This window comes from Eptesicus fuscus, chromosome 13 (genome assembly GCF_027574615.1).
Source record: "Eptesicus fuscus isolate TK198812 chromosome 13, DD_ASM_mEF_20220401, whole genome shotgun sequence".
NCBI lineage: Eukaryota > Metazoa > Chordata > Mammalia > Chiroptera > Vespertilionidae > Eptesicus > Eptesicus fuscus.
This window is the reverse complement of record NC_072485.1, coordinates 30,375,368-30,480,137: the sequence shown is the minus strand read 5'-3', so window position 1 is coordinate 30,480,137 and position 104,770 is coordinate 30,375,368. Positions and strand designations below refer to the sequence as shown.

Sequence of the window (104,770 nt, the reverse complement as noted above, 5' to 3'; positions counted from 1 at the left end):
GCCTGCAACCCAAGCAACCTGGGCCTGTGCCCTGACGGGGAATCTAACCGTGACCTCCTGGTTCGAAGCTCTGCACTCAGCCACAGCCACACCGGAGGGTACCACCTTTTGAATAAGTTTAAAGTTCTCCTGGACTGCTTTTAAATTTAAGAATGGTGGCCAGATTCTTCTTGACATTGCGCCTTTCCCCTTCCGTTATAATTCAAGATCTTTTCACTCCAACATTTATAGAGTACTAAGAGAAAAAAGGTAAATAAGTAAGGCATTCATATGTAACTTAATTTTTCCAACTTTTCCTTATAAAAACTTCCAAACATACAGAATATCGTACAGTATTCACTCTAATTCAACCCAATATCCAGACTAAACAATTAATGTATTGACATATGTGCTTTACCTGCATATAAGTGTTTGTAAAACATAATTATTTTTGCTGACTCAAAAATCCCAAGATTGCAGGTGAGACACACCACCCCAACATACTTCAGTGTGCATCTCTAAAAAATAAGGACATTCTCTTTTATAATCATAGTACCACTATCTGGTCTTGAGAAAATTAACAATCATTTGTTAATACTATCTGCTACCCAGGCCCTATTCAAATTTCCTCAGAATGATCTTTTATAGCAAATATTTTCTTTTGAGTCCAGATTCAAACAAGAGTCACTTACTGCATTTGGTTGCTATGTCTTTGTGGGGTTCCCATCCTCCCACCCCCATTTCTCTTTCACTTTTTAGTTTTTTCTTAATATTGGTTTTTTGGGGAGACAAGGTCAGTTGTTTTGAAAATGCACCACATTCTGGATTGTTTCTTCATAGTGTTGTTTATCTTTGTTCCTTTAATCTCACAAGGTATTTGAGATTGGAAGCAGTTCCCAAATAAATTAGAAATAAAACAATTTAAATTTTTAACAAACAAGGCCACTTATTTGAAAACATAGGTGAAATAGGAAGGAAGATAAGGAGTTCTTTTTTTTAAAAATATATTTTATTGATTTTCTACAGAGAGGAAGAGAGAGGGACAGAGAGCTAGAAACATCGATGAGAGAGAAACATCGATCAGCTGCCTCCTGCACACCCCCCACTGGGGTGCAACCAAGGTACATGCCCTTGACCGGAATCGAACCTGGGACCCTTGAGTCCGCAGGCCGACGCTCTATCCACTGAGCCAAACCGGCTTTGGCGATAAGGAGTTCTTAAAGAGGGAAAGGTTAGTGTCCAAATAGCAGAGACATAGACAGTGAGTAAAGAGGGAGGTGGAGAGGATAGAGAAAGAGAGAGAGAGAGAGAGAGAGAGAGAGAGAGAGAGAAGATTTTCCTTTGTTTATTCATGAGTAAAGTATAAGTGTATGAATTCCTTAACCTTTCTTCTAGTTCTTAGGTTTTCAACTTCTCTAGGGAATAAAGTAGCAGATAACCTCAACAACAACTACCTTTTATATGGCTGTTTCTTAGATGGAACTGCCCCCCCTGCTGGCCTGGTTGCCCCTCACTGCCCCCCCGCCCTGCTGTCCTGGTCGCCCCACACAGCCTGCTGCTCAGTCGTTTGGTCATCCCTCACTAACCCCCCTGTCAGCCTGGTTGCCCCATGTAGCCTGCTGTTCGATTGCTACTGTGAGGGCATCCTGACCAATTTGCATATTACCCTTTTATTAATATAGATATAATATCTCATAGGACAAGTTCTTTGTTAATCTCACTTTCTCAGAATTTTCTATCAATAGGTGAATATTTTTTCAGAAATTCACAAATTTTCCTAGTTCAAGAAAAGCTGGAATTTTATGGAAATTGCATTAAATTCATTAATTTATTTTTTCCAGTTACTTAATGCACTATTTTGCTGCTGGACTAGTTATTGTTTTCTTTATATTTTATAGATAGTGATTGTTGCTACATAGGAAAGCTACTGATCTTTTTGTTAAATTTTTAAGCCCACTGAACTTTCTTAATAGTTTTTCTTTTAATATATTTTTATTTATTTCAGAGAGGATGGGAGAGGGAGTGAGAAATAGAAACATCAATGATGAGAGCAAATCATTGATTGGCTGCCTCCTTCATGCCCCCCACTGGGGATCTAGCCTGCAACTTGGTAATGTGCCCTGACCAGGAATTGAACTGTGACCTCCTGGTTCATAGGTCGATGCTCAACCACTGAGCCATGCCGGCTGGGCAATAGTTTTTATTTTCATCTGATTCATTCAAATTTTTCTGGTAGACAATTATGTCACCTTATTATACTAGTACATAAGGACAGTTTGCCTCCTCCACAATATAATAATGAAATAGCACTTACTATTGATAGCCAACTTCCTTGGATTACTCTACTGTCTAGCTATTGATTTGAGATGGGTATTTTTATTAGATTAAGCTCAGTTACAGAACACAGATACCAATCCAGCTATTTTAAGCAGAAAAGGGTGTAATGCAGAGAATGCAAGCCTGCAAAGTCATTGAAAGGACAGGAGGAGTGGGCATTAGGCTGGGTGATCAAGAATGCCACTCAGTGCAATGTGGCCAAACAGGCCTGATCAGGAACTGCTAGCTCTGCCCCGGTTGGGAAAGGAGTAAATAGAAAGCTGGAATGCTGGCTTCAAGAGCAATGCTGCTGCCAAAACTCCCAGTCCCATATATTATGTTGCTGCCTAACAAGTTACCCAAAACCTTAATTTTTTTTTTTTTTGCTGATCATGTGACTTAAAACAACAATATACATTCATTATCTCCCAGAATTTCTGTTGGTCAGAAATTTGTAATTGTCTTAGCTATGCAGTCTGGCTCCAGAATTCTCATGGAATCCAGTCAAATTTTGGCTGGGGCTTCAGACATCTGAAGGTTTGACTCAGGCTAGGGGGTCCACTTCCAAGGTGGCTGGCAGGTTGGTGGAGAGGAGGGTACCTCAGTTCCCCTCCATACGTGCCTCTTCCCAAGCTGAGTGAGCGTCTACACTACATGGTGGCTGGCTTTACCCAGAGACCAAGGAAGCCGCAGCAATGTCTTTTATGACCTAGCCTCAGAAGTCACATCTGGTCACTTCTGTAGACTCTCTTGGTCACAGGAGTCAGACCTTACTCACGGTGGAAGGGGACTACACAAGAATGTGAATACTAGGAGACAAGAATCATTAGGTGCTATCTTGGGCGCTGGCTACCATATCCCATAAAACCAGCGAATGCACATTGGGATGCTATTGCAGGAAAATGTCCCCAAAAATATGCCTGGCAACAACAGCCAAAGCAAGGGAAAAGGGCCCCTCCCCTGCCTTATTTGCATCTTCCAAATAGAACTGCAGAGGAGTCTGCAAATACAGTTTGCTTCGGGTCTCTTTGTTTTAGCTTTTCCATTTCTGCAATACAGGAAAGCACATTACGCAAAAGAGGGATTAAAATAGATGATAAATACCAACCCATCAAATTCTCCACAAAGACCATGACTTTATGGTACTTCAGCACCCAGACACACGTTTACAGAATATTCTGTAGCAGAGAGTTGGAGCAGCGATGGCGGGGAATGAAGCTGAATCAGGGTTGCTGCTTTGCCGAGTGGATACAGCAGAATGACAATAGTGCTTCAGAGGGCAGAGTGCTAATTTTTTGAAAAGAAAAGCTGTCAGAGATTGAAACTGATATTTTTGATTCAAATTTAACATTAAATGCTTCTCATTCTCTCATTTGTATGTATATATAATATACTTTAAAAAATAGCTTTAATAATGCCAATATTACAACTAACCATAAAACCAATCAACGAAATTTACTAAGATTTCTTTGTGGTTCTAATTCTCCTTGGAATATAACCCGTGAAAGAAATTCATCAGCCCGGCCGGCGCGGCTCAGTTGGTGGAGTGTTGTCTCATGCACAGAGAGGTCACTGGTCCTATTCCCTGTTAGGGCACAAGCTCGGGTTTGGGGCCAGATCCCAGGTACGGGTCCTGCAGAGGTGGCCAATTTATGTTTTTCTCTCTCTCCCTCTCCCTTCCTTTCTCTCTAAAATCATATTCATTAAAAGTGTTGTTTTCTAGAGTCATTTGAATAACTCTTTTCTCTATATGGTTACACCAATGTGAAGTTCATACCATGTTCTAATCATATCTCTCATCATTGAAAGTTTTAGCTCCCTGATTTCCTCTTCACCCAGTAAGACCTTAGTTAAGGTCACCCAGGAAGTGATAGGATTTGGGTTCAGGCAGTCTGGTGCCAATGCATGACTTCACACACTGCACTAACACCTTGACTAGTTCAGTGATCATAGATCTGGGTTTCTTACTGGATTTGAATGGGGATGGGGTGGGGAGAGGGTTGAGCCAGATTACAAAAGCTCACATATTTATGGAGGTAAATATGGATGTGAGTTAATGGGATTAATCTGGCCACAGAGTCTCTTGTTAGAGTCTACTATGAGTGCTTATCTTGCATCCTGGATGATGTGGCTATTGGGAGAGGCATATTTCTTACCAGGAACAGGTGGCTCTGTGAAGGCTTCTGAGCCACTGTCCTCTCATGTTTTCCTCATCTCTTCTCTTGGATGATTCTTACACAGTCTACAGACTTTAGCCTAACTGACACTTCTAGAAAAAGCTTTCCCTAACCTCTTCTGCGTTATGTTGGGAAACCCTGTTATGCCCTCCTATGGCATCCCATCTTTCAGCATTTTTCTCACTCACTAGGATGCAAATTCAGTGAGAAAAAGGTCTGTCTAGCTCACATTGCGTCCCAGAGCTTAGCATAGTGCCTGGCCAATAATAGTCTCTCAATAAATATTTGTTAAATCGGTAAAACTTATTATAACAATAAATTATTAATTAAAAGTGAAAGATCAGAATGACTTTGTCTGCCCTACCTTTACCATCTTTTGTTTGTCTGTTAGGGCAAAATCTAAACCAACACCAAAAGTCTAAAAACTTGAAAAGAGAATTTGGCTTTCTAAAATCTAAAATTTAGGTCTTACACAAACATGTTGAAAATCCACAAGAAACGTTAATATATTTAAATCTTTAAATTTAGGAGAGAGCATCTAATCATTTGGAGGCACCTCTTAGGGTAGAGAAAGATGTTGCCATTAGCCATACGTTGTTAAACATTTGTGAAAGTGGCAGCTTCTAGCCAAATGGTCTGACCCAGTTATGTCAGGCCATATTTGGCTCTACTAGTATATAAAATATGTTTAGTCTACTCAATTCTTGGAGAAAGAAAAATCTGTAGGCTTTTTGAGGCCATCTACTCAGAAATAGAGCCTTCTAGGAAGTTAAGCAGTTACGTGCAAGATTCTTTTATTTTTGTTTATCTATTTGAATAGGAAATATATGCACATGGTTCAAAAGTCAAATGATATAAAATGGTATACACTGAGAAGTTTCCTTTCCATTCCTATCCCTAACCACCATAGTCCCCACACCCCTCCACATCACATCACTGATAACCACTTTTATTATTTATTTTAATAATAAAATAATAAATTTTAAGATAAATACTTATTTTCTTAAATATGTATTTTCTCAATATATATTTATGCAACTACCTCCCTCCCCACCCCACCCCCAGTGTTCTTCCAGACATGCCCTTACTCCTCATCTAACGAGGAGTCCCAGGGGCCAAGTCCTCTACTGGACTGCAACTCCAGTATCAGGACCCAAGATTCCCTTCCCGAATGACCCTCCACCCGCTTCCAGGACCTGCTTGGCTTCTGCCCAGGAGCCTCCTCTTCCTCCTTGAAGGCTGTGCACAAAACCTGGGTTGGAGAGACCACCCCCAGAAGGCAGATTGGCACGAGTGGGTGGAGCTTGGATGGGCAGGTGTGGGGGTGGGGGAGGGAGGGGCGTTGGTAGCATGCATACCAGGCCCCAGGCAGGGCAGAGGCACGAATCTGGGTGGGAAGAGGAAGGCTGGTTTGTGGCTCCAATTTGTGTACTTGTCCCTCTCCTTCTCCTTCTCTCCCCGCAATATAAGGGGCCAGCCTGGCTTTACATACCTATAGTATGTTCACAGCCTATGATAGTTCTATGTGTAGACATGCTTCTCTGAACCTCCTCCCAACTACTTATGGTTTCCCCAGATATTCTGGATGTTTCTATAAACCTCCATGACTTTCTACACGATGCCGTCCCAAACCTTTCTCCCTTTTCTCCACCTGATGAAATTCTATCACTAGTTATCTACCAACCAGTTGGTATACCAGCTCCTGTGTTAGTGATCGCTGCAAATCCTCCCTACCCTCCAACCCTAACCCCAGGCAGAATTAGCTGCTCTACGTGTGTGTGTGTGTGTGGTGTGGGGGGGGGGAGGGTGTTGTAGGGGAGGTTACCCATTGGGATCTCATAACACCCCTGTGGAAAACACACCATACTGTGTGTAATTGCTTTTTGCCCGTAGACTAGACTGTGTGGAAGCTCTTCCTGGGCAGAAAACATGGTTCTTCATGCTTATCTCAGTGCCTGCCCCCAGTGGACAGTCGACAAGTCTTTCAGTGTGGTAGTGTCATCGGAATCCCAGGTCCATCCAGGGACCACGTGGCTTCGAGCAAATTACTGAATCCAGGTTTCCTTTTTTTTTTTGGGGGGGGGGGGGAAGAATAAAAATGAACATAATTACCTTCTTGAACGGCCCTAAGGATCAAATGAAACAACCATTCCAAGTACTTCAGCATAATCCTACCTAATAATAGAGTAATATGCAAATTGACTGTACCTTCGCTATGCCCACGATTGGCCAGGAGGTGCAGGGGGGCGGGACTCGGGGTGGCTGGGGTGGCTGATTGGGCCGGCAGGACACTGAGCTTGCATTGCCAGCAGCGGCGCGAGCTCAGCGTCTGTGCCATGGCTGTGCTGTGGCACAGAAGGGGCCTCTGGGGCAGCGAGCCCACATCCCGCCTCGGACCATCAAAAGCGGGCAGCTCCGGCACCAGCGGACAGATACCCAGCTCCCCCGTGATCGAAAGTGGGGAGCTGTGTGTCCGCTCCAGCACCAGCGGACCCCCTGCCATCAAAAGTGGGGAGCAGGCTGCCAGCAGTGTCCGCGGAGCGTGCTAGGCTTTGTGGGGCAGTGGATATGGCCTGGATGGCAGGTAAGGCCTAGGGGACCCTACACATGCATGATATAACCTTTTGCACTCAGATGTCGAGTGTGACTCGACACGGTTAGCATCGGTAGCATAGAGATTAAAATTGCAAGCGAGTGCAAAGGGTTAATCATGCACTGGGCCTCTAGTAATAAATAGTATGGGCTCGATAGAGGATACCCATCATTAAGTTAGTTTCTATATTCTGATTCTAGGTAATGTGTAAGAGGAAGTAAATAGTCCTTCCAAGCCAGTGATGTGGTTCCCCAAAATGTGTACTTAATGTTGCAATCTTAGTAAAACTATGAGAAAATCATTTTTTAAAATGCCCGAGGTAAGGGTGAGGCTTGAAAATTGTTTATTAAAAAGGTACCAAGGGCCCTAGCTGGTTTTGCTCAGTGGTTAGAACGTTACCCCTTAGATTATAGGATCACAGGTTAGATTCTGGTCAAGGGCACATACATCGGTTGCAGGCTTAATCCCTGGCCCTGGTGGGGAGTGGGGGCAACATGTGGAGGCAACCTCTGTCTCTCCCCCTCCCTCCCTTCCACTCTCTCTCTAAAAAAAAAAAAAAAAAAAAGGCGGGGGGTGGAGGGAAATGTCCTCAGGTGAGGATTAACAAACAAAAAGGTATCAAGTAATAGTTTTTAATAAATCCAAAGCATTAGGAAACTCTTTGTACTCTTGACACAAAATGTGTGAGAAAATACTATATTACAATCTGTTTTGAGATGTTTTCACAATAATGTTTATCAACTAAGAACGGGGAAATAAGGAAGCATAAAGTGTATTTTTTATAACTACCTCTTTAAGAACTTTATATAATTATAACTGTATTTGTTTTTATTACTACGTACTTAGCTATTCCTATAAAAAGGCTGTAGGTATACCTATATACATTCTGTTTAGATGTTTTAAAAAAGGAAAAGGCAATTGCAAAACAACATGCCAGTAAAAACAAAACAATGATTAAGTTGTTGTATGTATCATATCTAGTCTGCTCTCACTTGTTTCCCCAAATTCAGGACTTTTGCCTATTAGTACATTGTACAATATTAAGTGAATTTGCTGCTCTTTGCATTCTTGTACCTTTAAATCCTGTTTTTATTAAGGAGAAAGAAAACCCCCCAAAAATGGAATGTGATCTAAGCTTGTAGGAAAAATCAAAGTGGGTTGATTATACTTATTTGAATCTTATTTTTTTTAAATCCTCACCTGAGGATATGTTTATTAATTTTTAGAGAGAGAGGAAGGGACAGAGAGAGCGGGGGTGGGAACATTAATCAATTGCCTCCTGTCTGAGTCCCACCCCTGACCAAGGATCGAAACCGAAATTTAGGTATGTTATTACCTAAATGATCCTAACCGAGAATCAAACCCTCATGGAATGATGCCCCAAGGAAGTGTGCCCTCTGGCCAGGACCACTTATTTGAATCTTATTGCTCATACAGCCTGATTATAATAAAGTTTGCTTAATGGTCTCAATCTTTGTCTTCCAAGCTAGGGCAAATAAAACAAAAAGGATACTGCTGTAAAGCTGGTGAAGCAAGCAATTGTTTGGCCTGTTACAAAATCAGACACTTTTTTTCTGCAAGTTGTCCATGCTCTTCATAAGCTATTAGCTGTTATAGCTTACAGTCTCAACTATGGGAGTCTGCACACCTAATCTGCAAACCTATTATCTACAAGGGCTAATTATACTAATTCTTTTCACAACCAGCACATCTGATTGCCCATTATAAATTCACTTAAATCTATAGGAGCTGCTAATTTAAAATCTTTGGCTATATGAAGATATCTAAGGTTGAGAATATATATATTATGGGAGAGCTAGAGATACTAATAGCAAACTTAGGAAGATTTTAAAGGAGTAAGACAAAATCTGGCAAATCGTGTATTCTAAGTGGCAGGAATGAAAATCAGTGTTAGTCTTACAAAGTTAACAGTATCATAGTAAAGTAGCTTTTCTTTTGAGTTGCCTTTTGTGCTTAAAAATATAACAAATTGAAAAACATCTTGACTCTTGCCAAGGCGCACATATTTGAATTCTAAATTGGAGGCGAGAGGAAGCGGACGCTTCCTTATGGAAAGAGATGGCGGAGTTTGGCATTGAGTTCTTTCTCCTTGCTTAAAAGATCCAGGCTGTGCTTTTTGAAGGCTTCGGACTGCAGCCTGAGCTCCTCGTAGGCCTTCTGGATCCCATCTATCCTGCGCTGGAGTTCCCGGACTCTCAAGTTACTGTCCACAGCCACGGCCTCTAGCTCGAACCGCTCCAGCGCTTGTCGCCTGGCCACCTCCGCTGCCTCCAACTTCTCCTCCAGCTGGCGGATCTCCGCTTGCTTGCTCTGAAGCACTTTGCCCCTGTCCATGGAGAGCTGGAGCAGCTCCTCCTTCTCCCGCGTGACCATCTGCAGCCTGGCCTGCAGCTCCTGGCTCAGGCCGCTGTGCGCCTGCTCGGCCTTGGCCATCTGCTCCACGGCCTGCTGGTGCTGCTGCTTGAGGCTCTGCAGCTGGCTGCGCAGCTGCTCTGTCTCCTTGGTGTGGGCGCTTGCCTGCTGGCTCTGCAGCTCCAGCAGCTCCTCCTCTCGGGCCTGTGCCCGGCAGGCATCCTGGGCACACCTCTGTTTCAGAGCCTCCAGCTCCTTGGCCAGGGCCTCGCTCCCGGCGGTGAGCTGCAGGACTTGGGCCTCCTGGTCCTTCAGAGCCTGGCTGAAGAGGTTGTCGTTCTCCAGCCTCAGCCTCTCATTCTCCTCTCGCAGCTTGGCGTTCTCGCTCTTGTACTGGTCCTTGAAGCGGATCATCTCCTCGTGGTTGGCTGCCAGGGTCATGAAGCGATCCTCCAGCTTCCGGGCATGCTCGCTCTTGGCCTGCAGCTTCTCGGCCTCCAGCACCCCCTTCTCCTCCAGCTCCGTGTTGAGCAGCTCCAGGATCTGGCAGCGCTCCAGGGCCTCGTCGGACCTCCGCTTCAGGATGCAGATGAGCTGGGACTGCTCGTGGATGCGGGAGCGAAGCATCGCCTTCTCGCTCTTCTCCTCCTCGGACAGACCCCGGAGGTTGGCCAAGGCCTCCCTCAGGCCATCCATTTCCTTAAACCCCATCTCCTCTTCCTGGTTTTCCAGGGTTTTGCTTGGCGTCTCTAAGGGTTCTTCAGAGGGTGGGGTGTCCATCCATCTCGAGAGCCTTCTCATTCTCAGGCACAGGTGCTCCCTCCACCGCGGGCTGACTCCACACTCTCTCCCCCTCAGCTTTCTAAAGCCACCGCGTTGCCAGGGGCTCCGGGCACTGTCCAGCAGCAGGTTCCCCCAGTATGGAGCCCTGCGATTGGTGGGCAGGTCCTCAGAATGCGGTGACGTAACAGGGGACCAATCTGGCGGGGCTATGCTTGCCTTTCTAACCAATCACAGCTCTCGGCTCACAGCCCCGGGTCTGGCCTCCGCTGCACAGGGGAGAGATGCCAACCCTGCGGGTTTGCATCCAGCACCAGGGCCAGAAACCTGACTGCACCTCCTCTGGTTGAAGTAAACAAAGCGAGCTGGCAGCGACTGCTCCTCCCTCCTCTCCCCACCCCAATTGTCATGAGGACAGGTTACTACTGTCTTTGGGAACACAGCTGGCTCCTTTGAAAACGGAGCCATTTTTTGTCTATAAATACAAAGCAGCAGTGGTACGCCGAGAGCCGGGACCCTAAGTGCCTTGAGTTTGCATCTGTAGTGCTCGGCACAGTTCAGCAAAAGAGCAAACCCCAGTGAAATAAATACTCTTTTTTTTTTTGTTTGTTTTTTTTTGTTAAATTGGATATTCAGCACTCCCTGTTTTTACTCGCTAGCAAAGTAAGGTTACAGCAAGAAGCTTAATGAATGACACAGAGATGGCAAACAGCCCAACAGAAGACAAAGAACCAAATGAAGATTACCGTCATAGAACGTCCATTTCAGATGAATTAAGTAGTTAACTGTCAAGAATAAAATAAAGCCTGACCGGTATGGCTCAGTGGTTGAGCATCAACCTATGAACCAGGAGGTCACGATTCAACTCCCCCGGCAGGTGACATGCCCAGGTTGCAGGCTTGATCCCCATTGTGGGGCGTGGAGGAGGAAACGGATCAATGATTCTCTCTCATCATTGATGTTTCTATGTCTCTCTCCATTCTGCTCTGAAATCAATTTAAAAAAAAAGAATAAAAGTATTAGAAGTGGAAACTAGAAAAAATAAAGGAAACCATAAAAGTTCTGGGCCAGGAAGGACTTTCTCAGCTTAAACATTGTGTAAAAGACGAGTAAGGAAAAGCTTGCTTTGACTTTGTTGAACAGTTGTATATAATTTAAAAAATTGGGCCCTAGCTGGTTTGGCTCAGTGGATAGAGGGTCAGCCTGCAGACTGAAGGGTCCCGGGTTTGATTCTAGTCAAGGGCACTTGCCTGGGTTGCGGGCTCAATCCCCAGTAAGGGGCATGCAGGAGGCAGCCGATCAATGATTTATGTTATGTCTCTCATCATTTATATTTCTATCTCTCTCCCCCTCTTCCTTCTTCTCTGAAATCAATAAAATATATTTAAAAAAAATTGTGACCTATGAGGTGTATAATTTAAAAAATTGACCTCTGAGGTCTATCCAGCCTCTCCTTCCTCTGAACTTGCCTGGCATTTTACTCCCTAGCCCTAACCAACTACGGAAGGTCCCCTAACCAGCCAGCTCCCTGGCTCTGTCTGTAGGTGTTCTCTTTGCCTCGAATGCCTTTTCCCATCTTGTCCCGTGTTGCTCTAGTATTTCGCCCAGTATTTTTTAGTTCAGAATCATCTCCCCTGTGAAGCCTTTCCTGGCCCCAACATGAGAAATTGACCACGCACCTCTTTCAACGCACCCACGGTAGCCTATTTGCACTGCTAATGGAACATGTCAAAACCTTATTGCATTCACTGTTCACCTGCTTGCCTCCCCCTATTAAATGCTGAAATCATTAAGAGCAGGGACTGTGTCTGTTTTATCCTTGATGACTAAACCAGTGCCTGGCACACTGAGAAAACTCAGATAAATGTGCGTTGAATGGATGTTAACTGCCTGGCCAGTGTGGTTCAGTGGTTAAGCATCAACCTGTGAACCAAGAGATCACCAGTTAGATTCCTGGTCGGGGCACATGCCCAGGGTTGTGGGCTTGGTCCCCTGTAGGGGGCATGCAGGAGGCAGCCGACTAAAATGATCCCTCTCTCCCTCTTCCTCTATGAAATCAATAAAAATATATTTTAAAAATTAGATAAGAATGTGTTTTCTTCAAAGCTTTTCAATTACTTTTAAAAAGTAAGGCCTTGGGAGCATAACCAATGGACGCAAGACACTGGGGCAGGGGGGTGAGGGCATGTGCCAGGGGGTAGGAGAGGCCGGGGGAAGGTCAATGGGGAAAGAAAAAAGAGACATATGTACTATACTTTAAACAATAAAATTAAATTAAAAAAAAAACAAGTAAGTCCTTGGCCTAACCAGTTTGCCTCAGTGGATAGAGCCTGCGGACTGAGGGGTCCCAGGTTTGATTCTGATCAAGGGCATATACCTTGGTTGTGGGCACGTCCCCAGTGGGGAGTGTGCAGGAGGCAGCTGATCAATGTTTCTCTCTCATCGATGTTTCTGACTCTCCATCCCTCTCCCTCCCTCTCTGTAAAAAATCAATAAAATATATTAAATAAATAAATAAATAAATAAAGCCTCTAATAAAATAGCCAAAACTGCCCACTTAGAGGAAATAATGTCCAGTGTTGCAATAAATACTGGAGAAATATTAGCCTAGCAGAATTTCTTTAGCCTTGCTAGGGAATTTAGATTTTAGGATCCCTAACATAAAGTATTTCATTTAAAATAAGAAGTCAGATTAATTTTACAATACATTTAAGTCATAATAATTTATTTTAAGGATTTTTACAAAATACTTTTATGAAAATTATACATATATAGGAAATACAGTATAATTTCACAATTTACATTCTAATTAAAACTTTGTTGCAAAGCATGTCTGTGACCACTCTCATGCTGCTTTCATATAGTAGAGTTGTAAGAAAAACAAGAATCTTATATATGCAAGGTTTTTGTTTTATATATATTCTATTACAAAATACAGGCTTGAGACCTAGCTTAGGAGAAAATTAAGCCAAAAACTGAATTCCACTTATGGCCAGTGGGTGGCACCAAAGTACATTCGAGACTGTTTTAACACTGGGAAAAGGGAAAGCAGCTTCTCAAGACAGAAAGTACATGCAGTAAACTCAGTCTCGCCCTAATGTGGAATTCCATATTTTATAGAGATTACAGAGTAAATAGTTTTCTTATGGTCAAATTCTTTATCATCACTGATATTCTGTCTCCTCCCCACCCCCCGATAGGGATATCTCTGTCACTGTTTTCCACAACCTACGTATCTGCAGTTGCTGTAAGGAATTTCAATGGTCAAGAGGCAGGCTTTGCTAACCGTAGCACAAGACTGGTGTGAAGCACAGGATGGAAAACTAGAAAACTTTTCCTGTTAACACCCCAGATTTAATTTTTTTTTTTTTGGGGGGGCAGCTTTTTCTTTGAAGCAACAGGTGGATTTTCCTAGCTTTCTCCAATATCTTCTTTAACGTTGGAGTCACAAGTATGTTACACATTTTGTTATTATTTAAATATCGTGGGCCTGTAACCAAAGAGGCACATGCAGGTTGACTTTAAAATGAGTGCCGACAGATAGGAGGTGCGGATCTCTGTCCACGCGGTCAGATTTTCAAGATCCGATTCCACCTGTGTTAGTAGTTTTCGGTGGAGGAGCCAATGGACTTTGGGCTCATTTGGAAATCTTGGCGATCAACAGCATTCTGAGAGGCAGGGTTGCTTCAATCCAAGTGTTGGGGGAATTTACCATCTTTTCCCAGAGAGCAACTTCCTCTGAAGTGGAGTCCATCCAGTCCACTTCAGTATCATAACTTTTACCTGAAAAAAAGCTTTGCATTAAAAGAGGAATAGCGCATTGGGGAGTGGGAGGGACCTTGTTATTCTTTTTTAAAAATATATTTTTTATTGATTTCACAGAGGAAGGGTGAGGTAGACAGAGATAGAAACATCAATGATGAGAGAAAATCATTGATTGGCTTCCTCCTGCCCACCCCTCACTGGGAATCAGGCCCACAACCCGGCCATGTGCCCTGATTGGGGGGTGGGGGGATTGAACCAAGACCTCCTTGTTCATGGGTTGATACTCAACCACTGAACCACACCAGCCGGGCAGTCATTCTTTACTTATAAGCACCAATGGAAGTCAGCTAGGAAGAGTTTTAACGTCACTAGGAGGGCAGATCTGGGACTCACGATAAGAAAGAACTGTTGAACCATCTGAGATGAGTACTCTATTCCCAGAGTAATGGTTTCTCTTCTCAGTCATCTAAAAGCTAGATGACAACTGTCACAGGCGTGGGGGAGTGGTAGGAAGGATTCCCACCCTGGGTTAGAAGTGACAGTAGGTAATCTCTGAGGAAGCGTGACTACAGTTTTAGTGTTGAGCAGACTCAATTTGAATCTCGGCTCCGCCACTTACTCACTCTGTTACTTAATTTCTTGGAACGCCAGCTGTTCTGGAGATAACATTAGTAACTACTCATCAAGTTGCTGTTAGGATGAAGTGAAATAATGTAAATAAAGCACTCAGCACAGTGACCAGCGCTCCATAAATGTTAGTTACTATTATTACTCAAAGCACACTTTTAGCTCGGAAGGGCCATGTGTTTTTTCAGGAAAGAGTAGTGACGAGAGCTCTTCTGTTCCCCCCACAATAAGGTAAGCTCCGTGTGGTGAGATACTGCACCCTGTTAATCTTCATATCCCAAAGCCCTCAGCACACAGCTGGCACTCCTTCACTCACTCATTGCATTACACTTAACAGAAATATCTGTTTGCATTAGGAAGGAGCAAAGCAATAAACCTCTAGCGTCTCCAGAAGAATTTGGCTCACAGATTAAAAATGTAACAAATATTACCGGTTCCAAAGCCGATCCGAAGGCCTCCCAAAAACTGGTTGGTTAATTTGTAATGGTCCCAGACGGTAAGCTCTACGCAGGCTTCCGTCAGATCTTCAGGCCTGAACCCATCGTACACCATGGTGTGGTTGAAGACAGGGTTGGTGGTCTTCCCCACGGCTCTTGTCCTCTGGCGACTTTTCCGACTTGTATCTGGCAGGATGATGCTACCAACGGAAACGTGATTGTGAGAGCGTTTTAATGAGATAGTGGACAGTTGTGCTTTCCATGCACTTCAGCGTAGCTAGCTACTGGTGGAAGGAAGGAAAGGGGAGAGTGCAGAGCGGACAAGACTTGCCTTGAACCCTGGCTCTGCCACTCATTGGCTGTGTATTGCAGGGAAAGTTAGTTAACCTTGCAGACACTTGCTTCCTCATCTGTAAAATGGGAGTGGTAATGCCTACTTCATAAGGTTAGTATTAAAATTACATATTAAGCAAACGACTTAGCTCAGTTCCTCATTTAGTAAGTGCTTACTATGTAGCAATTGAGGATTCCTTTAAATTTGGAAGCACAGTCTATTCCTGATTATCTATGATAGCCTCAGGAATTAGTCGTGTACAGAATTGGAAAAGAAGAGAAACCTGCCCCATTTGTTAGATTTGATTTTGGAAATAAACTATATATTTGCAATCATTTACATTTAATTTGTGGTAACAGATGAATTAACTTTTAACCGTTTGCACTCGGATGTCGAGTGTGACGGTTATTGAATGTATCAATAATTTGAAATATAAAAAATCCAAATAAATAAGTTTGTATGAAAAGAAACTCCAGTTTTTTATTCTACTGCCGCGCTTTGTAAAATCTGGGGTATTTAAAAAATTAAATCCCGAGTAGAATAAAGGAATCGAGAAAAAAGCAAGCGAGTGCAAAGGGTTAATCTATCATGCCCCCGGTAAAGGCAACAAGGTCTGAGACTAGTCTCAAAATAGGAGACTGAGTAGAGCTGAAAAATTTTACCAGCTGACATCTATGAAGAAGGTGTTGCCTTTTTGTTTTGTTGACGGTTTCTTTTGCTGTGTAGAAGCTTTTCGGTTTGATGTAGTCCCATTCACTTACTTTTGCTTTTACTTCCCTTGCCTTTGGGGTCAAGTTCACAAAATCCCCTCTGAGACCAAGGTCCATGAGTTTAGTACCAATGTTTTCTTTGATGTGTTTTATTATTTTAGTCTCATATTCAGGACTTTAACCCATTTTGAGTTAATTTTTGTGTATGGTGTCATACCCCTATGTTCATTGCAGCATTGTCCACAATAACCAAGACACGAAAACAATCTGTGTCCTTTGATGGATGATTGGGTAAAGAAGATGTGGTACATTTATACAATGAAATACAACTCAGCCATAAAAAAAGAAAAAAAAGACGAAGTATTGCCATTTGCGACAACATGGATGGACCTTGAGTGTATCATACTAAGTAAAATAAGTCAGGTGGGTCTGGCTGGCATGGCTCAATGGTTGAGCACTGACCTATGAACCAAGAGGTCTTGGTTTGATTCCCAGTCAGAGCACATGCCCAAGTTGTGGCCTCAATCCCCAGTGTGGGACATGCAGGAGGCAGCCAATCAATGATTCTTTCTTATTGATATTTCTATCTCTCTCTCCCCCTTCATCTCTGAAATCAATACAAATATTAAAAAAATAATTCAGATGGGAAAGAACAAGAACCATACAATTTCACCCATATATGGGATATAAAACAGAAAGCAACATACAAACAAGCAAAACAAAATCATAGTCACAGGCAATAGTATGGTTGTTATCAGAGGGGAAGGCGGGTGGGGAGGGAGGATGAAGAGGGTAAAGGGGGTCAAATATATGGTGACAGAAGGAGAATAGACTTTGGGTGGGAAGCTTGCAATGCATTATACAGATGATGTATTATAGAACTGTACACCTGAAACTTATATAATGTTATTAATTGTTACCCCAATAAATTTAATTTTAAAAAGAACATCTCGAGGGAAAATCACAAATAATGTCATATAAAATTAAATAGCTACAACTGGACTTCTCGTAGAATCTATATAAAATTAGTGAGAGGGAGTTAGGATGGCACATTAATATCTGTTTAGCTACGATTTAGATACCAGGCACTTATATGTGTAACAGAGAAAGAGGTTTGCCACTTAAGAACCAAAATTGTCTTAAATTCTTATGAGCTATTAGTACAGCTCTGCTTAGCGAATACTTTTCCAGATATTTGCAGCCTGATACCAAAGGCCTTTTGAAAATGGGTCACAGCATAGGTACTTCTCTAAGGAGCCAAGGGGTGTGACATCCCACTGTTAGAAATTGCATGAAGTCTTTAGTACTGAATATTGTTCTCACCAGTAGATGGGCCTCCTAGAAGACAGTACATATCTGAGTATGTGGTCTCTGGTTTCATTTTTACATATGTCCTCTTATCTTTCTGATTTTAAAACTATATGTAGCCTTGGGGGGGGGGTGGTGGTCCATGTCACAGATTTCCCCTAGTTCATGGAGTCACTGTCTCAAGTTATTTCATTTAAACTATGGATGATGAGTTTCAGCATCACAGATATAGAGAACTAAAATCAACCAGCAAAGGCCAGGCTACTGTAGAACTGCGAAGGCAGACTTATCAATGCTGTTACCATTTTACAAAAGAATTCAGATGGCTGCCCCTTAGCATGGGTAGATCAAGGCATTCCTTCACCCAGATGTGTACTTCTCCAGTTGTAGAAAGCTTTTTACCTATATTAGAAAAAAGAGAGAAAATAAAATGTTAGTGCAATCCCTCTCTTGGCAATACTGCATCTAAAAATGCCAATCTAAAAATGGGCTAGCACACATCTTAGCTATTGTAAATAATGCTGCTATGGACATAGGGGTGCATATATTCTTTCTGATTGGTGTTGCTGGATTCTTAGGAAATCAGAAAGAATATATGCATTCCTATGTTCATAGCAGCGTTATTTACGATAGCTAAGATCTGGAAACAGCCCAAGTGCCCATCAGTAGATGAGTGGCTAAAAAAAGTTGAGGTACATTTATACAATGGAATACTATTCAGCTAAAAAAGAAGGTGCTCTGACCCTCTGCGACAGCCTGGATGATTATGCTAAGTGAAATGATCCAGAGAAAGACCAATATCACATGATCTCACTTATATGTGGAATCTGATGAACAAAATAAACTGACAGACAAAATAGGTCCAGACACACGGATGCATGGAACAGAATGACAGATCTCAGAGGGGAAGGAGGTGGAGGGGATGGGAAGAGTTAACTAAAGAACATATATGCATAACCCATGGACACAGACAATAGTGTGGGGAAGGCCTGGAGTGGCATAGGGGCTGGGTGAAGGGGGTCGAGGAAGGGAAAAATGGGGGACACCTCTGTAATACTGTCAATAATACATAAGTAAAAAATTAATAAAAATAAAAAATAATGCTAGCTAGTATTTGATGATATGATCCTAATAGTTTAAATCTATACATTCCTTTTTAAAAATATATTTTTATGGATTTCAGAGAGGAAAGGAGAGGAAGAGAAAGATAGAAACATCAATGATGAGAGAGAATCACTGATCGGCTGCCTCCTGCACACCCCCTACTGAGGATCGAGCCTGCAACCTGGGCATGTGCCCTTGACCAGAATCGAACCCGAAACCCTTCAGTCCACAGGCGGAAGCTCTATCTACTGAGCCAAACCAGCCAGGGCTATACATTCTTAATTATATATTTTATAGTCTGGCTGTACTGACCTCAGACAGGTCTATGAAAATAATTTATATTTATTTCAAGTACAGAGTATTACATCATTCTTGTTGGGTTTTGCTGGCTCCACAGGATCAGTTATAGATATCAAGCATGTGAGTCATCATTTATACTTATATTCAAAATATCTCAGTAAAATGCACACACCTTTCAAACACTGATACCAATGTCAATTGGTGTCGACATATTAAACATATTACTGTAAAGCAACCAGAACAGGTACTAGCTAAGAGAGAGTCATTCTTTTTGTTAAAAGTAGAGTGTAAAAAGTTAAACATTTGCCCTAGCTGGTTTGGCTCAGTGGATAGAGTGTCGGCCTGCGGACTGAAGGGTCTCAGGTTTGATTCCGGTAAAGGGCACAGGCCCGGGTTGTGGGCTCGATCCCCAGTAGGGGGTGTGCAGGAGGCAGCCAATCAATGATTCTCTCTCATCATTGATGTTTCTATCTCTCCCTCTCCCTTCCTCTCTGAAATCAATAAAAATATATATTTAAAAAAAGTTAAACATTTTATAAGACTATTATATAGATACACATAAAAGTGAATATTATGGACAGGGGATTACTGAGAAGTTGGTTTAATCTGAAGTTGTCTAGGTTGGGTGCACCTGGTCAGAGGAATGCTATCACATTTTTCTGGATGACTTAACTCAATCAGTCAATCAACCAGGCATCTATTATGTGGTCAGCCCTATTATAATGAATGGCATTGCATATACAAGGAATACAAGAAAGACTAACTCAATAAAAACTATAAAAATGTACTAAGGAATGAAATGCCAAGTTATTACTGTAATGTTCTAAGAGATAATGTGATCAGTGAGGGGGGAATATAGTCAGGAAAGGCTATATGGGGGAGATAGGACTTCATCTAAGACTTGGATAGGTTGAAGAGAAGGTTAGCCAACACAGAGAAGACAGACTACATAGTAAAAACTCAGGGAAGGTGGAGCCCATCACAACACACAGTCCCCCAGCTCCCACCACCAAGAAATGGTAGTGGAGAAAATGGGAAATGAGATTGGTACAATTTCTATGCATGTTGACCATAAATGATAGGATACAAATTATATATGAAAGAATCTGCCTTTTAGAAAGATCCAGAAGGAACAAGATGGTGGTTTGGCAGCCATTTGACCTAAAGATATGTTTGCTTTCCCTCCAATTCTTTTTTCTTTTTTATTTAACTGAATTAGAATGCCTTTCTCTAGCTCAGTCACTGCCCTCACCATCCATTATGTCTTTCATCCCACTAGCTTCATTGCCTGGTTACTGAAAGCGTTTGTATGTGCAATCCCCATTTCAGCCATAGTATTCATACAGATTTTTAAGGAGAATAACTAGGGGAACTTGCTTGAGAAATGCAAGGGGGGCTGGCATTCATTCCCTGCCTGTCTCTTGCTTCTTCAAGGGGCTGCAGACTTGAGGCCCTAACATCAAGTATTAGGAATCTTCAGGAAAGATTACAATGAGTAATTCAGGAAAAAGCTTCCTCTCCTGATGACACCTTGAGAATGGAAGACCAGTGAGCTCTAATTTCTTTGGGGTTCATATGAATTTTTCCAATTCCCACTTGTGAAAAAAGAACACATTCAGGTTCCATTCTTATCACAACACTGTCAATAGGTCCAAATTCTGAATACAGAAAAGGTCATACACATTGTGCAGATACAAACTTTTGGGAGAGTGAGGAGCAAGTTAAAATAAAGACTGGAAAAAAAAAAAGAGAGAAACAGAAAGTAGAATGGTGGTTACCAGGATGGGGGAGGGGGGAAGAGGGGATAAGGTTTTGTACTTCAATAAGGTGAACCCTGAGAAGAAAAAAATAGACACCTACTAAAAAGGGCTTCTGGTGGCAATTTGGGCTCAAATAAAAAAACAGAGCCTAGATGGGAATGGGGGGATGAGGACAAATATGTGACACCTTAATCAATAAAGAAATTAAAAAAAAAAAAAAAACAGAGCCTAGCCAAAGGGCCTCTCACACAAACTGCACTTCGTGGAGAAGCCTCTGTGCTAAACCACCTGCCTCTGCACTAAATTGCCTGCCTGCCATCTGAGACAGCCCTTAAAAAGATTTCCTGGAATCTTATTTCAACCAATAGGTAAAGGGTTTCCCCCCATCCAACCACAGCTGTGCAATTCCAGTCCATTGGAGTGGCTCTATTCCAACCAATCAGGACAGTGCCTTTGGACCAATCAAACTATGAGGATTTGGAGTCCCCATTTGCATGAGGACAGACCAATCAGGGAACAGGGATGGGGACTTCTGTCCATCTAAGCCTGCTTCCCTCTGGCTCAGGGAGCACACTTTCTCCTTCCACCAAAGAATGAAGACTATGTCTCCTTGGCTTAGCTCAAACACGGGAGGCCCCAGAGTTTTTCTACTGCTATGCTGCCATGCTGTATCACAATTGACTCTGTTTTGTAGTGAATAAAGTTTCCTTGTTTACTGCACCCCAAATTGGGGATTCCTGTGGCGTTGAAGTGGCTCAAAGACCAACAGTTGACAGTGGGTATAGAGTTTCAGATATATACAAGATGAAAACATTCTGGAGATTTGCTTCACAACAATATTAATCTACTTAACACTACTAATGTCACAGTAAAAAATGGTTCAGATGGTACATTTTATGTGATTTTATCACAATAAAAAATGAGAATTTTCTAGTTTACAACTGTGAGTTGACTTATTTGGTCTATACAATTACTAAGTTAATAAATCTATTTAGGGCTTCACATTTGAAAAGAGCATAGAACCCAAAGAAACCCTGGGAGCGTGGGGGATGAGGAAAGGGCATAAATCTGGACAGAAAATCATTACATACCAGGAATTGGCTCTGGGACGTACTGGAGAGCTAATTTCATTTTACCTCTGTTTTCTGCTTCAAGGGCAACTGGTGCTGTCTGAAAAAAGAAGGAATGTCAGCAGTTGTAAGACACAAACTATTTACTGTTTGTTGGTACTCTGTTACAGGACCTTATCTTCCCCATTTCTGGAAAAACATATCACTCCTGAATGCCCTGGATTAAAATTTCCCTCCCCATCAGAGCTAGACTTATGTTTTTATATCTGTGAGAGTTCTACTGTGCATCTTGGAAAACTCTGTAGGGTACCCAGAATGCGTTTTAAGGCCATTAGTCTCAGAGATAGTGGAGAAATCAGAATGGCTTTCTTGGAGATGTCTGAAGTGTTGTGGGATGCCTTGGTTTTTATGAAAATACATAGATTTTGTTAATCATTCATCCAGCACATAAAACAACTTGTTTGTATTCTCTTTCTCTGAAGGAATAAGAAGAGTGTGGGAAGGTGGGTGCGGGGAGAAAGCCAAATATTACATTTTCAAAGTTGCATTAACCTATTTTAGACCAAATGAGTAGATGCCTGTAAGAATAACAAAGACTGGACAATAATTTTAAAATATATATTATTATTTTCAAGTACATGAGAAATGGTTTTACTTTCAAAATCTGGTCCTTTGGAGCCTTATTTCCAAAACATGGCTATTCATCAGAAACATAAGATTAGTTAAAAATGAATGCTTTTGACATCTTCTGAGGAATTCAGATCCAGCAAGTCTTGGGTAGGGCTAGAAATAAGTGCTTCATGTGATTTTAATGCAATATTTAGGAAGCATTTCTTTTTTTTTTTTTTAGGAAGCATTTCTTAAAAGAAACTTTTCTTATGTGGATACTAACTAGTGATTGTATGAATTGTTTATATGTATCAATTCCAGCTATGATGGTCTAGTTGGGATTACATTAACCCTCATACTGAGAACAATAAAAAAATCAATTATAAAATCTACTTGAAGGTACTAAAGAATTATTAAAATAGGATGCAAATGGATAAGATATTGGAGCCTGACATTTTTCTCTACTTTCCACTTTGAGGCCTTAGCTGATTTTTAAGTACGTAGTGCCAAAATGAGAGAATAAAAAGCCTAGCAGAAAAAGACTAAGAAGCTAAGAAGGGCTTTCGGGAGTCTCAAAGGGCTGGGGAGACAAAAATTGAAATCCATGGCCCGATAAGGAGGAATGGCCTCTGATAATACTCTAGACCAGTGGTTCCCAAGTGTGGTCCCCAGGCCAGCATCATCATCAGCGCCTGGAAACTTGTTGGAAATGCATATTCCTGGGCACAGCTCTTACTGAATCAGAAATCTTGGGAATAGGGCCCAGAAATCTGTGTTTTAATAAGTTCTTCAGGTGAATTGGATACTAAAATTTGAGATCTACTTTCCTAGGCCTGCAGTTGCAACTCCCGAAGGGCCACAGCCTAAGAATATGTGCAAACAAAAACCAGATCAGACTACATGAAAACTGAAATCCCACCTTCTAGGCAGTTCATTCCCAGATTAGATTAAGGTGGTCTGTCCCCACTCTGTGTGTCAGAAGCAAAAGCAAGCCTTCCCGAGTTATCCTTTTCATGCAATGTCCAGCATGCAATAACCAATGAAAAGGCAGACAAGGACAAAGGACCAAGTGACCAAAATAAAATAAAAATTTCGATAAGAGAGACTCACAGATGTTTAAGATATTGGAGTTTTCAGATACATATGTCACATAACTCTGATTAATGTATTTATAAAGATAATGATAAGATGGAAAATTTTAGCAGAGAAGAGGCAGTTATAAAAAAGAATCAAATGAAAATAGAAGCCTGAAAAATACTATAACTGAGAATTTGTAGATGGGTATCACAGATTAGACATAGCAGATAAGAAAATTATCCTATATAATAAAAGGCTAATATGCAAATTGACCAAACACTTCTACAGGGGGAGCGCCGCTCAGCCAGAGTCAGGCTCATGGCTGGCGAGCACAGCGGTGGTGGTGGTGGGAGCCTCTCCCGCCTCCGCGGCAGTGCTAAGGATGTCTCACTAACGGCTTAGGCCCACTCCCCAGGAGGAGCAGACCTAAGCCGTCAGTCAGATATTCCCCGAGGGCTCCCTGACTGCAAGAGGGCACAGGTCAAGCTGAGGGACACCCCTCCCCCATCCGAGTGCACAAATTTCATGCACCGGGCCTCTAGTTGAACTATAAGATAGGTTAGCAAGAAATAGCCAACCTGAAGCATACATGGGGGGGTGGGGGAGAAAATATAGAAAAGAGAATGAGAGACATATGAGGCAGAGTGGAAAGAGAAAATGATCCCAAATGATGGATAAGTATCCTGAATGAAAATTCAACTTTATAGGACCTTTCTCCTATACACCAGGCCTCAAAACAACCAAGCAACCAATCAAAAAGCGCTGAACTTACCTTCCGCTTCAGAGGGTACCACTTCAATTGTTTATTCTGTTTGCTGTCCCAGTCCCAAGTTTCCAAATCAAGTTCCACTTCCCCAAGAAAACTATTGCGTTTAAATGTATCCCGATGCCATACAGACAGGTTCAGCTTCTGTGTCTTTAAGATTTGCTTTTCGATTTTATACTGCAGTTCAAAGAAGGAAATTAAAGGGGTGAATGATATTACTTTATGCCAAAGTTATGACACAGAAATGAAGAGAAAAGTCCCCTGTGCAGATCAGATTTTCTCATCTGTTAGGTTTCAAGTCTTAAGAATATTGCAAAGTCATCTTATTCTAAGTGTCTTGTTTCAAAGAGCTAAAATCCATCTTTCACAAAAGTTGATTTTCTTTGCCTCTTTGGAAAAATCAAACCATGGCTCAAATATCATAGCTGGTAATAGCTCCTTAGAAACAAAAGCCAATTATTCAATTTTTTTACTGGATGTTTTTATTTCTAACTAGGTATAACATAAATCAAACTTATTCTAAAAATGAAGTTTAATCGATGGTCTGTGTTCTACCTAAGGACAAGGTATATTTTAAAAATACTTTATTTTTCAGAGCAGTTTTAGATTCTCAGCAAAACTGAGTGAAAAGTAGAGAGTTCCCATAACCCACCTCTCTCTCTATACGCACAGCATCCCCCACTTGATATCCTACAAAGATAAGGAGTTTCTCAAGGAAAGACAGGCTTGTTTTTTCCTGCTTCATATGGTCCAGAGAAAAATATTTGGCATCCTAAAGCTGTTTCATCTAAAATGACAGTCAATCCTTGATTATATGTAATCATGGAAGGGATAATAGTACTTCTAATCTAAAAATAATCTCTATTTGGCTTTATGATGTACTACTTGAATGCCCATTTTGGTTGTAGCACGCTTGTTATTCTCTGAGTTTACTATTTAAATTATCTGGCTTTTCCTGAGTATAGGGCTGAAGTAGCTGACCTAGAAATAGCTAGGGGACTGAGGTATATCACAGTCAAACTGTAATTAAAAACTTGCTACAGAAAACTCACCCATGGATGACTGAGAATTAATTTAACTCTACTTTTCTCAGAGGATAACCAAATAGTTGGACAGAATTTTCAGAAGGAGGGTACTTCTATTTGTAGTTTTACATTTTCTATTACTCATGACTAAGGTAGCATGATGCAGTTTGCAAGGTGGGGGGGTGGGGGGCGTGGATATGGTATTTGAGCCAGGTATACTTTCCATTCATATGCCCATCCATCTATCCTTCCAATAAACATTTGAGTACCTTTTTCAGACACTGTACTAGGAGTCAACATTTATTGTTTAATGTATACTCATCTCTTCATGTATATAAACTCTTTTAACATTCACAACTACTATGGTAGGTAAGTAGGTAGGTACTATATTACCTCCCTTTTGCAGGTGTGAAGTGCAGGCAGGCTAAGTCATTTACCCAAGGGCACATAGTTTATAAACAACAAAGATTTGGTCCCTGCCCTCGGGGAACTTACAATTTACTGGGAAAGCAGACAAACCAGTAAAGTGCTGAGAGTTAATATAGCCTACTGTAAAACAAGAAAACAAGGCAGCAGGCAGCAGGCAGCAGCGGGGATTGAAGGGTAAAGACAGCCGCTCATAGGAAGGGGCATTTAAGGCTGTGGGAGGTAGTTAGGGATAGAATGTGGGGAAGAATATTCCAGCCTAAGCAAACACAGAGTCCCAGCAGTGTGAGAAAATGTAGTTCTTCCAAAGAACAGAAAGGGATCAGGGTATCCTGAACAAAGACTTTGACTGTGAAAAGATGAGGCGGGAGCTCAGGTTGTGAAGGGACTGGTGTGCAGGGTAAGGATGGAGTTGACCCTAAGGGTAAAGGGAATCCTAAAAGCTCTTAAGCAGAGAAATACCACGATCAGAATTATGCTTTTTAGATCATTTTGGTTGCAATGCTCAACTTCATCAGTTGCGTATCCTTGAGCAAGTTACTTTATTTCTCTAAGCTTCATTTGCCGCATCTTATGAGATACAGATAATAATACCCGCCTAGCAGGGTACGTAGGGAGTGAATGAGATAATGCGTACAACATTCATGGCATATCATCTCATACAAAGCGGTTTCTCAGAAAATGTTGATCCTTTCCTTGTCCTCTCTGGGCAACTGACTTCATCTGTAGAGATACTACGTAAGAAGATATGGCTAGATAAACACATAGGTCACCATTTAGGATTTTCCCAATCTAGAGTTCATAGATACCCGCAGTATCTCGTTATACACAGGATTCAAAGTTTTCTTCACGACAAATGTTTTCTTCTTGCCCATTTTGCCCTTGTCTGGTAACAGGTAAGTCTTTACATATCTAAAAGGAGAAATGAACAGACAAGAAGGTCAGAGAAAATTAAAAGTGATATTTCCACCTCTGCTTTTAAAAATGCATTGGAAATTGACAGAAATAAGTCTTTCATAATGAGAAAAGCAATACACAATAAATGTTCCACCAACACCTTTCATACTAAAAGTTTAAAGCTATTTCAGTGGAATTGGTCATGAATTCCTTTCCTTTGGCCTGACGTCAGAGTGGGGAGGGGAATACTACAGACCGCTAACAGTGCTCAATTCCACTGGCTTCCTTTCTACTAAGAAAGGCTTTGGTGCTTGCAGAATTATTATTATTTTGTTAATCTTCGCCCAAGGATATTTTTCCACTGTTTTTAGGGAGCGTAGAAGAGAGAGGGAAAGACAGAGAGAAACATCAATGTGAAAGAAACACATGGACTGGTTGGTTGCCTCCTGTACGAGCCCGGCCAGGGCACAGGCCGGGGAGGAGCCTGCAACCAAGGTACGTGCCCTTGACCCAAATCAAACCCGGGACCCTTTCGGTCCACAGGCCGATGCTCTATCCACTGAGCCAAACTGTCTAGGGCAGTGGTCGGCAAACTTATTAGTCAACAGAGCCAAATATCAACAGTACAATGATTGAAATTTCTTTTGAGAGCCAAATTTTTTAAACTTAAACTTCTTCTAACGCCACTTCTTCAAAATAGACTGGCCCAGGCCGTGGTATTTTGTGGAAGAGCCGCACTCAAGGGGCCAAAGAGCCGCATGTGGCTCGCGAGCCGCAGTTTGCCGACCACAGGTCTAGGGCATTGTGGAATTATTTAAAAAAGTTTTTGTGACTGTTTTTTTTTTTGAAATAAAATTAATCTTAGCATGCACCTATTCAAGCCATATTCAATGTAAAAAAAAAGGATATTGGGTTCAGTTGTTTTTGTAATAAAAGGAAAAAGGATTGGGCTTACGCTAGCAAAATAATTAAGAATCAGACTTCTGCATAGGGATGAGTGGGGAATACCATTCCACTTTTGCAAATAAACTGAAATGCAATTAAATCTATGATCTCAAAGATGAATTGGTAATCCCCCCTACAGTGCTTCTGCAGAATATAATTTAAATATGGAAACTACCTCATTTGAGAACCTTAACTGATGCTGCACCACTGACCATTGGGAAGTACGCCCCACATGTCCCTAATTTTGGAGGCAGTTTTGAGCGTGCCGTGGAAAGGGACCAAGGTTCAAGCCCTCATTCCCCCTTTTGCCCCCGACTGTCTGAATTTACTTAGGCGGCTTATCTCCTCTTGCCCTTGTTTCCTTCTCGGTCAAAAGAAGGACCTGGACAAGATGACCTCAAAAGTTCCTTCCAACCTGAAACATTTTGGGCTTCTCCGACATTTCTGCAATTTCATAAGTTGGGCACGTGAACATATAAAGTAAATAAGACAGCATTCCCCCTGCCACCACCTCTCCTTTCAAACATTGCTTTTCACAGAGTCATACACCTCCCCTCCCTTCAATTCCGTGCTGTCCTTCCCGACTTCTACAAGACTCACTAGGAGAAAACAGGGGTGCCCAATGTACTTACGGGTCTGAACGCTGTTTTCTGAGGTCTGCGGCGGCTAAGTCTTTACACTGCGCCACAAAGACGTGCAGCTCCTTCAAAGAGTCCACGTACTCAACTGCGAACTGGATGCTTCCCTTCACCTCCAGATTGCCAAAGTCTCCACTGTAAACGCTCATCACACTGCCGCTCACCTGAGGGCATTGGAAACATGCAGGGTTTGTCTCTATCGCGTGCTTGAACTCAACACAGGGATCATGGCTATGATTCTTGCTTGCCATTATTTCGCGAGTTTGCATATAAAAGCAGCTAATTTGATATGCCATAAAGACACAGCAACACAGATAACCTGACTTGATATACACGACACAACTAGTGTTTTTTTTTAAAAAATTGCCTCTACGAGACATAGGTGAGAAGTGAAATGCAAAGTTCCGTAGATGCTGCTGGCTCCTTTCGCAGCAGGGTGATTTTAGGGTAAGGGGTTTCCAGAGTTCCATTTTTAGGCATGCTCAGTATTTAAAATGTTAAAGAAAGGGGATGTGAGAAACCCCAGGCACACAAATCACAGTGACACGTTGCTCTATCAAATTTCCAAGGCACTAAGAAGGAATTTTGCTATGTTACCCATCCGCTGAATCCAGGAAAATGCTTACTGAGCCATACGCTTTTAGAGGTCAGGAAGGGTAGAAAATGGATGATTGATGAAGGGAGTTTAAAGCCTTCCAAGACCATGCATTAGATTGTTGTCAGCAGAAATTCAACTTAAATAGGTTCTAAAAAAGCAATCTGAGAAATGTGAGGCTATTAAGTATTTAAGCACAGGTTTATTATTTATTTAGCATAGCTGGCAAGATATATGCATGTGCATGTATATGTATAGCAGGGAAATATCTGGATTTAGTGTATGCAGATATATTTACATATATATATTTCTACACACATGCTACATGCACACAGAACTACCTCACTTTATGAAAGAAGTTCTTTGTGAAACAACCACACTTAGGGAGCTTTGCTTTGAAAACCCTGTTCAGAATCCTTTTATAAGGCAAAGAACCACCTCTCCCGTTCTTTTATGTGAATCAATCAGTACTTTTACCCAACAGGCTTGCTAAAAAAAGGGAGATGCAATTCTATGTCTGCCCATGGTATACAAAAGCATATCTGATACAAGCAGACTTGATCATAGTTACCCATTTTGCACAGAAAAATGCAGTGGTTCATTTTGTTGGTAATCTAGGTTTATTTTTATAGTCCTTACCTTCAAAAAACCATATTGATTTATAATGGATATGAACCTTTATGCTTAAAAAAAAAAAGAAAAGAAAAAGCAAATGGAGAATTTAGCTAGCCAGCAGCTAATGGTGGGTAAGAGAAAAAGCTCATGCCCTTGGAATCTGGGAAACACAACAGGAGGCCATTGTACAGTAGCAGGAGCGTGGCAGGGCGAGTTTGCAGAAGCGGCGAGATATTAACACGGAGCCTTTGTTTACATACAGAAGACAAGGACGTCATGCCAGAGGAGCTGCTAAGATTGGTTAGAGAGCTTGGGCTCTTCTTGTGTCTGCTGAGGTGGTAACTGCTTTCTGATGCTGTATCTGTTTCTCTGTCATCACTCTACAAAACATCATATAATATATACACAGTTTAAATTCAGAACGAGTCCAGATCAGAATCTCTGTTTAGATAAAGATAATACCTTGGTATCGCATTGATCTATGACATTTCTCAAGGTCCAGGGACACTAGTGCTAATTGCCAGGGAATGGGACTCAGGGTGGGGTGGGTGAGCTGCCTTGGACCTCACCTAAGGAGGAGAGCAGTGCTTAGCTACCAAAATAACAGTGATTTTTCTTTTTTCACCTACAAGGGGTCCTGAGGTGCATCAGAAGACAGTACTACTGTGAGCTGCTTGCTGCTCTCTCAATATAACCTACTTATGTTTCTTTAAGAACATATATATATGAGAAATTAACTTTACCCAGACAATAAAAGCTCTAAGTTTTACTGTCAAGACATAAAATGTCATGCTTAATTCCTCTCATTATTAACATAAACTTAACTTCCCTAAAAATCAAATTAAACTAGGACAAATAAATGCTAGTCTTCTCTGCCTCAACAAAAAGTGAGTATTTAAAAAATTTGAAATCACCTCTCATGTATTTCAATAGTGATATTGTGCTTATCTTTTTGCTGCTCTGGGGAAGTATATTAAATTATACATTCTACCCACATTAAATTTTTTAAACACATTTAATGTGTGTGTGTGGGAATAACACACTTAATGTGTGTGTGGGGGGATAACAACAAGATACTTATTATATATATATATATATGTCCCAGGAAATATTTACTTGGGTCAAGAAAGAAAAATGGCAATGATAAATTTTATTATACTTAGGTCTAAAGTGTATTAGACGGTAGTTTTTAAAAATTCATGATTCAGAATGATCTCCTTTGGGGGTTAGAGAGTTTATGGGGCAGTTCTGTGGCTTCTGGGATTAGGGCAGCATCTTTATGGAGTAGTTAGTTCATGCTGACATATTCCAGGGCCATGCAATTATGTGTCAAATAGTGCAGATGAAGAAAGGAGTTAAATAAAAACAAAACTTATGACTTATATGGATGAGAAAAAAACCCCTCAAAGATCAAACAAAAATCCAAACCTTTTCAATGTCTCTGTTGTCACACTCTCCCCCCACATGCTTACAATCCATTTCCCTCTATTACAGCATGTACGACATTTGATCTAGTATACCAGATCATTAGTGAATTATTGGAAGGATGGGACCCTGTCTTGTTGACCTGGACCACGGATTTTCACATAGTTGGCACTCAACACATATCACTGATGCTGCGCCTCAAAGGGACCGTGGACAAAGGAGCAAGGCCTGATTTCATCTCCACCTCCTGTAACATTCCGTCCAACCCCATGTCCTTTGAAAGGTAAAATGATACAGCTTAACTTGGCATGCCTGATGCACACACTCAAATGATTTGGACTCTTTTGTGTGGAGCCGAGGAACAGGTTAAAACTAAAGGAAGGACATAAATAAAAAAAACCCCAGGAACTAGTGTTATTTGCCTCTCAAGTTATTATATGATTAACTCATATGACCAATCAAGACCAGGAACTCCATGAGGTGTCTACCGTTGGCTTCCAGCCAACAAGTTAGGTTAAAAAAAATGAGTGATTCTTCCCAAAGTAAGTGTAATGCGGGCTCTGAAAAATATTCAAGGACTGACTGACTGCAGTTACAGCTCATCTAAGACCCAAGACTGGTGCCCATAAAGTGGGGGAGGTGAGGTGTAACGTACTAGTATGTGTTGTCCAGAGCTTTGCTCACATTCCGTCTATGAATAAAATGCAATTGGATGAAGCTTTATATTTCTCCATCAAAAATAAGACCCAAACTGCTGATAGTAATAGATAACACGCATTGGGTACTCACCATGTGTCAGGCACTGTGCTGTGAGCTTTCCTCACATTATATCACTGACTTCTCACAACTTAATGAGGGAGGTACTAAGAAGCTAGACTCAGGGAAGTTAAGGAACTTGTCCATAATCACACAGCAAATTAGTAGCATAGCCAGGACTGGGAATGTCTGACTCCAAACCTCCGACTCCGAATTACCTGGCTACAAGAACTTGAAGTCTTAATTAAGTCAAAGGACCCGAGTTACGGTTCTACTTTTCAGTAGCTGTTGGATTTTGAGAAAGTTACTTAACCTCTCTGAGGCTCCCTCTTCTTTTATAAAATGGAGAAAATAGTACTACATTTAGTTAGTGAGAGTTAGGTAATAGCATCAATATTAAATGCCTGGCACTTAGTAGGTACTCAATGAATAGCAGATAATAGTCATGTGAGTAGTTAACAGCATGGGAGTCAGATCTGGGCTCCAGCCCTGGTTCAACCCCTTTCTAGCTGAGTGAGGTTACTTCACCTCTCTTAGTCTGTTTCCCCATCTGAATATCTGGGGATAATGATATTGCCCACCTTCTAGGGTTGTTGGAGGATTAATAAGATAATGTGTATAGATATCCTTAAAGTTCACTATGTCATTTTTACTTTATTATTTTAACAAATGTTTTCAAGTGAGTCATGCAACCTAGACTAAGTTTTCACAAAACAACTGTACTCTAAACTACAGAGGAGTTGTTAGTCCATGCTAACATATTTCTGCCTAGATTTCTTGTTTTGTACCCACTCTGAAACAAAAGTCACTTTCCCAAATCTATGCAATTTGACTTCACTACCAAAAGGAGTTACTGTTTGAATCAAATGAGACATGCCTTGCCTTGTTCCAGGATCAACAACACTACCTCTATTGATATGAAAGGCAAGGGTCAGTCCTGCTGACCTCCAGTCCCTGCCACGGCTGAATACACACACACCAATCTTGGCAGAACAAACCCACTTATTTGGTTCCATTTTTCTGAAGGTACAAAAGATAAACTTGCCTCATCTTGGAGAAATGCTGGAACAGACTTGCTCATCCTTTTGAGTTTGTCGGGGTGGGAAAACTGATTGTCAGGCTGTGAAGGCACTGTGGAAACTAAACAGCAGCATTTCTGTTCAAAATTATCTTTACAATTGTCAGACAAACACAGGCATGGGTTGAAAACACACTTTTCTTCCATCAGTGAACAGAGATGTTTCTGTAAAAAGGTTAAAGGCACCGTACTTCACATGCACAGGACCATACGGTAAGCAGCATGCAGTTTTCATAAATTAATTATATAGAAAAAAGAGCAAGGAGTTGAACCAAGTAGAAAATAAAAAGTAATTGAAAAACGATTAGTTTTTCTTGAACCTGGAGCTGGATTTGAATTATATTAAAACATGCTGTCAAAGAGAATTGGTTTTAACTTATTTTTTCACATCAGTTTTGAACCCCACAATCTATAATTTAGTGGTTCATCTCCCTGAGATATTTATATTTTTAACATGCTGCAGGCTAAAAAAAACTATTTCATCAGACAGCAAGGATCTTTGTACACAACTCAGTCATAAATGTGTCCTGGACGTTGAGTGTCTAAGAGAAGATTTGTTTGTTTTTTAGTGAGTGTGGAGAGTACCCTGAAAGACCATTACAATTTCAAAACTAATTACTCTTTGAAAATAGAAATTATTTTTTTATAATTTTTTACTTTTCAATTATAGTTGATGTAAGTTTCAAGTATACAACCCAGTGAATAGACATTTATATAATTTTTGAAGTAATTACCCTAACAAATCTAGTATGCATCTGACACCATACATAGTTGTTATAATATTATTCACTATATTCCCTATGCAGTACTTTGCATTCCTGTGACTATTCTGTAACAATCAATTTGTACTTCTTAGTCTCTTCACCTTTTTTTACCCAATCTCCCATTTCCCCTCCCCTCTGGCAACTGTCAAAATATTCTCTGTATCTATGAGTCTGTTTCTAATCTGCTCGTTTGTTTATTTTGTTTTTTTAGATTCCATATATTAGATACCTGTCAATTCAAAGAATTTTCAATAGAGATACCCAAGGCCAAGTTTGAATGATTCAAGTTAGGATATTCTAAGAATTTAATATAAAAATGTAGCATACGGTTTCTTTCTGATATAGTAAACATATGTATGGAAGTCACAATAGGATGACAAATTCTATTTTTAATTTGTGTAACTCTACTTAGAAAGCTATTTTTTTCTTTTGTCTAAGAATCACAATGTTGAAGCTATTTTGGTGGTGAATTTAGAGCTTTTATATTTGAATGAGTTCACATTTTTCAAGACACTTAGAACAGTGCCTGGCACATCGTAGGCCCTACACAAGTATTTGATAAACAAATGAATATTGTCTGAAAGAGATTCTTTAAGTTATCTTTACAATGTGATACAAATATATTGACTTTATCATTGAAAGCTATACTAGGAAAGTGAATAAAAATCAACTTATAGTTCTATACATAACTCAAAAGGCTCAAATTCAGCTCTAAGCATTAGCTAAATTTATTTTTAGTTAAATGAAATCTAACTGAAGGAAAATGAAAACTAAACTACACATATTAAATATTTGCTTATTCACATAGTAGTTCTCACCTAGCCTTAGGCTTACAAATGTATCAAAAAAACATTTGTGGTATTATCACAAGATGATAACCGCTTTAATCACTTCCCATTAAGCACAATGTGTATGTGTGTGTATTCGGTGATTATCACACAAGCAGTGCAAGATTAGGTCCCAGGAGGGCATAGGAGAGCCCAAAGATATGCAAAACCTTTTTATCACAACACTGCTCCCTATTATTTTCAAAGTATATATCCACCACTCAAACATAGTCACTTACATGTATTGGTCTTTAGTTATTTATGTTTTGATCATGTATTTCATTTTTTCCAGGAAATTATTTAAAAAAAATTTTTTTAAGTTTTTCAATTAAAGTTGACATTCAATATTATATTATTTTTAGGTGTACAGATCATATATTTCATTTTGTCTTGTGTGATAAGAATACATTCTTCAATAGAAAAAAAATTGGAAAGTATCATAAAAAAGAGAGAATTGGCCTGGCTGGTGTGGCTCAGTGGTTGAGTGTTGAGCTATGAACCAGGAGGTCACAGTTCGATTCCTGGTCATGGCACATGCCCAGGTTGCAGGCTCAATCCCCAGTGTGGGGTGTGCAGGAGGCAGCCAGTCAATCGTTCTCTCTCATCATTGATGTTTCTATCTCTCTCCCCATCTCCCTTCCTCTCTGATATCAATAAAAATATTTTTAAATATATATTTTTTTAAAATAGAGAGAGACTTGATCCAGAATTTACCCCATGATTAGCCTATTTGCCTTGACCAATAACTAAGCTCATCAGGAGGCCACAAATGAAGATGTAGATACAGTGATTATATATTTATACCTATATATACATCTACATCTATATAGATGTGTATAGATATATCTTTATGCTTTGTTTTCACTCCTCAGGCTAAATGTTGAACAAAACAGCAAAATGAAATCAGATGCTGTTTTCAGTATCTGCCAGTTCAAAAGCATCTGGAAAAGTCTCTTTACCTGCCACCCCTGAAGGACAGAAGTCTGGTTTCCTCTGCAGCAGCCAGACAGAGACTAACACCAAGGACCAGAGCCTGGACTGCCTTTTTCCCTGGGTGGTTCTTAAGAATTTGTCAGATCGTGTGCTAAAGCTCAGCACCTTCACCTCCGGCCGGAGGACCTCGTGAGCAAAGTTTCAGATTTCAGACAAGATGTCACTGCCTTCTAGCATTGGCACTTTGTTCCTCTAATGGCTCTTTCATTTAAGCTGCTCTTCTCAGGAAGACTTATGAGCACATCCAAAGAATGTTGGGAAACTGTTATTAAAAATCCCCTGGACACCTGGGGGCAGGCATGTGTATCATCTTCAGACTTCCAGTGCCTACAATCATGACACTGACAAACTGGGAGCTAAGAAGACACAACTGCATATCCATATGCTTTGCTAGGCCCACAAACACTTTTCAATTGTAGTCACAGTTAAAATGGTCAGCAATCTTAAGATTGAATGGAAAAGAGTGAAGAATCATAATCTTTGCTTGGTGGTGAATATTAATTAGTTGATGACATTAACAACTACAACTGAACATTTATTTCTTAAGATTCAGATGTTCAGGTGGAGAGAAACAAGATAGCAGCATGTTTTTCAATTGGGAGGATATCTTGGCTACAGAGGCCTCCCCTGAGAAGAAAGGGATCCCAGTCCCACACCAGACCCCCAGCCCAGGGTTCCAGAGCTGGGAAGAGAAGTCCCCATAACTCTGGGCTGTAAAAATCAGCAAGGATTGTGCCTGACTGACATGGAGGCGGCTGGAGACCCAGCAGTTCCTCTTAAAGGGCCGGCACACAGACTTACATGGTCCCACTTCCTCTGAGTTCCAGTGCCTGGGGCATCGGGGCAAGAACTCGGGGGCAGCTTTCTCCCAGACAGAGGTGCTATCAGGGGTCATTGTTCCTATGCTGACACCTCCCTCATGCAGAGCTGACCTGTAGCCATATCTAAGTTTCCAGCAGCGTGGCCCCACTGTTTGTGGCCCTCAATGTTCACTCCACCCTGCTGACTTCCTGAGACCCCACTCAATTTGCAGCCCTACCCAAGCTGTTTTCAGCTTCTTTTCCATATGAATGGCCTGTCCTGGCTTAGGCTTCAGTCTTTTCTAAAATCTCTCAAATAAGTAGCAGCAGGCGTTAGCATGCCCCAAACCTATCAATAAGAAGCCAAAGACTCTGAACTAGCACCAGCCTGCCTTGCTTCACAGCTGGGGTTTGTCTGGGCATGTCTAAGCTGAATACAAATAGCAGGCATCTGCAGATCTCTCTGTAGCTCCTATTGGGTGGCCCCAGGCTGACTTTGCAACTTCCGGAAGGCTTCAGAGCCAGTGCACCCTGTGGACAGCTTCAGGCCATACCAGATTACAACTCTACACATCCACAAGCAACTTGGCTTGAAGGTCAAGTACTCCCAGTGACACCAATAGCAATCAAGGCTCAACTACAACAAGAGTGCACACAGCCAACACAGGGGTGCACCTAGAGTGCCTAGCTCAGGTGACTGGGGAGGCTGAGCCACTGGGTCATACAGGACACCTACTACACAAGGCTACTCTATTAATTCCAAGAGACATAGCAGTTCTACCTAACACAAAGAAACAAGTACAGAGAAGCAGTCAAAATGTGGAGACAACGAAACATGTCATAAATGAAAGAAATGGAAGCAAGGAAACTACTGGATACAGAGTTCAAAACAATGGTTATAAGCTTGCTCAAGGATCTTAATGAGAGCTTCAGGGGACTTAGTGAGACTTTCAATGATCTTAGGAAGAATTTCAAAGATATAAAAAAAGACCAGTCAGAATAAGCACACATTAACTGAAATAAAGAATAATTTACAGGGATTCAACAGTAGATGATTCCGAGAATTAAATCAACAATTTGGACTATGAGGAAGCAAAAAACACCCAATCAGAAGAGCAAAAAGAATCTAAAAATATGAAGATAGTGTAAGGAGCCTCTGGAACAACTTCAAGCATACAAACATTTGCATTATGGGGATACCAGAAGGAGAAGGGAGAGAGTAAGATATTGAAAACCTATTTGAAGAAATAATGACAGAAAACTTCCTCTACCTGGTGAAAAAAATAGACTTACAAGTCCAGGAAGCACAGAGTCCCAGAGAAACACAAAGAGGCCTACACTAAGACACATCATAATTAAAATGCCAAAGGTTAAAGACAAAGAGAGAATCTTAAAAGCAGTTGGTTACATACACGGGAGCATCCATATGACTGTCAGCTGATTTCTCAACAGAACCCTTACAGGCCAGAAGGGAGTGGCAAGAAATATTCAAAGTGATGAAGAGCAAGGACCCACAACCAAGATTATTCTACCCAGCAAAGCTATCATTTAGAATTGAAGCTTAGATAAAGAGCTTCATAGATAAGAAAAAGTTAAAAGAGCTCATCACCACCAAACCAGTATTCCATGAAATTTTGAAGGGTATTTATTATTATTATTATTATTATTATTGTCTAAAGTTTTATATATGTCTCCTTTTTCCCCCAATTGACCCCCCCCCCCCAGCCATTCCCACCCCGGGCAAGCCCCCACCACCCCAGTGTCTGTGTCCACTGGTTATGCTAATATGCATGCATACAAGTCCTTTGGTTGCTCTCTAACCCTCCCCCCCCTTACCATTTGTCTCTGGTGAAGGGTATTCTTTAAGAAGAGGAATAATAAGAAAAAAAAGATAAAAAATATGAATAATAAAATGGCAGTAAATACATATCAATCAACAATTGAATCTAAAAATCAAAATAAATGAACAAGAAATCCAATGAACAAAATAAACTGATGAATGAAATAGAACCAGAGGCATGGAAACATGGAACATACTGACCGATGAATCTCAGAGGGAGGGGGGAGGGGTGGTGGGAAGAGTTTAACCAAAGATCTTAGATACATATATGCATCACCTATGGACACAGACAATAGGTTGGTGAAGGCCTGGGACAGGGCTGGACCTGGGTGGAGGGGAGCAATAGTGGGGGGGCGGGCGGGCGGGAGGAGGGCATCTGTAATACTCTTAATAAAGATTTTTTTTAAAAGATTCAGATGCTCACTTGATTTACATATTGAATATATACTATTTGCATCCAGTTTTAAACCTCAGAGCTTAAATCCTGTACATCATAAAATTTGCTTCCACAAGGTATTTAGAGAGGCATATACAACCATTTGACATACTGTCAAGTACAGTTCTTTCTTAGATCTGAATAAATTATAAATTGCTTCATAGCTACAGTCTTGTGTAAAGGCCACAGAGATCCAATACTCAAGATCATACTGCAGATAAGGACAGATATGTAATACCTTAATCAATAAAGGAAAAAAATACAAAAAATATATATATAACTAGCAAAAAAAAAAAAAAAAAGATCATACTGCAAAATAAAAGCCAAGTGATATTGGAAGGTGCCAACTTCATTTTAAGCAAAGACACAAGAGCAGAGAGAATACCAAAAGGATAATATCCAGCATTAACATATATATCTATATATATAATAATTTTTTTAAAATATAACCTTTTCTCAGTAGAACCACCAATTAATCTTTCAACACAGACAGTAGTAAAATGTTTTTAATACCACCCTTGCCAGAATGAAATAGTTTTTTTAAGCTGCAAGAGTTTAGTACCAATAATAAAGCTGTGTTATTAATGGGGTTAGTCATTTCAGTATATTTCACACCAGGTACAGTGGCAACATTTAGTCATTTGTGAGAAAGAACCTGCTACTCACTTCCTGGTATGCGTTCATTTGTATCTGGTTCCTGATCTGCTTTTTGATCTGCTCAGAAGAGCAACATTAAGAATAAATACCATTTTAACAGAAGAATGAGAAGAGACATGAAAGTAAAGCTCAAATGTCAGTTTCATGGCTGAGACTGCAGAATACACCAGACAGGCTTTCAGCTTGCTTTCATCCGTTCCCCAGTATGACTCTTCGTTAGCCTCCTTAATGTCTCCTGTTCAACTAAAAGTCCTGCATCCAGCATTGGAGCTGTGTAGAGTCTTTCCTCAGTTCACTAAAAGCCACAGCTTTTAAAATGGAAAGAGCACTGGACTAGGAGTAAGGAAGCCGAGACTCTAGTCCCTACGCTCCCATGGACTGACTAGCTACAGGATCTTAGACAAGTCACCTAATTTCTCAGAGCTTTTCTTCACTGTAAAACAAAGATTAAAAACCCCTGCCCCACCTACTTCTTTCTTTTTAAAATAGATTTTAAAATTAATTTTTAGAGAGAGATAGAAAGGGAGAGGGAGAGAGGAACATCAATTGGCTGACTCCTGCACACCCCCTCCCGGGGATCGAGCCCACACGTACCCTGACTGGGAATTGAACCTGCAACCTTTCGGTGCAGGGAAGGATGCCCAACCAACTGAGCCACACTGCCCAGGCCCTCCCCCACCTATTTCATGAGGTTGTTGTAAACATAAAATGAGAAAGACAAGTCTGTCACATAAAAGTAAGAAATGACCTCTGAGGATCTCTTCCTGTTTTTCTATGGGAAAGCTCGGTGAATATACATTTTTATTATTATAGTGAAGGCAATTTAGAAAACAAAATTCCAGCACACAAATATAAATTACACATTCGCATCAAAGCTGAGCTATAAATATCAAACTCATTTCCATTCCCCCCACCCCCCAAAAAAGGGCATTATTAACCCTATTCATTTTATAGCTGAACCAAATAATACCTGATCCACTCACAAGCTTCGAAATCTTCTGACTCCTTAATGTCCAGAATCAGTTACTAGTCCCCTCCATCTATTCGTAGTTATTTACATGAGGGGAGGCAGGATCCCCACTTTTGTCCTGGGACCCTTCCCTTTGAATTTAAAGCTTTCCTGGGTTTGCCCAGAAAGATCTGTACGTGGAGACGTAAGAATCAAATACAAGAATCATCTAACCCAGGAACCCACTGTACGCTTCCTGCCTTCAAAGGGAGTTCTGCAGGTCAGAGTAGCAAACACCAGCTCCTACCCTTGGAAATACAGTTTCCTATTTATAGAAACCCTGGCTCCCCAAGGGTCTCTGAGGCGATCCTCACAACGCTCTCCACCAGCAGCAGCCTCGGGAATACAAACAGTTAGTATTAAACGCACCAAGTCAGAACCGTTTTTTTATAACAACTTAGGCACCATTCATCACATAGTGGCAAATGACGTATCTATTTTACCCAGCCGCTGTGTCCCGGTGCCTGCCCAAACCACCCAAAACCTAACACACGGACAGACATGCAGATACACAAAGATATTTACCATCTTCCGCACTACGTACTAATTCTTCTGGCAGATTATCTATTTTTGCTTGATCTGTGCAGGAGAAATTAACAAACGGTTAACAACGGCTGGCCCTGGGCGAGAGAGAACAATGAGGCGGTCCCTGAAAGCCCCGGGAGTTGGAAGCAATTAGTCAAGATGCAGCGAGGGGTGCAACCAAGATGTCTCTCCCCAAATACTTTTGTCTTTAGATTAGCTACTCGAGCCAGTGCCATAGCGGGAGCTCCCATCTCAGCTCCGGTGCAGCTTACATCAGCACACTGCTGCGCGCGGACTCCCGAGGGTTAGGGGGGTTAGTTCGGAGCAAGCAATGGGCGGCGGGCAGCAGGAGGAAAGCACGGGGGCTGCAACAGCCTCTCTGTTCTTCTAGAAAGGGTGAGATGCTGGCCAGGACTGACACCTTCCCGAGCGCACGGTCACTAACAGGCATTTCTGTGCCCGCAGCACCCTTTGTGCACGCCCCTGGGGGCCTTGCTTGGGAAGCCAACTTGAAGAGATGTGACTGGGGACCAGCTGCTAAGTGGAATCTTGGCAGGCTACAGTGAGTGTGGGTATCGGTATTTGGAAGGGAGCGCGCAAGAATACCCGTCCGCTGATGATAATTTTTTTTTTTAACCCTACACATTCCTGAGTCCTTTAAAGCTGCACCATGGAAAGAGCCCCCATGTTTCATAAATAAGAGGTTTGCCAAATGGAACAATGGTTGCTAAGTTTTGTTGGTGTTTTTTTTTTTTTTCCTCCTCTCCTCAGGGCCCAATCACCAACATCCGGAAGAAGAAGAATCAGGGCTGTCCTAACAAAGGATCGGACTGCCTTCTCTGCAAGCATTCGGGCGGATGTGGGGGTTGGCCACCTGTTGAAGAGGCTTTGGAGGGAATTCCTGTATTGGGGGGAGTTTGGAATGGGTGACCTTCAAGGTCCCTTCCAACCCTGACATGCCAAGATCTTTGGCAGGGTTAGGACTGCATGCCAAATTGGGAATACTGCCTTCGGAGCCCTGGGAATCTCAGAATTTTAGAAATTGTTTAGTGGAGTGTCCCTCCCCCCAACCCTACCCTCGCTTTTTTCTTTTCCTTTTTAAATTCTGACTTCTTAGTCTCAATTGCAGATGCATAAAGAGTATTCTGAACATGACAATGGTCCATTTTTGATCATATGAATTTGACAACGGTTAACTTCCACTCAATAAATCTTCTCATGACCATCTGTAATCCTGAGGGTGCATTTTAGCTTAATAACAATAAGAACAAAACCCCTAGAAGCCATTAGTTCTACATCCTTCTGTCTGGCTCACAAGTCCCTATATTCGTTACGTGCTATGTTAGTACTCGAGACATCCTTCACCCATTAAAGCGGCAGCCAGTGGGGTACAGTGTGCCTCAAGTGTTGCATGTCAGGGAGTCTTTGGGCTTTGAGTTCCAGTATCAAAAAGAAATGCATGAAAAGAAGGGATAAAAGAGAAAGGAAAGTCCTTAAAGCCAGGGACTAATTCATCTCCATATCATGCAAAATTCATCAGACATCCAACACTGTCATAAATGCTCTTGACAACATTCCGTTGATTTTGGGTCCTGGCTCTGCTGTGAGGTTCTAAGCTAGTTCCTTTGCCTCTCTGAGCTTCACTGTCCTCGTCTATAAAATAGGGATAACAACTTATCTTTCACAGGGTTTACTTATGCCAGATAAATAAAATGATGCATATAAAACGCTTAGCCAAGTCTTGGCACATATTACTCAATAAATGTTAGTTATTACTACTAGAATCACTAGCTACCACTATCTTTTAAAACTCACTATACTTGAGTGTAAACACTCAAACTGGGATTCTTCAATGCAAGGAAACCTGGCGTTCCAGTAACCAAACCTCATGCATTACTTTACAGGCCGAGTTCCAGCCTCTTCGGCTCACTTGGGAAGGTCATTCTCATCTGTTAAGCCCCCCTTAAGGGTTTCAGTGCACAACAGCATGCAGTGAGGCCACAGAGGAGCATATATGCATTTTCAAGCTTAGATGGAGGCACGGACAGTGGGGCAAACTGTATTCTCACTTGATGAATCTGATGAAATGTCTTCTAGACTTTTGGAAGGCATTTTCCTAGCAGCACTCCTTTCCAAAGTTTTCAAAACAGGACTGGGTTCTTCCTCTGAACCTGTTGTAAGACAAAACCGATGAACACTGCACAATACAAAAAACACACACCACCAAACTCTTAATAACCAATGGATATGGAAGTGGTAGCTTAAAAGGAGGCATTATGCCATAAGCCTCTATACTTTTGTTTACTCTATGAAGCACTTCACAAAAGAAAATAAAACTTCTTCATGAATAGGAGGTCCTTAAAAAACAACAACCATGTTCTTGGTCAAAAAATATTTGCAAACATAAATCATTCAGAAACAAGACTGCCACATTAATAGAAATGTGATCTCCTAGTCTTCCACACCTCTATTTTAGGCACATGATTTGTTCTGTGCCAGGCTTTGAATCTTTCCACTTCATTTCTAGCTTTTGAAGATTGCCACAAAATGGTTTTAGAAGCATTAAAAAAATTAGCTGAAAACCATAGACGGCAGGATCCAGATGTTTAACATCTGCGTATAATCGAATACACAGATGGCTGAATTCTCCAGATCAACAGATGTAGGCTTTTTGGGTTTCATGAGCTCGTAAAATTTCCATCAAAATATTGGAAAATGACATGAGACAGTCAACTTTTTATTTTACTAAGGCATTTTAAAAAGAGGTGGTTGTGGCTCTATCACCTACTAATGCCTTTTCTTTATAAAAGGAGGACCAAAGGAAAGAAAAAGGGCATAATCTCAGTATATATATATATATATATATATATATATATATATATATATGACCTTACAAGAAATCTCTCTAGACAATCCTTAATTGTTCTATTTTGATAGTAAAAACTCCATCATGGGTGACCCCTGTCTGCATACTGTCATTTATCACTGCTATATTCTCAGTGCCTAGACAAGCGGTTGGCAAGAGGCACTTCAAAAAAATGTTTGCTAAACCAATGACTAGTTCCATTAATGAATCAATAAATTTGGAACCATTTCTCTAGACAATACTTTACGGAAATGCATCCCAGTTCCGCCCAATGTTAATAGGCATTCTACAGCAAATGGATTCTAAGATGAATTAGACTTGGGATGCTCTGTGTTCAAATTTAAAAGCATTCTCATTACAGACCTTCTTGGAGACTTTAATGCTAATAATGTGCAGTCTCCCAGCATTTCCAAAAGTATCTGACCACAAAACTCCCCCTCAGCTCCCTTCCCCCCGCCCAAGGAGCACATAGATGTATTGGTTAGTTGAGAGCTGAACCACAAGTCAGAGGTGTCAGGCTGTTCACCAAAATTGTGGTGCTTTTGTAGCCAGGTTCCCCTCTGCTCTCACCCTACTCCAACTACTTGTTTTAAAACATAAAACTATAACTATAGCTTTTTGTAGCTCTTACATCACTTACAATTTTAAAATAACTTCTCTGGGCTCTCTTCATGTTTAATATTGTTATTTCATTTTCAGATTGGCTTTTTGCTGTTCAGCCGGTTATGCTGGTATACTCTAAACACAGCTATACACACTAGGCAACAGTCTCCAACGTCAGTGCAAATGTTATAAGCTCTCCCCCTCCTATGGGTCAGTTCACTGTAGAAACTCATTGGGGGTAGGTTAGTAAAAGTCTACTTCAGGTTTAACATGCTGACTTACACTCCTTCATATGCCTGGTTTCAGAGACTGGTATTTCACTTCACTTTTCTTACCAGAAACACTTGTTAAAGGGGCTTCAACTTGATGAATTAGGGCTAAAGATGGATTTTTTGGTCAGTTTTCAAGAGGCCCTACAGCTACTTGCCAAGGAGCCCAAACCTCACAAGTCAGCCACTCAGCAAAGCTTATTTATTCTGAAACTGAAGCAAGCTAGAAAATGACAAGTCCTGTATTAAAGTACTAGGAAGGTGATCAACGTCACATGTGCAACTTTGGTTAACATGTCCTGCCAGGGAGCATCCGTTACCACTTCATCACTCTAATCAGGTAACTTCTCATTCCTATCTGCTCCTGGGTTTCTTGGCCAAAACGCCCGTGTTGATCAGAAGAGCAAAACCGAGACAACCCTATGTTTTATCGCCTGGCTGAAACCAATACCCACAATTCCCCTTAGATGCATGTGGCAATCGATTAAGATCTCCATCCACTTAGCCAAGGCTGGAGCCAAAGAAATTCATCAGGCCAGGCAATGCCCTTGTGTGGGACCAAGTGAAGTCATTTGACCAAAGTCATACTCTAGAACGGGAAGATGCTGAAGATAATTTAAAACGAGAGGGAGCATGTGGCAACAAAAAACCTCAGCACACAGTATCTGAGGAAAAGAAAGTTCCAACTTGCACTTTGTTCCTGGTATTTAGCCACTACTGTGGTAAACTATTGCTCCGAAGAGGGAAATTTGTGCTCATCTGTGGCAATTTCTCGCCACAAATCTTAGTAGAGACCTCTGTTTGGATTGCCAATTATGAAAGAAATTCTAATTACTTCCAGGAGGAAAACTAGCTTGAATGTTAAAGGTAGCTTCTAACCCTGCCCCCCTCCCCCAATTCTTTAAAAATATTTTTGAAACTTAAAAGTTCTATTGTTGATTCATGAGAATAAAGTAAAATTTTAAAACACTGCCCTGTGGGTAAAACTCTCTCTATGTAACTTATTTGATTAAAGATTATAAAAGGAAATGTAGTTTTTATGAAGAAAGACTAGGGAGAACTGAAGTGATAAGAAGAATTTAGCAGTATTTGGCAGTGGCAAATTAATTCCAATTTAGAAAGCGCTATCATCCTTCACATCGTCATTCCATAAATCAACTAAGTGACCAATGGGTTAAAAACGTCAAAATGCTCACTGGAGGTATTTCTCCAGCTTTCTGCATTAGGACCGATGTTTCCATCTGAAAAATCAGAGTCAGAGACACCTTCTTTTTCTTCCTCTTTCTCTTGTCTCTTGTAAGGTGATTCCAGAATCAGTTCGACTTTACTTGTCTTTGTAGAATTTTCCTTGTTGGTCAGGAGAGGAACAGGTTGCCTATTTCTGGACACACTAATTGTTTTGGGACCCTCTTCGCAGCCAGGCTCCTGAAAAGCTCCTTCTCGAACCCCAGCAACCTCAGTTTCACTCTCCCTGGGCTCTGGGGACTTTGTAGTTTCAATGAGCCCTATTTCATGGTCCACAGAAAGGGCTCCAGGGATCTCAGCTCCACTCTCATAACCACAGACATCTACTGACAAACCACTCACAGCTTCTCCTCTCAACCCTTTAGCCCAGGGTTTGACTCGAGGCTTGAACACATTACTCTTAAGCTTCATTTCAGGGGCCTCTTGGGTTCTCCCCAGAAACCTGGCCTGCTCTGACTTGGAGGTCTCCTTCTCGGGAGTTCCTTCCTTCCCTGACACCTGGGGCTCATAAGGAGGAGCTTCAGATGTTTCTCTAAGGAGTTTCTCAAAACCAATATCAAAAGCGCTCTCAGTTATTGCCGGAGCCTCAGCCTTTTGTACTGTTTCTTTTATTTCCTCGGGATGGAATCCAGAAGCAGCTGGCCTGGGCACCTCAGTACAACCTGCTAACTTGGATGGAGAGAGCATCCCTGTGTTGCTCTCAGATTTAGAGGAGAGAGTTTCCGTTGTTTCCTTCAGCAGTTTCTCTAAGCTGGCACTGAGTTCAAGGAGCTCTGATTTAGGTCGAATAATTGTTTCCCTCACAATTTCTGTCACTTCCTGGGGTAACTCTTTGCTGTACGGAGCGACAGTGGAGCCAAATGAGCGAGGGATTTGTTCAGATAGACACACCGGGGCAGCTAAATGAGAGGCAGTGTCATGAGTTTTGTCAGGAACTGCTACACTGAAGGAGTAAGCATCCTTTCTGTCTGGAACTGTAACGTCCACTGTAGCCGATGGTGGGATAACTCCGGGAGAATTTGGGAGGCTACCTGCTGCTTGTACTCCTTCAGGAAATTCTGCTTTCACTTCTCCAGGAACGACTTCCCTCCCAACTGGATAAGGCAACGCAGCTTCCCTAAGCAGCCTTTGTAATACAACATTTACATCATTCAAGGCAGATTTGGGTGGAACAACGACTTTTTCCACAGTCTCCGAAACTTCCCTTTGAGGAGGTAGTGCCTTACCCTGGGGAGCAAGATGAGCGTCGCTGGAAGAAGGCATATCTTGGGGAGATTTGGCCTCAAGTCCCAAAGAATCCTTTCTGTGAAGATGGGAAGGTTGGTCCACTGGGTGAGAACCTCCTGCAGCCATCTGACACAAGTTTTCCGAGTTTAGCTGGTACTCACCACTTTCCGCTTGCGGGGAGAGAGCTGTCTTTCCGAGAGTTTCTTGCCCCCCTGGAAAAGGAGCGATGATCTCTCTCTGATTGGCTGATGAGTTGTGACTCCGTTCTACACCTTTTTCAAAAACTCTCCTTTCTCCAGGCTCAGAGTTGATCCTCGGGGTGATGGGTTCCAACTTAGTTTGCAAGGGAGAAGGTAAAGTCCCAGTTCCTTCCTTCAGGAGTTTATCTAGACTGGCAGCCCAAGTGCTTGGCTTGACCTTTGGAGGAGCTACTGTTTTGTCTACCTGCTCATTAATGATGTCCTGACGTCCTTTGGCTGCTTCCTCAGTATCTGTCTTCTGAGGCCATGTCCCATTTTCAGAAGCACCTGGTTCAAGCACTTGTTTTCCGTGAACTTTTTCACCAGAAGGTTGGATTGCTGGTGACGAAGCTTCTGAAAGGAGCTTCTGTAAGCTGTCATTAAAAGTGTCTTTGTAGTCTTTAGACATAACACGTGTTTTCACTATGGCTTCTTGAATCTCTTGGTCTGAGCAATCCTTTTCTTCATTGAACACTGGAGTAACCAACCATTCCATATTCTTTTGCACATTTTCTTTTGATGACTCATTTCCTGGCAACTGATGAGGGGACTTTGTGGGTGGTTCCAATGGAAATGTGCTGTCATGTGGTAATACCTGGAGAGTGCACTTTGAATTTAATCCCTCTATTTCCTCTGTTGCTGGAAGTTTTGGGGGGCTTAGAAATGTCTCTATTTCATGGGCATTTTCTCCTGAAGATTTGAGGTCATGGAATTCTTTGTGTTTCTGGCTATTAAAAGGCACAGAATCTTTTTGGCTTGTTTTGGTGGTATTTTTCTCAACATTATCCTGAATGTTTGAGTTGGCTCCTAAGTCCCAAAACTTTCTTAAATTCTCAAATTGAGAGTGATTATAAACCTGTTCTGTACTGGGTTCATCCATTCTTTCTTTTAGGGACATAACTTTAAAGTTGGGATTTGTTTCAGCAATTAGTGATCTGTCTTTCTCCAAAGAAGCATGCATTTCACTCCCAACATTTGAAGGATGCTGCAGTACCGGCAAAGAGATGTCTCTTCCAGAATGCGAACTGTCTGCCACTGGCCGTCTCTTTACAGGCTCATATATCTTATTCTGAGACAGAGACCCTTTATCTGATTGGTCAGCAGAAGGATAATTTTTGGGTGGACCTGATATTTGGGCCCCGGTCTCTTTAGGTTTATTTAAGGAATAAAAACTGGAGAGAGGAGCTACTTGGCCATCCTCATCTAGGACCACTTTTTTGGCAGTGACTTGATTATATTCATTCTGGCCTGTAGATATATTGTCCATGGACCTCCCTGGCTGATAGACTTTAGCAGAAGGTTGTCCCTGACTGTGTGAAGATTTAGGTTCCTTATGGGTGAGTCTGGCTGCAGCATTTTCACCTTCCCAAAAGGATATTCTGTCACTCACTCTTTTGTATTTCTCTCTTTGCACTTGGTTCTCGGGAGCCTCACCAGCTTCTTGTGGTAGTTGGACCTCAGGCTTCTTCCTAGCAGACTTGTTGCTGGCAGCCCCAGGGAGCAACTCAATATTCTCTGCCTCTACTGAAGCTTTCAGGATGTAAGTATCTCCTCCTTTGCTCTCTATCCCTGCCTTCATGTTGTCTTTTGAACTTGGTTCTTTGACGATTTTTACAGAGTCAAAATTCACTTCTGAGTTTCCTCTCTCTTTTTCATAAACACGAAGCTTGGGCTCTTCTTCACCTAAGCTGCCAGCATCCTTAATGTTGCATGGAACTTGGCCTGCTGCATCAGATTTATTGAGAGCACTATAGGGATAGTTACTGGTTCGGTGAGGTATCCCATTTCCTGCGTCTCTGTTTTTTGAAGCTTGAGTATAGTCCATAGTTTTACTCTTTTGATTTCGACTGTAGGTTTCAAATGGTTGCAATATGCCTGGACCTTCTTTGCCTCGTTGGGACAAATTAATAGATTTGGGTTTGATATCCACATTACTATCTTGGCAATTTCCAGGAGGCAGCACATGTCCCTCTGCCTGGAACATCGAATCAGATCCCATAGGCGTCAATTCAACATTGGTGGATAACAGAGCCTTAGAGCCATTGTCTTTTAGACTGATATCATCTGTCACCAAGGCAATAGCAGCCTGTGATTTTGAGTCTGCTTTTTCTTTGGGCTCTATTCCTCGGGGATGTTGGAGAGGTGACTTATTGTCATCTAAATGAGAACTTCGGTTAAACCAGTCTAGGACTTTAGATATGGAATCATCAGTTGTCTTCCTTATCTCAGTGGCATGTGGACCAGAGTGTGAGAATGCCTTAGCTTTTAGAGCCTTGAGAAGAGGAGGCTTACCTTGCTGATGGTCTCTAGGGCTGCGATCTGGCACCTGAGAAGGCTCAGGCTCAACATGAGACCGTTCATCTGCAATATAGAAATGCTTTTCTAAATAAGAAAAGAGAATGCTTAAAGAATTATTATTCAACCACTCACAGTATCTTTTAAAAAGGCACTTTGTATTTACATGTTCCACACTACTAGTTTTTTATATCAGCCTTTTTCGGAGTTTATAATGTAAACCTTACTAATTAAAATATTCTGCCAAAGATGCCTCTGACACAGTAAAAGAAGAGACACGTAGACTACTGCAAGTATGGGGTATAGACCAAAGTGGGAAAATTTCTTTGAAGTTTTTGGTTTATTTTAAAAATTCATGTAAATTTTGTATTCTGCTCCATGTTACATTTTATATATTCATTTTCTCTCACTCTCAAATATTTGCATAAAACTGACCTTCCAGGAAGATACAGGTTGATTTTATGACTCCACCGATCTACTAGCACACTCATAAACCCTGGAGGGTTTATACCCAAGTTTGAGGAACATAGACTTAGGAGATTTCAAGAGTTGGAAAAACAACTTTCAAGGAAGATTTAACAATGAGTTCCCTCCAGAATACTAGAATGGAATGATGAGGATATTTGCACTCCTGGGTCACACTCCTGATCTATTAAACCAGAATCTCTGAAGATGGGGCCCAGGAATCTTTACTAATAGCTATCCCTATGACTGTCTTACATGCTGGAGTTTTAGGACCATGATCTCAAGAATTCCCTTCATTATCCCCACCTCCCCTCCTATAATTTGTGACTTAGAAGTAGTTTTTATAAGCCAAATAAACTAAAATGAGGACTGATGGAGAATGTGATCTCTACTTGATGTTGGCTAACCAATGGCTAAGAGGCTAGAGAAAAATATTGAACTTCTTTCTAAGCCATCAAAAAAGCAGAGAGAGTCCTTTCTGAGCTTTAATCACAGGGCACAGGGTACATTTAGATAAGGAACTCAGACATTTTTCCTCTTTAGTTAAGATTCAGGTGTTTCTGCCTTTCTCCCTCTTCCTTATCAATGCTAAGTAATGCTTGTTCCTGAAAATTATGTGAGCTGAATTTTTATGAAGTCAGCTACATTTAAATGCACTAGAGGGCATATTAGTTAATAAAATTATATTTTTAATTTTATTCATCAACTGGTTAAATATTAAAAAACAAAGTCTTATACAATAATTGGCACATAGTAGGTATTGGTTTGCTTCTTTACCTACACTTTGCACTATTAAATATAGTAATAATTGTGAAGTTTATTTGAGAAATCTATAAGAATTCTGTTAGTCTTTTTAACAGAAAACTACTCAATGATGAAAAAAATATTCGTAATATACGGTTGCCAAAAAAAGAATTCCAGGCAGTATAAACATAATTAAAAATTATATTCATGCCTGAAAATTATTGAAAGGCTTTACAATGAAATGTTAGCCATAGTTGATAATGGGTAATGATATCATAGGTGATATGTTTTATTCTGTGTGCATTTTTTCTTCTTTATTTTTTAAATAAAGTGAGTTACAGGGAGTGATGGTAAGAGGAGCCAATTTTGCTTCTATCCCTTCATTCCTGGATCCCATATATTTTAGCTATTGAGGTATTGCACCATTTATCATCTGCTGGCTCTGTCCATCATAGGGCATTTCTCCTTTTAAAATGTTTTACAATGAAAGTTTATTACTTTTAAAATAAGAACAGTTATTGTAAAAATTGGATGCCAGGTAATGTTTTGTTTCCTCTAAGGAATTCTTTTGCTTTGTGTTTTCTCCAGGATGAGTGTGATGTTTACATCCTGAAGCTCAGAGCTAAAGTCAAACCCTTATAATTTGCAGAGATTTTCCTTTTTTTTTTTTTGTCCTGATTCTTTTTATGCTCAATTTTTTACTTTATATTTTTGTGGTAAGCAGGAGAAAAGCAGGACTTTGTTTATAAGCTCTGAGGCCAGAAGGCCTGTCAAACTGATGATGCCTTCCTCCCAACGTTCATGGTCAGTTTCTATTTAAAAGTCAGAAAGCACAAATAAGTCGTTAATACAAAATGTCAAAGATATTCTTTGAAAGCAGGTGAAGTCTGAAAAACAGAAAAGGTTTACCATATTTCATCTATGGATTATAATAATGGAAAATATTGCCAAAGAAATATCCTTCATCTTTTGAATAAACATTTAAGTGTCATCCAATTATTTGCTAATAATTACTCAAACTTTAATAATTTCCTTTAATATGAATTCCTTTATTTTTTGAAGAAGCACCTGTTGAATTTTTAATTTAAAAAATTCTGTTCTGCCGAGACCGGTTTGGCTCAGTGGATAGAGCGTCGGCCTTTGGACTGAAGGGTCCCGGGTTCGATTCCGGTCAAGGGCATGTACCGTGGTTGCGGGCACATCCCCAGTAGGGGGTGCGCAAGAGGCAGCTGATCGATGTTTCTCTATCATCGATGTTTCTAACTCTCTATCCCTCTCTCTTCCTCTCTGTAATAAAATCAATAAAATATATTTAAAAAAAAAAAATTCTGTTCTGTTCAAATGATTTTAAATGTCCAGGGATAGCGGTGGTGAAAATGCTTTGACCTTTAAAATGTAGTTTTCTGAACCCTATGAAAACTGTAGAGCTGAGCAAAAGTGACTCAGGGTTAACTTAATACTGACTAATAAGGAAGAGTGCGAGCTGATGGGTTAGAAACTTGACTGTTGTTACTGTAACTATTCCTGACAATAAAGAAATAATCACAGCCCTGGCCAGCTGAGCTCAGTGGATAGAGCAGCGGCCTGCAGACCGAAGGGTCCCAGGTTTGATTCTGGTCAAGGGCACATGCCCAGGTTATGGGCTCGATCCCCAGTGTGGGGCATGCAGGAGGCAGCTGATCAATGATTCTCTCTCACATTGATGTTTCTATCTCTCTCTCCTTCTCCCTTCCTCTCTGAAATCAATAAAAATATATTTTTTAAAAAAAGAGAAATAATCACAGGGCTAGGTGAAGACTTATTGAAGATGGGTGAGAGTACACAAAATGATTTTCACCATTGTTTCTGTTTTTTAAAGCATAAGAATTATGAAGTAATCATATGAGTATGGGAAAGCTGTTTGAGGCATCCCCTGAGAGTTGTAGAATCTTCGAGAGAGAGCTAGTTAGCTATTTGGCAGGAAAGGCGGCATTCTTATTGCCTCTCAACTCACACCAGCTGGAAGAGAAAGTTCCTTTGGAGCTTTTAAAGGACAAGAACAAATGGCTAGAGGCCCTGTGCAGGCCACAGTAAGTGCTCAACGTCTACTTTCCTATCCTTTGAGGATAAGAAATTGAAGTTTCTCTTGCGATAAAAAGAGAAACCAAAGTTGGGTTAGATGGTAATTGACATTTGAATTAGGTAAGTAATAATAATAATAATAATAATAATATATATATATACATATATATATTCCATAAAAAAGTTATTAGCATATCTTTAAATCTCACCCTGTATAAAAACCTTGATATAACTCAACACATGATAATCTGTTCAAATAATTGATATGATTACAGTTTCAGGTTAAAATTATAATGGGCCAGAAACTGTGCTATCCAGGTTCTTTTCATTATTAGGTGGTGGAGGAAAACCTACAAACCCATGAAGAGGTATAAGCATCCCCCGGCGGCATCTGCCTGAATCCCAGCTGGAATGGCCAGGAGGCCAAATGCAGCTTCTACGAGGCTGGCCGGCCTCGCCGTTCCAAGCCCACTGGTCAGTGCTGAGAACCTGGTAGTGACAACTCTCTTACCAGCAGGGCTTTTGGGCAATTCCGATTCAAGCCTTGATAATTCTGATGATTTAGCTTTGTGTTCACTGATGGTGGGTGAATTCTCACTGGACTGTGGTCTTGCAGGTAAAACTTCCGAGGGGGAAGGCTGCCCGTTACTTGGAAAAGGACCAGAAGTCTTTGGCTGATGTGTTTCGTGTTTCAATGCACTTGGGCCTGAGGCTGATCGAGGTAAAGGCAAAGGCTCTCTGTATGGTGAGGGCGTAGGGTCCTTCCAGAACTCATCCTTGTCCCCGACCTCTTCTGTTCCATTCTTCAACCTGTTGGATTCTAAAACACTGAACTCTCCCACTTCCCGGCCTTGGATGAGCCCAGGACTCGGGGGGAGCTCCTCCTTCACCGCGGAGAACCTCACGTGCTTCAGCGGCTCCTGTGCGCTTGAGGAGGACTCGTCTTCTAAAGAATGCTCCTTCTCGGAGATCCTCTCGTGGATGGTTGGGCCCGGTGACCCAATCTTGCTTTTGGGTTCAAAGCTCTGGTGGAAACGAACAGTGTCTGAGTCCGTGCTGCTGGAGCTGGAGTTGCGCTTCAGGATCCCTCGCGGAGCCCCTCTGGCCTTCAGGGAGTCTGTCCTTTGTCCAGGAAAGGACTGGTTATCATCCTGCTTTAGATCATGCGATTTGTAGATCATTTTCCTGGCTTTAGGGATTGGAGGTTTGATGTGGGACCCACTGTGAGGGCCTGGAAAAGTCTGCTTTGGTTTCTCTAACTTTTGGCTTGAAATATCCAGGATAGGTGACTTTTCTTTGGACCCTGATAATTCACCTGAAAATTATAACACATTAGGCTCTTTTCATTACTGGTGGAGAGTAATATATAATTTAAAATACCTATCATAAACTTTATTTATATTTAGCAAAAGTATTAAAATATTAAAGACAATAAAGTATGTGGTTTAAATGCCGACCTAATTAAAAAGCCTTTTCAGCATGCATGTACTTCATTGAACTGTACACTTAAGATTACTGTGCTTTACACACATACTTTGTGGTAGTTTATACTCAATAAAAACGTTTTTACAAAAAACAACTTAAAAAATTTCTCATGGAGGCGAAGGAAAAACACAGAAGTCACTTAAATAATTTATACATGAAAACCAGAAATATGAACGCAAACAAAACTCAATACCTAGAACAAAAATCTACTTTGTCAAATGTTAAAAAAAGGTAATGTATTTCAGTGACTTCTTTTCTGTATAATATTTTGTGCTATGTAAAGCATTCCCAATCAACAGGGCAAAAATAGAGTAATATTGCCAAGGCTGGTGTGGCTCAATTGGCTGGAGTGTCATCCCATACACCAAAAGGTTTTGGGTTTGGTCCCTGGTCGGGGTGGGTACTAAAGGCAACAGATCAATGTTTCTCTCTATATATTTCTTTCTCTCTCTCTCTCTCTGTCTCTATCTCTCCCTCCTTCCCTTCCTCTAAAAATCAATGAAAATATATCCTTGGGTAAGGATTAAAAAAAGAAAATACAATAATATTAAAACAGGCTAACTGAAAGTTCTAACTTCACTTTCAATTGTTAATTTTCTACCCTTTGTCCAATCTTTAATGTTTGTGAAATTTTCTTACAGTTACTTTGTCTAGCATTTCTTCTTAGGAAGAACGGTAAAATTTCGTAAGAGGCAAACTTAAATTAGTTAAGTCACAAACCTGACCTAATGCTCCTGAGGGATTGGGCTCATGATTACAAGTTAGAAGATCATGACATTGGCAAGTGGCCTTTTTCTTTTGAGGCAAACTTTACATTTTCAACAGAACTGTGCCTACATATGGTAGAAGTCCAATAAATGCTGTCAGTGAGTGACTGACAGCCTCTGGTCCAAACATTTCCCAGTTCACTGAGGGGGAACCCAAGGCATAAAGGTTACACCAGTGTGAGTTCCAAGACTGGAATGCACGAACCTCCAGCCTCTAAAGTTTCTGCTTCCTTCCCTCCGTCAGGAAACCAATGGGCATAGCAGAATAAGAAAACCATCAGGACCTTCCACCTTTGTCTAAAAAGTTATTTTAGTTAAAGGAACTCTGAGAATTTCCCTTCTCACAGATAACACAGATAAAAATATCTAGTCCATAAAAATAATATTTACCCTCTTTTGAAGTCTGAAAGAAACCAGTCCTTCCATTTCTTGACTGCTCGTTTTTGGTTTGTTGAGATAAGTGATCTTCTGGCAACTTGGAGCTATTAAATGGATTCTTCCTTTGCTGGGGGAAAAACATTGTTTATTAAACTCATTTTCAATGTCAAAACAGCAACTCAGTGTTAGCAAATGCTTCTTAGCTCCAATATTTGATAGTTTTATCCAGTAAAATCTATCTGGCATGTTTGAAAAATGTTTACCCTGGTTAATCAGGGTAGCATAAAACTATTATATAAAATATACTCAATTCCAGAGTTCCATAATGTTAGACCAGAACCAGGCATTCAAATCTGTACTTCACATTTGACAGAGGTGAGAAAACTTAGGCCTGGATATATCAAAGAGCTGGTCAAGGTCAAGGTAAACCTGAAATTCTAATAAGAGCAGGTTCCCTCCAGTGCTCTACCAGCGAGACTCTCATTGTGCTAGAAATCTGTACTAAATATAATTGTAATTGGATTTAAAAGAAACTTATCAAGATATTTTGAAGTATTTATAGTCACTACTATAATTATCAATTCTAATGAAGAATGGGTATCAGTAAACACAATTTTTAAATTAACATAAGACTAAATATCAATGTTTACTGCCTATAGTTTCATAAATTGGCAATTCCCTCCCCCAAGCTGACCTCTAACAGAGAGTCAGGAAGCTACGAATAGGAATAAGAACTCACATGGCACTAACAAGCCACATTCCGTAAGCTTAAAACAAGCAGCCCCCAATAGCGTCAAACTTTTTATTCCCTAGGGCAAGAAATTTGGGTCTTCAACATGATATACCAATAACATGGTATTCATTAACTTTCCCAGCACAAGAGTGACTTCTATGTTAAATAGTATACATTATCTGTATCTGGTACAAAAAAGGATACTACAAAACCTTCTTTATTTCACATTGCTTTGATAAAATGAGAAAAATGGCATTCCTGCCAAAAGTAAGACTCCCGAAGTCTGAGCTCAGTCTACCTTAGCTGAAGAGGCCGAAGAGTTCCTGGAGTTTTCCTGGGACATACCAATCATGGCGGAAGCTGGATCTGCCACGCTGGGACTGCAAAGAAACAAGGATACAGAGAATAAAACCTCACCCTTTGTGGAAGCATAAATCATGCCTCTAAAGCCAAAAGCTATTAAGACAGGAGAGGAGAGGAAGTTTGTAAGATCAAACTGGCAGGAAGGGAAAGGGAGTTAGCTTAGAAATGATTAAGCAGGGAAGCAAAGGAAATGGCAGAACAGAAATGAAAGATCAGCATGAGACAAGGCGCACAGGGATTCACCATTCACATTTGCAGAAATGAACTTGTCTCAAAGTCAGGAGCTAACATCAGATGCAGACAAAAGTGAGCAAGTGATCTCAAGGAGGGAACATCGTTGCTTAAATATAGCTCCAAAGAGTTTTAGGGCCTGGTTCCGTAGGCCAGGGCCACAACAGCAGTGCTTACTCTAACTCAGGTAGCAAACGTCAAAGAGAAGATGCAGGTGAGACAAGTGACTCAGAAGAAACAGAAGGAACAGCAGATCTAAGGGATTCTGTGCAGGAAGGCTGAAGGATTTGGGCAACTTACTGAGAACTTTCGGCCCAACTCTGCAGGCTAGCCAGGTGAGTCCTTGTTCATATACAAGAGGGACAAGGACAAGCACAGATCCAGAAGAGTGTGGGAGGTTAGAAGCCTGGAGATGGCTTAGAGGAGTGGGAAAGATTCTCTAGACCATGATTCCCTACTGGAAGGACTGGACAGACGCAGGGTGAGAGTAAGGTGGGAGTGAATGGAGAAAAATGAGTTGAGCAGTCTCTCTCCTAAACAGCCACTCCCTTCGCTATTTAGTAAGAAGGGCAAAAGAGGGTCACAGTGACTCTGGAGGGGGAGGAAAACCACCTGCTCAGACTTCCTGTTCCAGTGGCCTTGCCGCAGGCATAAGAGGTGAGGTCACTATTGGCCGAAACCACGTGCCCTGTTAAACTCCACCAGTTCTCTTAGTGACATCACAGAGTCAAGAATATGGAAAATACCTCTGAGGGTGCTGGCTTTCCCCCATGCAGCAAAGGAACCAGAGGCTGGGGAGGGGAGCAATTGGCCCCAAGGCTACAAAGCCTTGCTCAAGATTATTGCCATGAAAATCATGGGCTAGATGTTCCTGCAGCTTCATTTCTTTTCCTTCCCTCTGCACTTCAACTGTTATTTTTGTGCAGAGTTAGGCCCAGGAGGAGGCTGAAATTTTGAGGAAGCCATTCTTCCTTTTGTTACCTTCCTCATTGTTCCAAAAAGGAATTACAGCAGATGAGGCAGATGCATGTAACATACATCTGATCACATGAATGGAGAGGGGGAGGATGGGGAGGGGAAGGAAACGGAACAAGAATAAGAACTTATAATAGCGCCAGAAGCAAGGCTAATAGAAAAACACATTATAGGAGGCTATTCTTACAACAGGTGGGCACAAACTTGAATCAACTTCTCTAGCAGCCAATGTGAAAGCAGAAATCTGGTCACTTATAGAACTCCCAGTTTCCATTCAGTGGAAAACAATAGCTCAGGACTAGAAAGTGTCACTGTAAGAAGCCAGTGAGTGTTGTGAGAGACCTTATGCTCAGTTTCACAGACAAACCGAGCCAAGTGCTGATGGTCAGGGTCTCCATGGAACACCCAACGTCTCCGGCCACCTTCCTCCTTTCCACTCACCAAGAACAAAGGATAAGCAGAGCCTCTAATTCTCCTTGCTCTGCTCCCTGGAAACCCAGCCCTGAGTGACCATCATGTTGTCCCCTCCTTCCCAGAGATAAAACCAGACTCTTACTAAAGTCTATCCAGCTATGTATTTTATGTCTATTCTGCAACCTCACCCGGCGTATACATATCTTCTCTCTCATAGTAAACTGGGAGATCCCTCAAGAGTATCTTGACTACCCTTATATCCCTGTAATGCCTGGTATAGTGCCTGGTGCACAACTGGTGAACGACTGAACAAATGAAGGCCAACTGAGCCAGCCAGTGGCAGGCAAGGCAGCAGCAGACAGGTGACCATGTTTTGTTTTGTTCTTGAGAACCAAGTTATTTGCCAAACTACAATGAGGCCCATTATTTAGGTTTGAAACAAAATGTCTTTGTCCTGCTATTCAGAAAGCAGAGGAGAGGAAGAAATGAGGCATTCAGAACACATGGCCTGACACTAAAATACCAGAAACACACAAAATTCACTGGGTTACCTTGTAGTTGGGATGGGGGGTGGGTGGGAATGGGATGAGTATGGGATACCTGATTAGCTTAATTAAAAAAAAAAATTAAAACAAGAGTGTAATCCTCAAGTTCGGTCTCTTAAAATATAGCTATTTCCTAGATTAAGCTCTGGCTTTTCTTCTCTCAAGAAATACAGCAATGGGTGAGGCCACGTGCCCCTTAGTCCGGGTGACGCCGTGCCCCTGGGTTCGGCCGAGACCAAACCAGAGGGAGTCGGACCTCCATTACCACCATTTGTCCACCATCCAGAGCTGAGGGGTCAGTGCTGACATGTACACATAAGGAACTACTGGACATTGAAATTGGGTCTCAAAAGAACTGTTGGTCCAGGGGGAAGCTCGCTACAGATTGATTCATTTGCCTGTCAGCATAACTATTATTGCTCGTCTCACATTCAGTTCTTATTAGTATATATCTAGTGACATATGATCTCGCTCATCTAGGGGAAATGATGAACAACATAGACTGAGGAACAAGAACAGAACCAGAAGCAAGGAGGCATCGATCGGACTATCGGGCCTCAGAGGGAGGATAGGGGAGGGTAGGGGGAGGGTGGGGGGAGGGGGAGAGTTCAACCAAAGGACCTGTATGCATGCATATAAGCCTATCCAACGGTTAAGTTCAACAGGGGATTGGGGCATGCGTGGGGAGAGGGGTGGGATGGGAATGGGGGGATGAGGACAAATATGTGACACCTTAATCAATAAAGAAATTTAAAAAAAAAAAAAAAAAAAAAGAAATACAGCAATGGTATGTTTGCCTGTCTTTTATTGGGCAACCCTCATGACAGTGATCCTCTTATTCTCAATTGATATTTGCAACATCCCTATGAGGTCTATATCCCTCACCTCATTTTACTTGTGAAAAAACTGGGGCTTGGAGAGGTTAAGTGACTTGCTCAATGTCACAAAATTAGTTGTGAAAGAATTGGGGATTTGAACCAAGTGTGTCTGACCCTGACTCCAAAGACAATCATCCTAAAGACTAGGCTATACCTCCTATTTCTTGCCATTAGCAAAGCGGTGGTATACGGCCAGAGGATTGGAGTTACGTCTGGGTGATTCTTTCTTCCTAATGACTCTTACATCTGTCACTTCCTGTCACCTCCTCTATTTCTGTCAAGTATATCAATCTCACATCTGACCTCTGACTCCAGAGTTCCACTCTCCTGAGCCATTCAGCATTCCACCACTACGCTGCAATTGTCTAAAGCACAATGGGGACCCTGGCTCTCTTCTGCTCATCACCTTTCCCTGGATCCCCAAGGCCTGTGGAACCATGTCTGAACTCTCAAAAAGGAAATGGAGATGTTCCACCATCTCCCCAATATAACTTCTCATCCCTTCGTTCTGTGGACCCTTCCTGCCAAAGTGGTCTATATACCCACCGTCCACAAACCTCACCTGCCTCTGCTGTCTCCACCCCACCTGTCCCTCAGCTCCTCCCTCAAGTGCGTGCTCTGTTCTCTTTGCCCAAATCCTTGCTTTCATCTCCCAGCCCACTCCAAATCTCACCTCCTTTGTGACACTGCTCCAGTATCAGCCCAGCTGGAGATGGGTCTCCTCGTCTCAAATCTTACAGTGTTTTGGATTAGGAATTCGCTCCCTGCCTGGCACTATTTGTTATCATGTGAACAGATATTCTAAATCAGATGCATTTATTTTCCATAAGAGAATATAGTCTCTTTATAGCCAGATACTATGTCTTTTGGGTCTTAGAATCCCTCTCGGAGGGCAGCAGGCTGTGCCCGGCATATAAAAGATATTCAATACATTCCACAAGATGAGCTTTTCAAACTGTGAAGCATGCCAAATTCTACACTCCATGCTCTATAATTTCTTCCCCCAGGCACCCTTGAAAAACTCCCTGCAGTACTAGAAGGAACACTTACACCAAACTGTTTACTTTGTTCAGCGGATTATTAAACTATTGGGCTAGGAACTTGGCATTAGGATTCCCCACCTAAAAGTGTCTACATTTTAATGCAGGTCTTTGAAGACTTAACTGAAAAAAAAAATAATAGTGTCAGGTACTGTGGCAGGGACTCGTGGGGAAGAGGTAGGGCTTTACAGAAGTCTTAACTCACCCCGCACAGGCCCCTGGCCACTCCATTGGCTCCTGTGTCCAGCCAGCAAGTGCTCCAACTTTCAAACTTTAAAAACCTTTTGAACCTTAACCAACCTTTCTCTCTAAAACAGGGAAAAATAACAGCACACATCATACACCTTCTTGTGAGGTATTTTCTAGCTTAAATATTAACAGAAGACTAGAATCAGAAGCAGTCCTGAAAGTCATTTTCTTCCGTGTGTGTGTGTGTGTGTGTGTGTGTGTGTGTGTGTGTGTTGCTGACCTCTCCCTTCGGACCGTGAGCTTCTTGGAAGCTAACACTGCATCTCATCCCAGCACCGAGCACTGTGCCAGCACACGCTACACACGATCAAGCTTCAACACATGAAGAAACGGCTCAGAGGTAACTCGAGGGAACAAAATGGGGAAATATGCTATGCCAAGTCTTTCAAGACAGTCTTTTTTTTTTTTTTTTAAGTAAAATTTTACTTCTTTGGTGCTACCACCCTTCGTGCTGCAGTTTATCTACACAGGTATTCTCATCCAAGCACAAGGCACTCTGACGTCACAGTGAAACTATTCCTATCGCAACTGATCTGGGTAAATCCAAGAGCCTGGCGGATTAAGAAAGATTCTTTTAGGAGCTCAATGTAAATGACTCTGTGGGGCAGGCCTCCAAGAAATGAAATGGTCACATCACTGGATTGCAATCCATCCAAGGACAAAAGATCAAATGCACTGTCCACAGATAGGCTCATCACAAAAGAAGCTCAAAACTCCCATCCACACAGGCTTATGTTATTGAAAAGTCAAATACTCCGTAGAGTAGAACGCATGTTAGATGGCTTCAAGGGAGAAAGGAGGCTACCCGGCACCTGAGGGGTATGAGATGGAAAGGAGGTGGGAGGAGGAACCAGAAGAGGAAAAGAACTGGGAAGCTTGCATCAGGAGTAACAAAGGAGGGGCTTCTCCTCCCAGAACAGGCTACCTCCATAGTCGGGACACGTTACACCTGGTTTATGGGCAGGGTCCTGACCACAGGGGAAGAGCGCCTCACACTGTTATTCTGTCCTGCCCACCCGGCTCAGCCCTGCAGATCATCACGTACATCTTCCACAATCATTTTTTTTTCTTGGGTGGGCGGGACGTGACGTGCCATCACGGACCAGTGCCAGTCATGAACTGTCTTTACTGGTTCACAATGAGATAAGTACAAAACTGAAAGCATGCTGTGATCATTAGAAATATAATTTTTAAAAATGCACAAAAACATTGGTTCTTTACCACAGTTTGTGCCATCACTGCCCACAGTCTAGCCAAGGGCGTTGACCAGAACCAGAACTGTGAACGTTTGGAGTTCTCCCTTTGCCACCCTAAACGAAATCTCGTTCTCTGCTCCCCGTTCATCAGACCTGTCTGCTTCCTGTGTGGCAGGTGCCAACAAAGATGAGTTCCAAGGGAGCACAGGTGCTTCCAGGGGTTGAGCACATGCTCGGGACCCACAGTGCTTTCATTCTCCACAGGCCGAACCCCCCAGAACTGCACCCACCACAGAAAGAAGGAACTCAGCCCCAGAGACCATTAGAAAGCCGCCTTCAGAAACTACAACACCCAGTCACTGCTGCCTCGCGCTCCCTGGCTCCTGGCAAAGAAAATATTGACAGGTATTGAGTCATTCTATTGAAGTTCACTTAGTCTAAAAGTGTGGGCCCCAAAATACACTTACCACACCCAGTTCCCAAAGGTTAAAGTATAGGTGAGAAATGCTGCAGGAACCTGATACTGAGTAAAGCCGTGGTTTCTGACAAGGAAAGGAGGAAGTAAACAACTGCTCAGGCTACGGTTCTGGGTGATCACCACCCATGCCATGCAATGAGCAAGGCATGCCAGGTTCATCTAACATTATTTTTAAAAAATATATATATTTTGCCGAAACCGGTTTGGCTCAGTGGAGAGAGCGTCGGCCTGTGGACTGAAAGGTCCCAGGTTCGATTCCGGTCAAGGGCATGTACCTTGTTTGCGGGCACATCCCCAGTAGGGGAGTGTGCAGGAGACAGCTGGTCGATGTTTCTCTCTCATCGATGTTTCTAGCTCTCTATCCCTCTCCCTTCCTCTCTGTAAAAAATCAATAAAAATATCTTTTAAAAATAAATAAATAAATTAATTAAAAAATATATTTTTATTGACCTCAAAGAGGAAGAGAGAGGGAGAGAGAAATGGAAACATCAATGATGAGAGAGTCATTGATCAGCTGCCTCCTGCATGCCACACACTGGGGATCGAACCCTCAACCAGGGCATATGCCCTGATCAGGAATCGAACCGTGACCTCCTGGTTCACAGGTCAACGCTCAACCACTGAGCCATGCCAGCTGGGCTCATCTAACACTCTTATTCTCACTTTCCCAACCATCCCTCATCCATGCTATAATAACATAATTATCGGCCACTTGGAAATTGCCCATTTTCTTTCTTCCTGAGAAATGCTAAGTGGTTCCCCCACCTCATTGCATTTAACCTCAAACATCCTGGTGAGGCAGCTCTGTTCTGATTTACAGACGAGACCCAAAAGACTCACAAGACCCAAAGGTCACACAAGGAATGCGGCAAACAATGGAGACACAGGCTTGGAAACGCAATAGCCTCAGATTGAGGAAGAGGGGGGTAATATCCACGAGCCCACGTGGGGCCATGAGGAAAACGAGTCGGGCTATCAGGCCCTTTGAGCTGAAATGAGTTCCTGGGAGAAGGACAGGAAGTCTGACCCACATAAAACTGCAATGAACTGTTTGTCTCTAAAACTCCGAAAGTTTCTCCTTCTGTGGCACTTGTACCTCCTCCCTTAGTCAGTGCTCTGGTGCCCTCCACCCTCATCAAACCCAGCTGTTAGGAGCTGCTCTCAGCTTCTTGTGGTTTATCTAAATGGCTGTGTTCTCACTTCCAGAGTTTCCATCCGTTAAGGCAGGGATCCTCAAACTTTTTAAACAGGGGCCCAGTTCACTGTCCCTCAGACCGTTGGAGTGCCGGACTATAGTTTAAAAAAAACTATGAGCAAATTCCTATGCACACTGCACATATCTTATTTTGAAGTAAAAAAACAAAACGGCAAAAACACCCGCATGTGGCCCGCGGGCCGTAGTTTGAGGACGCCTGTGTTAGGGTCTCATCTCTCCCTAAGGAAGGAAGGCAGGCCTAACCTCATTGGGGGGGTACAGGTGGTTGGTAAATGGGGCGCCACCAAAAGGAAAGGAGTATGGTATTCTTCACAGCCTTTCTTGAGCTTCCAGAAGTACCTGTGTGTGAGAGAGCCCACGCTTCCATTCCTTGAGCATCTACTGTGTCCGGTGGGTTAGGGATTCTACATTTACTTGCTAATTAAATTCTCAATAATCTTGGTAGCAAATTATTATCATTCCCATTTTACAGCTGAGAAAACAAAGGCCCAGGAAGTAAGTCACTTCCAGTGCAAGGTCATAGAATCAATGAGTGGCTACTGTTAAGGTGTTTTACCCTCTAGCCAACATGAACTCTACAGACATCATGAAACATTACAAATCATCCCAGAGGAGAAACAGTGCGGCCTCCACCCGTGGAAGACAAAGTGCGTCCTCTCCAACAGGGAACTGGATAAACAGTGAGGACCGTAATGGAATCAGTGTTCCATTACCCATGTGACATGACCTGATTCAGGACTCTGAAAAGCCTTCGGGTGCCTATATTGTAGACCCCCCTCCCTCGCCTATAAACTATGTTGGGAACATCCCCATTCTCAGGTGCCTCAGCCTTGGACCCTGACTCAGTGAGCCCCACCAGTGAATTCATCGACTTTATTCCAGTTGGAGACTCTGAGGTGAACTGCTTTCACTGAGGAGCTAAAGATAAAATGGAACTGCCCTCACACCAAGGGGTTTACAACTATCCCTCCAAGGGACAAACGTCAATAATGGCCATCCCTCATCTATGCTATAATAACATGATTAGCTTTTAGGTATTTAAGGATTTTTAATCATCATGGGCTCAAAAGGTTTGCGGCAATGTAGCCCCACAACCAACCAGCAACTTCACAGGAAGGATGTACAAATGTACATTTTACTTGGCCAGATGACAACATGTATGGAAAACATCAAAAATCAAGACTGAAGCATCAGGACAATCTACATCCTTAATAGGCATTTGCTGAGCACCTACTAAGAGTGCCTTCCACACACATTATCCCTAATTCTCACCACAGCCTTTCCTGCTCTATATTACCATTCCTCTCTGCAGTTAAGAAGAGACTCAGAGAGGTTAAATGACTTGCCCAGGGTCAAATGGCTAAAACTGGCAAGTTCAGGATTTGCATTCATATCTGCCTGGTTCCCATGCTTGTGCTTCTCCAGTGTACCAGGCTACTATAATTTGATCCTACTTCATCTTTTTCCTGAAGTGACTCATTTCTCTATATTCCTTTCAGAATACCTCTTCATTCCACTCTGAGGAAAAATCCTTACTTAGTAAAAATAGAAAACAGTTATTGTTGGTGCTGAAAGGAATCACCACTTGATATTTCAATTTTATTTAATACTCAGATTTGTTAGACATTCTGGAAACTGGGAGACAGCAATACTCAGGCTTGTTTACATCGGGGCCCAGAATTTACCAGATATGTCCCTTGCCCGTGCCCATGAGGCCAGTCTAGCACTTGCACTAATAACCCGCTATTTTGCTTATATAGCACACCAAGCCACGAATCCCACACACAGCAGCTCTCCCATGAGCTCCGTCTTACCTTGGGCTTGCCGGTCCTACATCTTCTTCTGGCTCTTCCACAACACCGGCGAGCTCTGGGGGAAGGAAAGCATCTTTGTTGACATTATTCACCCAGCTTTCCTTTGCCCTGTTTTCTCTGTCCTTACTCTGCTCAGCTGAAACAGGAAACAATAAAGACAGGAAGGTTATCTCTCACCCCCATGACCTACAACTCTCATATGGGCACTTATCACGGAAGGCTGGAACCTGAACTTCAGGCCTTCCCTGAGTGCCCGGGCAATCACTAATGTGTTGGCGCATTAGGGATCAGAATTACATCTGCGGGAGAAGTCAGTAGATTCCTCTGGTGTTAGCTCCCCCTCCACCCAGCAGAGTCTCCTACGTGCAATGTGTAGGTAACTCCAGAGACAAAATGCTGACTGCCTCTGGGTGAATCTGACCTGAATTGGGGCCAAGACCGAATATGCATGGCCACGGGACACCGAAGACAGGGAGTCGACAGGGAGTCCTCGTGGGAACAGAAGCACCATCATTACCAAGCACTTAATGAATTTACAGTGTGCTTGACTCGAGGCAGGGCTCTGGGGTACAAAGGGGAACAATCGCTTTTAGTCTAGGATGCCCCCTCCACTACCTACCTTTCCCCCCAGTCTCTATACACCTGAATTCCACATAATCCTTAACACCCAGCTCAGATGCCAGCACCCCACAAAACCTCTTGTGCTCCCTTTTCAGGAATAACCTCTTTTGCCTCTGACACCCAGGGCACCTCTCAGCTAATTAGCACCAACGGAGTGATGAAGTTCTTTGCATGTGTTATCCTATGAGGAGGGAGTGACTTTCCAAGTTCGCAGATTTAGAAATTGAGGATCACAGAGTTCAAGAAACTTACCTAAGGCCACATAACCAGTAAGTGCCAGTAATACTTCCATCAGTGTTAAGAAGATGAAGTCATATAAAGGCTCCCAGTTTCCAAATATACTCACATTCCAGGGCCTCTTTATGTTAAAAATCTAGTTTTTTCAACTGCAAAATGGAGTCCACAGGACAACCTGTGCTCCTCAGGATTTCTGAAGGTCCTGATTGTTTTGAAAATCAAGAGGCCTGTGAGCAATGCACGGCACATACTAAGCAGGCAGCCCTTACCTGCAAGGAGTGTGGCTCTTTCTTTCAGACAGACTGAGAGCCCAGCTCTGCCATTTGCCAGCTATCTGCCCTTGGGCATATAAAACTTTACATACTCCTATATAGAATGGGGATGATAATGCCTACCTTACAAGATTGCTGCTACAATTAGAAAAAAAGAGAGAGTAGATGCCTGTCATATATTAGATGCTCAAACAGTGATAGTTATTTTCCTTATTGAGTACAGGCTAGGATAGATGTAGGCAGGGGCTGTTCTCAGGGATAAAGATTTACACCCACCAGCCCAGAGTTAGAGAGTAGGCACCAGGGAAATATGTAATGAACTCAACAGGATGCTAAAGAAGCTCTCAAAATACTGTCCTTAGAGTTCCTTAAATAATGCATTTGGTTGATTAAAGAAGTATCAGAGGTCAAGGTCATTGAACAGGGAGGCTAATCTCTTACTGTAGGCTCTCATGGTATTCAGGTTCTGAATCTTCAGAGTTAAAAAAGAAGAAGAAGAAGAAGAAGAAGAAGAAGAAGAAGAAGAAGAAGAAGAAGAAGAAGAGGAGGTGGTAGATACTTATAAATCTCGGTTGTCTATGCTACTCCTCCTCACCATGGCATCTGAAGAACTCCCTTTTTCCTTTGACAGCACCCTGAGTCACTCTGCCCCACCCTCACCCATCCAAATGCAGGGCAAGAACATTTTGAGCTCGAGGGCCATGCATTATGAAAAGTGTACGATTACATGATGTTCCTCAGCAGATTTTAGTAACGATTCTGACACTTCCCATCTCCCACCTCCTCCTTCCCAAACAAACGCTGGCTCTACATGTACTAGCCACGTCAGCTCACCTGCTACCTGGAGCCTCTTCTTCCTCATGGATGCTCTGATGATATCTGTGCCATGGATTTTGTCTCTGTGCCTCTTGGCCTTGGCTTCATAAAACCATTGGCCACTCATATTCTTCAGCTGCTGGTCATCCTTAACTTTTTCAGGCAAATGTCTACAAAAGGAGAAGAGCTTTATTTTGCTGGCAACCCACAGTAAATAAATGAGTTCACTGAGACACTGCATGAAGCAATTTGCAAACGTACAGTCAAAATGAGCTCTCGATGTCTTAGAAGATTCCACAAATCTCCCGGATGACTAACATATGCATGTGTTATCCTATGAGGAGAGAAGTCAGAGAAGCCAGGGCCAAATTTTTTAAAAATTCAAAGATTTAATCCACGATCCCCAGAGGATGCCTGAAATTTCTCAAGGGCAGATCCACTTTTTGGCCACAGTCTTCTGTGTCCACTGTTCAAATGCAAATAACCCAGGGGGGTGGGGGGTGGGGGGAATGATATATTAAGCTTCCCTAAGCCTTGGTATCCTTATCTGTCAAAGGGGGTTAATAATAGTAAACCACCTCAGGGGGTTGCTATGAAGATTAAATTAGTTTATGCATATCAGCCACCCTCTGCACATGCCTGGCACCTAATAAACACTCAATGACTAACTGGTGGGATAGCTGTCGGCTTATCAGTCCTTTCCATTTCAGTGAAATGAGTTTATCAGAGATTTTCCTGGAAGCTTGTGGGGGACAACGCATGGTGTCTCCGGTTAGGGAAATGAATGCTGAAAAGGCCGACTGGAGAATCAAGAAAGATCAAATTTATGGGGCCGGGAGTGGAGAGTGGACGCGGAGGCACAGGCAAATTCCTTTTATGCAAATACTGCTTTGAAGGTTCCACAATCATTCATGCTTACTGAAAAGCTAAAACCTAAAGAACAAACCAAGAACGGTCCTCCTGAAACGTCCCTAATTTACACTGGCTGGAAAAATTATGTTCTGCTTCACAAGTCTTTCTGTATCTCTCTATCCACCTCAATAAAATGAGAATCACAGAAATCTATATTTTCTTATTCATAGAGATGCACTTAGAATCAAGTGGAATAAAAGCCTTAAGGAGACTTTGAACTCTAGGAAGATAATGTGCTCCATAAATCCAAGAAGGTTTTATGCTTATTATCCAAGATAATATGCATACTTCCTCAAGTAGCAAATCTAAGTTTTAGCCAGAGAGTGTGTACAGTGGCCACACCACCCTGGTGGCAGGGCTGCGCATGAGGGCTGCACACAGGCATACCTGGGCGTGGGAGAAACAGGAGGGGCAGTTGCCCTGGGTCTAGCAAGGCCCTTCCCTCTCTCCCAAGTGTGCCTGGAGACTGCCTTCCCACCCAGAGTCCAACTCTCTCCTGGGACTTCCGCCCCTCTCCCAATTCCCTAGGAAGAAGTGAGCCCAGCCCAAAGAGGCCCAGACAGAACCCTTGGACACACACTGTCATGACAGCCGGTCCCCAAATCCTACAGGGACAGTGTCATCATTTTGTGGTTCTGCATCACCAGAGAGGTCATGGTTTTTATTAAATGTTTCTAATAGTTTCCCGTTGCCTAGGTTTTCAGCAGAGCAAACTACTCCCCTGGGCTGCTGATGGAGTTTTTGCCTTCTCCTCCCTAAAAGACCAACTTTGAATTCAAGTCCAGAAGAGAGAAGTCCTTCCAGCTTTCCCTATTAGAGAGTGAGCCCCCAGGGGCAGGGCCTGAACATCGTTGCTTGGTGTCTGAAAAGCAGTGGGTACTTATTCAGGGCTGTGGAGCGAAGGTATAGCATATGAGGCCCCCCTCCCTGACCACCTGGCTTCAGGCTGCCTTTTGAGATTCATTTTCCAGCACTTATCCCCATGCTCCCCCTTGCCAGCACACTGGACTTCTTACAGTTCCCCAAATTGCTCTTTCATGACCCCTGTAAACATCAGAAGCGGGAAGGTATGGCAGAAGGACTTGTGGGTTTTGGAGTCTCCCCAACATTAGGTTCAAATCCCAGCTCTGACTTTTTCTGCATGAGACTTCGGACAGGTTACTGAACCCGCTAAGTGTCATCTCCTTGTTTTGTAAAGTTAGGGGCAAATAAGATCTCTTCTGCAGGGCTTCGGGGATGAGTAAATTAGGCGTTTACCGGACAGTGCCTGGATCTTGGTAAGAGTCATTAAGTGCGAATTCTCTGTGGATGTCTTTCCTTCACTTCTCCGTGCAGCTCCCACACCGCCTCACCACAAAGCCTTCCTCGAGTCCCAAGGGCACAGTGCAGCTGGCCATTCTCCACGCTCCCACCGCACCTCCAGGACAGAACTCACCCCACTGCGTTCCAATGATCTATTTGCACATCTGTCTCATCCGCTACTCTGTCAACTCTGCAAACTCCTTGAAGGCGAGGCCCACATCCTAACCACCTTTGCAATGCCGGCACCTAGCACAGAGCCTGGCACAGAGATGACAGCCCAAGACTGTTTGTTGAGTGAATGAACTAATGAATAAATAAATGCTCGGCAGCCACCTCAGTCTGAGTCAGGCAAGAGATAGGAGAGATCCTGCCACTTCGGGGGGTGAGTGAACCGGACTCCATCACAGGGGCAGTGCCTTCTGCTGAGGAGGCAGGAGAGCTCACCTCTCAGCCACACAGGAAAACGCATAATGAACCATGGCATCAGTCATCATCTTTTTGAAAAAGACCACAAGCTCTCATAGCATAATAGCTCAATTTCTCCTCATGAGATTTATTCACCTATTTTTCTTGTTCAACTGAAATGCATTTTGTAGGGTTCTTTGTGTAATTCTTGATTTCTCCTGCCTAAATGATTATCTATAAGCCTCTTTCATGCTAAGCTTTCAGGACACAAGGGGAATCAGGCTTACTGAAACACATGGCCCCAGAAAAGCTGGTAGCCACTAGAGTAAGGAATTAAGGTTGTGTTTTTGGCTCATTTCTTTTGTTGTTGTTGTTTTAAAAAATATTTTTATTGTTTTTTACAGGGAGAGAGAGAAAGAAACATCAATGTAAAACATCCATCGGCTGCCTCCTGGGCATGTACCCTGCCTGGGAATTGAACCGGCAACCCCTCGGAGGACAATGCCCAGCCAACTGAGTCACACTGGCCAGAGCATGGCTCATTTTTTTTAAAGTGGCAAAAGAACAGCAAATTCTTGATGCATTGGCTGGGTAGCTCAGTTGGTAAGAGTATCATCCCAATACACCAAGATTGTGGGTTCAATCCCGAGTCAGGGCACATACAAGAATCAACCAATGAATGCTTAAATAAGTGGAACAACAAATCAATGTTTCTCTCTCTCACCCTTCCTACCCCCCTCTCCAACTCTGAAAAAAAAATGAGTAAGAAATTCTATCAAATTCAGTAAGTGCTATTTATGTATATCTTAACATGATAAACTGCTAGGTTTAATCAATTTCTTTTTCTATCTCAGTCATTTGAAATATTTTATAGATGAATTCATATGTGTGACATCAAAGCCCAAGTCTTATAATGATGTAGATTTTAAAAAACCAAACACCCACTACCTAGGTGATGCTGCTAAAATCTTCTCTACCGGCCCACACTGATGTCTCATTTTTCCTGAAGTCTAACCAACCAAATTAGCATTTGATTCTCTAATTGTTATACCATTTAGTTGAAGTAGAAAAGGGGTAAGTTTCCTGGACTCACTTTTTATATGTTATCATCCTCTCCCCACATGCATGTTGTGCTTAGTGAGGCGCTGCGGATAGAAAAGATGCTAATACTCACCCAGGGGCTGGTGGGCAGATGTGAAGGAGGAGACAAGCTCTCAGAGCAGAGAGAGCACCGTGCTGCTTTCCTCCAGGCAGAACGTGGGTCCTCCCCACACTCCTTCAGCTAATACATAGGAAGCATGTTTTGTACTGGGCCCCATGCTTGGCACTTTACATGCATCATCTCATTGAATCCTTACAATCTCACCATGATGTACAAAGACTTTAGTCAACTGCCAAAGACAGCCATCTTGCCTCCTCTGTATGTTAAAGGCCATATCTGTTTGCCTGTTCATTCACTCATTCATGAATCCCCTGTCATATACCAGGCCTATGGTTGGAATTATGCATTCAAAAAATCAATCGACTGCCCTAACTGCAATGTCAGCTCCTGTGGTGCAGAGAGTGTGGGCACTTTCCGAGGAAAGCCAGGAGAGCCGCGAAGCCCTCCAGCCTGGCCTCAACACCTTCCCATGAGCCTTCCTTCCCCCTTTTCCTCCTCTAATTACAAAGCACACCCCAGCCTCCAGCTATCCATTATGATTAGGCAAAGGCAGGGGTCCTCAAACTTTTTAAACAGGGGCCCAGCTCACTGTCCCTCAGACCGTTGGAGGGCCGGACTATAGTTTAAAAAAAAACTATGAACAAATTCCTATGCACACTGCACATATCTTATTTTGAAGTAAAAAAACGAAACGGCAAAAACACCCGCATGTGGCCCGCGGGCCGTAGTTTGAGGACACCTGGGCAAAGGCCTAGCATCAGAGGCAGGACCTGATTGATATTATCTAGTCAACTGGGTAATAAGAATCAGCAGGCTGGCCAGAGAGGCTGACCGGTCCATTTTCCAGCATTCAGATATGTGACTTCAAAGTACTCTCAGATATTTATTTTTAATGTGAGAGCTGGGAGGGACTTCAGATCGTGACAAATGGGCCCACTTTATAGATAAAACAATTGAGGCCCCCAAAAGTTAAGAGCTTTGCCCAAAGTCACACCGCCCTGGGCCAGCTTGCCTCCTGGCCAATGAATGTTCTTTCCACCACCCCAGCCTGCCTCCGGGAGCCAAACATGATTTTGGCTTCTAACATGGCTATCATGCTTCACTCTTTCTACAGAGGAATTCAACATTTGATAGAGAATCTGAAAACCAACACACGTGAAAATGAAATGCACTGCAAAGGATCCTTATCAGGGCAAGTGAGCGGCAACGCGTGTCCCTTGCGTCACAGACACATGGCAGATCCCCACAGTGTGCTGAGACACAGCACAGCGTGGGGGAAGCACAGGCGTTGTTGTTTGATAGCGAGGCTTCACTCTCACAGGGCCCTCAGCCTCTCCCACCTGACTTCCTCACTGCCGCGCGGGTTCAGCTACACTGTTATGCGGGCGAAAGGGGAAAATGCATGGGAAGCTCTGTGTACAACCTAGTTCCTTAACAAATGTTGGTTCCTTTCCTCTTCGCTTTGACAGAAAACACCACCAGAGGTCCTGGGAAGCAATGGCAACTGCCTTCATTTCAAAGAAACTAGGTCTTAAGGATGCAGCTGAGAATCATAAGATGTGGTTGCGGTTGAGATGGTATCGGCTACGAGAACGCCCATCACCATAGATGTGGTTGTGTGTGCACGGGGTGGAGGACGGGGTGCTGGGGGTGCACAGACGCAGACGGGCAATGATTTCCTGCTGGCAGCGTGACGCAAAGCCCAGGAAACACCACCTCTGGAGTGTGTCATTTTCAAACCATAAAAGACTAAAATTACACATGTGTATATGATGGTACCTCTTAAAAAGTAAGATGGGGGAGGGGTGGGGAAGAGAGAGAAAGAATCCATGCTGATGTCTGCCTCACTGCTGGCCTGTGAAATGTCTCCAGCCGGTCCTTAGGGAAGCAAGCTGGGCAGAGATGCATCTCTTCTATCCGCAGCTCCTCACTGTGGCCACCCGTGCTGGTCACTGGGCTCAGCACGTGTGGCCACAGGGGGAGGGGCAGCATGAAAGACAGTTGTGGTGGCAACACTGACCTGAACTGTCATCCTTGAACTGTACCCCAGAGAGCCACAGTGGAGATTCCCTTGGGTTCCAGTCCATGTTCTACCATTAACAGTTGAGTGATTTGGGAACTGGACATTTCCCCTGTCTGGCACTCATTCTTCTCATCCACGAAATCAGGATGGGAAGTAACATGTAGACTAAATCATCTCCGATGAGCTTGCATACCAACTATTCAAAGCGCTGGCTATCTCAGGCATGGCAAGCCTATTTCAGTTTGAAAGCCAAACCTCATCTACGACCATACGGAAAAGGATTCTGAGGCAGAGTCTGGTTTTAACGAGGACATGCATTAGTGATGTCCTCATGGCTATAGGAGGATTTTACTCCAAAGCCTATAACAAGTTAGCATCGGAAGAACTGTCTCAGTGTTAGAGGCAGGTTTGACTTTTTAATGTTTTACTTAAGCTAATATTGTAATTACATAATTTAATTTCTAAAGCCATATATCAATTAGAATGACTGGGGCGTTATAAAATCATGCGTAGGGAAACAAGGTTGAGATTTTAACTTTGCAATTGACAATCCATTGAATATATAAAGGCCATTACATGGTAAATTCCTTGAGGACTGAAACCATGTTCCAATCATTCTAGAATTATCTTCATATCATTGTGCAGAGCAGTTCCCCATACTTAAGAGGTACTCACTTAAATTTCACTGCATTAAATAATTGAGAGTTTTTAGGAATAATTTCCCCCTAAGGAATCAGACTACTAACCAGAGACTTCTGTCCTTTTTCAGAGGTAAGGGGGAATGGTGAAAGGAAATTAAAACATACTCATCACCTATTATGAGCTAAGAAGATTAAGAATTATTTTACTTAATCCTGGCTTTAATCCTTTAACTTTGGTACTATGGTCATTCCCAGTCTCTGAGTTGAGGCCCAGAGAAGTCAAATAATTTGCCCAATAAACCATAGTTGATTAGTGGTGAGAATAGTCAGTTCTGACTCCAAAGTCCATGTAGGTAAGTTCTTTCCTTGTGTCATGATGAAACCCTTACTGTTCTTCTGAAAGAATAGTAGCAATGAACAGTATGGGGCAGAGGGAACAGCACTGGACTAAAATCTATTCTTATTATGGCTTTGGCACTGACTAGCTGTGTGACCCTGGGCAAATCACTTCCCCTCTCTGGGCTTTACCTTCTTTATCTATGAAGTGACTGATAAGGACCAAAAAAATCTCCTTTCCAGAACTGTCAAGCTGTAACTCTGATGGAAGAGTCAAAAACAAACAGCTGGTGGATGGTGAGGGGGCTGGAAAACAAAAGCTTATTGAGTAGCATTTTCAGAAACTTGACACTTAGCCCTGGCCGGGTGGCTCAGTTGGTTAGAGCATCATCCCATACATCAAAAGGTTGTGGGTTCAATTTCCAGTCAGGGCACATACCTAGGTTGTGGGTTCCATCCTGGTCAGGGCATGTACTACGGGAGGCAAGTAATTGATGTTTCTCTCTCACATTGATGTCTCTCTCTCTCTCTCTCTCTCTCTCTTCCTCTTTATCTAAAAATCAATTTTAAAAAACCACACAAACCAGAGACCTAGTTCTGGTTCCGCCAGTCAAGGTGCAAAACAACCTCAGAACCATCCTCACAAGTCCCTTCAGTCACAAAGGAAAGAGGGGATCAGAACATGATTCCTCTTGTGTGGAGCAGGCCATCGGTTGGGCCTCTTTCAGTGCCCACAGGCTATGGGCTTGTGCCCACCTGCACAGCATCACTCCTCCCCAGGCCTAGAGTCCTGGACCTGCCCATGGCCTAGTCGACATGGACCTGACCAAAAAGTCCCCCAGAATGGTGGTGGTAGACAGGGCTTGGCTCACACCAGGTTCCAAGCCTTCTTCCTATCAGTTTTCAAAAGCAAAAATCAAGGGCAGCACCAGTAGCAGCTGCTGGGGCACCGTCAGAAACAGCGGACGGAAGGAGGGTCTGCAAACCCACTGTTACAAAGGGCTCAGTATTTCTCCCTCAGCCATAGACTGGCTGGTGCCAGAGGCTCCACACTCATGCCCCTTACAAGGCCTGGGCAGAACTCTGCATTGTTGAGGATATTTCCATCAACTACTGCAGGTGCCCAAGAAACACCTCCACTCCACACACACAGAATCACAGATCTACATGAAGACTCAGCAGGCTGGAATTCCAGGAGCCAAGAAAATACAGAAGGTGGGGGGGAACAAATCTCTCTTGCAAGGTGGCTGGGTAGATAGAGGAGGCAGAATTGCAGACCACACCTAACACCGTGGGAGTGGAAGGAATTGAAGGAACTTGCAGCAATCCAATATTCACAAGCCAGGCTTCCTGAAGTAGGAGGAAGACCTGCAGCTTTCTCCATCTTGTCTTCTGAGAGGCTAACAGAATTCCCACTTGCTAGTATGCTTTAAGAATCAACTAATATTTTCTCTGTGCTGCCCCCTCCCCTTACTTCTAAAATAAAATGACAAACAAAATAGATCCAGAGACATGGAAGCATGCAACAGGCTAATGATTCTCAGAGGGAAGGGGGTGGGGTTGGGAAGAGATTCACCAAAGAACTTATATGCATACTAGAGGCCCAGTGCATGAATTCGTGCATGAGTGGGGTCCAGCTGGCCTCGCCCCTGACTGGGGTCCGATGAGGGCCAGGCTGGCTGGGGGGAGGGGCTGTGATCGATTGGCCAGTGGGCCCTGCCCCTGATTGGGGTGGGGGGGCTGATTGGGGGCATGGCCAGCCATGGGGAGGGGCTGTGAGCGGTAGGCTGGCTGGCCCCACCCACAATTGGTGGGGGAGGCGATCAGGGGTGGAGCTGGCGGGGGGGGAGGGGCTGCGGGCTGATCAAGGTGGTGGAGGCTGATTGGGGATGGAGGCCGGCCATGAGAAGGGGCTGTGGGCGGTGAGCCAGCCGGCCCCGCCCCCAAATGGGGTTTGGGGGCTGATTGGGGCCAGCGGCCTAGGGGCAGGGCCAAGGGTGGTTGGCCAGCCCTGTCCCTGATCAGAGTGGAGGGGGCAGAGCTGACTGAGGGGAGGGGCCATGGGCCGATCAAGGTGGGGACCCATCAGGGGCAGGGCTGGCTGGGAGGAGGGGCTGCAGGAGGTTGGCTGGCTGGCCCTGTCCCCTATTGGGGTGGGGGGGGGGTGATCAGGGACGTGGCTGGCTAGGGGGAGGGGCTGTGGGCCGATCGAGGTGGTGGGGGCCTATCAGGGGCGGGGCCAGCCAGGGGGAAGGATCTGGGGGGTTGGCCAGCCACCCTGCCCTTGATCGGGGTGGGAGAGGCTGATCAGGGGCGGAGCCAGCTGGGGGGAGGGGCCCCCCATCAGACCAATATGCTGGCTGCAGTGGGTGTCATAGTGACTGGTCATTCAGGTCATTGGCTTTTTATATATATAGATGTGCATAACCCATAGACACAGACAATAGTGTGATGAAGGCCTGGGGGAGAGGAGCCAAGGTGAAGGAGGTCAATGGGGGTGAAAAAAAGGGACATGTGTAATACTTCCAACAATAAAGATAAAATTTTTAAAAAGAATAATAAAATAAAATAAAAGGGGTTTAACAGTCCCACCTAGCCACAACTCAGGTTGCTGTAACATGAGGATAACATTCATGAAAGAACTTTATGAACAGTGAATGGGTACCACATTAATGCTACCAAGAGGCTCTGATGGCTGATCAGTGTACTAGTAAACCTCCTGCCCCTTCTGGGGAAACAGCTCAAGCTTCCCGCTGAAAATGGGGAGCAGTGGCCCATCCAGAGGACTGGGGGGAGGAGCATGACAAAGAACGAACCCCATTCTCATGATCTCCACTACCTTACAGCCACCTCCTGTCACCATCACAGTTCAGTGTGCTACCTCACACCAAGACACCACCCCCCTTTTCCGTGGCCAGGCCCCGGGATGGCCCGTCTGCTATTGCTTTCTCAGGACGAGGAGGTGGAGTTAGTGAATGGGTACCTGAAGACCAGGATTTGATTCTCACTTCAGACACCTATGGACTGTATGAGTGAGGGCAAGTCACCTGACTTGTCTCAAAGTCAATTTCCTCACACATCAGAGTGGGTGAAATTATAGCCTCCCACATCCCCAACTGCAAAAGAGTGCTGTGAGCTCAGAAGAAAGAATGAGCATGCAAGCCCTTTGCAATTCGTTAGGCACTGTCTATATGTGAATTAGTGGTAGTGGCCATAGTCAGACACTCTGGAGTGCCTAAGTGACTTCAGCATGTTCACTGATAGAGCATCACATCAGTTAGGGTCAGAATATGGGAAATGATGTGACTGAATCCATCATTCACGATCCTTGTGGGCCAGCAAATAAGAACACGGCTTAAGCTCCTTTGGGAGAACCACTGGGCCGGGGATCCTGCAGTCAATACTAACCCATGTTCGGGAAGCCTTTCGCTGCCTCCAAAGCCCAAGATGACAGGCAAGGGTGGCAGGGCCTGGGCTCGAGCCTGCTCCCTCCACCACGTGGGCGAGTGAAAGTGGCAGAAATGTTGACGTGGACCCTTTGGGCTCCTCCCAACAAGGACAGTGTGTCACAGCGGCCACTCCTCCTTGTGGGACACAAATGAAAAACTGGCTCCCGCAGGGCCCATTCTAATGGCTCTCGAAACCAACTTGAACTTTTCTGAAAGTATGCAGGAATGCGAGCTACTTCTCAATTTCTTTTCTTTTAAAAATTGTACAAATTTCAAATATTTCTAGTTTGGCTTATAATTCAGTTTTAAAAAGTGTATTCCACACACACAAAAAAAGAGATATGAACATACCCATACCCATGTATGTGGATGTAGATGTATGTGTTGGATTTATTTTAGTTTTAATTCAGTGTTTAAAAAGTTCAAGGAATTTAGTTCGGTTTTGAATCAAGACTCTCTTTCTGGCAGGAGTCCTGTGGGATAAATTAAGAGATAGCAAGGAGGAAAAAGTTCCATGCAGGAAGTAAACCTAAAATTGGAACCCATAAATTCAGGCTCCAAGTCAGAACTACCACTTATGGTTGAGGGGGAAAAAAACAAAGTGTCTCATCTTAGGAACTGGCCCTCCATCCCCCTCCCGGGAGGACCTCTGGGGCCCGTTACCTGACTCTCTCATCTTCAACCCTCTTCAGGGCAGCATCCCGCTGCAGGACCTTCATGATGGTCTCCTGCTCCTCCTCTGTCAGGAAGCTTAAGTCGATCATTTTGAAAGGCGTGTGCAAAAATAATAGTTACAAATCCAGCTTAAGATTCTCCAGGCTAAACAACTCTGACCGGAGCCCGGATGATTAAAAGATGCAAAAGCAAAATGCAATGATATCTTGCTCAGTTCTGCAGCAAACGTCCTGTTTTGGCTCAGCAAAAGTTTTAGGTGGCCGATTGCAAAACCCTGAGTGCCCCTTCCAGGGAGGCAGGAGTGGCCTGTGGGGCGACGTGGAGAAGAGGCTCTCAGAAGGAAGCTGCATTCCTTGCCTGGCAGGTCACTGGGTCCTACAGCAGCATTTCCACTCACGCCCCTTCTCTGGACCAGTCAATTCTCCTGCAGTCCTCGTCACCAGCTCGAGAGTGTCCACAGCATCTGAGCACCACCTATCTGGGGAATCAGGAGACAGGAAATATCAGTGTGAGGTCATTCCTATAAGCGTTGCTCTTTACTACAAGATTTCAAACATGCCTGGGGGTGTGAGATGGTCTCTGAGATCAGGGAAACCAGTTCTGCTGGCTTCCCAAGCAAATGGCAAATGGGTCATGAAACACACTTCTACTCAATACCGGACCACCTCCCCGTGTTCACCATCCACGGAGGAAAGGGATGTTGGCACCAAGGATCTGGTTCTCAAATTCATGGGACACTAGGCTAAAAAGTCACAGTAAAAGTCAGCAAGACCAGGAAGACATGATTCCAGCTGCCAAGTGACATGGGTAAGAGATTAGAAATGAAAATTCCCAAATGCTCCCTTCTTCATGAGTAGGAGTGTTCCACAGGAGGACATCTGTGCTCTGTAATGACAGGAGAGCTAGGATCAGGTACAGGTAGTTTGCAAAGCAGTGGGAATTGTCACTCTTCACCTAGTCCCGCCCCTAACCTTTGCTGGGCCTGGAGCCGCTCGCCAAGCTTGTCTCCCTTCCTTTCTGAGCATGAAGAACACTTACTAGGATGTGTATGTAAATCGGGGGAAAGAAAGAGGCAGATTTTCAAAATACCCTACCATCCAAAGTGAGCATTTTAAAGTAGGACAACAGGCAAGAATCCGATTTTCTCAGAAGCATCTTAAACCCATGTGCCATGGAAAGAAGGTGAGATCTGAAGAATGCCCCCCAACCCGCCAGGACTTCAGAGATGACCAACTCCAGGACTGAGGCCCTTTTTCCAAACGCAGTGCTGCCCATACAGTAGATGCTAAAAAACAGGTGTTCCGTACGTTTTAAAGTAGCCTCACTTGAGAATAAAATGGAGTGTGTACACTAGTGAGTGATTTTTATGAGTAGATTCTTTGTTTGGGCAACTCCTGGGAACTACCCCCTCCACCACTTGTTAGCTACGACCCATTAGACAAGTTACCTCCCACTGCAAGGCTCCGGTTCTCTCACTGTACTTGACAGTAGGACCAAATGAAATAGCACATGCCTTGCATCCTGTACCAAAAAGAGCTACTAAAACTATATTCCGGCTTCCTTTCTGAATTCACTCTTGTTTCATCCAGCTGAGTCAGAGTGCACCTGGTTGTACGCTTCCCTTTTTGCTTTTGAACTATGTTTGCTAGCTCCCCCATGAAGTTTGGCCTTCACGGACAGGTACTCCGAAGACCTTTGTTTTATATTCCCGCATCTCTTTACAAAATGCCCAGAGAGACTGCTCAGATAAATAGTAAGACAATACTTCATTCTCTCTCTCTCTTTTTTTTTTTTTACATTTTGCATGCATTTGCCTGCTATTCATCTTGAAAACTACTCAACCTTCAAGATGGAAGTCTCCACCTCCAGGAAGCCTTCCTGAACTTCCATAGCCAGAGTTAAATGTGGTCGTAGATTTGCTTATTGTTCCTGACTCTTCATTCCCTTCCTGACATAGAGCTACACAACCATGTTGCCGTTAGAGAGAGCAGAGTATTCATCCCCACCTGCCTGATGTTGGGCGTGGCCTGTGACTTACTGTGGCCAATGGAATGTTACAGATGTGAAATAAGCAGAGGCTGTCGATGGGCTGTGTGGTCTGGCTCGGCTTCTTATACTCCAGCATATGCCACAAGAAGAGCTTGCCCCAAGTAGCTATTGCCTCTCCAGTCTGGGTCCCAGAAAGAAAGATACAAGGACAGACCAGAACCTGACCCACCTGAAGCAGGGTCACCCCAGCTGACCTGTAGCTATGGAAGTAAGAAATAAATACTTGTTGAAAGCCACTAAAGTTTGGGGTTGCTACATATATTTTTGTTTTGTTTTGTTTTTATTTATTTTAGAGTGGAAGGGAGGGGGGATAGACAGAGAGAGAGAGAAACATCAATGTGAGAGAGAGACATAGATTGGTTGCCTCCTCCCTGGACATCTGAACGAGGTACATGCCCTTGACTGGAATCGAACCCGGGACCCTTCAGTCTGCGGACCGATGCTCTTTCTACTGAGCCTAACCATCCAGGACAATACTATTTTTGACTTGACAAAAACTTCTTCTCCATCTATATACTTCCACTGCTGTAATTATTTGTCTTCCTTTAGTCTCTCCCATTTGACTGTGAGTCTCTCAATACGAATAAGTAAAGGAACAAGTAAATGGACTAATGCAAAGACAGAACTTCACCAGGGGCCGGCTATCTCGATTATTTCATGCACAGTAGCTTTCTTTCATGCCAGGTAACTTCCTTAGATCTCAAAGGCTGGCAAGGAAGTGGATTCAGGCCACATTCTGGGAACCACGTCCCCGATGAGGCATTACACTGCTCGCCCTATGGTTCAGTGGGAGATTGTTGTTAAATTCAATGCAGGGGCAGGAAGGGAACAAAAGGGAAAAACCACTTAGGTTGTCCAGCAGTGTTAATGGGCAGGGTGCTAAAGGGGGAAATGCTGGTTTCCACACCTTGGGGCAGAACTATAAGCAAAGCAGTGCTTCTGTGTAAAAGCTTCTAAGGGTTCAACGTTTTCCTAAAAATAACTTTCAGTGAGACAAAGGGCAATATCCTCATTTTACAAACAAAGGCGTGAAGGGCTGGAACCCTTGGTTCCTAGCTGAGCAGCCAGGAGTCACTGCCCAGCCAGGTGGCAGGAGCGTCAGCCCTCAGATGGCCATCAGGGGGCTCTTCAATACCAGGTGCTCCCCGATTTCCAATTTCCGGGGTGTTATCCATCACGGAAGCTAATCGAACATTTCATCCACTCAACACGCGTTTACTGAGAGCCTTTTGTGCCTGGCACTGTTCTAAACAGTAAAGAAACGGCAATCAATGAAACAGAAATAAACTTCCTGTCCTTTGTGGAGCTCACATGCTAGTTGCAGGAGACAATGTTCAAACTAAATAACTTTGGGGAGGTCCCACTGAGAAAATGACATTTGGATAAAAACTTGGGAGATGAAGAAACAAGCCACGCAGGTACCCGGGACCTGAGGTGGGAGGGTGTCTGGTGTGGTCGGGAACCCTCAAGGAGGCCAGTGCTGAACTCTCCGACGGGCCAGGAAGACAGGACGAAGCAGGTCAGAGAGGAAACAGATCAGGCTGTGTTAGGTTCTCTATGGGCTGTAAGATCTCTGGCTTTTTCCCTGAGATAAAGCAGCCTTAAGAGAGAAAGGGGGGGAAAAGAGAGAATAAATATTTACTGACCACTTCCTATACGCATAGCACCTTACATACACCATCCCGTAGGCTCCTCACAAGATCTGGGCAGGTATTGTGTTATCTGTGGTTTTCAAACGAGGAGAGCAAGGCTCAGGGAGGTGTGTGCCGCAAGCTTGTGCTCGGTGGGGCTGGCATCTGCTAGTGGTTCTGTCAGATTACGCCACCCCAATGCTGACATCTCATTTAATCCCCCCTCCGCACAGATTTCTCAAACTGGGGAAGCAGGACAAAACTCTTCCGTCTGGCTGTGGACCCTCGTTCTCTGCTTACGCATCAAAGAATCACCGGCCCACAGCTGGCTGTGGGTGGGGCTGGGGAGAAGGGCGCTGCACAGATACGGCCCAATCCATGAAGAGGCTCACGCAGCATGGGCGCAACCTCAGTGCAAAAATTGGGAGGGGTGGATTTTGGCCTCAGGGATTCCTGATGTGTTCACAGGAGTAGCACCAGCGTGAGCAAAAAGTCGTCTTTAGGCTCAGCCCTCCCTCCCACGCCTCTTCTGCATGCTGCTGAGTGATTTCCCCGCAAAAAATCTGACCGAGCCATGTTCCATGCTTCACACACTTCAGCAACTTCCCACCGCCTCTGACGAAGGCTCAGCGTCCTTACCGTGGCCTGTGGGACTCAACGGGAACTGGCGCCTGCTTTCTTCCCCAAGCGCCTCTCCTTAGGCCCCAGCCACACAGCTTTGTCAACTCCTTTTGCCGTTAGGCCCCCGCAGAGGCTGTTCCTTCCTCCTGAAACACCCTTCGTTGAGCTAATACCTCTTGAATCTCAAGTTAGAGGTCACTTATTGTGCAAGAGCCTTCCCTTCCCTCTCAAGGCCAGGTTGGGTGTCCCTCCTGTGTGCTCCTTAGCACTGACTTCCTCAGTGAGGGTACCTCACGCTGCCTCACACCCCTGTCTATGCCTGTTTGCCCCTCACTAGTTTATGAGCAAGGCCTGGGCCTCTGAGTGCTTGCTGTCCCCAGCACCTGGCCCTGTTCCTACTGGGCATTCAAGTATTTAACAGATGAACACAAGTCCCCTTAACAATAAAAAAAAAAAAAAAACAAAACAAAACAGGTCCACATTATGCATCAAGTTCCAGCTCCAGGTCCTTTGTGTGACGGTGTGGTCTCAGTTTTCTCCCCCGGATAATGGGTATATTCACTCCTACTTTCCCCTCCTTATTACTGTGAAGCTCTGGGGAGAATGCAGGGCACCAGCAAGGACAAATAAGGGATGAGCAGCAGTTGGAGCAGCAGCACAAAAGGGAAATTTGAGGGTTCCAAATGCAGACTGTGCTTATTTGGGTTTCCATGCGTCAGCCCTGCCATGCCACGTCGATAAAAGGCAATACTCTTCTACTGGTCCACTGTGGAGAAGTGAACCTGGAGAAAGAAACCAAGGCCCCAAACAGTTGGCACTTGCTTCTGATGGCAGCAAAGAGAAGAGCGAGGCTTGTAGCGCGAACCCCACTCACTCTGCCTGACCAAACCCAGGGTAAAGCCTGATGAGCCAACGCATGCGCTCCCCCACTCACTCTGCTGCCAGGAGGCCAGATGGCACCCTCTCCTTTCCCAGACGGCTGCTGTGGTGCCAAAGCCTCAGACCCAAGGAAGGGGAGGAAAACTCGGGTAAGCAGTGACTCTCACATGATGAGGTTTTCAGAAGAGAAGCAAACTGTTCTGACAGTCCCATGACATCAAGAATGAAGGCTTGGAAGAAAAATCTGGGAGGCAGCAGGAGAGCAGGAGCAAATACGTCTGAGTCGGGGTGGGGCTGGGGAGAAGGGCGCTGCACAGATACGGCCCGATCCATGAAGAGGCTCACGCCCAGCAGTGGCAAAGCATCACACGCAAAGCCAACTGCTCTGGAAACTTCCTAGATCCCAGAGGCATCAAAGGATACGTGGAATAACCCACAGATGGTTCAGGAAAAGTCTTGGAAGGAAAGAGTGGAGTGAGACAATCAGAGAACCTTGGCTCACCCCTTCCCTGCCCCATACTGAGCTGGTGGGCAGCGGACCACCAGGCCACACTGCCCGGGCACCTGTGCCCGGAGCGGCAGGGTCCCCTGTTGGGCTCCTCTACTTCTCAAGCTTTGTTCGCACGTGGTCGAACTTGCCTGTAATTTGCACCCTTTGCCTCCAGTCTGCCCTGCCAGCCTCAGCTCACGCTCCCTTTCCCACAACAATTTAAAAGGAAGAAGGCTTCCATGCTCTCCGAGCCTCCCTTGTGAGGGTTAAGATGAACCTCCTCTTTCCTTCAGCTGTTCCTCACATGATGCTTCCTGAGCCTCTCATGATCTTGGTCATTTTTCTCTGGACTGAAAACTGAGCAGGTGGTGCTTCACACGTGTAATCCCACTGAATCCCTCTGACCACGCCGTGCAGCCCACACCGGGCTCGAGGAGTTAAATAACTTGTCTACAGTTGCTCAACCAGAGCAGGATTTCAACGCAGGGCTGTAAACTCTAAAGCCACCGGTTTTAATCTGCACTGCATCGCCATCCCCCTTATTCTCAGAGAGCTCACAGGGTCAGAGACAAAGATGAGACTAGAAATCAGGTTTCCTGGTGCCCAGGCTGGTTCTTTCCCCCTGCTGTTCCTCCTTCTGTTCCCTCTTTCTTTGCCATCTCCTATGGGCACCACGCCTGGGCCTCAACGCCAGGCATGCTCTGCTATGCACAACGTGTTAGGAATAGGAAAATGACTGGGGCCTTTGTGTTTGTGTTATGAACAGACCTGGGGGGGAAAGGACAAGCACGGAACAGACAAAAAAGGGGCGCCTGCGTCAACATGCACCTGGGAGCGATCCCTGGAACCAGAAACTATTACTAAAGAAAACGACTTTATATGTTGACATTCAATCAGAAGGTTTTGTTGTATGCTTATCCGGAAATGGGTTCTATAAATGGCAGACTGTCCACAGCACTGTCAGGAAACAATGCTATACGAATATTTTCTTGTTTCTGCATGCTCGGGGCTTCTATCACTGTTAAAAACCATACAGCCCTGCCCGGGTAGCTCAGTTGATTAGAGTGTTGTCCCGATACACCAAGGTTGCAGGATCAGTCTCCAATCAGAGCACATACAAGAATCAACCAAAGAAAACACAAATAAGTGGAATAACAAATCAACGTCTCTCTCTCTCTCTCTCTCTCTCTCTCTCTCTCTCTTGCTCTCAAAATCAATTATAAAAAAAGAAAAGAAAAAAAAACATGCACATTACTCAACCTAATGTGTTACCTAACTTAGTGGAGAAAGAATAGTGCATTGTCTAGTGACTGGTTTAATTAAAGTAGTTCTCTCAAAACACACACACACACACACACACACACAAAAAAAAAACACACAAAAAACAACAACAACAGTGAGTTGAGTGAAGAAATAAAATGAACTGAACCTATGAAGAAGTGAATAAATGAGAGAATGTAGGTGGAATAGGAAAGAAAAAGCTTGTTATCCACTGTTTCATTTTATTTTTTGATTGAGGAACAACTAAACTATCAAAACTGACAGGCAACATCAAGAAACAAAGCTTTCACATTTGTGAGGATTCTTCCAAAAGTGGTTTTTCTAATGCATTCCACTCCTCCAGCCCCAGGCTGATGGGGCTCACAGCTAATGCTTCCCATAAACTGACTTGGCGATCTCAAACTAAGTACAGGGACAAGAAAAGACTGCTTATACGTGAGAGCTCCCCCTTCCCCTCAATCTCATATTCCAACCTAATGATAATGTCCTTAGAGCAGTGATTTTCAACCCCTTTCATATCATGGCACATACAAACTAGTTACCAAAATTCTGTGACACACCAAAAAGTATATTTATTTGCTGATTTGACAAAAAAAAAAAGGTATAATTTTGATTCATTCACACCGGACCGCCATTGTTGTGTTGGATGTTGTCATTTTTTTTAATGTGACAATTTAAGGGAAAAGAGGTCAGTGCCCCTGACTAAATAGTCAGGTATTGCATCTTTTAAAAATTCTTGCGACATACCAGTTGAAAATTGCTGCCTGAGATTTCTGAAAAGCTCTTTTTTTTTTTTTTTTTTTTTGCCATTCTTAGGGCTCAACTTTAGAATATGGTATCCACGGGAATCAAATATTTCAATCAAGCCCCAACCAAGGGCAAGATAATGGGCCATTTGAGGAAGATGGTATTTTTCACAACCAACCCTCAGACCAGTACTAGGTTAAGTACTGGGAAAGGAGGCTCACACCAAGGGCTGGGGCCATAGGCATTTAGGAAAGGGAGAAAACACAGTGAGCCTGGAAGGCTAAATCAGAGATGCAAGTGGGCATTCTGGCCAAGAGCAATGGGCTATGAAACCACAAAGATGCTCAAAAAGAAGGCTATAAATGGGGAAACAGTACCTGGGTCTGACCCCAAGGGGCATAAAATGCCAAGAGGGGACATTTGAACCAAAATTTCACACATTTTCTAATCTGAATAAATGTACCAGAGCTACCCTTTTCATCTATATTTTCTTAGTTTTTATCCAAAAGATAAAAACGATAAAGAAAGAAAGGCACTGGGAAAATGAGCAGCTGAAAATTCACTCTAAACTTCACACCTGGGCTGAAAACTCAAATCACTTCTAAAAAAAGATGACCGTCTACAGAAGGGATGGCGTGGCTCTGGCCGCACATCAAGAAGGAACTTTAAGACACAGTAGAACAAGGTTCATCTGCCATTGCTTGGAGCTGCTGTAAAAGCCACGCTATGCATGCGCCCGTACTGGTGTCCCAGCTTGGGAAGCCCCGGAGCCTCGCCTAAGTTCACAGCGCCGGAGAGAGACCTCCTCTGCTCTTGGCAACATCCTCCACAGTCCCAGATCGCAATTCTGGAAGAGGGTCAATTGTGTGTCCCCAAAGTTCTGATGGGGAAAGGAGTTAGACTCTGGGAAGGAGGGCAGGTGTGAAACAGGCCCAAGAAGTCCCACAAAGCAGAAAAGCGGAGTGCCATAAAACTTTCAACAGGGGCAGGGAGGAGAGGGGACATCAGTGTAGTCTCCAGGGCCAGGGAGGGCTTCCTAGAAGAAATGGGACCTCTGTCAACTGTAAACTCTATGGTGCTATCTAAATTGGGAGTTCAACCACGTTAATTGTATCATTATTGCTTGTCTCCAACTCTGGCGGACGAGCAGCAGATTCCCAGACACTGATTGCTCAAGACCTTCTGCATTAGACCCTCAGGGCCGAGACCCAGGAATTTGCATTTGCTAAAATGATGCAACTGTTTGGCCAGGTTTGGGAATCACAGCTACCAAGGATTCCAACAGGTCAGAAATGGCTGCTGACTGATGAAAGGGCAAGCCGTTTGTCAAGGGAAGCATGTTCATTTGTATGTCATTTGCTTTCCAGCTGTGACAAGAGCCAACACAAAAATGAAGTAACAGCTGAATCAGAGTCATAACTAGTTCTTTGTGCAGATGAGGAAGCTGAGACGAAGAGGGGTTAGACCAGCGGCCTAAGGTCACACAGCTACCTAATGTGAGAGCCGGGACACTCAGAAGAGACCACTTCTATCTGCTGGGACATATACCATGTCAACCTAAACAAGGATTTGCAAACGGGCTAATAAATGGGTTGGGCTGCATTTCACAGTACCCCTGAAACCAGCACACTGACAACAGCAGGCATTACAGATGAATTCTAGATTTTGTGATTTTCCAGGTTTCAAATTCAGAGGGAAGGAGGGGAGGGACCAACAGACTTATTAACCAGGCTGGAATTAAACCCAGGATCATAAAGTTAACTGAACTGTGGCAATCCCCAACTCAGACTTTACAAGGACCGCATAAAGCCTCACTTTGGATGCAGTCATGTACATTCCTGTCTGGCCTGGGAGTGAGGGACTCTCTCCAAATGTACTACCTCAGGGGTTCCCAAGCCTCAGTACATTTGAATCACCTGAAAAGCTTTTTAAACAGTCTCTTCACCCTCCATCTCCCCCCAGCTATTCTGATGTAACTGGTCTGGGGTTAGACTCCACCAGGGATTTTTTTTTTTTAACTGCCTAGGTGATTGCAACGTGCAGCTAGCATTGACATCACTGAACCAAAGGTCCTCTCCTCTTTGGGGCCCCTGCTTGAATCAAGGACCTACGGGTGAGGCAAGCAGAGTACAAGGACACAGAATGACAGGGTTGTATCAGCATAGCACCCACACCTGAGGCACCCTGAGGCCTCCTTGAAAGTGAGGCACCTCGGGCACAAAAGTTAAGGAGACACCCCACTTTCAGGGTGCTCCATGTGCAGTGTCAGCCCTGGCATGTCCTTGTCTCCACAGATTTTGTGCCCAGGGCACCTCACTCGCCTCACCCTAGTCCCAGACATGCTCAAATCCCTTTGACCAGGCCATTAATTAACCCTTTGCACTCGCTTGCTTTTTTCTCGATTCCTTTATTCTAATGCTAACTGTGTCGAGTCACACTCGACATCCGAGTGCAAAAGGTTAGTTATCCCAAAGAGACATTAAAATGCTACCCCGTGCAAGGTCCTCCTTGCTCCTCTCCATCCTCAAAAGCAAGAGTGGGGAACCATTTATCCACCACGGGCCATTTGGATATTTGTAACATCATTTGGGGGCCACACAGAATGATCAACTTAAAAATTAGCCTGCTGCATTTGCTCAAACAGTTAATTAACTCACCCCCAATGCCTTGGCAGACAAAGGATTCCTCGGGTCTTCTGCAGCCCTGGGGCTGGACATTGCCCACCTCTGCTCTAAAGAGACGTTTTGAAACGGACAGAGGTGGACAATGCCTACAACATCCATGCACTACACCCCAGACATAAGAGCGGGATAACAGAGAGGAACACACTATTTCTGGAGTCAACAATTGGAAGGGGATTCACCTTTTCCTAGTTCTTGGGCAGCTCCCCTAAGGACACTGGGTTTGTCTCTTGGTCTGTACCACGTGGGCTGCACGTCACAGGGTTACTGTGAGCATGACGTAAATGTAAATAAAATGGGGTGGGACACAGACGTGCTCCCAAACCCCTGGGGACAGTGCATCTCCTCCATCACTAACTCCATCCCCTCCCCATGCTGCCCGCAGGCTGGAGTGTTACTGCTGCTGCTTCGCCTATTCTCCCCGTTACACAGTCTCCCACCTCCTAACCTTCCACCCCACTGTAAGGAGTCCAATCCTTGGTTTCCGCAGGCACCCCTCTATCCTTCCCACCAGGCCTCTGAGGAGATCCTAAGAATATTCTAAATTTGGGGATGGTGGTTTTGGCAGTAGAGAGGTTGGATGGGAGGATCTCATTTTTAAATTACCAAGAATTCTTCTAAATCTTCTCAGTTTTAGAAAATCAAAAGTCCAGTGTTTGACATCTTGGTCTCTGGTTCAACATTAATAGCCCGCATCCAATTCTGCTTCCTCTAGTGGGGGGCAGAGAGGTGCCTTGGCATCCCTGTGTTCCCAGCACCCACCATGATGCCTGGCATACAGCCAGGGCCTCGTTTATTAAATAAAGGAAAGAAAAACATACATTAGAGGGGAAAGCAAGACAATTCAACAGCACAGAGGAAAAGAAAGGTTACAAGAGTGGGACTAAAAAAGTTTGGCAAGTTATCTTCCATGGAGGAACGGTATTTGTTAATTCTCTGTGGTAGGCAGAATAATGGTTCTCCAAAGATGCTTGCATCCTAATCCCTGAGCCTTTTGAATATGGTACTACACGGTAAAGGGGCCTTTACAAATGTGATTAATCTTGGGATGGGTTTGCACAGCAAAGGAAACCATCAACAAAATGAAAAAAGACAACCCGCTGAGTGGGAGAAGATATTTGCCAATGATACATTTGATAAGGGGTTAATATACAAAATTTATAAAGAAATTACAAAACTCAACCCAATAAAAACAAACAATCCAATTAAAAAATGGGCAAAGGACCTGAATAGACATTTCTCCAAAGACGACATATAGATGGCCAACAGAAATATGAAAAGATGCTCAACATCAGTAATCATCAGAGAAATGCAAATTAAAACCACAATGAGGTGTCACCTCACACATCAGAATGGCTATCATCAATAAATCAGCAAACAAGTGTTGGGGAGGATGTGGAGAAAAGGGAAACCTCGTGCACTGTTGGTGGGAAGGCAGATTGGTGCAGCCACTGTGGAAAGCAGTACAGCGTTTCCTCAAAAAATTAAAAATGGAACTGCCTTATGACCCAGTGATTCCACTTCTTGGAATATAGCCAAAGGAACCTGAAACACTATATATGCATCCCTATGCTCATTGCAGTGTGATTTATAATAGTCAAGATTTAGAAGCAGCCCAAGTGCCCACCAGTAGATGAGTAGATAAAAAAGCTGTGGTACATTTACACAACGGAATACTACTGGGCTATAAAAGGGCAGGAAATCTTACTTTTGTGACAGCATGGATAGACCTGGAGAGCATTATATTAAGTGAAATAAGCCAGTCAGAGAATGACAAGTTCTATATGATTTTACTCATATGTGGAATCTAATGAACAAAAGAAACAAAACAGAAACAGACTCAAAGATACAGGAAACAGACTGACAGCTGTCAGAAGGGGAGGGGAGGAGTTGGGAGGCTGGGTAAAAAAAGTGAAGGAATTAAGCAAAAAAAACCAAACACAACCTCATAGACAATAGTATGGTGATTGCAAGAGAGAAAGGGGGTGGGGGAGGTAGAAGAGAGTAAAGAGGGGATAAATGGTGATGGAAAGAGACTTGACAATATACAGATGATATATTATAGAATTGTACATCTGAAACCTACATAATTTTATTAACCAATTAAATTCGTTATAAAAAAGAATCTTGTGATGGGGAGATTATCCTGGGTTGTCTAGGTAGATACAATATAATTAGAAGGTCCTTATAAGAAGGATGGTCAGAAGGAGAGAGATGTGAAGATGAAGGCAATTGTAGTGATATGCTTTGAAGATGGAGGAAGGGGCCATAAGCCAAGGAATGCAGGCAGCCTCTAATAGCTGGGAAAGGCAAGGGAACAGATCCCCCCCTAGAGTCTCCAGCAGAACTCAGTTCTGCCAGCTCCTTGATTTTAAGACCCATTGATTTTAAAACTCTTGATCCTTTCAGACTTCTGACCACCAGAACTGTAAGATAATAAATCTGTGTTGTCTCAAGTCACTAAGTTTGTGGTCATTTGTTACAGCAATAAAAGGAAACCAGTGCGCAGCCTGAGGACAGATTATGTGCCGTATTCATCTCTGAATCCCCAGCTTGTTGCCTGGAGCTCTGTTGATGAAACACATCCTCATAAGCAACAGCGAGGAGGAAGCTTTCCTCTCCTTGTCCCATAGCCAATCAGCTGCCAGACAGTTGACTGAACCTCTGCAGTCTCCCTCCAATTCAACCCTTTCTCTCCTTTTCTACCCTTCATTTCGTAATTGTCTCTGAACACAGCTTTTTCATTCTTGGGTCTCCCCATTTCTCTCTACTCTACACAATTCAGCTAGATTTATACTCCAAAGCCCCACTTTAATATGCCACACTCTGACTTAAAAACCTTCCCTAGCTCTTCCTTAATGCCAGAGTAAGTCCAAATTCCTTATTCTAGTATCGACATCCTACTGGTTCCAAGCTTCCTATTCAACGTTCCTACCTCATGAGCTCCAGCCAAATCACTTAATATCACCTCTATGCTGTCCTTGCCAGACCTTTGTTCTTGCTGTTCTCTCCACCTAGAATGTCTTTCCCTTATATATCACACATCCAAACCTTACCCACCATTCAAATCCCAGCTTAAAAGACACCTCCTCCATGAACTGCTCCTGCAGCCCCCTTTTCCCCTTACAAATACTCCTTCCACAAGCTGGCCATAGCTACTTCTTTCACTGACCCTTCAGCGCACTTATCTGTACACTGTCATGTGAAATAGGAAAGAGCACAAGCCCCCGAGTCAGAGACCCTCTTATGCTAGTTACTTAGTTTCTCTGAGCCTCAGGCTTCTTATCTGTAAAATGGGCATCATACCTATCCTGCCAGGTTGTTGAGAAGATTAAAGCTCATATATAGGTGTTCAACACAAAAAGTATTCAATAATTACACAAACATTATAGCAATTTACATACACATCAAATTCCCACTTCTAGACTCCGTAAAGGAAGGATTTATGTCCACTTCATTTTAGTAACCGCCCAGTACCTTGCACGCAGTAGTGAAAAAAACTTAAATATCGAATAAGTCAGTGAAATGTTGGGAGCATCTCTTCAGGCTTCCTGCTCTGTGTGTAGTAAGGATGGCCTCCTTTTTCTCCATTTCAGAGAGCAGGGAGACGTACACTGGCTCTTTCTGATCATCCGTGGCAGGCGGAATTCTTAAGATGAAAACTTTGCAAGACCCACTCTCTTCGCTTAATGCAACTCAACTACTATTCACCCCAACCAACAATAACTGAGTATTGTTTTCATTAGCATAAGTTATACATTGTTATTGTAATGTCATCAGATCCTAGCGCAGAAAACAGCTGTTGTTCCCCCAGCTAGTGGAACAAAGTTCCCTTTCACTCCATCTGTTTAGAATCCCGGGCTGGAGATGCTCCTACATTCCTTGGCTGGATACGCAACAGAATTACCTTCCTTTAAAGGCATTCCTTACCCCACTTTACGCCAAAGCAGAATCATGGCCCTTTCTCCCCTCCCTCTAGCTGGCATCACCGTGAAATTTAAAATCAAGATCTGGTTTGAAATCTAGTCGTTCGCTTACTAGCTTGGTGACCGTGAACGCAGCACTTACCTGAGCCTCAGTTTCCTCATTTCTAAAATTGGGACTAACCCCTGCCCACCTCCCTTGCTGAATCACTGCAGGGGGTCAATGAGACCATGTATGGAAAGACGTTTTATAAACCGCAAGATGACCTATTTATACAATTATATTCATCCGTTTGCCTTCTAACACAGCATGAGCTCCAGGCTGACATCCATAGACTGGATACGAGAAAGGGTTCATGTGCATTCTAAAAGAAATGAAGTGTGCTTTCAGTTTACCTGCCTTCATATAACCCCCCAAACACAATAGAAAGTAGTGTTGTCATTGCAGGTGCCGAATAACCACAGGCAAGTTCCCTGCCCAGGAACCTTAAGGAATTTCTGACTTGCTGTCTGTCAAATGTTCGGAGGTGATAGTCCCGCATGAAAGGTGCCACGTAAGTGGTCAGCACCACCTCTGCTCAGGCATCATGGCAGACCCTTCATATACATGACAACATGCATCATCAGAATCCAACTGTCATTAAGGTCGTCGTTGTACTCCAGAAGGACCTTGGGATGAGAAATGACCAACCACATCTAAGATCGCACTGAACATTCCTTAGCACTTAACACGAAAAAGGGCAACAACCATCCCAAACCCCCGTGTAGTTGTCTCCAAACTCGGGTTCCCTTACTGATTCCCCAGCCAGGCTGACTCAGGGTTCAGCACAATGCCTCACAGAAGGGTGAAAGCCCTGATGAGCAAGTCTCATAAAAAAAATTCAGCTGGTCTTTTGGAGAAAAATAGCTGGAGCTGACCTTAGGAATTCCACTAATTCCCCCTACCACAGAGCCTAAAAATAGCCAAAGAGCATTTCTAACTAGCAATGACCTTTCCTTTAAAGGGAATAATATGCAAAAAGGCATGCTAGGGTCATTAGCCCGAACCCTGCAGTCCCCATGATAAATCCTCGTCTGAACATTCCTATGAGAATCTGCCTTCACAAGGTCAACACTGGACTTTCACCGTGAAGGCTCCCGCTGCCCCACTCCCCAGGCACCACTGGGTCTCTATAGGGATGTACGCTATCAGCCACTTAACTGCCCGTGTGGCCTTGAGGAAGCCACTTCCCTTTCCTTGGCCTCAGTTTCCCAAATCTGTAAAATGAAGTGCTAGACTCTGACCCCTAAGGTCTCCTCCTGGTATAAGACTCCCTGGGAGGTACATTCAATGGCTCCTCATTGCCTTCATGATAAAATCCAAACTTGGTGTTATACGGGCCTCTCCCAATCTGCCCGGCCTTCCTCTCCATTTCCCCTAACCCAGTGGTCAGCAAACTGCGGCTCGCGAGCCACATGTGGCTCTTTGGCCCCTTGAGTGTGGCTCTTCCACAAAATACCACGGCCTGGGCGAGTCTATTTTGAAGAAGTGGCATTAGAAGAAGTTTAAGTTTAAAAAATTTGGCTCTCAAAAGAAATTTCAATCGTTGTACTGTTGATATTTGGCTCTGTTGACTAATGAGTTTGCTGACCACTGCCCTACATCATACCTAAGGTTCCTTACATTTACCTGACACCTCTGTGCCTTTAGAACATGCAGCTCCCTCTGCCTGACATGCCCTTTCCCAGCTTCTTAATTCCTACTCATTTTTCAAGACACAGGCCAGGTGTCACCACTGCTGGGAAGGCGAGTCTAGCCCCTTCCTCACTAGTTGGGTTAGAATCGTCTCCTCTGTGGTCTCATGGGACTCTGCATTCTATAGCGACGGTCTGTTTGCTTAGCTGTCTCCCTTACAAGCCTGGGTGCTCCTTGAAGGTAGAGTGTCCACGCCCCTCTCTCCCCACCCCACCCCCATCTCCTCTGTACTCCTAGTATCAGACCCTGAGCCCAGCATTCAATGTTTGTTGACACGGTACCAGATTCCACCAGAGGACCAGATGCATTTTATAGTGCTATTCCAAAAGAACTGAGATTACCTTTTTTTTTTTTTTTTTAAGAAATACTTTCTCTATTCAAACAGTGAGAAAGAAAACAATCTCCAAGCCTTTACCTTATTAGGAGAAATATATATAGCTATTCAGGGTTGTGACATAATCTTTTGGGGTTGAAAAATATACATTTGTCCCTGAGGAACCCCTCTTTAAACCAACTGAACCACAGTTTTTTTAAAAAGCAGATTCAAATTTAGAAATGATGTCCAAGTTGGTGAGGTTTTGGCTTTTTTTTTTTTTTTTTTACTAAGAGGAAGGAAGATCTCCAAAAGGGATAAATTATACAGTAAGCTTTCTGAAAATTCTCGGCCAAGCCCTGGAACATCATGAAAAGCAGAAAGAAAGAATGAAATCTTGTACAGAAATACAAAATGCCTTATGAACTACTAATAATGTTCAAAGATATATACATGCATTATAGGAGGTAAAGAACTAAGTTCATTGATAGGTAGGACTTGGACTTGATGGGAGGGTTGGAGAAGAAACAGACATTATCTCTCTCCAATACCTTCTTCCATCTTTACACACATTATATCTCTACCCAAGGCAAACCAACGAAGTAGGCAGTACTGTCTGTGCTTTACAGGGGAGGGAACTGAAGCGCATGGAGGATAAAGGACCTGCCTAAACTACTGAGTTGGGACTTGAACCCAGGTCTGCCTAGACTCGAGGCATGCGGCCTGCCGGCTGAGAGTTGGACATGCTTGGCCAGCCCCAGGGTTCTGTCCAACACACAGGAAAGCGATGGGAAAGGTAGAAGGAAGGGGCAGGCACACAAGTGCCCCGAGAAGGAACCAAAGATGCAAAGAGGAGCTGGGGTTTCCTGCAAAACCTCCCACGCCCAGAACACTAAGCTGTGCAGTAGAGAAGGCTGTGAAACTTGATGTGTAAGGCAACCAGGAACAGAGGGGGTTTTATTCTTTACGTGATTCCAGTTTACCAACATATATAAACAAACTCCTCAAGTGTGGAGAGCAGGCGGAGTTGTATGCTGTTGCAGCATCAGCAAATCTATTTTTCCTAAACCCTCATGAACACAAAAACCCATGCACGGACCTGGGGAAGAGCCGGATAGTATCAATCAATCCTTAAAACACCCTCCCAAGGCAGGCAAAAGGGTCATCGCCACTTTATTAGAGTTAGTCTGTGTCCTGCCTGCAGGAGCAGCGGAAGATGGGGCTCTGGGCCTTGCTCTGCCACTAATGACTGAAACGCTGAGGTTCTGAGTGACCAGGCCTGTAAAATGAGGCATTTGGTCTCTGATCTCTCAGGTATCTTCCAGTTGTGAGACTTCCCCCCCTCTCTCATGGGCACAAAAGCCACTGGTCAGAAAGAATTCCAACACCAGCTAGCCACCAAGTTTGCTGAGGGAGAAGGAGATGTAGAGGGAAGCTATTGAGTAGAGGGGGGCGTGGGGAGGTCCACCTGCAGCCCAGTATTAAATGCCTTTTTAGAAACTAAACATTTTTTCATAAGCTATAGCTGAACGGAAGGAGAGAATAATAGGAAAATAGGACATAAAAACTGCCAAAAGTCTTCCTTCCCTTCTTTCTGTCCCTCCTTCCTTCCTTCCTTTCTCACCGAGAGTGTCCTCTGTTTGGGGCCGGAGCAGGCACAATGGACACAACGATTCAGTACTAAGAACTGATTCCTGTGGAGAAGATTTTGGCTCCCAGCAATAACAACTCCCAATTGTACAATGTTAAGGGTTTACACTCTATTCTAGCCCAGTGGTCAGCAAACTCATTAGTCAACAGAGCCAAACATCAACAGTACAACGATTGAAATTTCTTTTGAGAGCCAAATTTTTTAAACTTAAACTTCTTCTAACGCCACTTCTTCAAAACAGACTCGCCCAGGCCGTGGTATTTTGTGGAAGAGCCACACGCAAGGGGCCAAGGAGCCACATGTGGCTCGCGAGCCGCAGTTTGCTGACCACGGTTCTAGCCTATGCGCTCTTCTTGGAAGTAGGAATCAGTATCATCATAGTCCTCCTTTCATTGATATGAAAACTGAGGTTCTGCAGGGTCAGGGGGCTTCCAAGGTCACACAGCTGGGAAGAGAACACATTTGTAATTGGCCGGTGGGGGGGGAGGGGAGGCGGGGAGGACTACAGACAGATGAAGGCGGATAGTTAAGTGTCAATGGTGGGGAAGTAAAGCGATCGTGGCAAGAACCAGGAAGAGGTGGGATCTGAGTTAGGCTTTGAACATGGGCTCAGATACAGACAATTCAAACCCTGCACCCATTGGATGTAATGCAGCAGACAGCACCGTCCTGCTTCAGAGGGTGGAGCGCAGAAAAACAAAAGGATGTCTATATTGATGTACACACAGAAGCACACGGTCTTTCATTTAAGGAGTGGACATTCTTCAGCCACTGTCAAGAGTCAGCATCTGAGCTCTGAAAGTTTTCCTCAGGAGCAGGAAAGGGTGGCTCTGAGCCTTTCCCTGGCGCTCACAGTGACTACCAGGGAGAGGGCGCACATGCGGTGAGGGGTATGGGGTCTGTGCCACTGAGCTAGGGTGAAAACCCCGACCTTGGCACTCTCAGCCAAAGCTGTAACTACTGAGCTAACTGGCTTTCTCCGAGTGTTCTTCTCTGTGCGTGTGACTAATCGCATGCTTCCCAGGCTGCATGCATTGCTACCAAGGCTCAAGAAGGCAATTAATGAGCAACCTGGACCCGCTCCTGAGGTAAGAAGGGAGAGGAGAAGAAGGCCTGGGAAAGATTTCAAGGTGATGATAGAGCCTCAAAATTACAGGAGGGCTTAGTAAAACAGGTCTGGGCTCTGTATATCAGACAGAATGGGATTTAAGGCAAAGAACAGGAGTCAGGGAGCCAGTGGAATAAGGCTGGAGGTGCATGAGAGGGGAGACCTCAGACACACACACACAAAAATGAGTGAGATTCAAGTTACACCGCAGACCTCTTTGAGGTAAGGAATTTAGGTGACAGGAACTCTAAGGTTTACTCTTAGCAGAATTACAGGTTTTACTTCTCACTATTGAGACTTTAGTCAACTCTCTAGAATTCTGATTCCAATTTTATTTCTTCAGGTAATCTATGTCATCAGGGGTTATGAGATAAAATTCACAGATATAGCTCACACAATATAGGGTATAATGAGATTAAACAATCTCCTTCCTCCCTAACCCCAAGCAACTGGTGAGCAGTGGGGATGGGGTGGAGGCAGGGACTAATTGATGGTGGTACCCAGGAAGTGGTTTTGGAGTTTGGACTTGAAGCTGAAAGGGACTCTTCCCACCAGAAGGACTTTAAACCTTCTCTTCCATCACATCGGAACCTACTGCAGAGTGAATGCAATGAACAAAGAGAAACAGAGATCCTAAGCTGGAGGGCAGAACCAGTTCTGGCATCTTTTCAGCCTCCTGGCCTCTTGAGAAGCTCATCAGAAGCGGACATCCACTGATGGAGACTGGAAGTCTGTCCTCCAGCAAGCAGCTCATAATGACTGAGCTTAGTGAGGAGGATCAGGATGCATACACCACACTCTGCCTATTTAAAGTATGAAACATACCCATTCTAAATACAGAAGAGCTTACATATGGATATATGTGGATACATGTAACATATGAATATATTAGTTCTCAATCATCTGCAACCAATTTATGAAATCCTGAGAATCCTCGCCCTATTATTATATAGAGAAAAGATGGTTGCTAAGTGACTATAAAGCTAGGTTTCTGGTGCCCAAAGGGTGGGTACATTCAGGCACCCTCCCCCTAAAAGGATAGTCTAACAAAGCTTATTTTGGCTCAGATGTAGCTGCTTATTGGGAGGAGGACAGCAGGATTATATGTGAAGTTATCACTATTGCTGCTGTTTCTATGACCATCCACCAAGCTGGAGCATTTACAAAGCCTTACTATACAGAAAGTATCATTATCATTCCTGTTTTACAGAAGAGGAACTGGGCTCGGAAACATGAACTAACTTCACCCCTGTCTGTCTTCTTAAATACTATGTCATATATACATGTGTGTATATTATAGATATCAATTACTTTCTACAAACTGAGATAATACAATTTCAAGTTTTCACTTCAAAAATTAAAAAACATATGGGGGGGGGGGTCAGGTAATATGCACAGAAATCATGTTATTCTTTTTTTCCTAGCAGAAGTAGACCTTAAATAATCAAGCTATCATGGAAAACTGAAATTATTTAGGTAAAACAATCTATAACTTGGATTTCGGAAGAAAACAAACATTCACCTTATAAATTTTTATTCAACAAAGGTCGATCAATAAAGACCTCCTAAGGCCACGCTGTGTGAGGGAGACTCATTAGGTACCTTACACGGCAGGGAGAGGCCGGGATTGTGGCAAACCCGTGTTTCAGTGAAAGAACCGTGTCCTGGGAATTAGCATGGCCGTTTGCTCCCAGCTCCGCCACTCCCTAGCTGTGTGATGCTGGGCAAGGCACTTCACCTTCTGGGGCTTCCTTCTCCTCATCTGCAAATTTCGGTGCTAGAAAAAAAAGATGAACTTACTCCCAGACCCCTGCGGTTGAAAGAGCCAAATTCAGGCCACAGCAGAATTTGGCTCCAATGGACCATGGCCCCATAACTCAGGAGCACACTTCTCATTTTATCTCAAAGCCCCAAATAACACCATCCCGATCTTGCAGGAGCAGGTTAACACAGTCCCCCTTTCCGCAGAGGTCAGGCTCCTCTAAAGAGTGGGACATTGTAATCAAATGAAATACCCCTTAGTGCCGAAACCGGTTTGGCTCAGTGGATAGAGCGTCGGCCTGCGGACTCAAGGGTCCCAGGTTCGATTCCGGTCAAGGGCATGTACCTTGGTTGGGGGCACATCCCCAGCAGGGGGTGTGCAAGAGGCAGCTGATCGATGTTTCTCTCTCATCGATGTTTCTAACTCTCTATCCCTCTCTCTTCCTCTCTGTAAAAAATCAATAAAATATATTAAAAAAAAAAAAAGAAATACCCCTTAGACTTGACAATAAAAAACCAACTGGGTGAAATGACTTCCTATTAATCACAACAGTAGGACTATCAAAGGCTCACATAGCACTTACTATTTGCCAGGCACTCTTCTAAGCCCTTTGATTCATTCACTAACTTTCTCACGCCACCATCCCGAGGCAAGTATTTAACAGGGAAGGAGAGACTAACTACTAAGTGGTGATCAGGACTCTACTTAGGCAGTCAGGCCCCAGTACCCCGACTCTTGACCAGCATGCCACCTGCCTTTCTTGGACAAAGGTGTCACAAAGTGCAGTGTCTTTCTCTGGTTTGGCCTGGTGTAGAACGGCCTGATGGTGCTTTATACTAGTAAGTCTTGAGCTCTTCCTGCTCCCTGTCCCTCTGCTCTGCAAACTCTCTGGCTTGACTCATTTCCTAACCGCTGGCAGATTCAGCTCCCAGATGTCCTCAGACTAGACTTCCCCAAGCGGCCCCAGGAGGCCCTGTTCAACCACAACAGCCCTGGGGCCATGTGCCACCAGGCAAACTTCTTGGTACGGCCTGGGGCAATGTCCTAAAATCAACCTTCACCAGGTAACTGAAAGGTCATCTTTCTGAAACTCAGGCAGAACTCTGGCCCAGTCAGAGGGCAAAAGAAACCTTTTCCCAGGAAGAGTGATCGATGAGCTCAAGATAAACTGAGACTAAGCTTTGTGAAACGTTAATGGCGGAGAGGAAGCCACACGATGGTCTGAAAACAGAGCATGGCCTTTAAGGGCTACTTAACCACTAATCGCCTCAAATTCCTTCTGCCGTATTCTTCCATGAGAAGGGCCAAAGCCACCAAGAGGAAAAGAAGAGTGTGGTGAACCTCATGAATGTGCCTCAGAGAGGAATAAGCAAATTAACAGAGATGTGGGGGGAAATAATCTTATCTAAAGATATAATGTCCTCTGCCTTACTGATTTTTTCTCATCTTAGACACAAGAGAAGAAAAAAGCAGAAGGAGACACCAAGGAGATCAAGGAGAACTAGTCTGCCAGGATTACATTATTCCCCAAAATAATGGCTTTCAAATGCCACTACTATCTAGGCTGAAATAAATGGAAATAAATGATATCATCATGGGGCTTAGCTTTATTACATGTTCATTTTATTAGATTTGTGCACATCAGAAGCATAAAAGATTACCAGTCTTCCATATTCACCAAAAAAAAATTATGCAAAAAAAAAACACCCCCAACACATCATCTTAAATCGTAGTATTAATTTCTTCCCACAATTCCACAGAGCTGGCAAGGGAAAAATGTGTCCATCGTCTGGGTTTATAACTGAGTGTCTGCCAGCCTGGTTCCTCACATCACACCTTCTACTGCTGCAACACAGCAGCATTTGCTCGTATCTACTGCAGCATCTTCTTATGTGCATATTACTTTTTAAAATATATATATTTTATTGATTTTTTACAGAGAGAGGAAGGGAGAGTTAGAAACATTGATGAGAGAGAAACATCAATCAGCTGCCTCCTGCACACCTCCTACTGGGGATGTACCTGCAACCAAGGTACATGCCCTTGACCGGAATCAAACCTGGGACCCTTGAGTCCGAAGGCCGATGCTCTATCCACTGAGCAAAACCAGCCAGGGCTGCATATTATTTCTTATGGAAGCAATCAGAAGAGGCTTCAGGGTAGGGGGGAAGGAGTGGGAGGTGAGAAAAGGGCAATGTAAGCGGAGAGAAGTCCCACACCCACTCCACAGTGAAATCACAACCAGGCATGGTCCATGCTCAAGGGAAAAGCCCTGGAGTGTTCCCTAAAAGCCAGAGGCACAAATCCAATGAGGTCCGCTCTGTGAAATTTAGTGTCACCTGAGGGGAGAAGTGTTTGTCATTCTAAACAAAACTAATAGAAACTGAAGTTTACTAAATACCCAAATACCAGAGTGGACAGGGCATAGTTTCAGTCTGAGCTCCAGGAAACAACACAGCTTGTTTGAGGGCAGCTGGAACTAAACCTCCCTCAGGGATGGAAAACAAGGGGAAGTGGGATTTCACCTCTCGCCTCCAACAGGCAGTATCTAGCAGGTACTAATATCCTAATATCCTCCTAGGAAGAAAAGGCCTGGTCTACCAATTTTATAAAAAGAAAAGCAGATCTTTAAACAATTTCTGTAGAAACTTCTTCCATTCTTCTATTTCTAAAATAATTCAAAAAACTGACTTAAAATTTTTAAATGAGTTTTTAAATCATCACGTAAAGTTATAGAAAGTCTGAATTGGTCCAGGAGAATTAAAGAGAGTAAAACCCCTATATTTTAGTTCTTGGGGTCTATTAGAGTCCACAGGAGCTTAAAGGAGGCCCACAAACTGGATTTTTATTTTGTATTTATCCGAAGCAGCTATATACTGAGAGCTGTAGGTCATTCAAGTACAAGAGTCAACAAAGGGAATGCTCATTCATCTGTTTCTTAATAGAACTCAAGTAGTATAATACCGAGCTCAAAAAGTACTTCATGAATGAGTGCTAAGTGAAAGAATAAAATATCCCCAAGGAAGGAGTGACAGTGATCCCCACTTCACATTCTGCTTTAGATTAGACACAACTATGCCACATAAATAGTATTAAAAAATCCTGTTCATAGCAGTTTTATTTGTAATGCCAGATATTAGAAACAACCCTGATGTCCTTCAACAGGGGATAGTTTAACTGTGGTATATCCATACCATCGGATACTTCTAAACAATAGAGGAACAAACTAAAAATACATGCAACAACTTGAATGAATTTCAAGGGAATCATACAATCCCAAAGGGTTACATACCATATATGATTTCATTACGCAACATTCTTGAAATGGCAAAATTATAGACATGCAGAACAGATTGGTGGTTACCAGGGGCTAGGGATGGGGGTAGGGGAGATGGGAGGGAGATGCGTATGGTTGAAAAGAAAAATAAGAGGGATCCTTGTGAGGATGGAACTGGTCAATAGCTTGATGATGATGATGATACAGGTGCACATGCACACGAGCACACACACACACACACCCCAGTACGTATAAAACTGGGAAATCAGGACTGTATTGATGAAGATACCCTGGTTGTGACTCTTGTACAGTAATTATTGTACTATAGTTGTGCAAGATGTTACCATTGAGGGAAATAGGTAAAAGTACATAGCTCTCTCTGAATTATTTCTTATAATTACATAAGAAATTTTTTTTTCAATTACAGTTTACATTCAATATTATTCCGTATTAGTTTCAGATGTACAGCATAGTGGTTAGCAAATCATGTTCTTTACAGAGTGGTCCCCCGGACGTTTCAAGAACCCACCTGGCCCCTTACATAGTTAAAGATAAATATCTTGAAGCAACTGCTCCTCTGTCACCATCAGCACCACCAATTTTGCGCACACTTGTGTGTGCGTGCGTGCGTGCGTGTGTGCATGTGTGTGTGTGTGTGTGTGTATTAACACATTAATCTTTCCTAACCACCTACATAGAACTCTCCCACCTCTGAACTCCCAACACACCAATTGTTTTGGTATCATCCAATCTAACTGCTGTTCTTACATTAAGGACAAACATTTCAGGGCTTTCATATCTCCCTATCTAGATAATAAAAGCTCCTGAGACAGGGCCCATGTCTTACATCTTTTTTGGTACCATCCTAATGTCTAGCACAATGCTGAGCCTGGAGACTGAATAAAGGTGTTTTTTTTTAAATAAATGAAGGAAGGAATATATGCATTTTTCTACTCCTCAGAGTAGAGCTGGATAAACCGGAAATTCACAATGCTTTTGCTCCAATTTTCTCAACCGAGTCCTCCTGCCTTAGAGGCCTACCGCGAGATAAAAGCTCGCCTCCAGCTGAGCCTGCGGTGGTAGCAAGCGCACACAGCTGCAGTCGGAGATCTGCACTGATTCTCTGCTGTGTGAGCTTGAGTTAATTTCTCTGAACCTCAGCTTTCCCACTTGTCAAATGGGGGTAATACTTAGTTCTGCAAGGTGGCTAGGCGAGGGAGACATGATGTATGTACATAAACAGCCTAGCTCCCAGTCAACTGAAATAGATGCTCAATAAAGGCTTTTATCCTTCCACAGATACTTCCAGGCCCCTGTTCTCTCTCTCTAGTTCAGAATGATGGCCAGTTGTTAGTAAGCTTACATCTTTTCAATAAGTAAGTGCTGTTTTATTCATTTAGCACCATTCTCTAAAGATCAAACTTTGCTTCCATATCACGAAAGGAATACGGGCAACGTAAATGGAGATAGAGGCTGGAGTAAATGGGAGGAGGCCAGTTAAAGGGGAAGATAATAAGGGCATTTTTGATAGCAGTGAGGACAGTGTACACCGGTCCCTCTCTCCACAAATCACTACGGAAGCGGTCTTGCCTGGAGCTTGCTCTCCTCCTCCATGGCGCCATGCAGTGGTCCTGTCCAACGGCAGCACACACACCAGGGGAAGACACCCCCAAAAGCCTATGATTCCTAGAACCGTGGGCTGGTGGTACTGGGAAGGAGGGAGGGCCTCTGTTTATATTCTCTGCAAGGGAAGTGTTTGTTTTCAGGGTAAGTCCACTGCTTCCTTTTCGGGGCTGGGAGTGCCTTAGCCCGCTCTTACCCACAGGATCATAACTTTTCCCCTAAGTGGGCAGCTGTCTGCAAACATGTTTGCTCTGGATGTGTCACTGGGTCATGAGGAGTTCTCTGAGAAATACTTTACACATGGGTGTCTCCAAGCACAGGCAGCAGAGATGTTTGCTGACCCATGAGGCAGGGATGGACAAACACTGGATGTGGTTCCAGGGTCCAGGTTTTAACAGAATATACTAACTCAGTCAGCTGATCAGTCAACGGCATGTTGAGCCCGGACTCTACACCTGGCCTCTGCTAGAGACTGAGAAGGATTTATCCGTTACAGGGGACAAAACAGGTGCCCCCTTCGCAGAGCGCTGGTCTAATCCAGCATACTCACACATGCTGGCGTTACTTCTACTGTGACAACCTTGCATGTACCACAGCTCATTTGTCAAATGAAAAGGTTTAAAAATAGAATATCATTCCAAATGTAGTCCTATAACCAGCAGAGCACATGAAATAGAATATAAAGATATGTCCACATTAGATGCATAGATGTGACATGTCTCATGTGCCATCGATTTCAGAACAGACAAATGTGCTGTCCAGAAGGATTGTTTTTTAATTTTTAAATATATTTTTATTGATTTCAGAGAGGGAGAGAGAAATAGAAACATAGAGACTCATTGATTGGTTGCCTCCTGCATGCCCCACACTGGGGATTGAGCCCGCAACCTGGGCCTATGCCCTTGATTGGAATCAAATCCAGGACCCTTTAGTCCAAAGGCTGACGCTCTATCTACTGAGCCAAACTGGCTAGGGCTCCAGAAGGATTTTAACTCTTCAAAGCCTATGAGTTTTATTCTCTTCCTTATTAATACGG

The 104,770-nt window shown here is 43.4% G+C and overlaps 2 protein-coding genes across 9 annotated transcripts; both read right to left on the bottom strand.

The window, feature by feature from the left end:
- Positions 1-8,932: 8,932 nt before the first annotated feature.
- On the bottom strand, positions 8,933-10,336 carry CCDC89 (coiled-coil domain containing 89). Its single transcript, XM_008153639.3, has one exon. It carries the CDS (start codon positions 10,237-10,239, stop codon positions 9,133-9,135), a length of 1,107 nt encoding a protein of 368 aa, XP_008151861.3. The 5' UTR covers positions 10,240-10,336; the 3' UTR covers positions 8,933-9,132.
- A 2,586-nt stretch (positions 10,337-12,922) lies between these two features.
- On the bottom strand, positions 12,923-78,426 carry SYTL2 (synaptotagmin like 2). 8 transcript variants are annotated; one of them, XM_028128502.2, is made up of 19 exons: positions 77,952-78,426; positions 67,077-67,228; positions 65,113-65,248; positions 56,012-56,093; positions 54,993-55,107; positions 52,862-53,665; positions 45,271-49,146; positions 42,406-42,507; positions 40,337-40,390; positions 38,812-38,859; positions 32,453-32,547; positions 29,487-29,606; positions 28,011-28,180; positions 26,346-26,448; positions 24,092-24,262; positions 21,655-21,733; positions 17,702-17,801; positions 15,042-15,247; positions 12,923-14,001 (listed from the first exon to the last, which is right to left on the bottom strand). In XM_028128502.2, exons 1-19 carry the CDS (start codon positions 78,050-78,052, stop codon positions 13,856-13,858), a joined length of 6,660 nt encoding a protein of 2,219 aa, XP_027984303.2. In that variant the 5' UTR covers positions 78,053-78,426; the 3' UTR covers positions 12,923-13,855. The 8 variants fall into 8 exon arrangements, with proteins under 8 accessions (XP_027984303.2, XP_008151855.2, XP_027984305.2 ...); XM_008153633.3 differs by having other exon boundaries at positions 49,078-49,146; XM_028128504.2 differs by having other exon boundaries at positions 65,113-65,167.
- Between the last annotated feature and the right edge of the window lie 26,344 nt (positions 78,427-104,770).

Bases quoted from the DNA above. Each gene is read 5' to 3' on its own strand.
- CCDC89 (XM_008153639.3), bottom strand. From the start codon at position 10,239: ATGAGAAGGCTCTCGAGATGGATGGACACCCCACCCTCTGAAGAACCC.
- SYTL2 (XM_028128502.2), bottom strand. From the start codon at position 78,052: ATGATCGACTTAAGCTTCCTGACAGAGGAGGAGCAGGAGACCATCATG. The intron at 67,229-77,951 runs GTAACGGGCCCC...CTCCTTTTGTAG, and splicing joins GTTGAAGATGAGAGAGTCAG to ACATTTGCCTGAAAAAGTTA. The intron at 55,108-56,011 runs GTAGACTGAGCT...TTTTTCCCCCAG, and splicing joins CTTCGGCCTCTTCAGCTAAG to CAAAGGAAGAATCCATTTAA.